The following is a 132,078-nucleotide window of genomic DNA, read 5'->3' on the forward strand; positions in this document are numbered from 1 at the left end:
AGCCAAATTTAAAAGAACAGAAAGATATAGAATGAAATTTTTAGGAAAAGAACTTGAAACCCATCATGAATTTTCACTTTTTTAAATGGGAAAGACTTAAATGTAGTTCTAGAGATGCACACTTAGACATAACGCTAGTTATAAAGAAACGCAAAAAAAATGACTCTGAAATTCAAGACGGTATTACTATGGGGAGAGGCAAGAGGCTGATTTTGGGATTGGGCATGGGGAAAGGCTTTTAGAGTGGCTGGTAAAGTTATATTTCTTGACCTAGTGGTGATTACTAGCATCTTTTCCTCATAACATTTATTTATGCTATATATTTGTATGGTTTTCTGTATATGTGTTTTTTTAATAATAAAAAAGATTTTAAAAAATTGAATGTGCAAGATGAATTGAACGGCATTTGAGGAAAGAAAACCAGACAGGAATCCATTATAATAATTTAGGTGAGAAATGGTGAATGTCCAGTATGAGGAAATGGTTGTGATGAGGCTCTAAATAAGAGACAAAGGCAAGAGAGAGAATCAAGAGTAAATATACAACTGGGTGTTGGATGTGAGACGAGAGAGATCAGAGAGTGAATAAGCATCTTATAGCAAGAAAGCTTGAAATTATATCCTTTTGAAAGAGCAGGATATAGTAATAGTTTCCACAGGGCAGAGAGTGTATGTTGAGCTGTGTTTTATGCATCTTCCTTGAAGTTTCCTTCCAAATTTTCTTCTTATCAGTTGGACGCTTGGGAGCAAAAATCTTTTCTCATTTTCTTCCGTTTTGCCTCCCTCTACTGTCTAACTTCAATCCTTCAAGCTAAATTCAGAGTTTCTGCTGTCTATAGAATAGAAGCCAAGGAGACTGAGGTATCTTCGGTCCAGGAGGATTTTATAAGAAGACATATATGTAATTACATGTGTTCGTACATACATTTATTGAAAAATTTATTGCCTATAAATAAAACCACAAAACTAGGGACAGCTAATCTTCAGCAAAGGAACCAAGAACATACAATGGAAAAGGAAAGTCTCTTCAATAAATGGTGTTGGGAAAACTGGATAGCCATGTGCAAAAGAATGAAAGTAAACTATTACTTACACCATACACAAAAATTAACTCAAAATGGATTAAAGACTTAAATGTAAGACCTGAAACCATAAAACTAGTTTAAAACTAAGACATAGAAGAAAATACAGGCAGTAGACTCTGACGTCAGTCTTAGCAGTATCTTTTTGAATACCATCTTTACTCAGGCAAGGGAAACAAAAGAAAAAATAAATGGGACTAATCAGACAAAAAAGCTTCTGCAAGGCAAAGGAAACTATGAATAAAACAAAGACAACACACCAACTAGGAAAACACATTTTCAGATCATATATCTGACAAGGAGTTAATTTCCAAAATACATAAAGAACTCATACAACAACAACAAGAAAACAAACAACCTGATAAAGAAAAATGGGCAGAGGATATGAACAGACATTTTTCCAAAGAAAATATACATGGCCAACAGGCATATGAAAAGATATTCAACATCACTAATCATTAGGGAAATGAAAATCAAAACTACAATGAGATATCACCTTACACCTGTCAGAATGGCTATCATTAACAAGACAAAAAATAACAAATGTTGGAGAGGATGTGGAGAAAAGGGAACCTTTATACACTGCAGGTGTGAATGCGAACTGGTGCAGCCACTACAGAAAACAGTATGGAGATTTCTCAAAAATTAAAAATAGAAATACCATATGACCCATCTATGCCACTATTGGGTGTTTATCCAAAGAACTTGAAATCAACAATTCAAAGAGATTTATGCACCCCTATGTTCATTGCAGCGCTATTCACCATAGCCAAGATGTGGAAGCAACCCACATGCCTATCAATTGATGAATGGGTAAAGAAAATGTGATATATATATATATACACACACACACACACACACAATGGCATACTGCTCAGCCATAAAAAAAGACAAAATCATTCCACTTGCAACAACATGGATGGACCTTTAGGGTATTATGCTAAGTAAAATAGGCCAGATAGATAAAGACAAACGCCTTATGATTTCACTCATATGTGAAAATAAATACATGGACAAGGAGAACAGATTACTGGTTACCAGAGGGGAAGGGAGAAAGGGGGGCACGTATACATGGTGACGGATAAAAACTGGACTATTGGTGGTGAAGACAATGTAGTCTACACAGAAACTGATATATAATAATGTACACCTGAAATTACACAATGTTATAAGCCAATATGACCTTAATAAAACAATTTTTTAAAAAAGTTTCTTGGCTGTTATTGTTACTTTCTGCTAAAATCACCCTAACTGATATTGATACAGAATTTAAATAAATGACAGTATACATGCCTATACATGTAGACGAAAGTTGTTATCCCATTTTGAAAATATGCTTAAGTTAGTTATGCATAATTAAACTCCAGAGAAAGAAAGAGAGACATACTTTAAGGAACTGGCTCACAAGAAGTGAAGGCTTGGGGCCACCTGGTGGCTTAGTGGTCAAATTTCTGCGGTCTGCTTCAGTGGCCCGGGGTTGGTGGATTCAGGTCCCAGGTGCAGACCTGCACACCACTCGTCAAGCCACACTGTAGCTGCATCCCACATGCAAAATAGAGGAAGATTGGCAAGGATATTAGCTCAGTGACAATCTTCCTCAAGCAAAAAGAGGAAGATTGGCAACAGATGTTAACTCAGAACCAATCTTCCTCACCCTCCCCCCCCCCAAAAAAAAGAGAAAAGAAGAAGTGGGGGCATGGCAATTCCAAAATCTGCAGAGTAGGCAGGCAGGCTGAAGACCCAAAGAAGAGTTACAGTTCTTATCAGTTAAAAATGGCAGAATTTCTTCTCGGGGAAGTCACCTTTTCTATTAAGGCCTTCAACTGATTGGATGAAGCACACTCACATTATGAAAGATAATCTGCTTTCAAAGTCTACTGTTTTAAATGCAAATATCATTTAAAAAATACCTTTAAGAAACATCCATAATGTGTGAGCAAATATCTGGGTTCTGTGGCCTAACCAAGTCGACACATAAAATCAATGATCACAAATCCGCTACTTGTCGACTTGGCACCCATACACATCTCCTTAAACCATACTTAATCCCCAAATAAAGATTCTAGCAAAACCATATTTTCACCTATCTTGATACAACTATCCTGAGAACAACTGAAAACACAGTAACCTTATCCCTAAAATGGATGCAAAGTCCTTGGGTGATGTTTACTCTTCTCCTTGATAACCCATAACTTAAATAGTATGATGCAAAGTTAACAATTCTTAAATACTATGATATAAAATCAGTACATCATTTGTTACAGACAAGGGAAGACAGAAGGAGGAAAACAAAGATATTTGCTTAATATATGTTAAATATATATATACATATGTAAGTATATATGTAAGTACATATATATAAGTATTTTTATATATAAGCATATATATAAGTACATATATAAGTATGTATATGAATTTATTAAATATATATACTTAGTTAAGGATATTATTAACATATTATTAACAAAATAAGGAAGAAATACTCCTGATAATTACAGTCCTTATTTCTGTAGCTGGGTAACTGTTCACAGTTGACAGCTGGTATTTAAGATGACCTTCCTCCACTACCCATTCTGTATTCCCTTTGCCCTCAGCGAACACCTCAGCTGATCGTGGTTCTTTACCTGGTGGGATGACCCAAACTTTCATTCCTGAAGAATCGGGGCCATTAGTAGTCCTGCCTGAATTGGGTTGCTGTAGCGTTCCTTTGACTTTAATCACAGGACATTGGGGTGCCCTATGTGATCTCCTGTATTCCAGTCATACTCCTCCTTATCTTCATTGTGTAGCAGCAGCCCAAGCAGCCCAATTTCTCCTTGGTCGTCAGAATCAATCACCCCGCCAGCGCAATATCTCCCTTCTTTGCCTATTGATTTGGAGGCAAGGGGAGCCCAAAGTGGCCAGGTGACAATCTTAACTTCCAGTTCAATGGAATCATGTCTCCTGATGGAAGTATCCCTCCTTTTGGAACTAATACCTCTAGGCCAGCAGAGCAGAAGTTTGTAGGGACAGGAAGCAAAAATTATGCTACTGGGTTACTAAAGGTTAATAGTGTGTGGTGCCAATCCACTTTCACTCCTTGATTCCTGGACCTCTGAATCCTGGCTATAAGGGAAATAGCACCATATATTGGATGCTGATTCAGAGCATATACAGCTCCCTGGAGACCCTTCCCCCAGTTGTGCAAGGTATTGCCTTCTAGTTGGCACTGTAACTGAACCTTCAAAAATCCAATCCACCAGTTGATCAAGACAGTTGCTTCAGGATGGTAGAGAAAATGGAAAGACTAGTGAATTCCATGAAAATGGGCCCATTACCTCACTTCATTTGTTGCAAAGTGAATTCTTTGATCAGAAGCAATGCTGTGTGGAATATGATGACAGTGGATAAGGCATTCTGTAAGTCTGTGGATGGTAGTTTGGCAGAAGCATTGCATGCAGAAAGTCAAGTCTGTATCCAGAGTAAATATCTATTCCAGGAAGGACAAAATGCTGCCCCTTCCATGATGGAAGTTGTCTAATGTAATCAACCTGCTGCCAGGTAGCTGGCTGATCACCCCAGGAAATGGTGCCATATTGGGTACTTAGTGTTGGTCTCTGATACTGGCAGATTGGGCACTCAGCAGCTGCTATAGCCAGGTTGGCCTTGGTAAGTGGGAGTCTATGTTGCTGAGCCCGTGCATAACTTCCATCCCTGCCACCATGACCACTTAGTTCATGAACCCCTTGGGCAATGACAGGGGTGGCTGGGGAAAGAGTTGGACTTGTATCCAGAGAACAGGTCATCTTATCCACTTGATTATTAAAATCTTTCTTTACTGAGGTTGCCCTTTGTTGAACGTGCACATGGGACACAAAAATCTTCACTTTTTTCCCCATTCATAGAAGTCTATCTGAACACGTTTTCCCTAGTCTTCTTTGTCACCTATTTTCCAGTCATATTCCTGCCGAGTCCCCCACCATCCAGCCAAACCATTGGCCACAGTCCGTGAATTGGTATAATTGCATGTCTTGTCATTTCTCCTTCCAGTCTCTGAGATAATAAAAATATATGTTGATCTTTGCCCCTGGTTCCTAGCACAGAGCTCCTGAAACCTTTGTAATTTCCTAAGTGATAAGGACACTAGTAGCGTCTCTTGTTCTACTATTTGTCTTTGACCTCATCCCTGACACAGGACTCCTAAAACCGTTGTAAATTCCTAAGTGACAAGAGCACTAGGAGCATCTTTTTTTCTATTGAGGCAATTCCTGGATGGCTCTTGGATGGGAACTGGTTACCAGAAAGACCAAGCCATAATTAGGAGCTTGGAATTTTCAACCCCACCCCCCCCTCCTCCAGAGAGGGGAGAAGGGGTGGCCATGGAGTTAATGTTTGATCATGCCTCTGTAAAGAAGTCTCCATAAAATCCCCAAAATGTGGGGTTTGGGGAGCTTTCAGTTGGGTGAACACATCTACACCAGAAGGGTGATGCACCCCAACACCCTGGGGACAGAAACTCCTGTGCTCTGGATGCTCCCAGACCTCGCCCTATGTATCACTTCATCTAGCTGTTTATCTGTATCCTTTAATAAACTTGTAAACATGAGAAAGTGTTTCCTTGAGTTCTGTAAGCCACTCTAGCAAGTTACTTGAACCTGAGGAGGAGGTCGTGGGAACCTCCGGTTTGTGGCCAAATTGGACAGAAGTTGTGGGCAACCTGGGGAGGGGGGAGCAGTCTCGTGGGACTGAGCCCTTAACCTGTGGGATCTAATATTATCTCCTGGTAGAAAGTGTTAGAATTGAGTTAAATTGTAGGACACCCAACTGGTGTTGCAGAGAATTGCTTGGTGTTGGGAAAAACCACTACACATTTGGTGACCAGAAGTGTCCTGTATGAGTGTTGTATGTAAAAGTAAAGGAGACTCACAGGTGGAAAACTGAGTTTTTCCTTTACACAAGCAAAATGAACAACCAGGTGCGCTGCTTGAAATCCATGACTGTTGTTCATAAATGCTCCAGAAAAGGACTGTAGTGACGCAGCTGTTCACTTTTGGGTGATGACTTCATATTGTGCAGAACCATCTGTAAACCAGGCTCCAGTTCTTTCTTCCTTTGTCAAGTGATCATATGGAACTTCCATGAGGACATAGGTGCAAGCTGGGAAGGAGAAGGTAGTGTAGCAGGAATGGGGACCATGGGCCTTTGGTCCACTTCTTCATGAAACTTACCTGTGCCTTCAGGCCTGCTTGAACCCAACCTCGCATATACCACTTCCATTTGATAATTGAGTGCTGCTGTGCATGCCCAAATTTATGGCTTGGTGGGTTTGGAAACACCCAGTTCATGCTGGGCAGCTCAGGTCACATATTAGGGTTCTCCAGAATAATAGAAACAACAGGATATGTGTACCAACAGGAGATATAGGGAATTGGCTATTGTGATTATGGAGGCTAAGTCCCAAGAACTGTATTCAGAAAGCTGAAGACCAGAAGAGCCAATGGTGTAGTTCCAGTTGGATTCTGAAGGCCTGAGAACCAGAGAGTTGATGGAGTAAGTTCCAGTCCAAAAGTCAGCAGGCTCAAGATCTAAAAAGAGCCAATGTTTCAGTTTGAGTCCAAACCCAGGAAAAAACTGATGTCCCAGCTCATTCAGTTAGGCAGGAAGAGTTCCCTCTTTCTGTCAAGAGGGTCAGTCTTTTTGCTTTATTCAGGCCTTAAACTGATTGGATGTGGGCCACCCACACTAGAGATAGCAATCTGCTTTACTCAGTTAACCAATTCAAGTGTTACTCTCATACCAAAACAGTCTCACAGACACACAGAATAATTTGACCAAATATCTGGCTACCCCATGGCTCAGTCAAGTTGATACATAAAATGAACCATCACAGGTTGTATGGTAACTTGGTGGCTCATGGTTAAATTTCAGTCTGCAGTCCAAAAGCTGTTTCTCAAAAGGAGAGTAGTTATCTGCTGATGATGGCAGGGCCTTGCTCCAAAATCCTAAAGGCCTGTGTTGTAATTCACCTATAGGGCCCTGCCAAAGGCTCCAAACAGCATCCCTATCTGCCATTGACACATTAAGCACATGTAGAAGGGATATTTTGACTGGACCCCCAGAAATTTCACTAAGGTGGAATGCCCCTGAATTTCTGTTGGATTATTTCCCACCCTTTGTCATGCAATTGTATTTCAGCCCCCTTTCTCTTTCTCTTGGTCTTCTGGGACTCCCATAATGCATATATTGATTTATTTATGGTGTTCCATAAGTCCCATAGGCTTTCTTCATTCTTTTTTTTCTTTATGTTCCACTGGATAATTTCAAATGAACTGTCTTCGAATTCACTTATTTTTTCTTCTACTTGGTTGAGTCTGTTGTTGAAGCTTTCTATTGTAAATTTTCAGTTCAATCTTCATATTCGTTAGTGCCAGAATTTCTGTTTGGTTCTTTTTTATGGGTTCCATCTATCTATCTGTTGAAATTCTCATTTTGTTCATGTAGTTTTCAAAATTTTGCTTATTCTGTCTATCTATGTTCTCTTTTAGCTAACTGAGCTTCTTTAGGATGATTATTTTGAATTCTTTGTCAGGCAGTTCATAGATCTCCATTTCTTTGAGGTTGGTTACTGGAGCTTTACTTTGTTCCTGTGATGATGTTATGTTTCCCTAGTTCTTTGTGATCCTTATAGCCTGTGTTGGTGTCTGTGTGTTTGAAGATGTAATCACCTCTTCCAGTCTTTACAGACTAGCATAATCAGGGAAAGTCCTTCACCAATCAGTTTCACCAGAGATTCTGAGTGTACCAGTTGGCAGGGTCTGTGGCTGGGCCAGTGCTGAGGTCCAGAGTGAAGGTGGATGCTCACTGTCTCTCTTTCCTCCACAGGAGAACTCATGTGCTGTGGGGATCTCTTGGTGCTACACTCTGTGGGCTTGTGGGAGGGGTGATGTGGGTATAATGAGACTGTTCTTCTTGCTCTTTTCAATACATCTTTTTTTGTTTGTGCTCCATCAGTGTGCTGTAACCTCTCACCCCAATTCTGGAGCTCTCCGCAAGGTATTTTCATTCATAGATGCTTGTTAAATTGGTGTTTCTGTGGAGAGACAAGGGCCGGAACCTCATTTTCACCATCCTGATGTTATCACTCCTGACTTTCCATTTATTTAGATCTTTTAAAATCTTTCAATGAAGTTTTCATTACACAAGTCTTGCATTTTTCATTGTAGAAGTCTTACATTCCCTTTGTTAAATTCATTCCCAAGAATTTTTTTCTTTTTAAAGCTATTGCAAATATTGTCTTTGGAGTGATATTTATATATCAGTTGATATTTATATATTGATCTTGTATCCTGTAACTTTACTGAACTCATTTATTAGTTACAATATTTTTCAGTAGTTTCCTAAAAATTCCCTATATAGAAAGACATGCCATCTTCACGTAGAGATAGTTTTACCTCTTTATTTCCAATCTGGATGCCTATTATTCCATTTTCTTACCTAATTGCCCTGCCCAGGGCCTTCAGTACAATATTAACTAGAAGTGGTGAGAGTGGTGTAAGGGAAAATACAAATCAAAAATAAGAGGACTAATATTCTCTCTTAAAAATAAGGGAAGAGAAAAATATAAATCTTTTAAAAAGCCTCTTGGCAGTTTATAGCCATAGGCTGTCTTTTTCAAGGACCTCAGAGCCATCTCTTTGAAATATAAACTTCAAGAAAGATAGCACTCCTATCTCTTAGTTTCTGTGGGAAGGTAGGAGCCTAATTGCAGTGGGTGCCTTGCTCCGAGTTGCAAAACTTCCTCTTGTCATAAAGGTATGAGAAACTTGTTTTTCCTTTTTATAAGGACAATTAACTAACACAGATGGTCATCCCAATTACCAGGTGAATTTAGGGCAAAATACGTGCAATAAATGGTTCTGTCAGGTCCTCTTACTTGAGGACTAATTATTGTTTATCTTGAGAACATGTATCTAATGAGTTGTATCACCATGGATATATAAAATGGTAAAATTTCTTTCTGTATTTGCAATTTCTTAGTGGATTGTCTGTGATGCACATCACATTCTGGTTCATTGCTTATTCAATAATAAAATTGTTTTCTTCTACCTCTGTGGATAGGTTTTTTGGGTTGGGAGAAGATTTTATTTTTAATTATATTTCCCCAATGATTTTGGTGGTGAGGATGGGATGAATCTGGCAGTTCCTGACTTAAGCAGATCAGCTGAAGGTCTCTGGCCACACAATAGTCAGGTAAAAGCCCCTACATTATCAAAAAAGTCTTCCTTCTACCTCTCTGGTCTTTTGGGATACTAGCCAAACAAACCACCCTGTCCAAATTCAAGATTTTACTATTGAATAAGCATGGATAATAGTGGGCTGTAAAATCCTGTCAGAATCACCATATGGTTGGAAAATATAAGATGCCAGAAATGCTGCCTGAAGGTCTCTCTTTTAAACAGTTAGTGTCTCTCTGTCACATTTAGAATGGGCATCACATGAGATTCCAGTCCTGCAGTGGCCAGAGGACAGTACTTTTGATTTGGATAAATTAACACATTTGCAGTGCTTCTTAGAAGGGCCTTATCCCAGTAAATGAGTTACTGGCAGTTATGGGACAAATCATTCTAAGAGGAAATTTTAAAACTATTTGTATAGCCAGAAGGAAATACTGAAAAAATAAACAGGAAAATGTGAGAATTAAAGGCATTTTCTCTTTCACAGAATCTTACTCCTTCTTACTATGCTGTTCCTACTCCTTCAACTTCCCCTGAGTGTCTTTACTCCTCCCTGCCTCAAACTGACTCACATGAATGGGGAGGGGATGATCTTTTTTATGGGTGGTTCCCATCAGGGCAAACCTCTTTAGCTGGTGGTAAATTACCTGCTCTGTTTGAGGACATGGGGTATGTACCTCATGGCCTAGGCTGAGTCCACTTCATGTCTTAGATTACACCTCCAGGAATACCTTATCATCTGCACACCACATAGCTAGAAAAGCAGAGCTGACAAAGAGACAAAATCATGGAATGATTAAGAGCTTGGATAAAAGAGTATGTCTTCATAACAAGGCAACAGGATGCAGAGTAGTCATACTAGCCACTTGGAAAAAGCCAAACAAACAAGGTGTTAAACTAATTAATGTGAACACAAGAAGAGAATCAAAGTGCCACATGATTTACATTTTTCTTGTCTCGGTGTGAAGAAAACCAGCCCACCCTATTTGGATCACCAGCAAAGCTGATGCTATTGAGAAGCTACCTAGGACTCCTGGGTAACTCACACGCCTTTCTCACCAGTTTGTGTCACTCATTTAAGGCCTTCTTTTTCCCACTCTCCAGAAATTTGCAGAAGTACTCCTTAGTGTGTTTTCAGTTTACAGCCCCATATGTGGAGATGTACACTGATTATTGCATAGAATTCAGTAACCAGCAGTTGCATGGAATTGTGCAACTAGCAGATTTTCTCCTTTGATAGAGCAATCACGTTTGGGTCTGGAAGTTCACCACATCAAGGGGTATGGTGGCCAAGGAAAGCTGACTTTCTGATACTCCCCAATTATGGAAAAACTAAGAACATTAGGGATTCATTGAGAAGGGTTGCTAACAGCTGTGCTTGAAGTCTTCTCACTAAAGATGAGCTGGGAAACATTGCAACAGTGTAACCAGAAGGCAGATGAGTCCCCCACTGATTTCCATCAGCCTTTCTTTGTTGAGGCTTTCTCAAAAATCATTGGTGTGGACCTGGGGGCAGATCAAAAGATCCAAGTTGTGCTCTAGTTTTAGCAACCTTTGTCTTGGCTCTCTTGCTGACTATTCAAACACAAATTAAGCAAAAAATGGTAGGATGGCAAGGACAGAGTATTAGTCAAATCTGAGCAGCAGCTACTCGGTTTTGGTATAATCTGGAAGAGGACAAAGAAGAAAAGAAGAAATTAAAGGTTGCTGTGTTGGCTGCTCAGTTAGAACTCTTTACTAAAGTAAATAACCACTACTCTGGTCAATGTATGAAGGGATCAAAGGAAGAAGGGACTGTAGAAAGAGACTCTGAAAGATGCAGGAATTGCAGGGACAAGAGAATCAAAAGAACCCAGAAGGACAAAACCCTTAGCCAGGAAGTACTTCGCAAATGGCTCAAAATTGACAGATTGAGAAAATCTTGGAGGTGGGAACTGCTGAACTATATGTGTCAGTGACTTTTCCTCAGGCTAACCTATCTTTGCCTTTTGTGATAAACACTGGTGCTACTCATTCTGCAATTTCATCAGAAATTTCTTGCTTTTCATCTGGTGACAGATCATTATAGGTTGTTGGTATTTTGCACCAGTCTCCTATTTGTTACTTTTCTTCCACTATTCCCATACAGATAGGTCCTCTTACTGAGGAATGTATGTTTTTACTTTCTCCTGATTCTTCTATAAACCTATCAGGAAGAGACCTGTTATGCGACGAAAAGTCTGCTGTGTTCTGTACTCTGAATGGAGTATCTCTAGAGCTCCTTGTGGAAAAGGCACCTGATTTGGTCATTATGTGCCTTCTGAAAGAAAAGGGGTATGACAGAGTGTGGCAGTCTCACATCATGCTGGACAAGCATAGCAAGCTGAAATAAATCAATTCATCACTTTAGGCCTAATGGATGATGCTTTCTTTCCCTTCTGGCTTTGTGTAGAGGTTTTCTAAATTGGAAGACTTTGTTTTGAATTATATTTCCCCAAAGTGGACATCCTGGTCTTGTTCATGATCTTAGGGGGAAAGCATTCAATCTTCCACCATTAAGTATGATGTTAGCTGTGAGTTTTTCATAAACGGCCTTTACTAGGTTGAGGTAGTTTCCTTTTATTCCTAGTTTGCTATATGTTGTATCATGAAAGGGTGCTAGATTTTGTCAAATGCCTGTCTGTATCTACTGAGATAATCGTATTATCTCAATATGTGATTATATGAGATAACAATATGAGTTTATTCTATTAGTATGATATATTCCTGTAATACTCATTCTGGATATTCTGTAATTGATGACTTACCATCTTGAAATCATGGGCTGAGCTAATGGCTAAAGTTGTTTACCTGTGTTTCCACAGGTGCATGGAAGTCATATTACAAACCCTCCAACCACAAACCCCAACATCTATGCCCAATAGGGCACTTCCCCACCTAACAACTTCCTACCATTATGGTAATAAAGGATCTCATCCATGATTTTCCTTCATGTCTTCTATCTCTTGACTGACCTGCATGGTATGGTAAGTCCCCTCCTCTTGAAAACTGTAAGTAATAAAGTTTTCTTTAAAAGGCACTTGTCTCCACATCTGTCACCTTATCACACCTGATTAAAACAAATCCTGGGTACATCTTAAAAAAATTGGCTTAGTGAGCAGAGTGGTTTAGTGACAGACAGGGATGACATGTCTCTAGACTGCTTTTGGCTTACTAACTGGACCCAAGAGACAGCAAATACTGCCTGGGAAGGCAGTGCTGGCTGTTGACACCCTTGTGCTTTAGCAGCCACTGCATTGTGTTGTGTCTGTTGGGTTTCTCTGGTTATCCAACTCAATTGTGTCAGAGCTCAAAAAGCTGAGTCCTCCCAAAGCAACTGCCTAGCTTAAGGTACTGTCGTCTGGTCAAAGAGGTCCCTAGTTGGTCCCCATGTGTTTGTGATGCACCTAGTCTGGATGAGATCTCCAGGGGTGCTTTAGAGTAATTGGCTATCATGCTGAGCAAAGGTTCCCTAAAGAGATGGGAACAATTTCCCTCCCACTCTCACCTGATGGGTGAATCTGATCTGTCGACCTTCCAAGTCAGTGTAGATAGGGGCAGCTCCAATATTCCCCCTTGTTTTCCTTGTAGGCAAAACATGCACTAGCCATCTCATCAGGTAGCAGGAGACGGCCTGACTAGGCATCCTTACACTGAAAGGATCTACTGACTATTGGTTTGGGGGCATCTGTCCTACAGAGACCATGGCTCTCCACAAATATTATGTTGTTTCAAACTCTTCTGCTTTTGTCTGCCTTGGTGCTGTCACAGTTCAATTCCAGACCCAGCAGGATATAAGAGGGCTCATCCCCAGAGACCAATAGCTCAATGTTTAATGAGAAAAAGGAAAGGAAAGGAATATCTGGTTCTCACTTCCCCTCAAATCCCAAAGGATGTAGTCGATTATTATGAAATTGTAAAATACCTAATCCTTGTGCATGGGCTCTCTTAAGTGCTGCTGCTTAACAGTACACAAAAGGTCTTATACTCCAACAAAAAATCTGAAAGCTAAAGCTGATGCCACTATTGCTTTCTTGGATGTAAACTCCGGACCCTCTGAGGTCAAATGGGACACTCTAGAGACGGGGGATGCTGCTCACAGCAGATGTCGCTAGGGACCACCAGGAGTTTATCTGGTAACACTAAATGAAAAAACAACAACAACAAAAAAACAAGAAACAAATGATCAGGGACAGAGAGAAGACAAAAGAAAAAGAAAAAGATTACCCACTTGGAGATACAAGCCATTCTAAAAGATGTTTGAGTGAAAAAAAAAAAAAGGAGAAAGGGGCTGATTATACTGTGGATAGGGGCTGTCCCAGATAGAAGGTGCTGCCTAGAGGCACCTGGCTGCTCTCTCCTCCTCCTTTCTTTCTTAGTAGAGATAGAAACTGAAAACCCACGGCTTCAGGTGGCTAAAACCTAAAACAGAAAGGGAAAAAACCCTAGATACAGGGGGAAAAAAATAAAAGATAACTAAATAAATGATATGTATGATACTTTAGTATAAATATATAGTAAATAAATTATATATATGTATATATTATAATATACAATCATATTAAAAGTCCATAATTTGACCCAATTGGAAGTCTAAAATTTCTATACTAAAATAATTTATATGATAAAAAGGCAAAAAGAGTGCCAATTGTCTGTTGTGTCACTACAACATAGATTCTTAATTAACTTAATATTTGCTAAAATGCACTAATTGACAAAGCTTTGTGGACTTCACCGACACTGGGCCTCAAATTATAGTTATAACTGGGGATACCACTCACCTTAAACATTATACCTCTTATAATCTTAGGAGAGTAACTAAATATAAAATAGAGGGAAAACAGGTATGCCTCACTTTAACTGTAACCTTGCCTAAATTTTCCATAGTCATAGTACTCATTGTCCTAAAATATCCTGTATTGGGCATAGATGCTCTAACGATAAATAATACATTAAAATTAAAGTGAATCTTTGGCACTTATGAGTTGGCTTGATAAAATGGGAACCCATGGACCTCTAATTAAAATAGTTAATATGGCCCAATGTAAGTTAAAACAGGGCATTCAAGGATTAAAATTTATTATATAAAACCTAATTAATAAAGGAATGACTATCTCCATTACTTTTCTGTTTGACATCCTAATTTTGCCTGTTTTAAACATGGGGAAAATAATGGATGCCTCATGATGAATTACTACAACCTTAATCCTGTGGTCCCACCTTTAGGGCCCCTGTATTAGTTCAGTTTGGGCTGCCATAACAAAATACCACAGTTCGGGTGGCTAAACAACAGAAATTTATTTTCTCACAGTCTGGAGGCTGGAAAGTTCAAGATCAAGTTCTGGTAGGGTGCAGTTTCTGATGAGGACTCTCCTTTTGTCTTGCAGATGTCTCTACCTTTTCACTGTGTCCTCACATGGCCTTTTTGTGGTGTGTGCACATGAAGAGAGAGAGAGCTCTCTGCTCTCTCTTCTTATAAGGCCACTAATCCCATTAGATCAGGACTCCAAGCTTATGATCTCATTTAACCTTAATTCCTTCTCCAAATACAGCCACACTGGAGGTTAGGTCTTCAATATATGAATTTTGTGGGACATGAACATTCAGTCCATAACAGTCTTTATACTTAATATGCACTATTATTAAAATTACTGACTCTATCCAATCAACAATGGTAAATACTTTGCTCTTATAGACTTGGCTAACAAGTTCTATTCAGTGCTTATTTCAATAGCCTCTTAGCTGCAGTTTGCCTCCACCTCTGAATGGACACAATGCACCTTTTCCAGACTACTCACAGTGTGCTTCAAAGGCTTTGCCATTGCATACAATCTTTGCAGACAAGATATTAACTGCAACCATTTTTATCCAGGTGGATGACATTATAGCTCTGATATGACATTACATTGATGACATCTTCCTATAAGGAGATTCTTTTGACACATTCATTACAGACACACAAATCTAACATCTTTTAGTCTTTTTTAGGTTCTGGTGGCAACATATTCCTCATTTATAAATTTCGTGAAATCTCACTGCTACTGCTTCTTACAAATCAACTTACCTCAAATGGGGCTCCTTCCAATAAAAAACTCAAAAATCTGTCCAAATTAAAATCAACAGGCACTCCTACTAATGCCTTCAGAGACTCTTTCACTAAAGAGACCTCAGCAATCTCTTCTCATGTCTCCTGGAGTCTCTGGACCACTTACGGTGGCCATAAATTACCAAAGAACTTCTGATGCAAGAGACTGCCCCTCTTGGCCTCATGCTATGTACCATTAAAACAACAAATGACTGGCTACATCCTGGGGTCTCCTGGAAATAGAGGCTCTCACAGGCCCTCAGCCTGTGGCCCTCCACACCCAGCTGCCCATTATACTTTGGGTCATGGGAACATACCACACAGCTTGGCACAGCTCCCAAGGCCTTTTTAATACAGGATGGAGCCAAACCTGGGCCCTCTGGCATAATCCAGCTGCAGGAATGGGTGGCATCCCCTATCCTCAGTCCATTGCCAGATGCCATGGTGCTGGAGGGGGCTGCCTCTTTCCCAGAACCCTAAGCTACATGGGTAGCCCCTTGGATTAACTGAGTAAATAGCAATAGGAATTTGTTGGCTATATGAATGGCACTGCAAAACATCATAAAAATGATAATGCTCAGTGGAATGATGCTGCTTTCCATTCCCTAGCCAGGATATCTTTGATAAAGGACAGGATCCAAAGGTCAACAAAATTAACCAAACTTCAGGTAGTCATCTTAGCACTGGATGCCCTCGCCAAAAATGGTCCCATCTTCACATTTATTAGAACTATTGGGACACTGCCTAAGAGTTGACCCCTTCAGGACAAAGAACTCTGGGAATCTCTTGCCTCATAGATACCCAAAATACAAATTTAAATTAAATATATATATCAAAATCACACGTCTCTACATACACTAAGGCCACAATGCAAGGTCTTGCCAGGACATTCCTTTTCCCCTTTCAAGTTATAGACATTACTAATAGTAACCAAGGCACACATTTTACTTCTCAATATACATAATTACGGGCTCTTGGAAAAGGCATTCAATAGAATGTTCATGTCCCTGATAGGTTCCAGATATTTGGCGTAACTGAGAGACAGATACTTGTCCCTTGGTATCCATGGGAGATTGGCTCCAGGACACCTGCGGATACCAAAATCCGAGGATGCTCAAGTCCCTTATATAAAATGGTGTACCGTGTGCACATAACCTCTGCACATCCTCCTGTATACTTTAAATCTCTAGATTACTTATAATATCTAATACAATGTCAATGTTCTGTCAATATTTGTTATGCTGTATTATTTAGGGAATAATGACAAGAAAAAAAGTCTGTACATGTTCAGTACAGTTGTATCATAGGTCTTTTGATCTGTGGTTAGTTGAATCTGTGGATGCAGAACCCACAAATATGGAGGGTTGACTGTAATTGTCTTCTCAAACAACTCCTTTTCAAATTCTGGTCCAGCAAATGGACACCTAACTGGATCTCTAACTTACTCTTTGAGGAGCAATTGAGGTGGAAAACCAGTGGGGCATATAATTGAAGGGAAGCCTGGGGCAATGACGTTGTTAACTGAGATTGAATATATCAGCAGAGTAAACATTTAAGGTGGGGTACAGGTGATTGGAGACCAAATGACAGGTCCAGCAATTTCCAATTCCCAATGTGTGGAGAGCCTTCTCAGCTAGGTCAGTTTAACCAGAACCCTCCATTCTTGATATCTGATCAATCTGGATATCTGATCAGTTCCTCATCCTCCACCATCCTCCAGGTGATGTCTGATCACCCTGGCCTGTCTTTAGCAAGAATCCTATTAAGTTGGTTTAGCCAGAGTTCCCCTTAACTTGTTGTTTCCTCTTAGTAATTTCTATCCACTGACACCGCCTTCCTCCCCCCCCCCCCCGACGCCGACCCCCTGCTCATTGACTATAAATTTCTACTTACCCTGCTGTATTTGGAATTGAACTCAGTTCTCTACTGAGATCTCTTTTCCACTTTTGCAATTGTTCTGAATAAAATCTGTTTTTACAGCTTTAACTACTGTCCAGCTTTGGTTTTTCTTTGACAAACCAATGATTTAGCCTATTTCAGTGAGTTGTTCTGATGTCAGTGGTGTCAGGGGTCCCCAAGATCATCCTTGGGTTCAGTGATTTGCTGGGAGGTTTCACAGGATTCGGCATACAGTCATCCTCATGGCTAACATTTATTCCAGCAAAATCAGCAAGGGGAAAGACTCGTGAGGCATTGTCCAGAAGAAACCAGGCATAAGCTTCCAAGGGTCCTCCCCCAGTGGAGTCACACAGGATGTGCTTAATTCCTCCAGCAAGAAAGTGTGATAGCACATGTGGAATGTTGTCTACCTTGGAAGCTTGAGACTCAGTGCCCAGGGTTTTTATGGGCACCCTCTGCCTGGCACATACTAAAATTCCAGATTCTCAGAAGGAAAACAGGTATTCAGCAGAAACATGTTGTTTGCATAAAGAAGTTTAGGCACAGTGAGCCACTGATTATCAGTTAGAGCGGTAGGAATCCTTCAGAAATCCAAGTTCCCAAATCTTTTCAAAATCCAAGTTCCTGGATACCAACCTTACAAGCAGGCCTTCTAAGAAGAGCAGTCTCAGTCCACTTAAATCACAATAGTATTCAATTTATTTTTAGTTTCTTGTTTCAGTTTGCAAGTTGGCAATGCTTTCAATGGTTCAATCCCTGTTTGTGGCTAGTTATGATTCAGACTTGTGAGTGACAGACACACTAATGCAGTCATGAGATTATCAAATTCAGTCATTTCAATTTTTGCATTGGTTGCCATTATCTATTTTTACTTGTGTATATTTTAACCCCACAATGCCAAAATGCAAGTGCAAACTTTGTGATGAATTTTCTGAAAAGTGGACATTTATTAAACAAAGCAAAATTTCCTTTGAAGCTTCTTGTGCAGTATGCAAAAATGGTAGTAAGTCAGATATAAACCAGCATATACTAACAGCTAAGCATATGAGATGTATTATTTCCTCAACTAGTACTATAGAAAGGGATAAAATAAATTTTTGATTAAGAGGAATTCAGATTGGGATATAGTAATTGCAGCAGAAGTTGTATATACCCTCCACAATGTATATCGCCATCACTTTTGCAGCTCAAATGACTGTTTGAATGTACTGCTACCAGAAGTATTTTCTGATTCCAAAGTTGCAATCAAAATTTCAAGTGCCAGGATGAAATCTACTGCAACGACAACAAAAATAATAGCTCCACTTATGATCACAGAGATTTTCAATGATCTAAATGCTCCACCTTGTTTCAGCATAGCCATGGATGCCAGCAGAAATAAATATTTTCCCTGTGCTTCTACGCTACTTTTGGTGGAGGTAATACAAATACAAATTTTGGTGGATGTTTGCATAAAGTGCAGACATTTTTATTCCAAGTTGAAACAAGGCACGAATGATTCTGTGGAAGATGTTGGCTGTCCTGCCCTTATTCTTCTTAATGCTTGCTGTTCAAATAGCTTCCGATGTTCTTTCTATTGACAATGAAGTAATTGTCATGAAATTGTTCTCTTACTTCAGCATTTATACTGTTTGAATTGAGTGTTTAAAGGATTTTTGTTGACATTCAGTATTGTTCGTTTCTCTTGCATTCAGAAAGCCTTGGCTCTCTTTAATAAACAGTTGAGAGAGTACATCAGGGAAATCTAATGAAAGAAGTATGTAATCTAGTTGCTTATATTTACTTAAGATAAACAACGAATAAAACTGTTGTATAAATATGTCTCATGCTTGTACTTTATTTGCTAAATCTATCAATTCGACCCAATATGCCAAAAACCTCAGACCCTTTTCTAAGCCAGGTCTCGCAAAGGCTTAAGGGAAAGGTACTGTGCGTTTCCTGGCGCAGGACCCGGGAGCCGCTCCGGACCTTCTGCGCATGTGCACTGCCGCCCCTCCCGGTTTGTTCTCGTTCGTCGGCCGCGGCCTCGCGAGGAGACGGCTCCGGAGCCTCCCGCGCACGAGGACCAAGGCTCAGGAGAGGAAGCTGCGGGCCCCAGAGGGTTGGGCGTGCGTGGACCTGGGGGCTCCGCGCTGTAGTGGCGGGTGGAGGAGGAAGCGGCTTTGTCGCCTGACCTGGCGTGAATCCGGCTCTGATTTTATGCGCGTGATGAGAACCGGAACGTCCCAGCGCTTGTTACCCAGTGGAACTTAATTTTCTCATGTCGGTGGTGAAGGGTCGTCCGAGGCCTGGGTAAGACCGCGCGGAAACCGGCCTCCGGGCGCTCGGTAGGCGTGCGCTTCTCTCCTCGGGGGCTCACTTAATCCTCCCAACCACCTGTGGGCAGTGTCGCGTCCCTCTGTTAACAGTGAAACAGGCTAGGAGAGGGGATAGAAGTCCCAGTGGCGAACGGAGCAGGGGCAGGAGCAGGGATAGATCCCATCCCTCGTTCTCCGCCCGGCGTAAGACCTGGGCATACGTCAGGCACAGCCTCTAGCAGCTTCACGTGCAGTGTGCAAAAATGGTAGTAAGTCGGATATAAACCAGCATGTACTAACAGCTAAACGTAAGAGATGTATTATTTCCTCACTAGTACTATAGAAAGTGATAAAATAAATTTTTGATTAAGAGGCCCTAACCCCTCAAGGAATAATTTCGAAGTGAATGTGGCGTTGGATTGGGGGAATTTTTTCCTGTTTCCAAAGAACCTGTGAGTCTGGCACATAAATGGAGGCGTCCAGGTCCCTCTGACACCCTCCAGCCTTGCCGCTACCCTCAGTAGCAACAGTTTGCATTTGCAGAAAGTCCAGATCCAAGAGCTTTAGATCTTGGATGAATATTCTAACTGACTTAGGTCCAGCTTTCTTGGAACGAAGCAGACTCTTGTGAGGTAAGAAGGGGGATTCCAGGAGCAGGAATCCCTCGTAGGACAGTCAGTCAGTTGGCCTGAAAGCTCAGTAGAGATCCAGATCGAGGTGGAAGGAGCAAAGACTCCCGCTCAGTCAGAAGCAATTCAGGTCCTCCTGCCAGAACCGCTGTCATATCCAGATTCTCTTACAGAATGGGTGATGGTGGAAGCTTTGGGCTAACTTTCAGGAGAGATGTAAGCGGAGGCTGGGATAGGAGGGCAGGGCAAAAGGAACAGAAAATCCTGCTGCTTGGGGAGTAATGAAGGCGTCATGTCGAAGGAAGAGCTTACCAGCCACAGGGGAGGAAAGTACCTCCTTCGTTCTTTACTCCACTCTTTCTCGATTTTGAGCTGCTCGCTGGCTACAGCTCAGCTAGAGATATGCTGATGCTCCCTCTGTCCTGAACTTACAGAATCAGAGATGGTACTGCAAGAAAGGTCTTTAACTCTTACCTGTTTCTGCTTTACTTAAAAGTTGGGGGTGGGATGAGGTGGGCAGGAAGTGGGTCTAAAATGTTAATAGCTGGTTACAGTCACACGTTTTGTTGTGGCAGAATCAAGAGCAGACATTGAGTCTTTTGATGGCCTAGGCAGGTCTTGTCTTTGACAACAGTCAAGTCAAAACCAGTTTTTTTAAAAATCAAAAGATGCTTTTGAGAACTTGAAACCAAGTTAGAGCAAACTTTTTTTTTCTCCAAGAAAGAACAGCCCATAAAACACCCATCGTTTTTTTCAGAACCTTGTTGGGATTCTCTGGTTTATAATGAACATTACAACCGGGGTATTTTTGCTCAGCATCAGTTTTAATGAAAGCAATATGTTTCATTCCTTGGCTTTTCCTAATTTGCTTAGTTAGTTTAATGTGTTTACCTTTTTCTGCGTTAGAGCATACATTGTTAATAAATTGGTAGAAAACAAATGTTTTTATGTTTGAAAACTGGCAAGCACTGTAATCCTGCTAGAGCCATGCGTGGCCGTGGGGTGGTCCCTCCTTCCCTGTTATCCTTTCTGCCCCCTCTCAAGGCGTCTCCCCTTCAGAGGTGCTTTGCTGGTGGCTCTGTGGAGCTTTTTGGGCAGGACATCTCTCATGAGCTTTCCTTCTTTCTCAGCTGTACTCTCACAATTCTCTACACTGTTCCAGGACCAGAAGAAAATGATCACATCCCAGGTGAGTTGTTCATTTATTCACAGTTTTGTTTTTTAACAGTGATTTTGTGAGGTTTGTAAAATGTCTATACACTCATGGAACAGTAGAAATAAATATGTTAACATGGAAAATATAGAGCAGAAGTCAGCAAATTACAGTGCATGGTTCAAATGCAGCTTACTGCCTACTTTTTTATTGCCCACAATCTCAAGAATTTTTAGGTGGTTGAGAAACAAATCAAGAGTAATATTGTGTGATGTGAAAATTGTATGAAATTAAAATTTCAGTGTCTATAAAATTTTATTGGGACACAGCTGTGCTTATTCATTTATGGCTATGGCTGCTTCACATTACAAGGGCAGAGTTGAGTGGTTATGACAGAGATTATGGCTCACAAGGCTAAAATATTTACTATGTGACCATTTGCCAAAAATGTTTGCTGACCTCCAATACAGAGTAGCAGATCAATAGTAGGGCAAAGATGCCATGTAGGTAGATGCAGATCTTGTGATCTTACTGAGTTGTGAAACTGAAACATAAAAATGTTTTTTGAGGGGCGGGCCTGGTGGCGCAGCAGTTAAGTTCGCAATTCTGCTTCAGTGTCCCAGGGTTCGCAGGTTTGGATTGCGCATCACTTGGCAAGCCATGCCGTGGTTGGCATCCGACATATAAAGTAGAGGAAAATGGGCACGGATGTTAACTCAGGGCCAGTCTTCCTCAGCAAAAAGAGGAGGCCTGGCGGCAGATGTTAGCTCAGGGCTAATCTTCCTCCAAAAGAAAAGTTTTTTGATAGTTCATTAGGTGACATTGTGAATCTCCCAATGACAATCCTACAATTACAATTACATAAAGAACTGGTAGGAATAAAGTGAATAATTCTTATCTAATCCAGGAGAAAAGTTAAGATGTCAAAAGAAAGTATGTGATTAATTCAAATGAATTGAGCCAGCGTTAGGACTCAAGGTTGTTCAAAGGGACAAGTCTGGGTAAACCACGGGGATGTAGAGTGGTTGGCAGGATGAGGCAGGCTTTCCCAGCCCTGGAGACTGGGCAGAATCTAAATCTTTGCAGAGTCTCTCGAGGGATTCCACTCTTCTTTAATTGTGGTAAAATACACATAACATGAAATTCACATTCTAACCATTTTAAAGTGTAGAATTCAGTGGCATTTAGTACAGTCACAATGTTCTAAGTTCACAATACCACCATCTATTTCCACAATATTTTCATCACACTAAGAGGAAACCCCATACCCTTAATAAGCAGTAGCATAACTTTATAAGCAGTTACTCCCCATTGCCCTCAGCCCCTACCAATGACTAATCTGTTTTCCATTTATGGATTTTCCTCATATAAGTGGAATCATACAATATGTAGCCTTTTGTGTGTGGCTTTTTTCTCTTAGCACGATGTTTTCAAGATCATCCATGTTGTAGCATGTATCACTACTTCATCCCTTTTTATGACTGAATAATATTGCGTTGTAGGTATATACCACCTTTTATTTATCCATCAATTGATGGGAATTAGGAGTGATTCTGTGTTTGGCTATTGAGAATAGTGCTGCTAAAGCATGAATGGGCCATGCTTTCCCTTTTGTATGCCTTGTGGTTTTTTGGTTGAACACTGGACATTTGAATCTAATAATGTAGTAACTCTAGAAATCAGATTCTCCCCCTTCTGTAGGGTTTGCTCTATTTTCTTACTGTTTTTGTTGATTGTTTTTGTTTTTTGGTTGTTGTAGGCTGTCTCTGCCAAGGATTAACCTGATGCATAAACTAAATGTCTTCTTAGGTCTTTTCTGAGCCCTTCCTTGGATGTGCACTGTCACTTTCTAATATTCCCAGCATATGCAATTGTTTTTGCATGTCCTAATGTTCAACGTTTGGTTCCAGAAAGGGGAACAGCAAAAACTGAAGGGGGAAGAGCAAAAAATGAAGGGGCTTGCAACAAAGGGGAGCAGTGCAAAAATGATGGCTAGCTGCCTCTTTGCCCCTCTGTGGTTAGAAGCATCAATCAGCAGTCAGAGCACAGATTCCCAATATTTGGAGGACATAGTCCTTTCTCCCACCAGAGCTCCCACAAGTTGTGTGCAGTAGCTGCTAATATGGTATGAGCTGAAATTGACAAAAGTATACCATCCAAGCCTTCCCCTGGAAGTTGCAAGCCTTCAACAGACTCCAGAGTTCCAAAGTCTTACATCAGACAGATTCTGCCAGTGCAGTTGTTGTCTTTGTGGGGAGACATGTCTGTGGGGAGATGTTTGGGTTGTTTCCACCTTTTGGCTATTTTGAATAGTGCTGCTATGAACGTGTGTGCATGTACTTCTTGTTTTCAGTTCCTTTGGATATATATATAGGAGTGGAATTGCTGGCTCATATGGCAATTCTACATTTAACTTTTTGAGGAGCAGCCAAACTGTTTTCCACAGCAGCTTGAACCATTTTTCATTTCCACCAGAAACGTATGATGGTTCTGGATTCTCTAATTCTGACCAAAACTTGTTTAGTATTTCTTGATTATTGCCGTGCTAGTGTTTGTGAAGTGGTACCTCGTTATGATTTTGATATGCATTTCCCTAATGACTAATAATGTTGAGCATCTTTTTGCATTGGCCATTTTTTTAATCTTTGGAGAAATGTCTATTCAAGTTCTTTGCCCATATTTTAATTGGGCTATTTGTCTTTTTTGTTGAGTTGTAAAAGTTCTATATATATTCTGGATATCACACCTTTGTCAGATTTGTGATTTGCAAATATTTTCACCCATTATGGAGATAGTCTTTTTCTTGATAAGGTCCTTTGATGTACAGAAGTTTTAAATTTTGATGAAGTCCAATTTATCTATTTTTACTTTTATTGCTTATACTTTTGGTATCATATCTAAGAATACATTACCAAATCCAAGATTACGAAGATTTACTTCTATGTTTTCTTCTAAGAGTTTTATGGTTTTAGCTCTTATATTTAGATCAATTTTGAGTTAATTTTTGAATATGGTGTTGAGCTAGTTAGTTGTCCAATATCATTCTTTCTCTGGGATATCCAGTTGTCCCAGGACTGGACTATTCTTTCCCCATTGAATGGTTTTGGCCCTCTTGTTGAAAACCAGTTGACCATAGATGTGTAGGTTTATTTCTGGACTCTGTACTATTCCATTGGTCTTCGTGTTTGTTCTTAAGGCAGTACCACACTGTTTTGATTACTGTAGCTTTGTGGTAAGTTTTGAAATCAGGGAAGTGTGACTCCTCCTAATTTGTACTTTTCGTTTGTTTAAGATTGTTTGGACTATTCAAGACTGCTTGTAATTGTGTAATTTTGGGCATCAGCTTTCCCATTTCTGCAAAAAAGGCTGTTGGAATTTTAATAGGGATTGTAATCTACAGATCACTTTGGATAGTGCTGCTATTTGAATAGTATCAGATCTTTCCATCTGTGGGCACAGAATGTCTTTCTATTTATTAGGTCTTTAATTTCTTTTAGCAATGTTTTGTAGTTTTGTATATCCTTGATTAAATTTATTACTATCTATTTTATTCTACGTGTTATAAATAGAATTGTTTTCTTAATTTCCTTTTCAGTTTGTTCATTGCTGGCATAGAAGAAACCTGATTATTGTGTTGATTTTGTATTCTGCAATTTTGGTGAATTCATTTATTAGCTCTTCTAGCTTTTTTGTGTATTCTTTGGGATTTTCTATATATAGGATAATGTTATATGCAAATAGAGATAGCTTGGCTCCTGTTTTCCAAATTTGGGTTTATTTTATTTCTTTTTCTTGCCTAACTGCTCTGGCTAGAACTTTTAGTACAGTGTTGAATAGCAGTGGTGAAAGTGGGCATCCTTGTCCTCTTCCTGATCTTAGTGAGGGAGCTTTCAGTCTTTCACTGTTGGGTATATTAGCTGTTGGTTTTTCATATATGCCTTTTATCATGTTGAGAAAGTTTGCCTCTGTTCTTTATTTTCATAGTGTTTTTATCATCAAGTGGTGTTGGGTTTTGTTATTTTTTTTCCTGCATCAATTGAGAAGATCATTTAGTGTTTTTTGTTTGTTTTACTAGAGTGGTGCATTACACAGATTGATTTTCTTACGTTGAACCACTGTTGTATTCCTGGGATACATCCTGCTTGGTCATGGTATATAATCCTTTTTTTTTTTCTTTCTGCTTTTTCTCGCCAAATCCCCCCCTGTATATAGTTGTATATTTTAGTTGTGGGTCCTTCTAGCTGTGGCATGTGGGACGCCACCTCAACATGGCTTGATGAGTGGTGCCATGTCCATGCTCAGGATCTGAACCAGAGAAGCCCTGGGCTGCTGTAGTGGAGCGCACGAACTTAACCACTCAGCCACATGGCTGGCCCCCTATAATCCTTTCAATATACAACTTAATTTGGTTTGCTACTATTTTATTGAGGATTTTTGCATCTATATTCCTAAGGGATATTGATTTATAATTTTCTTGTGAAGTCTTTAATCTAATTTTGGTGTCAAGATAATGCTGTCTTCATAGAATGAGTTAGGAAGCATTTCCTCCTCTTCTATTTTTTGGGAGAGTTTGAGAAGAGTTGGTGTTAATTCTTCCTTAATTGTTTGGTAGAATTCACCAGTGAAGGCATCTTTTCCTGGGCTTTTCTTCATTGGGCAGTTCTTCATTACTGATCTCTCTTTACTTGTTATATGTCTGTTGAGATTTTGTATTTTTTCATAAGTCAGTTTTGGTAATTTGCCTTTTTCTAGGAACTTGTCCATTTCATCTAGTTATCTAAGTTATTGGTTTACAGTTGTTTATAGTATTTTATAATTTTCTCCCTCTAATGTTCCCACCTTCATTTCTGGTTTTAGTTCCTTGTGTCCTCTCTCTTTTTCTTAGTCTGTATGGCCAAAATCTTATTAATTTTGTGTTTCTATTCAACGAATCAACTTTGGGATTTACTTTGTCTATGGTTTTCTATTCTCTGTTCATTTATCTTTGCTCTGATATTTATTTCCTTCTTTTTGCTAGTTTTGGGTTTCATTGCTCCTTTTTTCCTAGTTCCTGAGGCTGTAAAGTAATGCTGTTGTTTTGAGATCATCCTGCTTTGTTAATGTAGGCATTTACTGCTATAAATTTTCCCATGAGTATGCCTTTGGCTGTATCTGATAAGTTCTGATATGTTGTATTTTCTTTTGTGTGTAAGTATTTCCTAATTTTCTTTGTTATTTCTTCTTTGACCTATTGGTTGTTTAAGATTGTATTGTTTAACATTCACTTATTTTTTAATTTTCCAGTTTTCACTTTGTTACTGATTTCTAGCTTTATTTTTATTATGGTCAGACAAGGTACTTACGATGATTTCAGTCTTTTTAAGTGTATTGAGACTTGTTTTGTGGTTGAACCTATGGTCTATCCTGTACAGTGTTTCATGTGCACTTGGGAAGAATGTATATTCTGCTTTAGTAGGTGGAATGTCATACATACTTTTCTTATGTCTAGATGCTTTATGGTGTTGTTCAAGTACTCTATTTTATTGTTCATCTTTTATCTAGGTGTTTGATTCATTAATTGAAGTGGGGTAGTGAAATCTCCACCTATTATTGGTAGAACTCTGTATTTCTCCTTTCTAATCTGTCAACATTTGCCCCATATATTTTGATTCTCTCTTCTTTGGTACATATATGATTTTGATTGATCTCTTTTCTTCATGAATTAACCATTTTCTAAATATGTAATGTCCTTTGTCTCTTTTAACAGTTTTTGACTTATAGTATATTTTTTCTGATATTAGTTTAGCTATCCAGCACTCTTTTGGTTGCTACTTGCATGGGTATCTTTTTCCACCCTTTTACTTTCAACTCACTATGCCTTTGGATCGAAAATGATTTCTTTTGTAGACAGCATATTGCTGGATCATGGGTTTTTTTTTAATTTTTAATTTTTAAATTTTTTTTTTAAAGATTGGCACCTGAGCTAACAACTGTTGCCAATCTTCATTTTTTTTCCCCTGCTTTTTCTCCCCAAATCACCCTAGTACGTAGTTGTATATATATATATTTTTAGTTATGGCTCCTTCAAGTTCTAGCATGTGGGACACTGCCTCAGCGTGGCCTGATAAGCGGTGCGATGTCCATGCCCAGGATCTGAACCAGTGAAACCCTGGGCCGCCGAAGCAGAGCTTGTGAACTTAACCACTCAGCCAGGGGGCCGGCCCATGTTTTTTTTAATCCTGTCTGCCAGTCTCTGCCTTTTCATTGGTGAGTTTAATCCATCTACCTTTAGTGTAATTATTCATGAGGGAAGACTTCTGCAGCTGTGTTCTTTCTTTTCTGTGTGTCTTATACCATTTTTGTCCCTAATTTTCTCCGTTACTGCTTTCTTTTCTTTTTAGTTGATTTGATTGTAGTATACTGATTTGATTCCCTTCTCATTTCCTTTTGGGTATATAATTTAGATATTTTCTTAGTGGCTGCCATGGGGATTAATATTAACATTGAAATTTATAACAGTCTAGTTTGAATTGATACCAATGTAGCATCAATAGCCTGTAAAAACTGTTCTCCTATACTGCCGTGTTTCTCTACTCCATGGTGTTACTTTCTCAAATTGCACCTTTATAAATTTTGTGTCCAATAACATAGACTTATAATTATTTCTTATGCATTTATCTTTTAAATTGTGTAGGAAAAACAAAAGTCAAGTTACATACCAAAAATACAATAATACTGGCTTTTTTTTTTTTAAGATTTTATTTTTCCCTTTTCTTCCCCAAAGCCCCCCCAGTACATAGTTGCATATTTTTAGTTGTGAGTCCTTCTGGTTATGGCATGTGGGATGCCGCCTCAGCGTGGCTTGATGAGTGGTGCCATGTCCACACCCAGGATCCGAACTGGCGAAACCCTGGGCTGCCGAAGCAGAGCATGTGAACTTAACCACTTGGCCACGGGGCTGGCCCTAAATACTGGCTTTTATATTTGACTATATAGTTACCTTTATTACCTTTACTGGAGATCTTTATTTCTTTTTTGGCTTTGACTGACTGCCTCATATCAACTCAAGGACATCTCTTTAGCATTTCTTATAGGACAGGTCTGCTGGTAACAAACTTCCTAGGATTTGTTTATCTGGGGATGTCTTAATTTCTCCATTTTTGAAGGATAGTTTGCTGGAAATAGAGTTTTTGGTTGATGGTTTTCTCTTTAACAGTTTAAAGATATCATACCACTGCTTTCTGGCCTCCATGGTTTCTAATGAAAAACAGGCTTTTAATCTTATGGAGAATTCCTTGTATGTGATGAGTCACATTTCGACCTGAAGGACGTCCTTTAGCATTTCTTACAGGGTAATCTAGTGGTGACGAACTCCCTTGATTTATGTTTATCTGAAAATGCCCTCATTTTAGAAAGCCGTTTTTCATGAGTATAGAATTCTCAGTTGACAGGTTTTTTTCCCCAGCACTTTGAATATATCAACCCAGTGCCTTTGGTCTTCAAGGTTTCTGCTGAGAAGCTGCTGCTAATCTTACTGAGGATCTTTGTGTTTGATGAGTTGCTTTTCTCTTGCTACTTTCAAGATTCTCTTTGTCTTTTTCTTTCTACAATTTGATTATGTCTCAGTGGATGTATTTGAGATTATCCTACTTGGTGTTCATTGAGTTTCTTAGATGTGTAGATTCATGTCTTTCATCAAATTTGGGAAGTTTTGGGCCATTATTTCTGTAAAGATTCTTTCTATCCACCTCTCTCTCTCATTCTCTACAACTCCCATAATATTTATGTTGGTCTGTTTGATGGTGTCCTGTAGGTCCCTTTGGTTCTGTTTACTTTTCTTCATTTTTTTGTTTGCTTCTCAGACTTTATGATTTCAATTGCCCTTTTTTTAAAGTTAGCTGATTCTTTTCTGTGTGCTCAAATCTGCTGCTAAACACTTCTAGTGAATTTTTCGTTTCAGTTATGATACTTTTCAGTTCCAGAATTTCTATTTGTTTCTTTTTTATAGTTTTCTCTGTTTATTTATGTTCTTTGGTTCATAAATTATTTTCCTGTTTTCATTTACTTTTTTGCCTTATGGTTTAGCTTTTTAAGCATATTTGATACAGTTGATTTAAAGTCTTTGTTTAGAAAGTTCAATGTTTGGCCTTCCCCAGGGACATTTCTGTCAATTTATAGTTTTCCTTAGATTGGGCCGTACTTTCCTGTTTCTTTGTATGTTTTGTGATTTTTGTTGTTCTTGTTGTTGAAACTAAACCTTTGTATATTATAATGTTGTAACTTTAGAGATCACTTTCTTGCCCTTCTCCAGGCATTGCTGTTCTTGATTTTTTTTTTAAAGCTTCAGTGCATGGTTGTGTATCCTAGTTGTTAGTTTTTAGTGAGCCACCCCCACAGTATGACAACTGACAGACAGGTGGTGTGGTTCCATGACTGGGAAATGAACTTGGGCTGTGGTGGTGAGAGCACCGAATCTTAACCACCAGGGCTGGCTTGAGTTCTTGATTGTTGAAGGCTGTAGTTATCCATTTCTTTTTTTTTATGACTTTTCCAAACTGTTTGTTTGGAAAGCTGTATTTCTTGTCATGTGTGCTCACTGGATTCTCTGTGACCTTATAGCTTGTGTTCAGTTAGGGTTTTGACAGTCTTTTTATTGAAGGTTAGAATAAAACAAACAAGCAAAAAACTCCAAACTCCCACTTTCCCAGTCTTTGTAAATTGGCTTTGTGCTGGAGTGCTTCTTTAGGACTTAGTGTGTGCATGTGCAGCTCGGTCTAAGCTTTCACATCCTGCTTGCACGGAGTGTTAAGATCAGCCAAAGGTGAAAGCTTAGGATCTTGTGAGGTCTTTTCCAGGCATGCTCTTGTCCTGGGTATGTGTCTTGTATGGCTTTCTAAATTCCCCAAGGTACACAGGTACTTTTGATTACTCTAATTTCCCAAAGAAACTCACAAGTTTTTTCCCCAGGCTTTAGGCAGTCTATTGTATGTCTCTACTGTAATCTTTTGCCCCAGGTAGCTATGGGTTTTTCTTGTCTTACAGTGTTTTTTAGCAATGTCCACTCCTTTTCTGCCTTGAGTGAGTTCTGATTTATATGAAGCAGAGATATGTGCTTTGCATTAGTCCTCAACTCCAGACAGATTAGAACAAACACAATAATTTGTGAATAAGATCTGCTCTGCAGCCTTGGAACTAGGGGCTAGGGTCCCACATGGGAATATGGGCTGCCATCTTCAAGACTGCCACCAGGCCAGGGAGGGAGTGGCACAAGGGCAAATAGACCTACCACAAAACTGTCCTACTGTTTTTAAGTTGCGTTTTTGTTGATTTGGTGTTTGCTTGGTTGCTATAAACCTTTGACTGTTTTCCAGAGTGTGACAAAGTTGGTTCTGACTGTTTCTGCTCTTTTTTTGATATTTCTATGGAAGGATGAGCATTTGGTGCTGCCTACTGTACCATTTTGCTGGTGTCACTTCAGTACTTATTTGGTTTCATTGTTGTTGCTTAATTTTTTCTTTTATGACTTTTCCTGGATTGATGACTTTTCTTTTGTTTTTCTGGTAGTTTGAAAGTTTGTTATTCTCTAGTTGATTATCTTGACACAATTTTAAATGTATATATTTCTGTATTAACATCAAATTTTTATTGTCTCTAGTAGCATTTAAACAAGATGTGATTGTTTTTTTATTGAGCTATAATTGACATAAAACATTACATTAGTTTCAGGTGTACAACATAATGATTTCATATTTGTATATATTGCGAAATGATAAACAAGATCTGATTTTTTTGGTAAGTTTTTATTTCTCTCTCCCATATCCTATGTTTTATAGAGATCATCTTAGTAGTTTTTTTACATGTTGAATGTTAATTTTTTTTATTCTTAATAATTGAAGTGCTAATGAGTTAGACTTGATTTTGTTGTCCCAGTATGAAAGGTAGTTTGTGGAAACAGTTGTTCTTGAGCTCTAGAAGAGCTGTAATTTAAGAATGGCTGTGTGTGAGGCCCTTTAAGTGTCATCCCTTTATCAGCTCATGTAATTCCAACAGTTTTCAGAGTTAGCTTACACTTTTATGTAATTTCAGAGCTGATGAATGCCAGTGAATAAAGGTTTATATGTGGAAGGTAGATAGGATAATTTATCCATGAGAAAATTGTAAATAGTTAAGACATTTTATCTGATTTTGAGGCCAGTGCACGCTGCCTGTGCCTCCTTTAAGTCATCTGCTCTTGTTTCAAGAAGATTATGAAATACCAGAACTGTTTGCAGAAAGTGAGTTTGAAGTTCCCTTTGCTGTGTGTTGCAGACTGCTGAAAAAGATGATCTGGATATTCTTTGTCTTTTATTGCAGATTTTATCATCTCATTTTCGGTTGCATACTTGAGAAGTTGACTTTACAGCTACAGATGCTTAATTGATTAGTGGAGCCCTGGCACTTCCCTTATTTCAGGACATCTCAGTTTCTGAGTCCTCAGCATGTGGCAGTATCCATGGTCACAGTGGAGGGAGGCTTAAGATACATGTACTCTCTCAGGAAGTTAACAGTCTTATGCCACCTGTTCACTAAATCACCGAACTACTTCCCTTCCATTTATAACCCTAGTAGCTGTCTTCTCTGGCTTTACCAGAAACTGGTTAATGTTGGTCTCTTACATTCCCAGTTATTTCTTATATGTCACGTACAGTAGTCTTCCCTTATCTGTGGTTTTGCTTTCCACAGTTTCAGTTCTCTGTGGTCAACTGTGGTCCAAAAATATTAAATGGAAAATTCCAGAAATAAACAATTCATAGGTTTTAAATTGTGTACCATTCTAAGTAGCATGAGGAAATCTCACACCATCCTGCTTTGTCCCACCAGGGATGTGAATCATCTCATTGTCCAGCATATCCATGCTGTATATGCTACCTGCCTGTTAGTCATTTAGTAGCTGTCACAGATCAGCTATCAGATCAACTGTCACAGTATTGCAGTGCTTGTATTCAACCAACCTTTATTTTATCTCATAATGGCCCCAAAACACAAGAGTAGGGATGCTGGCAGTTTGGATATGCCAAGGAGAAGCTATAAAATGCTTCTTTTAAGTGAGAGGGTGAAAGTTCTCAACTTAATAAGGAAAGAAAAAAAAATCATATGCTGAGGTTGTTAAGATCTGTGGTAACTTTTTTTGTAGTATATTGTTGTAATTGTTCTATTTTATTATTAGTTATTGTTAATCTCTTACTGTGCCTAGTTTATAAGTTAAACTTTATCATAGGTATGTATATATAGGAAAAAACATAGTATATGTAGGGTTTAGTATTATCTGTGGTTTCAGGCATCCACTGGGGGTCTTGAAACATATTCCCTGTGTCTAAGGGGGGAGCTGCTGTACTCCTTGTCCTTGGCTTCTGCTCTTTTGACAGAGTGCATTCTGGAATATTTTGCAAAATGTGTTCAGGGATTTATAGTTTTTTAATTTTTATATATTTATTTTTCTTTGTTGTATAAATGTATTTACCTGGTTATGTAATTCTGGGGGAAAAAGAGCTACTGCCCTCAGAAAATTGTGGGCATCTCTCTCTCTCCCCATTTTCTTCTGTTATTTATTTTTGCTGAGGATAAATCAAGCGTCAGTTTGATTCTTATTTCTTTGTCGCTGTGATATTGTGATTTATAAGGGAAATATATATTTGGTCATTTAGATAACCAAAATATATTTCTCATATGTATTTGGTCTTTGTCTATGGTTCTTGGCTCACAGTTCCCCAAATCCCTGGAATTTCCTAAGTGTTGAGGGTGATAAATGTGTCTCGTGTTGTAAAGGTGTCTCTGTTTTAAAGTATATAAATTAAATATAAGTTAATAAGGTGACTTTTAGAAAGCACCTAAGGATGGAAAGGGGAGAGGGGCTAGAGATTGAATCAATCACCACTGGCCAGTGATTTAATCAATCATGCCTATGTAATGAAGCTCCATAAAACCCCCAAAGGACAGGGTTCCTAGAGCTTCCAGGTTAGTGAACATGTGGAGCTTCTGGGAGAGCTCTGCGTCTGTAAGAGGCATGGAAGCTCCACACCCTTTCCCCGTATATTGTCCTACACATTTCTTTCCTCTGGATGTTCATCTGTCTCCTTTATCATATCCTTTTATAATAAATTGGTAATCCAGTAAGTAAACTGTTTCTTTCAGTTCTGTGAGCCAGTCTAGCAAATTGATTGAACCCAAGGAAGGAGGGGGTCATGGGAACCTCTGCTTTATAGCCACTTGGTCAGAAGCACAGGTAACAGCCTGGACTTGTGACTGGTGTCTAAAGTGGTGGTGAGGGACAGGCTTGTAGGACTGAACACTTAAACTGTGGATTCTGACGCTGTCTCCAGGGAGACAGCGTCAGAATTGAGTTGAATTCTTGGACACCCTGCTGGTGAATTATTTGTTCGTGTCGGAGAAAACCTCCTCCATACTGGAAACGGAGTCTCAGAATACCCAATTTAGTAGCCAATCATTGCTTGTTTGCTTTCACAGAAGTTTGAGGATTTCTAATTGGATTTCAGAAATTTCATTAGGTTGAGCTACACGTTTTTACTTTTTTTCGAGAAATCCTCCTTGGCATTAATTGTGTCCTTAAGATTTGAAGATTTCATGTATCTCTTCAGGGACATCTTCTGTTATTTCTTTTTTTTCTTCTCTTCTATCCTATGTGATGTATCCTGGAATTTCTTCTAGAATGGCTTTTATCTCCTGATTTATCCATATTTTATAAACTCTTCTTCAGTATTTCTCTGATTTTTATTTTGTTATGAGAGATTTGTACAATTTTGTATTCTATATCCAATTTGTTTTCTAGTAGCATTTTGAGGGCATTTCTTTTGTGTTCTCACAATTAAGCAAATGTGAAAATTTATTTTGAGTACTCTCTCTTTTCTCTCTGATGGATTCTTTTAGCCAACTATTCTCACTTTATATGGAAGCAGTATTCTCTTGAACATCTTTGAGGATTCTATTTAGAATATTTTGAAACTTTCCCCTATTTCTTGTACTCTTTTCCCCTTACTGTTCAATCATTCTGTTCATTCTGATTGCTTACTTTTCATATTTTGGTTTTCCCCACCTGTTTGGTAAAGTCTTCATTTTCCTTTCATGTTTCCCCATGAAGGTCTAGTTTGAGAAGCACAGGTAACTGTGGCAAATTGACTTCGTAGATATGGATATAGATATGAATGTATCTGACATCTCACCAGAGGGTTCTGTAGGTGAATGGGTGGGGCATGGACATGGGAGGACCCTGCTTCAGGCCAGGCAGAAAGGAAACAGGCAAGCAAGCAGAAGATCCCCCTTCAGCTGCTGAAATGGAGAATGCTGTATCCTGAGGTTAGAGTACTAAGGTCCGTTTCATTAAGTGGTTTTTCTTTTAAAGAAAATACGTGCTGTTATGGACAATTGAAGTTTTGGGAATTGCATTTCTTAGTTGGCTTTACTTTGGATAGAACTCTCCATTTATATATAGAACTGGTTTTTAAAAAAGCCCCTGGCTTTATATAGAATGGCTACTCATCAGCTTCAGTCTTCATTGACTGCTGGATGTCTGCAGATAGGGGGCAAGGGTGCCCTGAAAGTCAGTTATTTTGCCAGTAAGCTACTTTGTCACCTATGCTGACCCCTTACCCTGGTTGGAAGGCTCAGAGCTTGGAGGTCTCTGGCTGTAGCTGGAAGCCTCCTCTTCTGCCCACTTCTGTACTTGTATAAGTTGCAGGTACCATGATTCTAGTTTCTCTTGTCTGATATCGTCTACTGATACCTTCTGAAAGTTACATAAAATTGTCTTTTTTGGTGTATTCTACTGTTATTTGCACATTTCTTTTTTGTTTTTTGTTTCTTCTACTCATATTGTTGGAGGCATCAGAAGTAGATGTTTAAGTCCACCATCTTTAATTGGAAGGGACAGTTATTTGTGAAACTATCTCCTTTACTGTTTCCACTATTCTCTTGTCATCTGGTTCTGTTCTCACATTTCAAAAAAGTCTCTTCTCAGGGCTGGCCCCATGGCCTAGTGGTTAAGTTCAGTGCACTCTGCTTTGGTGGCCCAGGTTCAGTTCCTGGGTGTGGACCTATGCCACTTGTCAGTGGCCGTGTTGTGGCAGTGACCCACATACCAAAAAAAAAAAAAAAAAATAGAGGACGATTGGCAACAGATGTTAGCTCAGGGTGAATCTTCCTCGGGGGGGATAAATCCCTTCTCAGCCTTCATAGCCTAGTCTATTTTCTTTTTCTGCCAGCCACTTGAATATTGGTGTTCCCTCAAATTCTGTGCTGGTGTTTTTCTTTCCTCAATCTTTGTCTCCTCTGAGCATCTGATTCACTCTGGTGACCCCAGTGACACAGAGTTGTCATTTTCACCCAAATCCTTATTTTCATACTAGACCTCTCTCCTGAACTCCAGAATCATTTATCCAGCTTTCAAGTGGGTATTTCCATTTCCGTGTTCTGAGGACATTTAGAGTGCTATGTGTCTAGCATCCATTTCATTGCTACTCTGCATCTACCCTGCTCTTCCTTCTTTTCCCTGAACTTGACAGGTTCCCAGAACCTCCAAGTCTGCTCATGCAGACCCTCTGGGAATAACTCTTCCTCTCTTCCTTTGCTTAATGAGTTCCCTGTTTTGTATATCCACCATTGCCCCTTTAATATACATGATGTAGCTCCAACACTGCTCTCCAGCACAGTCTCCACCCTGCTTTGGGAGCATTGCTTCCTTAGTGACAGATTGTGTAACTGGGACTGGAGGGTCTATTTCCATTTTACCATTGGCTTCCTGTTACAGCCACACATTACTTGATGACAGGATACATTCTGAGAAATGCGTCCTTAGGAGGTGTCATCGTTGTGCGAACATTGTAGAATGTGCTTTCACCAACCTAGGTAGTATAGCCTGCTACACAGCTAGGCCATATGGTACTAATCTTATGGGCCCGCTGTCGTGTATGCAGTCCGTTGTTCACCAAAAGATTGTTGTGTGGTGGATGACCGTATTCACAGCAAGGACTTGGGGCAGGTGGAGGCTGGTGGGAGGGAGGCTATGTCCCAAGGGAGTGTGCAAGATAGTTTTGTATATATCAAATTTTGTCAATGTTTTAGGGCATGAGAAGAAAATACTAGCTTGTCTATTTACATTTTTATCTGAAGAATAACAAAATTAAGCTCTCCTCGTATGTGAATTGATGGTATTTTATTTAATTTATAGATAAATATAAATAAAACTGGTGGTGACTCAAGAATTTTACTCATTAGTTGAGTGATTAAATATTTGAAGATCACTAACAGGATTAAAGCCAAGTATATTTCCTAGTTTCCTCCCCTAACCCCTCCCTCCACCTCTGCAGCCTTTATCGCATCACAGGTTCAGATCTGCTCTCTTGCCCTATCGTGCAGTTCCATTGACTTGCCACATGTTTTTTCAGATCTTTCTTAACTTTTCTTGCAGTTTTGCCATATATTTGCAAAGAAACTACTATTCATATTTAAGCACTGAAAGTATTATCTGCTCAGTGAAATCCAAGGTGCTAACACTCTCACATGAACTTGCACAGAATCTGTTTATGATCCCTGTCTGTGTTGCACATGTTTATAGTATGGGTCCTTTAAGTCCTATGGTAGGCATGTCTTTGTGTGTTTCCTTATGAGGGTCAGTTCTTTGAGACCAAGAAGAGTATTTTGTTCAAGCTGAGATTCTCATAAACTTGGACAGTGTCAGGCACATGTAGGCACTCAGATATTTTTGCATTAAGTAATAGATTAATTCACCAATGATATTTCTACTACGATTTCTTTTTTCTTACAAAATGTAACACAACAAGCTATATAGTAGAGGTCCTTTGTAACATTTTCCGGTCAATTTTCAACAATAAAAATGGTGAAGATTCGTCTTTAAACACCTTTTTTTTCACATCACCTGATTCTGACCACTTCAGATTGAGCAGAAATGTGCTTTTCCAGGGATCGTTGTCATTCAGGGATGTGACTGTGGGCTTCACCCAGGAGGAGTGGCAGCACCTGGACCCTGCTCAGAGGACCTTGTACAGGGACGTGATGCTGGAGAACTACAGCCACCTCATCTCGGTGGGTAGGTAGCAGTTGTTTCCTATGCACAGCCCCAGTATGCGTGTCCTTTTTTATTTACAGAAACTTGTGGAAATTTTGTAGAATATAGTAATATTTAAATTTGGGATTTAGAAGTCAAGGACAGTTTATCCCTTTTGGGTACCAGAAAGGATGTGTTTTCCTCTGCCCCATAACAGGATTAAATGAGCTTTTTTTATTGTACACTCTTTGAGGTATACTGTCCTCCTCCTTCAGAGGCCCTGAAACTCACCGTTTGTCCCAAGTCATACAGTTCTCATCCACAGGATATTGCACTCCTAAACCAGAAGTCATCCTCAAATTGGAGCAAGGAGAGGAGCCATGGATATTAGAGGAGGAGTTCCCAAGCCAGAGTGACCCAGGTGAGTTAGTGAGTATGAGCGGGATGGAGGAAATCAGATCACAAAGGGTTAGTTCAGCGATTGAGACCATAGAAGTGGCCTTCAGGAATCACTTTTTAGAGGCTCCAAACCTTTGGAAGTAGTGTGTTGACATGACTCAAATATCCAGTGTCACTGAATCACCCAGTATCTCCCAGTGTCATTCTCATACACAAGTGGTATCCTTTTTTTTTAGGTATAAATTATATAGAGTTAAGCATGCAGATCTTAAGTGTATAACTAAATGAAATTTTCTATGTGTATACACCCATGTACCGATCATCAGGATGAACATATAGAGCATTTTTCAGCAGCCCAGAAGGCTTCCTGGTGTCCTCTTCCCAGTAAATGATATCCCACACTTCTATTACCATAGATCAGGTTTGCCTGTTTTTAACTTCAGATAAATGTGGTGATATGGTATGTACTATATATATATACACACACACACACACTATATGTATGTAAGGGTATACTATATAGATGATATATAGAGATTGTATCTGGCTTCTTTGGTTCAGCATTATGCATGTGAGATACATCTATGTTGTGTATATCAGTAGTTTATTGCTTTATATTGCTGTGTAGCATTCCATTGTGACTATCCCAGAGTTTTCTGTTCATTCTATTATTGAAACATATTTGGGCTACATATTTGAAACATATGTGTTTTGAAATATCTTTGTTTTGAGTTTGGAGTATTTGAAAAACGTTATAAATATTCTTGTGTGTGTCTTTTGGAGGACGTAAACTCCATATTTTGTTAGATGTATAACCAGGAACGGACTTTCTGGGTGTAGAGTAGTCACATATTTAGCTTTAGTAATATTTGGTTTAAACAGTTTTCCTGAGTGATTGTACTAAATTGTATTGCCACCGGCAATGTATGAGTTCCAATTGCAGTACATCCTTGTGAGCACTTGGTATTGTCAGTCTAGTTAATTTTAGCTATTCTAGTCATTGTGTTGTGGTATCTCAGTAGGTTTTAATTTCCATTTCTCTTATGACTGATGATGTTGAGCATCTTTCATATGTTTGTTGGCTATTTGGATATCTCCTTTAGTGTAGTGACTACTCAGGTCTTTTACCTATATTATTATATCGAATTATTGGTCTTTTCTTATTGAGCTATAGAAATTTTAAAATATATTATGGATATAAATCTTTGTCAGATATATGTCTCTTTCCAGTTATATCTTATCATTCTCTTAATGATATCTTCTGATGAACAAAGCTTATTAAAAAGACCATCCTTTCTCCTGCTGAATTGTGGTTTTATCTTTGTCATTTATCAGGTGAGCCTATATGTGTGGTTATGTTTCTGAGCTTTCTGTTCTGTTCCACTGGCTAATCTATCCATCTTTATGACAATATCACTGTCTTTTATTATTATAACTTAATTATAAGTCTTGACGTCTGGCAGTGTTAGCTTTCTAGCTTTGCCGTTTTCTTCAAGACTGCTTGGTTGTTCTATGGCATGGATACAGAATGTTGCCAAGAGCATCTTTAATCTACAAAATATATTAAAATAATATCTGTGTTTCCATACGTTATGGACAATGCTATAGTGCTGTAAGTCTTTTGCATTTTCATATAAATTTTGAAATCAGCTAATCAATTTCCACAAATACACAGACATACCTACTAGGACTTTTATTGGGATTGCACTGATAATTTTGGGGAAAATTGACATCTTAATGATACTGAGTTTTCCAGTCTATGGCCATAGTATAATTCTACTTAGCTCTTCTTTAATTTCTCCCTGGTTCTCTAGTTTTCTGTTTAGCCCATTTTTTCATCAAATATATTCCTAAGTATTTTATGTTTCTTTTATACTATTTTCATTTTTACTTTATACTATTTATAGTATTTTATTCTCCAATTGTTTAATGCTATTATATAGAAAAACAGTTGATTTTTGCACATTGGCCTTGTATCCTGCAACATTGTAAATTCACTTATTCTGGTAGTTGTTTTATAGATTTCCTAAAATTTTTCTATGTAAACAATTGTGTCATCTATGAATAAAGTCAAGTTTACTTCTCCTTCCTGATCTTTATACCTTTTTCTTTTTCTTGCCTATTGTACTTGGCTAAGAATGCCAGTGAAATGTTGTATAGAAGTGGTGAGAGTGGATGTCCTTGTCTTGTTCCTGACCTCAGGGAGAAACTGTTCAGTATGTTGCCATTAATTTTGATGTTAATCAAAGAATTTCTGTAAATGCTGTTTATCATTTTGAGCAAGTTCTTTTCTATTCCTAGTTTGCTAGGAGGTTATTTTTTGTGTGTGTCATGAATGAGTATTGAGGTTTTTCAAATGCTTTTTTTGCATGTATTGAGATAATCATATGATTTTTCTTAGTCTGTTAATATGGTGAGTAATCTTGTTTGATTTTGAAATGTTAACCCAACTTGACATTTCTGAAATACATCCTCCTTGATCATATGTATTTTGCTGTTTTTATAATTACTGAATTTGGTTTTTTACTCTTTGTAGAATTTTTCTGTGTGTGTTCTTGAAAGAAATTCTCCTTTCATTGTCTTTTCTTGTAATCTTTTCAGACTTGGGGTTGAAGGCTGTACTACTTTCGTAAGATGAGTTGGGCAGAGTTTCATGTTTTCTATTCTATGGATGATTTTATGTAAGACTGTTATTTCTTCTTTAATGTTTGGAAGATTTCACCAGTGAAGTGATTTGGGTCTGAAGTTAGCGCTTTGTGGAGATTTTAAATTTCAAACTGTTAAATTTTTAATATTTATCTTTGTTAATATTACCATAAATACCACACATGAGGTTTCTGGAACAGAACAGATGGATTATTATTTATTTTAACTCAAGTAACGACTGTGTGATCCCGAGGTACTCAGTTTCCTACTCTGGGGCATTGAGACAGAAGCCAGGTGTCCCATACAAGCATTCGGAGTTGGTATTGTGGCGGAAGAACACTGATAACGTTAATGTGGGTGTGTTTCTGTAGAAGAGAGAGGTAGCTGTCCCCTCTCCTTTTAAAAGGAGAGAGAAAACCTTTGCTCCCTTGGGAAGGGTCCTGAGTTCTCACTCTAACCCTTTGGACTGTAAATAAATTTCTTCAAGAGAAAAAGAAGCCCATTGTCTCCAGCTTTACACCCAAGGATTTATACCACCAGGGGTCCCAGGTTTCAGTGCCCCCACTCAAGTGTAAACCTCCCTGGCCTCCCTGGCGTTCCGTTGCTATCTAATCGGTCAGAAATTACTTTCCAAGTCTCATTCTTTTACCTTAGCTTCCAAGTTTCATTAAGATTCACTCAAAAAGTCCTAACTGTGCAGAAATATAAAATTTTTTTCTCTACAGTCCTACAATGTCACTCATCTTTTTTCTGCATCGGTGCTTCTGGCCAGTTTTTCTATATATGTGCCGTTCTTCATTCATTTCGTTTTAGTCTTTAACCATAAAGGTCTATCTTAGGGAGGCAGATCGTTTCCTCGTCAAGTTTTTTCATTAACCTTTTACCTGGTCCAAGACATTAATCCAGATCTGACAGGACATAGTAGTATTTTACCCAGACTTTGCCTTGGCCTGCAAGGAAGAAGTCTGTGGCACGTTGTCTCATCCACACAACTCTGGCCAGTCAGTTGAAGCTGACTTGAATGCCTTCCAGCTGAGGCAGGGTCATGGATCACTTCAGCTAAAGGCAAGAACAAGTTCCACACCTCCTTCCAACAGAGTAACTGCACTGTAGGTAGAACTGCTCACAGAGCACATGTCTGAGGTCTGTCACACTGCCAGATGTTTCCTCAGATGCTTGAATATTTCTGATAACTACCATAGGTGCAAATCTTACTTAAATTGTAAGTTAATGCCTGACTTTCACACACACAAGAAGCACAATCCCAGAGGGTACACCTGGAAATAGAGATTTTGCAGTTCTTAGGAGCTCCCCGAGAAGGCCTCTCACTGGCTGATAGACTTTAGACCCCCCATTTCAGGCCAGATACTCAGTTTTGTCCTTGTTTCAGAGGGCCTCCTGAAGGCAGTCAGTTCCAAACAGTCCTGCTTGTCCATGACACCATTTCCTCTGCCTCTCCCTTTCCCTCCCCGCAGTCTGGAAGTGTTCCACAGGAAAATGTGGGTTCTGTGGTTTGCTGGTCAGAGCATCAGGCAGGGCTGGTGGAAGCAGCTGCCAGTTTGAATGGCAGCGATTCGCTGCAGTTTGCACTTGGGATGAGCAGCATGGATGGCAGTTAGGGAGAGAAGCAAAGGCATTTCTCTTCTGGAAGGAGTTCTCCGGGAGCAGTTCTGCAGGACAAAGATGAGCAACGACCTACCCTGTCCCTGGTGCCCTTATAAAGGTTCATGTTCCCAGGTGCCAGAGGTTTTGCTTTCCCTCCATTGTTATAAAATCCCTGTGTCTCATTGGTAACTGAAACTTCACATTTTCTCCAGTGGTCCTCTACTCTCACCTGGATCTTTCATCTGGAAGGTCTGGGTGCAAGAGAGACCAAGCCTTTAACAGAAAAACATGTTCACACAATTTAAACAGAATTAATTCTGAATCCTCTTTTGGCCAGTCTCTGACCTGGAGTTGCTACTGTTAAGAGAAAGAGATATGTCATGCTCAGGGGAATGATCAGGGTGAGATCTTGAATTTTTAAAATTTTCAAACTTTGTCTATATACTATGCTTCCACACGCCTCTTTTGTCCTTATCATACCTGGTAAGCAGCCTAGGGACTGTCCCTTTCTGAGGACAGCTGCATTTAATAATCAGAGTCTCTTGCTGAGGTGTGTGTACTAAGAAAGAGGTCAGAGAAATAGAATCAGACTATTCCTGCTCATTGTTGAAAAGGTAGCAGTGGTGAAGTATCCTCTAGAGGGGGTTAAAATTCAGATTTGATTCATTCTCTAGGAATGGGTGGCCCTCCCCACCATCTTGTGCCTTCCATAGGAATCACAAGCTAAGGATGCAGTTAGCTTCTGTGATCTGGGTTGTGCAGTCTCTTCCATCAGAACAAGCCCTTCCTATGTTAATAAGTGACCCAGACAGTTCTGCCAGGATCCGTGATGTTTCCACAGCTCCCTGTGCCACAGGGGTGTCAGAGTTCTGCCACTGAGCAGGATGGCCATACCTGCTTATAGCTTGGCAGAGCTGAAGGCCACAGCAGAGCAGGCCATTAGGGAAAACCTCTGTGACTCCAGGTGTTGGATGGATAGCTAGCAAGGCCTTTCCTGTAGGGTTTTCTTTTTGAAAGTGTTTTTCACCTTGTCGATTGTAGATTCCAAGTTGTTCCACCCAAAAGTGGGTGCAACAGGCTGTTGACTTATTATCAGCCTCTGATGAGTCAGGCATCGGATTTTAACAAGAGCGCATTAGCAAGCTCAACATTGCTTTTCCAAAAGGCAGCTCCCAAAGTGTATCTCCATCTGGAGGCTGCCTCCCTGGTCATGCTGTCTCCTTTGCCTGCTCTTAGGCAAAAATATTTTGTAAGCCTCTTTTAGGCCACTATAGGCAAAAAGCGTCAATCATGGAGGCTTGTTCTGTCTCCAGTACTATAAAATTCTTGGCATGGGTACTGAATCCTCATCCATCAATACTTATTTTCCAGATTGGGATGGCCATCTCTAGGACTTATGTCAAATTAATTTATGCCACATATTCAGATGCAGTAACCACAAAACAATACAAAGATGTTTTAAAAAATTCCCCCTTTTTTTTCTTAGTGCAAATTTTGCACAAACTCCAGCAGCTAAAATCAGCATTGACGGGGTTACAATCTCAGCTGTCCAGATCCTGGGTGGGGCAGAGCTGGGGCTGCAAGGCTGCCATGGAGGGTTTTTTGAAAAAAGTCCCCCCTTTTACAATTCCTTCTTTGACCCATGGGTTGTTTAGAAGTGAGTTGCTTCTTAAATTGTTCTTTTCTACTTATCCTTTAGTTCTCAAGTTTTAGTTTAATACAGAGAGGATTCTTTGTATGATTTCAGTTGTTTGAACTTTGTTGACATTGTCTATTTTCTTAAACGTTCCATGTGCGCTTGAGGAGAATGTATATTCTGTCATTGTTTTGTATAGTGTTCTATAATAATATTGTTCAGGTCTTCTGTATCCTGAATTTTCGTCTTTTGTCTGCTGTTCTATCCATTACTGAGAAAGGTGTTGTGGAGTCTCCAACTATGATAATTCTTGAGGCTATATTAATTAGGCAAAGAGAAATTTCGGATTGTCACATCTCACTTTTGAATGGCCTCTAGTCATTATGAAATGCCTGTCTTGATATGTGTAGTGGCACTTTTGCCTTTAGATCTACTTCTGATATTAACATAGCGACACCAGTTTTCTTTTATCTAGAGTTTACATGATATATCCTTTTACATCCTTTACTTTACCATGTCCATATATTTAAAGTGTCTCTTATAAGCTGATTATAGTTGTTGTTTTTTAAATCTCTTCTGTGACTTTTTAAATCTTTTATTTAGATTCATTAGTCCATTTGTGTTTGCTGGTATAATTAGGTTTAAGCCTACATCTTGCTGTTTCTTTTCTTTTTGTACCACTTCTTCTTTATTCTCCTATTCCTTCTTTCACGTCTCTTTTTAGATTTTTTTATTATTATATTTTTTTGCCTCTATTAGCTTTTAATGAGTTATGTATTTATAAAAATTACTTTATTTAGAGGTTACACTACTTATGACAATATGCATTCCATTAGGGCAGAACTAAAGAGATAAGTGTGGATGCCAGCAGTGTGAAGATGTTCGAAGTTGTGAGAACTACATGAGAACTTCTTGTACATGAGTATAAATAAATGAGAGATGTGATCTTGTGGCTGAATCCTGCGGCACTACAAGGTTTAAAAGTGATGAGGAGGAGAAGGATTGAACAGTGGGGACTGTAGGAAGAGTCTGAGGATGCAGTAAAACTGAGAGTATGTGATGTTCTGGAGGCCAAATGAAGAGTGTATTTCAAGGAGAAGTAAATGGACCTCATATTTGAAGATGGAAACGTAAAGTTGGTATTTTAACCTTGACTATTTTGAAACAAGAATACAACAAGCGGTAAGAGATACAAACAAATCAAACCCCACTTTTGAAAGAACTATCAGAGAGTTTAGCTCCGAATCTCAAAATAAGTGAAAGGGTTGCCAGTAGCAGTGGAAAGTGAAGTAGAGGTGTTTGCAGCACTGCAGAGTGCGGAGGTGTCGTGTTCAGATAGAACTCGAATTGTTCAACCCAGTCTTTTAGAACATCAGGAAGGACTTTTAGGATAGTGGTAGCTCTCTGTAATGGGTTTCTTCCTGAGAAGCAGAGGGCTGGGGTTACATGAGGACTCAGACACACAAAGTATATTAGAAAGATGCAGTCTATCTCTGAGGTAGTAGAAAATGAAAAAGACTTGATACTTGAAAAAAACAAAGACTTTTCTTATTTTGTTGGAGAGTAGTAAAGACTGTGCCCTTGTCATAAGAAATATTCCTGCCAGGTTGGAATATAGCCCTCAGTTCAACTCATGGGAAAGTCTTGCAAATAGCTGGATCAGGAAAAATTCACCTCCTTCAATACTGAGTAGTTAAAAAAACTAACACAAGATGCATTCAAAGTTATTACAAGAAACAGGAGGAGACAGGAAAAGCAAGTGGCAAGTGAAAAATAATTCACCTGAGAAGTGTTGCCATGGAATACCTGAATATTGTTACTAATTTTTAATATAAATTAACTCAATGAAATAATGGCTTCTAGTGTACAAGAACATAAAATAGGAACATAAGAGATTCTGAAAGAGATAATAAGACCACAAGAAGATGCATTATGAGCTGTGTTATATCACAGGAAATAATTGGAAAAAAAGAATAAAATCACTGCAGTAATCAAAGTACAATCTGAAGACACAGAAGTAGAAAAGACTTTACTGGAAACTCACTAGGGAATTGGAGGTTAGAAATGAGAAACCTAAGCAGAAAGCAAAGAATTTGGAAATGGTGCCTTACAGAGTAATGGCTTCTTGTTTTTATTACGTACATTTTATAATTTTTAGCCCAAATTTTCTTTGTCAAGAAAAACTCATTAAATGCTTCAGCTCATTTCTCCTTCCATATCTGTTCATCAAGAAATTCATTCCTGGTCATATAATTAGAGTACATGATAGTTTACTGAGACTTCTCAAAGAGAAAGATCTTGGTTTCACTCTCTCATAACCTAGTATTACATATTATTTATGATTTTGCTTAACCATGGAGCCAGACGTAGAGAGTTCTTTCATAATAATTCAGAAAGCATTACCACAAATTATTTCTTAGTATACATGCTGGATTATCAAGCAGTAGATTCTGATTTGTCAAGTATGCATTGACATAGACACTGAAAAATCTTGTCTGTGTCTTAACAGAAGTCACACATGCCCGTTTTAAAAGTTAATCATGGGATGTGAAAGCCAATCTCATGTCATCCCCATCAGACACACACATCAAGCCCTAAGATAAACGGGACATTTATGATGGGGTGTACATAGATTTGTTAGTAACATTTAAACATTTATCTCATAATAAACTAATACTATTAATATCACTGTAAGTTTTAAATATGTTATTCTATATATGCTTTTTTTGAATTGTTCATTCATTAGCATTTTACCACATTTGCTGTTTTATACAGAAGTATTTAAAAAAATACATTTAGTGGTTCACTAAATCTTTTAAGTATGAAACCTAAAAATTTGTGTTGCGTAAAGCTCTCCAGGTAATTCAGATAAACATTGTTTGTTAAATACCATTGATTTAATATCCATTCTGAGTGCTGAAAGAAAATCATAGAGTTATAGCTGCCAGGAACATAGTTGATGAGTGAAAATCACAGCTGCTTGAAATATTTTAATATCTGGTGTTTCTCAAAGACTATTAATGTTACAGCAATGCAGCTCACCTCATATTTGTGTTAAAATAAATTATATGAAACAGTCCTTTCAATTTTTTTAGTAAATGAAGCTGAAAGTGGTGAGGAGATTTGGGAAGGCAGCTTTTAAAAAACGTTGTTGGACTCTAAGCCAACAGAATGAAAAACCGTGAGTTTAAGATTGTAGGTGAGAATGAGCAGTTTATGAGGGACAAACAACTGGGCTTACCCAGAGCAAAACACATTAATTTTAGATTTTTTAAATGATGGCTTGATTCTAATCTGAATCCAGATGTAATGATATGTTTGCTTCAATGATAGCTTTCTAAAAAATATTGTCAGTTCTTAGGACATTAGACTCAGGGAAATACAGTATTGTAGATAGCAGAGGAGTAAAAAACAGGCATGTGTAACCAAAAAACCTTAAAGGTAAATGAAAGTTCTAGGACCAGGTTTAGAATTGTATTCCTTAAGGTTTTCATGGTGTACAGAGATGTAGAAACATATATATAAAAGCAGGATTGAAGACTAATATTAGGATGAGATTTGTCTGCAGGAAACCAGAAAGCATTGGAACAGGGTTTGATGGTCAGGAGAGGTCCACAATTGAACAACTCTGATGGCATAAAGGGAAAATACCATAACCAGAATAAAGCTGTAAATCTGATCCTGTGGCAAGGATGGTTTGACTCTTCATTGATTTTGCTCTTTTGTTGCATATTTTTGTTCCTAGTGAATCAAAGCTAGATAGGGAATTAGAGTTTGGGTTATAGTACTGTTCTTTATGAATTAGAGCTCTCAGAAGTTTGATCTGTTGTTGCTCTGTAGAATGGAAAAGAGAGATGAGATTGGAAGTGTGTACATTGTTGTCATAATCTAGGCATGAAGAGATAATGCTCTGAATTGATCCACTCCCATAAATCTAATGCTAACTCTTGTTTCTCCTAAATATTCTTGTCAACTAATCTTTGTTGTCACTATTTATATTTCAGAATTAATTAATAGCAGTAGAAACTATTCAAGAAAGAAGTTCAGTGTGTTTAACAAAGGTAGAAAATGGCCCCATGATGATAAGCATGAAAGAATTCATTCTGAAGAGAAACCTTATGAATATAATAAAAATGGGAATGGCCTCTGTCTCAATGAAGACTTTGTTCAGCATCAGAATATTCAAGTTTTGGAGCAACCTTTTGAATACAGTGAATGTGAGGAAGTTTTCCATGAGAATTCACTCTTTGTTGTACATAAGAAAGCTTACACAGGACAGAACACTTGTGAATACACTGAATATGGGAAAACTTTCTGTGATTTGTCATCTCTCATTGCCCATCAGAGAACATATCCAAGAGAGAATCACTGTGAATTTAATGAATGTGAAGAAAATTTCTTTGAGGAATCCATTCTCTTTGAACATCGGAGTGTTCACCCTTTCAGCGAGAAGTCAAACCTCATTCCAGTTCAGAGAACCCACTCAATTGACAATATAATTGACTATAATGAATGTGGAACCTTTTTTGGTGAAAAGTTAGTCTTTGGTGTACAGCAGAGAACACCCACAGGAGAAAAGCCCTATGAATGTCATGAATGTGGAAAAACCTTCAACCAGAAGTCAGCCCACACAAGACATCAGAAAACACACACAGGGGAAAAGTCCTGTGAATGTCGTGAATGTGGAAAAACTTTCTACAAGAATTCGGACCTCATTAAACATCAGAGAATTCATACAGGGGAGAAACCTTATGAATGTCAGGAATGTGGGAAATCCTTCAGTGAAAAGTCAACCCTCACTCAACATCGGAGAACACACACAGGGGAGAAACCATATGAATGTCATGAATGTGGAAAAGCTTTCTCATTTAAGTCAGTCCTTACTGTACATCAGAAAACACACACAGGGGAGAAGCCCTATGAATGCTATGAATGTGGGAAAGCCTTTCTCAGAAAATCAGACCTTATTAAACATCAAAGAACTCACACAGGGGAAAAACCTTATGAATGTACTGAATGTGGAAAATCCTTCTCTGAGAAGTCAACCCTCACTAAACATCTGAGAACTCATACAGGTGAGAAACCCTATGAATGTATTGAATGTGGAAAATTTTTCTGCTATTACTCGGGTTTCATAGAACATCAGAGAAGGCACACAGGGGAGAAACCTTTTGGATGTAAAGAATGTGGGAAAAACTTCCGTCAGAAGTCAGCCCTAATTGTTCATCAGAGAACTCACATAAGACATAAACCCTATGAATGTAATGAATGTGGAAAATCATTCTGTGTGAAGTCAAAACTCATTGCACATCATAGAACACACACAGGGGAGAAACCCTATGAATGTAATGTTTGTGGAAAATCATTCTATGTGAAGTCAAAACTCACTGTTCATCAGAGAACACATTTGGAGAGAAACTCTGTAAATGTAATAAATGAAGGAAATCATTCTGGGTGAAGTCAAGAGTTTATAGAACGAAAAACACAAAAGGGGAGAAACATCTGTTCATATAATAATTTTGAGAGTACTTTTGGTCTAAAGTCAGTTCTCACAGTATAGCAGATATCTTTCAGAGGGGAGAAAATAATATGGAGATATTGAATATAGGAAAATTTTCTACTGGAATTTAAACCATATAGTATATCGGAAAACTCAGAGTGGAGGAAACTTGTTAGCAATTGAATATAGGGAACTTTTTGCTCAAAGCCACGCATCACTAAACATCAGCGAAATCACACAGGGTAGAAACCTCTGTCAGGAACGTGACAGGGTAGGGTAGAGAAGACTTCATCCAAAGGCCAGAGAAAATGCACAGACTATAGGAAACTATAGGAAAGCATTTAATATTGAGGTGATATTTTACTGGACTTATGCGAAATGCTTGAAGTAGCATCTCAGTAGACATCAGATAGTAGTTATTGGAGAAAATACTTTTAACTTTTTAAAAAGTGTGGAAGCTTTAAGTTAAAATGTCAGATTTTGAATTGAAGGGTATCTAGCAATTTAGGAAATGTGGAGAATGTTTTTCATTTATAAATAGCATTTTACTTTGTTAAAACACAATATGGCTCCCTGCTGGGTCTGCTGTTCCTGTCTGTTTAAGATATTAGGTGTGAAAACACACCACACTGGAACCAGTGGTTGCAAGCAGTTCAAAGATTTATTATCAGGCATATGCAAAAGAAGAGAAGACATTTAGCAAGAGAACCTGCTAACAGGAAAACTTTATGATATCCAGATGGAAAGAGAGATATCCTGGTCTGGTGACATACATAGGACAGGAGCCTGCCAGCAGGACTTTTGAATAATTCTGGAGCAGACTAATTTTGAGGGGCCTGTCATGGAATGGTATATCAAAGGGGCAAGGTGGGTTGCCTTGTGTGCAACTTATTGGGTGTAGTAGAAGTGAGTGAGTGTGTAACATAGGTGGTTTCCACCCTGGCAGATGTTTAACAGTTTGGCCTGGTGTTATCCTGTTCTCAGTGACTTATTGCACCCAACTCTGTTTCTCTGCATACTTAACACAGGTTTCATATGTGGTATAATTTTAGAAAAACAAGACATTCATATACAGACAAATACAGTGTTAAATATGGAGCTCTGAAAGAGCATGAATAGATTCTCCTACTGGGTACGATACAGTAGCTTGCAGTAGATCAGTGCACTCACTGAAAATAGCTAGAAAAGCAAATCACAAAAAGCATCTATTTAAATGCAACCTATTGCCGCAGAAGCAAAGACGAGAGTGGTAAAATTCAGGAGAGGAGTGAAACACAGAGAGTACGTGGGCAATATGCAGCTGTTTTACCTGGGAGCACTTGCCAGTTCTGGCTACAGGGAGGAACCTGAGTATTGAGCTTGGCTCAGGCAGAGAGCTATAGCTTGTTGGGGGGCGTGGTAGGGGGAAGAACAAAAGCCAGAAAAAAAACAGAACTATGGCAGTCAAGCTGGAGTGAAAATTTTTGGAACATTAGAGGCTTCAAACACATAGCCAGTTTCCCAAGAAATTTTCAGGAGACTGACTCAGCATGGGGCAGGAGCCCAGAAAACTAAACTGAAGAACATAAGTAGATTTTTTTCAGTACTGAGAAATAAATAATTAGTATTCAAGAACTGCCAGTAGGATGGGTACTTGGTGAACACACCATGTTATCAATAAAAGCACAAGGTCATACCAGAGGTAGATTGTACCTTATCAAAACTGCAAACAGTACCTGAGTGGTATTTTAAAAACCTGCCCAGAAAGAAAATTCTAAGAACAGATGGCTTTGCTGCAGTTATTCCAATATTTTTGAAAGAAATAATACTAACCTTTTATAAACTTTTCCAGAGGAAGGAAGATGGAACTTTTCCAATTTATTTTTTGAGTAAAGTGTAACCTTGATACAAAAACCTGTAAAAGACATTTCAGGAAAGTAAAGTTACAGACCAATATCCTATGAATTTAGATGCAAAATTCTAAAATTAAAAAACCCAGCTATATCCATGGGCAATATATCATTACCAAGTAATGTTTATTAGAAGAATCAAAGGATGATTTATTATTTAAAATTCAATCAATTTGGCCTCCTATTCCTCTTCCTTTCACATTCCCCTTTCCCTGTTGCTCTGTCTGTGTTTCACTCCTGCCTTCTCTTCCCAGAGTGGATAAGTCAGAACAGGCCTGCCATGGGGGATGAGAGACGTGTGATGATGTGCCCACTTGCATCCAGAGTGCTGAGGGCAGATGGGAGAGCTGGTCAGTATGGCTGAGATATTGGTAACATTGAGCAAATAAGAAAATGTGTTGAGGATGGTGAGAGCCAGGTTTCTCACTTTTGGAGAAGGAATTTATAAATATGGAAAGGGGGAAAGTTAGAAAACCCTGGAGTGTTGCATTGGAATGTAACTCATGTCTTTTAAATACACAGAAATGGTTAGTTATAGTAATGACACTGTGTGTGTGTGTGTGTGTGTGTGTGTGTATTTTATGGATCTGTCTACTGAGAGGGCTTAATACAATGACACCCCAGTAGTGGTCTATACACCAAGTGCCATGTTATTAATTTCTAAATACTATCCTCCACCAAAAAAAGGGACCAGGTCTCTGGAGTGATGGCTGATTCCAGGTCAGAGATGGGGAGAAATAGAAGATGAACCTGAATCATCTTATCTACCAGACAGTAAGAAAATGTTCAAAGAAACATGGAGACATTCAAAAGGACAAAAGAACCATCTTGGTTCCACTAGCCAAATTTGAGACAGTTTGAGCATCAAACTAAATAATGATAACATCAGAATACAAAAGACTTAATAAAATGGGAATCTAATAATTTATACTGAAGTAAATAAATGCACAAATCCATGGAGGAGAAGGGAAAGCTTTTCTTTACAGTAGAATGCCAACTATAAATGTAGGAAGAATAATGGGAAAAGGAAAATGTTCTTTGGCCCCATCAGAGTGGTAGTTGATTTGAGAGGTAGTTGCCAGCATAGGCTAAAGTTTGTGGGTAGAGGTTTGATGAAGAACAGGTTATTGACATAATCTCCAACTATCTCCCCACAAAATACTAATCAAGTACAAAGGCAAAAGTGGTGATTTTATGATAAACCTGGCAAACATCAACATGATCAGGTGATCAAAGTTCACCTCACCAATGGTAGGGAACATACACCTGATGAGATGCACCGAGAAGCGCCAGCATCATTTATGTGGTGGTCTTGCCAAGAAAGTGTGACCAGAGCTTGCTTATGAGGAAACATCAGATGAACCCATTGGAAAGCTTATTTTACAGAATGTAAAGCCTGTATTCTTTAGAACTATCAAGAACATAAAAGGAAGAGACTCAGAGACTGCTCCTGTTTGAAGGAGACTGAAGATATTTAAAAAGGAAAAACAGACATTTTTAGAACAGTTTGCAAAATTCAGAGTGTATCGATTTTATGGTAGTGTTTATCAATGTTTATTTCCTGACTTGGATGATGGTTGGTTCTGTAGGTTAGTGCCCTTGTTTGGGGAAAATATACACTGGAGTATGTGGGCATAAGGGAGTCTCATGTCTGCAGCTTATTTTCAAATGCTTTAGAAAAAGGCTAATAATAAGTGTGTGTGTGTATAGAGATTGCAAGCAAGTGTGCGAGGGACAGATGGAGGAAATGCAGTGCCCCGTTGGGAAAATCTGAGTGAGAGAGCTATGTGAGTTCTTTGGCACTATAGTTGTAACATTTTTAGAAGTTTGAAATCATTTCAGAACAAATATTTAAAAGTTTAAGTAAATTGACATAATGTACCGTGTTAGAAAAAATAAGTGAAGCTATATGATTATCACAATAGATGCAGAAAGCATATTTGATAAAACTCTGGGTCCATTCATGACTGAAAAACAGAACAAAGCTAAATGAGAGTAGAATGAAACATCAAAAATAAAACCAACATACAACAAACATAATACTAAGTAGATAAATATCAAAATATCTTTTCCTGATATTAATAATGAAATGAATGCTTGTTACTACCACTTATACTTAACATTGAACTGAAGGCTCTGGCTAGGTCAGTAAGGCAAAAAAAAAAAAAAGGCATAAAAACTGGGAATATTGAAGTACAACTTCTTATTTGCAGGTGATATCATTGTATACATAGAAAAGTCAAAGAAAACCTATGGAGAAGTTATTAGAAATAAGTGAGTTTAACAAACTGACTGTAGAAAAATTGTATTTTTATGTATAAACAGCAAATATGAAAATTAAGTGATACGAGGACAGTTGTATCCACCTAGGATAGGGTAGCAGAGACCAGATTTACCCTCCTGCCTGAAAAAACCAGGAAAAAAGAAAACTGACAAAATAGAGGAAATAATTGTTTTCAAGTCAGTAGACATCAGGCAATAAAGGGCAGTGATCCCTGCAAGTGATGGCTAGGTTCACCATCTTTATTGCAGTGATGGTTATGCACATTTATCAATTTTACCAAGATGTTCACTTTAAATACTGTGTTAAATTCCTGTTAAATTTACAGTAGCACTAAAACAGTAAGTTCTAGAAGTCCAAAAACTACATCACAAAATTCAGAGACATTAAAAACCAAAATAAAGGAAAAGTATCCTTACTGTTTTGATGACTTTGAAGCCTCATTTCTCCCCAAATTGAATGGTAGATTCAGTGCAACCCTAATTGCTATCCACTGGCAAGTTTTGTTCTTGGAAATTAACAAGTCTGACTTTAAAATGTATATGCAGATGCAATGACCATAGCTAAGGTAATCTGAAAATAGAAAAATAAAGCTGCAAGATTTAGATAGCCAGATATGAGGACTGTGGTATAAGTACAAGGATGCACAATGTCTAGAAACAGGCCCAAACATATTGATATGTGGCAAAGGTGACACTGTAATATTGTGGTGAGAAGATGGTGTTCTTGGTAAATGATGTTGGGTTAATTGGCCCTCAATATTCACAAGAGCAATGTATTTTGACTATAACCATCACCATACACAAAAATCAATTTCATGTGGATTATGCATCTAAATGTGAAAGGTAATACAATAATGATTTTGGAAGAAAATATAGGTGAACATCATGACCTTAGCTAAGTCACCTTAAACAAGAAACAAAAACAGAGAATTTGACCACATTAGAATTAAGAACTGCTATTTGTTCAAAAAACAAAAAAACACAAGAGTTAAAAGTCAGCCATAGACTGGGGGAAGGCAATTGCAATGTATGTATTTAACCAAGGACTCTTATACTGCATTTATAAAGAACTACAATAAAAAGTCAGAGGGGCCAGCCCCGTGGCCGAGTGGTTAAGTTTGCACGCTCCACTTCGGTGGTCCAGGGTTGCGCCAGTTTGGATCCTGGGCACGGATGTCTCACTGCTTATCGAGCCGTGCTGAGGTGGTGTCCCACATGGCACATCCAGTGGCACTCACAACTAGAATATATAACTATGTACTGGGGTGCTTTGGGGAGAAGAGGAAGAAGGAAAAAAAAAAAGCAGAAAATTTGAACATAATTCACAAAGGTATATTTAAATGGTGAGTAAATGTATGAAAAGTTGTTCAGCTTCATTTGTCATCAAGAAAAGGCAAATTAGAACAAAAATTTAATACCACTACACACCAGAATGGTTAAAATGATTAAAATACCAACTGATGATGAAGATATGAACCAACTGGGACTCAATACAAGTTTGGTGGGAGTGTAAATTGTGTGCTTTCGGAAATAAACTCTGCTAAAGCTGAACATACTGTAAATTTTGACTGTGTAATTCTAGGTATCTGTCCAACAAATATAAATATATGTTGACTGAAAGAATATTCATAATAGTACTAATCTCAATAGCCCAGAAGTAGAAACAGCACAAATATCCACCGACACTAGAATGAATACATAAATTATACTCTGTTCATTCAGTGGTATACTTTACAGCATTGGGAATGAATGAACTACAATTGCATGCATGCAAAAGAAACACAAAAGAGTACATGCTATATGCTTTTATTTAAAAAGCAGATAAATATAAGGGATTAGAAGTTGGGATGGTGGTTGCCTGGATGGTGGCAGATTGCAGGGATTGACTTGAGGTGGCTCCTCTGGTGCTAATAGTGTTCTGTTTCTTGATCTGGATATTGATTGTAGGTGTCTTCGCTTTGCAAAAGTTATTACTTGTGAATTTTTATTTATACATATTCATGTTTTAGTATAAAAGTTCCTTAATAAAAATCAGAAAGTCGGAATGTGCTGGCTCTCTGCTTAGATCCCTCCAATAACTTCTCATCTTAAAAACTTAAATAAGATGAGTAATTAGGACAACAGCAGTAAACGTGTGTGAAGAACCCCTTGTGATAAGTGCTTATATATGTGAGTATTCTACATAATGTATTTTGTTCTCTTAGCTATGTGGCAAATAACAAAGATTTTCCATGTTAAATGCTAACCAGTTTTGCTAAATTGTTCAATATGCATTTTAAGTGAAATAATGTTTCACAATTTTACCATACCTCATACATATTCTCTCACAGTTTCCTAGCATATATAAGTGGATATAACCAGCGTTTTGTATGAAATTTTCAATAAAGAATTCAAACGTTGTGTTTATGAAGTTCTCACCTGCCTCAGGATCTACCAGTGAGTATAATGAAACTACTAGTTACACAAAATAAGCAATATCACATTAATTAAAGAAAGCAGATGTGAACAGTAGTACTTGAATTCAACACAGTATTGCTTTCCATCATGTGAAAAAATATCCTGCTGAAATGTTCAGATGAGAAACCTACTCAGGTATGCGTTGCATAACCCAAGCATAACAAATGATCTACATTTGTATTGTGGTGATGTTTATATTTTGTCCTATCCCTTTCTTCTTAGTAATAGGGGAGGCTGTTGAATCAGATATCATATTGCCTGGGTTCATATGCTGTCTGGCTCTGTCACTTAATAGGTTTGTGACAGATTACTGTTTGTACTCAGACCCTCATCTGTAAAATAGGGACATGAATAGTGCCTACTGCATAGGGGAATTCATAATAATTTGTGAACTACATAATATGGGCTATGTGTCTGTTAGCTATTATTTCTTGAACTACCTTTCAAACGATAGGTTCTTACAGACTATACCTAATGCTCATTTTTCCTTCATGGCAGAGCTTTAATTATTTAATTATATTTGTATTTTTTACCTTAGTGTTGGAAAGTTCAAAGGTAAAGCTTGATTAGGTTAAGCCAGTCATGGAAGACATTCACCTCAGGGATTTGTTTGAGATTGGCACATGTCCTAGTTCTGGCCAGAGTTATTTGCAGAAGTGTTCTGAAAACTTCTGGGAAAAGTTTCTTTCTTATGCAGCTGCAATGTTTCATGCCTGGACTTGACACTTAGTTGTATCTTACAACTCTGAGGGATAGGTGGTGCTGAAGATGGTAGAACAGAGAGTGAAACAGATTTGGGTTTATGAGGATGTCATTGAGCTGCGCACTCTTTAACTGGTCTGAAGTGAGGATAGTTGGAGGTTGTATTCTGCAGTGGCAGAGCTATGGAGTAGCTTACGTGCTCAGGCAGGGCCATAGAACAGGACCCAAGGCTGGCAAAACTCTTGTTTGGGGAGCTAATCAGGCAGAACTGTGCCCCAAGTTCCCTTGCCACAAGGGGCCAGTGTCCTGGCTCTGCAGATCTCCACTCAAGTGCTTTTGGGTTAAATAGCTTCTCAGATGCTCAGGTCAGGCTTCCTGGTTGGGTGGGGCCAGCAGCTACACTCACCAGTGGATTGGGCTATGTGTTAGCTCGCTTACCTGGATGGAGCAGGTGAACTAGCTCCAAGCCCTGCAAGGGTCTTTTTTGCGATTTTAACTCAAGGCTGTTCTGTGGTCCCACCTGGGCAGAGAAGCTACTCTGTAGCTCTGCCCACTGCTGAATACAACCGCCAATCCTGCCAACCAGGGAACCTAACTAGAACTCCTGGGAATCTTGGTAACCACCCCTGCAGCCCTGATTACAGCAGCACTTGAGTGGAGAGTCCAGCCAGCAGCTCTGCATCTGCAGAACCAACACCGTGTGTCCAGGGAGTTTAGTGCACAGTTCTGTCTGACTCAGTCCCCAAACAAAGAGCCTTGCCAGCCCCAGGGCCTGTTCTGCAGCCCCAACTGGGCAGGAAAGCTAATTTATAGTCCAGCCAAGACTGAATACAGCCTTCAGTCTGGCCTGACCAGAAAACTGAGTCAAAGCTCCTAGGAATCTGTGTAGCCCATCCTGCAACTCTGATTACAGCAGCACTTTAGTAGAGAGCCTTGCTGGTGGCCCTGCCCATCTGCAGAGCCAGAATAGTTGCCCATCAGACCAGAGAACTCGGTGCATAGTTCTACCTAATTTGATCCCCAAGCAAGAGCTTCCTCAGCCTTGGGACATGCACAGTGACCCTTCTTGGGCAGGGAAGCTAATTTGTAGTCCCTCCCATTGCTGAATTCAGCATTCAGCCTACCTCACTAGGGAATCTAACCAGAGCACAAGAGGAGCTGCATAGCCCATCCAGCAGCCATGCTTACAGTGGCACTTGAACAGAGAGCACAGTGCGTGGCTTTCCACATCTTCAGAGCAAAACTGATGGCCCTGTCTAGCCAGGGAATTCAGTGTACAGTCTTGCCTTATTTGGGTCCCCAGACTATGAGCTGTGCAGGCCTTGGGACCTGTTCTGCCCCACCAGAGAAGAGAAGCTAACTCATCCCCACCTATGCTGAGTATAATATTCAGTCCTGACCATCTAGGAAGCCTGACAAGACAACCCAGGCAACAGCAGAGCCCATCCTACAGCCTCGCTTGGGCAGGGAACTGAGCCAGCAATTCCTATCCAAATATTCTCAGCTAGAGGCACCCCGTCCCTGACCTCAGAGCTTGGGCGGTGGCCTTGCCTCAAAATAGACCCTGGTAGCAAGCCCAAGCTGCCAGAGGATGCTACCAGCTGACATATCCAGAAACCCAAACTGAGCTGACTGGTGAGAACTGTCTCTGTCAAAGCAAATCTGTAAAGTCTGGAAGAGGAGACTGCTTACTCAGATGTGCAGATATCAACGTAAGGAATTAAGGATCATGAAAAATCAAGTAAGCATGACACCACCAAAGGAAATTGATAAAGCTCCAATACCTCACCCTAAAGAAATGGAGATCTGTGAGCTGTCAGGCAAGGAATTCAGAAATCCTCTTAAGTTTAATGAATTACAAGAACACATCTAAATGAAATTAGGGAAAAATGCATGAACAAAATGAGAATTTCAACAAAGAAATAGAAATCATCAAAGAAACCCCCAGAAATCTGAGAGCTGAAAAATATGACTGCACTGAAGAATTCAGTGGAGAGCTTCAAAAGCAGACTCAACCATGTAGAAGAAAGAATCAGTGACCTAGAAGACAGGACTATTGAAATTATACAGGCAGAGGAACAAAAAGAATAAAGAATGAAAAAGAATAAGAAAGCCTATGAGACTTGGACAACAGAAACAATATCCATGTTATGGGAATTCCAAAAGGAGAAGAGACAGGGACAGAAAGTATATTTAAAACAATAATGGCTGAAAACTTCCTAAACCTTGGGAGAGAAATGGACATCCAGCTCTGTGAGGCCTAAAGGACCCCGAGTAGGTTAAACATTATAATTAAATTGTCAACAAAGTCAAAGAGAGGATGTTCAAAGCAGCAAGTGGATGGAGAAAAGTTATATAGAGGGGAACCCCCATAAGACTATGGGTGGATTTCTCAACAGAAACTTTTCAGGCCAGGAGAGAAAGGGATGATACATTCAAAATATTGAAAGAAAAAATACTGTCAACCAAGAGTTCCACACCCAGCAAAGCTGTCTTTTAGAAATGAGGGAGAGATGAAGGCTTTTCCAAACAAACAAAAGGTGAGGGAATTTGTCACCACTAGACCTGCCTTGCAAGACATGCTAAAGGGAGTTCCTTGAGTGGACTAAAAGTGGAAGTAAAAGGATGCTAATTAACATCATAAAAACATCAGGAGGTAGGATAAAACTCACTGATAATGGTAAATATATAGTCAAAATTAGATTCTGTAATATGGTAATGGTGGCGCATAATTCCCTAACAACTCTAGTTTGTTAAAAAACAAACTTAGTAAAAATAACCATAACTACAATAATCTGTTGTTGGATACACAATATAAAAAAATGTGTAAACTGTAACATCAAAACCAAAAATGTGGAGAGAAGTAAAAGTGTAAGCTTAGGAATGCTCTTGAATTTAAATTATCAGTTTAAAATAAAGTGTTATAATTTTAAGATATTTTATGTAAGCCTCATGGTAACCACAGAGAAGAACCTGTAGTATTTATGCAAAAGAACATGATAAAGAAGTCATAGAAAACTCATTACAAAAGACATCAAAACACACACAGGGGCCATCCCCATGGCCTAGTGGTTAAGTTTGGTGTGCTCTGCTTCAGTGGCCTGGGTTCACAGGTTTGGATCCCAGATGCAGACCTACACAACTCATCAGCCATGCTGTAGTGGTGACCCACATACAAAATAGAGGAAGACTGGCACAGATATTAGCTCAGGTCAAATCTTCCTCAAGCAAAAAGAGGAAGATTGGCAACAGATGTCAGCTCAGGGTGAATCTTCCTCAATGACAACAACAACAACAACAACAGCAACAAAACAAACCCACAAACACAGAAGGCTAAGAAGCAAGGAATAATGGATCTACAAAACAGCCAGAAAACAGTTAACAAATTGACTTAATAAGTCCTTATCTATCAATAATTACTTTAAGCATAAATGGATTAAATTCTATAATCAACAGGAATTGCTGAATGGATAAAACAAGATCCAATGAAATGCTGCCTACAGGAGACTCACGTTAGCCTTAACACACAAAGACTGAGAGTGAGAGAGTGAAAAAAGATATTTCATGTGAATGGTAACCAAAAATAGCAGAAGTAGTTATATCAGACAAAATAGACTTTAAAACTGGTACAAAGAGAAAAGTTCATTATATAATGGTAAAGGGGTCAATCCATCAAGAAGACACAACATTTTTATATATTTATATACTCAATATTGAAGTAACTATAAATATAAAGTAAAATTTAACAGAACTCAAAGGAGAAATAAAGAGCAATACAATAGTAGTTGGAGACTTTAATACCCCCTCTCAAAAAGGACAGATCATCCAGAGAGAGAATTAATAAGGAAACAGCAGGTTTGAACAACACTATAGGCCAAATGGACCTAATGGACATATACAGAACATTCTATTCAAGTACAGCAGAATACATGTTCTTTTCAAGTGCACATGGAACATTTTCTAGGATGTGCTCTATGTTAGGGCACAAAACAAGTCTTAACAAACTTAAGAAGATTGAAATCATACCAAATATCCTCTCTGACTACAATAATATGAAACTAAAAATAACAGGAGGATAACCAGAAAACTCATGAATACATAGAAATTAAATAACACTCTCTGTACAACCAATGTAACAAAGAAGAAATTAAAGGGAGAGTAAAATACTATCTGGAGACTCACACAAATGGACATACAAAGTACCAAAACTTAGGGGATACAGCAAAAACAGTTCTAAGAGGAAAGTTCATGGTAATAAATGCCTATATTGAGACAAGAAAGATCTCAAATAAACAACCTGACTATGCCTCAAGGAAGTAGAAAAAGAACAAACTGAGTCCAAAGTTAGCAGAAGGAAGGAAATAAAGATTACAGCAGAATTAAATTGAATAGAGAACAGGAAAACAATAGAAAAGACTAACAAAACTAAGAGTTGGTTCTTTGAAAAGGTAAACAAAATTGATAAAACTTTAGGAAGAGTAACCAAAGAAAAAAGAGAGAGGACCCAAATCGACAACATTATAAATGAAATGGGAGACATTACAGTTGATACCACAGAAATAAAAAGGATTGTAAGAAGCTATATGAAAATGTATATGCCACAAACTGGACAACTAGAAGAAATGGAAAAAGTCTTACAAATGTGCAGTTTACCAAGACTGAATCAGGAAGAAATAGAAATTCTGAACAGACCAATTACTAGTAAGGAGATTGAGTCAGTAATCAAAAGTCTCCCAATGAAGGAAAGTCCAGGGCCAGATGGTTTCACTGGTGAATTTTATCAAACACTTGAAGAAGAATTAATGCCAATCCTTCTCAAACTATTCTGAAGATTGAAGAGGAGGGAACACTCCAAAACTCATTTTATGAGGCCAGCATTATCCTGATGCCAAAGCCAGGAAAGAACACTAAGAAAAGAAAACTATAGACCAATATCCTTGATGACTATAGATGCAAAATTCTCAATAAAACACTAGCAAACTGAATTCAGCAGCACATGAAAAGGATCATTCACTGTGATCAAGTGGGATTTATCCCTGGAATGCAAGGATGGTTCAAGATATGCAAATCAATAAATGTGATACATTAATGAAATAAAAGGAAACAATCATTTATCATCACAATAGATGCAGAAAAAGCATTTGACAGAATTCAACATCCAGTCATGATAAAAACTCATAAATTAGGTACAGAAGGAATGTACCTCAACATAATAAAGGCTGTATATGACAAGCCTGCAGCTGACATCATACTCAATGAAAGGTTGGAAGCTTTCCCACTAAGATCAGAAACAAGATAATGGTGCCCACTCCCATCACTACTATTCAACATAGTACTGGAAGTCCTAGCCAGGGCATTCAGGCGAGAAAAAAGAAAAGTATCAGAATTGGAAAGGAAGAAGTAAAATTGTCTTTATTTAAAGATGATATGATTTTATATATAGAAAATCCTAAAGATTTCACCAAAAAACTGTTAGGTCTAAGCAATGATTTCAGGAAGGTTGCAAAATATAAAATTAACATGGAAAAATCAGTAGCATTTCTATAACAATGAATTTTTGAAAAAGAAAACTGTCCCATTCACAGTAGCATCAAAAACAGTAAAATACCTAGGTTAAATTTAGCCAAGGAGGTGAAAGATCTCTACATTGAAAACTAGAACATATTATGAAAGAAATCTAAGAAAACAGAAATAAATGGGAAGATATTTCATGTTCATAGATTGGAAAAATTAATATTGTTAAAATGTGTCCATAAAAACCAAAGCCATCAATAGATTCAGTGCAATCTCTATCAAGATTCCAATGGCATTTTTTACAGAAGTAGAAGAAAATCATCCTAAAATTTATGTGGAACAACCAAAGACCCTGAATAGCCAAAGCAATCCTGAGGGAGAACAACAAAGTCATACTTCCTGATTTCAAGCTATGTTATAAAGCTAAAGTAATCAAAACAGTATGATGTTGGCATAAAACAGATGCACAGACTAATATAAAAGAATTGAGAGCCTAGAATTAAGCCTGTGTATATGTGGTCAACTAATATTTGACAAGGGAACCAAGAATACTCAATGGAGAAAAGACAGTCTCTCCAATAAATAGTGCTAGCAAAGTTAGCTATTCACATGTGAAGGAATGAAACTAGACCCGTGTATTTCACCACTCACAAATATTAACTTGAAATGGATTAAAGACTTAAATGTAAGACTGGAAACCAGAAAACTCCTAGAAGGAAAAATAGGGAAAAAGCTCCTTGACATGAGTCTTGTAGTGATTTTTTGAATATAACACATAAAGCACAAGCAACAAAACAAAAAATAAACAAGCGGGACCATCTCAAACTAAAAACTCTGCAGAAAAAAAGAGACAGTCAACAAAATGAACAGACAACCTACAGAATGGGAAAAATATTTGTAAACCATGCATTTGATAAAGAGTTAATATCCAAAAGATATAAAGAACTGATACAACTCAGTGGCAAAAAAAAAAAAAAAAGATCCAATTAAAAAATGGGCAAAGGATAGGAATAGACATTTATCCAAAGATGATATTAAAATGGCCATGAGGTATGTGAAAAGGTGTTCAACATCACCAATCATTAGAAAAGTGCAAATCAAAATCACAAGATGTCTCTCACCTGTTAGAATGGCTGTCATGAAAAATATACACGCTAAATGCTGGTAAGGATGTGAAGAAGAGAGACCATTGTGCACTGTTGGTGGGATTGTAACTTGGTACAGCCACTATGGAAAATAGTATGGAGTTTCCTCAAAAATGAAAATAGAACTGCCATCTGATCTGGTAATTCCACTTCTGGGACTATATCGGAAGGAAATGAAAATACTATGTTGAAGAGATATATGCACCCCCATGTTCATAGTAGCATTATCTACAATAGGTAAGACATGGAAATGACTGAAGTGTCCATCCAGATGAATGGAAAAAGAAGTTGTGGTGTTTACACATACAATGGAATATTCAGCCATAATTAGAAGGAAATCTTGCCATTTGCAACAGCATGGATGGAACTTGAGGGCTTTTTGCTAAGTGAAATAATTCAGACAGAAGAAGACAAATACTGCATGATCTTACTTATATGTGGAATCTAAAACAAAACAAACTCAAACAAACAAAAACAAAAATCAAAAAACCCCCAAACTCATAGAAAAAAGAGTTCAGATTTGTGGTCACCAGAGGTGATAGGTGGGGGGGGGGGGGGGGGGGAGCTGGATGAAGGTGGTCAAAATATAAAACTTGCAGTTATAAAAGAAATAAGTACTGAGTATGTAATGTACATCATGGTGACTGTAATTAGCTCTGCTGTGTGATCTATTCAAAAGTTGTTAAGAGAGTAGATCCTAGGAGTTCTCATCACAAGGAAAATGTTTTTCTTTTTTCGTATGTATGAGATGATGTACTGCAATCATTTGTTTTGATCATGTTACTTTGAGAAGACATTTCATGGAGTGGATGTGATAGCCTTTCAGTAATGCATTTAGACAAATAATTAAAAACACATGGAATACCGATGGTTATAAGAGTGAAATCCACTTGCTACATAAAGAACAGTGTTATGTAAGGGAGTGGTTGTGATATCCGTTCTGTAATAGATTTAGAGCAGTGTTTAAAAACACGTGATAAAGGTGGTTATTAGACTGCTACATACCAGCTTTTTTTTTTTTTTTTACAAGAGTGTTATTTCAGAGAATGCATATGCTAGACATCGTATAATGCATGTAAAGAAATGTTTAAAAACACATGTAGTAATGATGCTTATAACAGGGCTATATCAATGCTACCTAGAGAAGAGTGTAATTTTGGGGAATGGATGTAATAGACATTTTGTAATGCATTTAGAGACTTGTTATGTGCAAGCTACTTTGACAACTTTATTATTTCAGGGAATGGATGTGATAGCTCTTCTGTGATGCATTTAGAGAAGTATTTAAAAACACATATAATAAAAATCTTTAAAAGAGTTGCAAGAGAATGGATGTGATATTCATTCTGCAGTGCATTAGAGAAGTTTTTAAAAGCACATGTAATAATGATGGTTATAACAGTAATGCTTGCTTGCTATGTAGCAAAGAGAGTTGTTCAAGGGAATGAATATGATAGACATTCTATAATGAATTTAGAGGAGTATCTCAAAATACAAGTAATAAGATGGTTATGAGTGCTACTGCAAGGTACTTTAACAAGAGTGTTAATTAAGGAAATGGATGTGATAGACATTCTACAGGGCATTTAGAGAAGTGTTTGGAAACATGGAATAAAGATGGTTACAATCATGCAACTTGTTTTGTACATAGGATAGAATGTTATTTAAGGGAATGGTTGTGATAGCCATTCTGTAATACATTTAGAGAAGTGCTTAAACCACATGTAATAAAATGATTATAGAAGTCCTATGGGCAAGTTACTTTGCCAACAGTGTTATTTCAGGGAATGAACGTGGTAGCTATTCTGTAAGACATTTATAGAAGTATTTAAAAACATGTAATAAAAATGGTTATGAGTATGCTACTTAATGTGACTTTGATTACAATGTTATATTAGGAAATTGACATTTTAGTCATTCTGTAAATTATATAGAGACGTGTTTAAAAAGACATGTAGTAAAGATGATTATTAGGGTGGTATGGGAATCCTGCCTTGAGAAGATTGTTATTTCAGTGGTTGGATGTAATATCCATTCTGTAAGGCATTTAGAGGAGTTTAAAACCAAATGTAATAAAGGTGGCTCTAAGAGTGCTACTTGCTTTCTACCTGGAGAAGAGTGATTTTAGAAAATGGATGTGATGTCCATTCTGTAATGAATTTAGAGAAGTGTTTAAAATCATATGTAATAAAGATGGGCATAAGAGTTCTTGTAGTGTAAGCCCTGACAGTTGGGTTTTCTCTTTTTTGTAATGCAAGTGCCTGACTTAAGCTTTGATTGCCAAGTCATCCACTTCAAAGAGGGCTATCTCAGATAAACACATTGCCAGTCACACAACTATACAGAGAGCCACTCCACACCCTGCAAGTTTCCTCTGTTTTAGAATTCTTGGTTCGTTTCCATAACTGACCATTTGGGTCACTTGTTTTTTCTCTTCCTACACTTTAAATTTCCACCCTTATGTCTTAAATTCACTAATAAAAAACAAGCCCATGAAACCTTAGGCTCCCATCCTCAACCCCAATAAAAGTGGAACCCCAGGCCCAAGCTCTCTTTCTACCTATGACCTTGCTTTGTGGCCTTAGGTGTGCCCTATAATTTCCAGGGCCTGTAAGTAATAAACCCTTTTTCCCCCACAGTTTCCTGATAATTATTGCTGTGGGTGTCTTGCAGTGTTATTAAGAACCACAAGAGCTGGTCCAGCCACAACATTGGTTATTGATAGGCTGAGACCGGCACACAAAACAGTGCTACTTGCAAGCTACCTTGATGAGAGTGTTATTACAGGGAATGTCTATCATAAACATTCTGTAAGACATTTAGAAAAGAGTTTTAAAACATGCAATAAAGATGGTTATATGAATATTATGTGGAAGCTACTTTGACAAGAGGGTTATTTCAGGGAATTGATGTGATTGCTCTTCTGTAATGCATTTAAAGAGGTGTTTAAAAACATTAGATGATGATTATATGAGTGCTATGAACAAGCTACCTTGACAATAGTATTATTTAAGAGAATGGCTTGGTAGACATTCTGTAATGCATTTAGACAAGTATTTAAGAACACATGGAAGAAAGATGTTTATAAGAGTGCAACCCACTTTCAACATAGAGGCAAACGTTATTTGCTGAATGATAAGATCAACACCGTGTAATGCATTTAGAGAAGTGTTTAAAAACGTGTGTAAGGATGGTGTTTATAAGTAGGCTACCTGCTTGCTATGGAGAGAACAGTGTTGTCTAAGTTAAAGGATGTGATACCATTATGTAATGTGTTTAGAGAAGCATTTAAAAACATTTATATTTACATTTGTCATATGAGTGTTCTGTACAGGCTACTTTGACATGGGTGTTATTTCAGGGAGTGGATGTGATAGCGTCTGTAATGCTTCAGAGAAGTGTATAAAATGTGTAATAGAGATGATTATAAGTGTGCTACATGCATGCTATCTTGTCGAATTATTTCAGGAATGGATGTGATAGCAATTCTGTAATGCATTTAGAAAGGTTTTTTAAAACTTTGTAATAATGATGATTTATAGTAGTGCTACCTGGCTGCTATGAAGAGAACTTTATTATTAAGTGAATGGACCTTATTGTCCTTCTGAACTGCATTTAGAGAAGTATTTAAAAACATGTAAGAAAATGGTTATATGAGTGCAATGTAGAAGCTTCTTTAACAGTAGTGTCATTTTAGGGAATATATGTGATAGTTCTTTTTTCCCCAGTTTTATTGAGATATAATTGACCTATAACGTTGTATAAGTTTTAGGTGCACAATGTAATGATTTTATATATGTATATATTGAAAAATGACTGCCACATAAGATTAGTTAACCTCCATCAATGCACATTGTTAAAATTATTTTCCTTGTGATGAAATAGAAATCTACTCTCAGCAACTTTCAAATATACCAGTATTGTTAATTACAGTTATAATTTTTTACATGACATCTCTAGAACTCATTTATCTTATAACTGGATGTTTGTAGCTTTTGACCACCTTCAGCTAATTTCCTCACCTTCCTCTTGCCTCTGGTAACCACAAATATGATCTCTTTTTCTATGAGTTAGGTTATTTTAGATTCCACATATACGTGAGATCATACAGTATTTGTCTTCCTCTGCCTGACTTACTTCACTTAGCATAGTGCCCTCCATGTTGTCACAAATGGCAGGATTTCCTTTTTTTAAATGACTGAATGGTATTCCATTGTATCTATGTACCCCAATTTCTTTAATCATTCATCTCTTGATTGACATTATGAAGTTTCCGTATCTTGGCTGTTGTAAATAATGCTATAGTGAACTTGGGGGTGCAGATATTTTTTCAGAACAATGATTTCATTTCTTTCAGACATATATCGAGATTTTAAATTTCAGGATCATATGGTAGTTCTATTTTTGATTTTTGGAGGAATCTCCATTCTTTTTTCCTTAGTGGCTGTATCCCCACCAACAGTGCACATGGGTTCCCTTTTCTCCACATCCTTGCCAGCATGTGTTATCCCTTGTCTTTTTGATGATAGCCATTCTGACAGGTTTGAGGTAATAACTTATTGTGGTTTTGATTTGCATTTCCCTAATAATTAGTGAGGTTGAGCAGCTTTTTTATACCTATTGGCCATTTGAACGTCTTTTTTTTCTTTTTGTAAAAATGTCTGCTCAGGTTCTTTGTCAATTTTTAAATTGGATTATTTAGTTTTTTTGCTATCGAGTTGTATGTGTTCCTTACATATTTTAGATATTAATCCCTCATCAGATATGTGGTTTGCAAATATTTTCTCCCATTCTGTAGGTTTCCGTTCCATTTTGTTGATCATTTCTTTGGCTGTGTAGAAGCTTTTTAGTTTGTTGTGGTTCTGCTTGTTTATTTTTGATTTTGTTGCTTGTGATATAGGTATTGTATAAAAAATATCATTGCCAAGATGCATGGCAAGAAGTTTTTCCTTTATTTCTCCTAGGAGTTCATGGTTTCAAGCTTACATTTAATTTTTCTTTAATTCATTTCAAGTTAGTCTTTGTGAGTAGTTTAAGATAGGGATCTAGTTTTAATCTTTTGCATGTGAATGTCCAATTTTCCCAGCACCATTAAATGAAGAGACTGTCTTTTCTCCATTGAGTATTCTTGGTTCCCTTGTCAAATATTAGTTGACCACCTATATGGGGGTTTATTTCTAGGCGCTCTATTCTGTTCCATTGGTCTATATGTCTGTTTTTATGCCAGTGCCATAGTTTTTTGATTATTATAGCTTTGTAATATAGATTGATATGTTACACAGGAAGCATAATGCTTCCAGCTTTGTTTTTCTTTCTTAAGATTGTTTTGGCTATTGGGGTCTTTTGTGGTTCCATATGAATTCTGGGATTGCTTTTTCTGTATCTGTAAAAAATGCCATTGGACTTTTGATAGGGATTACATTGAATCTGTAGATGGCTTTAGGTAGTATGGACATTTTAAACAGTATTAATTATTCCAATTCATAAACATGGAATATATTTCCATTTATTTATGTCTTCTTAAATTTCTTTTATCAATGTCTTGAGTTTTCTATGTAGAGATCTTTCATCTCCTTGGTTAAATTTATTCCTAAGTATTTTATTGTTTTTGATGCTGTTGTAAATAGTTATCTTTATTTCTCTCTCAGAAAATTCATTGTTAGTGGATAGAAATGCTACTGATTTTTCTATGTTGATTTCGTATCCTGCAACTTGCCTGAGGTTATTTGTTAGATTTAACCATTTCTTGGTGGGATCTTTGGGATTTTACATTCAAAATCATGTCATTTGAGAAGAGTGAGTCTCTTGTAGACAACATATCATTGGATCTTGTTTTTTTTTATTTTTTTAAATTATTTTATTTTATTTTAAAAAGATTAGCCCTGTGCTAACATCTGCTGCCAGTCCTCTTTTTTGCTGAGGAAGACTGGCCTTGAGCTAACATCCATGGCCATCTTCCTCTACTTTATATGTGGGAGGCCTACCACAGCATGGCTTGCCAAGCAGGTAGTGCCATGTCCACACCTGGGATCTGAACTGGCAAACCCTGGACTGCCTAAGTGAAACATGTGTACTTAACCACTGCACCACTGGCTGGCCCCTGGATGTTGTTTTTTTATCCATTCATTCTCTGTATTTTTATTGGGGAACTTAATCCATTTATGTTTAGATTACTTACTGATAGGTAAGGACTTACTTTTGTCATTTTGTTAATTGTTTCTTGACTGTACTGTAGATCCATTGTTTCCTGCTTCTTATTTTGCAGTCTTCTCTTTGATTTGATGATTTTTTTGTAGTGGTATGCTTTGACTTTTCATCATAACCTTTTGTCTAGCTGCTACAGGTTTTTCTTTGTTGTTCCTATGAGGCGTACATAAAATAGCTCATGTATAAAGTGCTCTATTTTTTACTGATAACAATTTAATGTTGATGGCATTCCTAAACTTTCCACGTTTACTCCCCCTGCCTCCATTTTAGGTTTATTGATGTTACAGGTGACATACATTTTATATTGTGTATCAATAACAAATTATTGCAGCTATGTTTATTTTTAATACATTTGTTGTCAACTTTTAAACTAGAGTTATAAGTGAATTATGCATCATGATTACAACATTGGAGAATATGAATTTAATTACATATTTACTCTTTAACAGTGAATTTTTTCATTTTTGTGAGGAGTTTGTCCCTGTGTTAACATCTGTTGCCAATATTCCTCTTTTTGCTTGAGGGGAGTTGTTGCTGAGCTAAAATCTGTGCCAATCTTCCTCTATTTTATATGGGACGCTGCCTCAGCATGGCTTGAGGAGCAGTGCTAGGTCTGCACCCAGGACTGAAACCTGTGAACCCCAGACTGCCAAAGCAGAGCATGTGAACTTAACAACTACACCACCAGGCTGGCCCCTTAACAGTGAATTTTACACCTACATTCATTTGTTTTTACAATGTTAATTTGCATCCTTTTATTTCCACTTGAAGAACTCCTTTCATCTTTGACTGTAAGGCAGGTGTAATGGCAAATGAACTCCTTCAGCTTTTGTTTGTTTGGGAAAGCCTTTATCTCTTTTATTTTTGATGGACAGCTTTGCCAGGTATAGAATTCTTGGTTGACAGTTTTTTTTCTTAAATATTTTGAATGTATCATCCCATTCTCTCCTGTCCTGAAAAAAAATCTTTAGAGATATCCACCAATTATCTTATGAGAGTATCCCTTGTATGTGATGTGTTGCTTTTTCCTTGCTGCTTTCAAAATTCTCTTTGTCTATAACGTTTTGTTTTTGAGGAAGATTAGCCCTGAGCTAACATCTGCTGCTAATCCTCCTCTTTTTGCTGAGGAAGACTGGCTGTGAGCTAAGATTCCTCTACTTTATACTTGGGACTCCTGCCATAGCATGGCTTGCCAAGTGGTGCCATGTCTGTACCTGGGATCCAAACTGGCGCCGAAGCAGAATGTATGAACTTAACCGCTGCACCACTGGGTTGCCCCTGTCTTTAAATTTTGACAAGTTAATTATATGTGTTGGTGTAGCCTTTTTCAGATTCAATCTGTTTGAGATTCTTTGGGCTCATGAATCTGGATGTTCATTTGTCTCCAAAGGCTTGGGAAGTTTTTGCTCATTATTGCTTCAAATATACTTTATTACTTTCTTTTTCTCTTCTTCTGGGATCTTATAGTGTGCGTATTATTTTCTTTTATAGAATCCCTTATGTTCTGTTGGTTTTCTTCATTACTTTTCCTTCCCTTTTTTTTTTTTTGCTCCTCTGATTGGATAACTTCAAATGACCTATCTTCTAGTTCACTGTTTCTTTCTGTTGCTTGATCAAGACTACTGTTGAAGCTCTCTATTGAATTCTTTAGTCCACTCATTGTATTCTTCAGCTCTAGGACTTTTTGATGGCTTCTATTTTTTTGTTGAACTTATTTTGTTCATGCATTGTTTTCTTAATTTCATTTAGTTATCTGTCTGAGTGTTCTTGTACTTCACTAGACTTCCTTTAAAAGATTATTCTGAATTCTTTGTCAGATAGTTCATGAATCTTCATTTCTTTAGGGTCAGTTACTGGAGCTTTATTAGGTTCCCTTGGTGGTATCATGTTTCCCTGATTTTTTTGTGTTCCTTGATTCCTTATGTTGCTGTCTACATGTTTGGGTAAGTAGTCTCCTCCTCCACACTTCACATTTTCTTTGACAGAGATAGTTATTCACCAATCGACTTAGCTGGGGGTTTGCTGCAGGCTAGGAACAGTGGGATAGGAAAGCTGGCTTGGTTCCTTGCCCAAGCACATGTGTATAATGGGCTCAGCAGTTGCCTGGATTCTCTGGTCAGGCTTTCTTTTTCAGGTGAGACTGAGTACTATACTCAACAGTAGGTAGGGCTATGAATTAACTTCACTGCCTGGGCAGGGCAGCCGAATGGGTCCCAAGGCAGGCACAGCTTGTTGTTTGGGGATCTGAATCTGGAAAACTGCTCACTGAGTTCCCTCACCAGTCATGGTCACTGGCTTTGCTCTGCAGACAGGCAGAGATGGTGCCTGCCCTCTGCTCACATACCACTGTAAGCAGCGCTATGCATGGGCTACACAATTTCCTGAGTGCTCTTGTTAGGTTTTCTGATCTGGCATGGCTGAAGGCTGTATTCAGCAGTGGGTAGAGCTATGAGTTAGCTTCCTCTCCTGGAAGAGGTGGCAGAACCAGCTCCAAGGCAACAAGGCTTGTTATTTGGGCTCCTGAGTCAGGCAGAATTGTGCACCATGCCCCCTGGCCAGATAGTGCCACCAGCTTGGCTTGGAAGAATGGCAATGTGGTCAGCCAGGTTCTCTGCTCAAGTCTTGCAGGTTTGTGCAGCTTCCTGGGTGTTCTGGCTAGAGTTCCTGAGTTCCGGTTGGGAAGATCTAGGGGCAATGCTCACCAGTAGGCAGGGCTATGAATTAGCTTCCCTATCTGGCTGAGCTGGCATTACAGTCTCTATGGCTGGCAAAGCTTATTTTTGGACGGTCCCGAATTAGACAGAACTGTGCAACAAGCTCCCTGTCCAGATGGGGCCACTGGCTTGGATCTGCAGAGGAGCAGAGCCAGGGGCCAGGCTCTCTGCTCCAGTACTGCTGGGCCACACAGATTCCCAGGCGCTCTGGTCATATTTGCTTCTTGGGCAGGGCTGAGGGCTGCACTAAAGAGTTGGTGGTGCTATGAGTTAACTTTCTGCCTGGGTGAGGCAGCAGAACTCAGTGTCCAAGCTTAGCAAAGCTTGTTTTTTGGGGTCTTGAATCAGGTAGTACTACACACTGAGTTACCTGCCCATGTGGGGCCACATCCCTTGTTCTTCCTCCGTGCAGAGCTGCTGGCCAGGTTCCTTGCTTAAGTGCAGCTGAACTATGCAGGTCTCCAGGTGTTTCAGCCAGGCTTACTGGTTGGGTGGTGCCGTGGGATACACTCAGTGGTAGGTGGGCTATGATAGCTTCCTTGCCCTGGAGAGGCAGCAGAACACTCTTCAAGGCCACCAGAGTATGTAGTTTGGGATCTCGAATCAGGCACAATTGCACACCACATTCCCTGGTCAGATGGGGCCGCCATCATGGCTCTTCTTATGGGCAGAACCACTGGCTGAGCTATTTGCTCAAGTGCTGTTGGGCTATGTGGTTTTCTACATACTCTGGCCAGGATTCCTGCTTGGTTCAACAAGATATCAAACAGCTTACTGCCTATGTTTTTGTCTAGGAGGTTTATGGTTTCAGGTTTTACATTCAAGTCTTTAATCCCTTTTGAGTTAATTTTTGTGTATGGTGTAAGATAGTGGTCCAGATTCATTCTTTTGCACGTGGTTGTCCAGTTTTCTCAACACTATTTATTGAGGGGACTGTCCCTTCCCCATTGTTTATTATGAGTCTGGCTGCTTTATAGCAGTATTTGAGAAATAGTGTTGAGAAAGTATTTTCCACATCAAACTTCTATAAGACATTTAAATTTCTTGATCCTGCATTGAAAATATAGCATAATAAACTATTTATTATTTATCCATGTTTATTTTTAATTTAATGAAATGGGATCAATTTTTAAAAAAATAAATGACAGGATTTCTTGTCCACATGATAATTTCATGACTATAGATTCTGTCTTTGTAAGTTTTTTTTGTAATAACTGTTTGTACCCACTCAACTTCCCTGACTAAAATAATACGTATCAAAATTTTTCAAAATTACCTTGTCCTTCCATCAGTTTTCAGTCAATAACATTTTACCACAGGCAGTTTTATTTGGTGTGGATTATTTTTATTAGGAATATTCACGGTTGATGGTCGCAGTGTCCTTAAGGTCAAAATGCTGCTGTCCACTCAGCCCACTTCTTTGATTGACAAGAGTCAGTTTTTATCCCTGTCTGCGAACACGCTGCTTGCCCACAAGGCTCCACCACCCTCCACTTCTTCCCACCTCATTAGGGAACAGAAGAGGATTTCTTAGAGCTACTTGCAAGGTTCAGGCAGATGAAGCTACACAGTGGTTCCAGTCACCTCTTTAGGAATTGAAAGAACCTTTCCTGCTCAAACATTCTGGTTAGGAACCCAGGTTCTAACTTCTCTGGGAATGAAGAAACACCAAGGAAAGAGAGTGTGTGGTCGGTAGAGGAACGTCCAGTTCACCTGAAAATTACTCCATCTCCTCCTCTTCATTCTGGTGTCTAGTGCAGGGAAAGAGCACTGGTCCCCACCATGGTTTTCATTCTTTTTTCCTTAAGAAGAGAAACTGAGTTTTATTGAGGACAGCAATGCATCACATAAATGCTCTAATTCCTAACCTCTCCTGTAGCCAAGAGTGGTCGGATAAACTTTGGGCTAATGATTGTGAGCAGAAGGATTGTGTGGAGCTTTGGAGAGGCTGCTTGGAGGAGCAGACACAGTTGTGTGGGCCCTTTGGCCCTTCAGCTTTCCTCCTTCCTGCCTCAGAATGAAGACATGGTGGCTGGTCCAGGCTTGTGCTCCAGCAGCCATCTTGGGTCAAGAGACTACCTTAAGGATGAACACCAGCTACTAAGATGCTGGGGCAGAATGAGAGATGATGGCTGACTACTGTGGGGTGCAGTTGAGGCTCAGCATGGACTGTCCATGTCCATAGTTCTTTTACACGAAAAAGGAAAAAAGCTCTCTCTTGTCTGTGCCTATATTGTTCCAGGTTTTCTGCTTTATTAGGGAAATCTAATCTTAAAGGAAATACTAGCTTTGCATTGAATCACTATGTGAACTGTGACAAGACACTTCCAATGTCAGGGAGACATCCTGTATGTACCATGGCAGACGCAGGGGTGAAGTTCATCCATATATTCCGAAGAGCCCAATCAATGGCTGCTCTGCATCCGTGTCATCTTCTAGGAGATACAGTGCTTCAGTTTTTCTTTGGGGAACTACCACTCCTCCCTCAGTCCACAGGTTAAGTGAGGCTGAAAAGGCCTCCTGGCTGCAGGTCAGAGGGGTCCGCAGAGCCATTGGGGTGCCTCCAACCTGTGAGGGAGTCTACACCCAACCCAGGGAGGTGGGAGGTGGGACCCTGCAACTCTGCCAGGCTGGGTGTAGGCTTATGCACTTCCTTGTTCAACCCATCATTGTCCAGTTGGGAAACTGAGGCTCAGAAGGGGCAGGGACAGGCCCAGGGCACTGGGGGGAACCATCCAGAGGTGAAGGGAGAGTTTGGGCCTCTCATGGGGTTTGATCCCTCCCATGGGGTTTGCTTTGGGAATAAGAGCTCCCAGGACCCTGGCCCACCCCACCCATGTAGAATTGCTTTCTCTGGGTATCCACACAGGTACATACAGACAGAAACCCTGACATCAGAGGAGGGGACCATAGAGCACGGACTCAGAGGAGGAGTGGACCTTGGGGAGGTGACAAAGGGAAAAGGAGAAGGAGATAGGACACTGGATCACTCAACCTTGGACCTGGGCAGAGACCTCCTTGTCAGAGCCTCAGGGTCTTCATTTGGAATTGGGGCCAGAATCCTGGCACTGGCTGTTGTCAGGAGTTCTTGTGAGGGAACTAGACACCCCGGGGCCAATGCAGACAGGAGGTGCACGGGGGAAGCTTCTTTCAAGGACCCAGGATCCTACAGATCCTGTTCCATTGCCCCGCCCGCGGCCGCCCTCCCAGCCCTGGAGCCCAGGAGAGTTAATGCCTTGAAGTCTCTCTAACAAAGGTGTAAGGGTTTTCCTGATTGGGGTGCTGTACTAGAGATTACCACCAGGGGGCGTCATGTGTCCAATGTGTTCTCCTGGAACAATTGGAGCCTGGAAGGTGTCACCTGGACTCATTCTGCACATTCCCTGCCCGCGAACTGACCTGCACCTCCCGTTGTGAGCATCCATCTCTAATATCCGAGCTTGTCAGTGGCGGGAGGAATCCTCCTATCCATTCATTCAGCATCTGTGCCCTAAGCACACAAATTGTTGCAGCACCTAAAATAGCCCACAGGGGTCCTGCCCTCTAGCAGCTCACAGTCTGGAGGGAAAATGGACAAAATCGTGAACACAAAAACAAATGAAAGAAAAGAGCAAGTGCTGTATCAGAAAACAGCAAGATGCCACAAGGGAGTGCTGGGCTCCACTAGGTGAGGGGTCAGAGAAGGCTGTGCCGAGGTGGCATTTATATTTCCAGCAGGATGATGAGAAGGAGCCAGCCCTGCACAGGTCTTGGGATGTTTAGCCAAGAAGAAGACACAACTGTGCAGAGAGAGAGAACAAGGGTGAGGGCAAGCAGGACATCAGGCACTGACTGTTTAAAACCAAATTGGAGGTGACATTGCATCACTTTGCCACCTTCTATGGGATAGAGGGAGTCACCAAGTCCAGTCCACAGTCAAGGGGAGAGGATGACACAAGGACATGTCCCCCAGGAGGTGGGGTTCATGGGGAGCCACTGAGGGGAGATGGGAAGGCCGGAGAAGTTGAGTGCCTGGCTCAGAAGTACAGACACATAATAGGCAGAGGCAGGTATAAACTCAGCTCTGTGTCCTCAGAGTTGGGGTCCTGGCTGCACAAGGCTTTCTCAGGGGCTCTGGAACAGTCTGTGCTGGTGTAACTGGTACAGACTTGGGAGTGGCATGTGGGTGACAGTGAGGACTAGGCAGCCTTGATGGGCGAATGGCAAGATCTTGTCTGAGGAGGAGCCCAAGTCAGGGGAACCCCTTGGGTTCACCCCTGTCCACACCCCACCCAGGGTGGAGGGACCCAGTGCCACATCCATGCTGAACTCACCCTTATGCAGCTCTGGCTCCATCTCTCATTGGACAATTGGGAAACTGAGGCCCATAAACAGGTGGGGACTACCACATAGCACACAGCAGGCAGAGTCCAGAGTGAGGATCTGTTTTGACCTTCCATGCCAAGGCTTGAAGCCCTCTCTTAGGGTTTCTTTGGAAATTAGAAACCCTAAGATCTTAGGAAGTTCTTGCCCCTCCCTGCCTGTTGGAGGGCTGTTTTATTCTGGGCATCCAGAACATGAGCACTGACACACGCGTGCGCCCACTCACATACACGTGTGCGTATGTGCACGCACACAAACACACACTGAAATTAGATAAGGAGTATGGGGTGATGTCAGAAGAGGATCAGACACAGGATAGGGACCAGAGGGAGAAAAGAGTTGGAGGCACTACCCACATGTGACACCACCTGTCCAATTTTATAGGTGTTATCCCACATATGCCTGAGGACATATGTAGAAGTCCATGCTAGAATAATCCCCATTGTCAACGTGGGGAGACAGCCCCTGAGAGACACAGTGACTTATCCAGGATCAAGAACAGGTAAGAATGAGGAGTTGAGTCTGAACTCAGGTCTGTCTCCTTAAAGCTGGGACCCTGGCTGCACCCAGACCTTCCCAGGGCCCCGTGGAGAGGGTGTATTGGTGTAACTGTGCACAGCTAGGGTGTTGCATGGAGATGGGGGGTAAGCAGTAGCAGCCCAGAGGGCTGTTTGGATAGGTGTTGTCTGAGAAGGGGACTCAGGAAGAGAACCCCAAAGTGAAGTCACTTCCTTGGCGATAGACCCCCACAGAACTTGGAACCCCTGTAACCAGGCGCCCACATTCCAGTGACAGCCCCATACTCAGCCCACTTGGCCAGAGACACTTCAGTTAGAAATGTGTTCTCCTGCTGTGTCCCCTCTTAACGGGGCTCTTGTTTCCGGAAAGCCTGGAGTGAGAGCCTTTTCGGAAGCTGCAGACATTTGTTCAACCCTTGCTCGACCCAGACACCTCTGGCCATTTGCCAGAGGTCCCCGAAGGTAACATAAGGCAGCCTAGGGCAGGCCAATCTAGGCCAGGCCACCTCTGTGAGACCTCCCTGGGTGGCCCCACATCCCCTCCTCTTCAGTGTCGGGGGAAGAGGGACATGAGGGGAGGGCACGCCCAGGGCAGTGATACCCTGGTAGTCCTAAGTCGTCACACCGCTGGACTGGACTGGTAGGGTGGTAAGGGGATTGCTGAGGTGCCTCTTATCTGTGCCTGTGTGAATCCAAGGCCCTCAGGCTGTCATCTTTTCTGTCTCCTTGGGGGAGGTCTGTGCAGACAGTGGTGTGCATGTGTCTGGAGTGGAGAAGTCTTTTGGGTCTGAGAACCAGCAAAGAGCCAGCCAGTGTGAGGCTTCTGCCTGGCTGCCGGGCACTGTCTTTCCAGAGCTCCACCCATGAGACGGGACAGGAGCTGATCAGTGGGGTCCTCTACTGCATCTTCCTGCAGGGTGGGCAGGTGCCCCACACCAGCCACAGAGTCCGCCACTGGCTTCACACCCAGGACCCTGAAACAGCTAAAGGCAGCCCGGTGCCCCAGAAGCCACCCTGATACTCCCTTGGGCTCCCTTCTAGAGTCCTGCTCCCAAAGGAATCTGGGTCCCCAAGTCCTCCCCCAACACACCCTCACTGCCTAGCCCTGCTGTGGCCACATGCAAAGTCACTGTCCACCTATTTGTAGGAATATCACAAAGATAATATTATACAACTTCACTTCACATGAAGTCAAGAGTGTTGCTATTTTTCTACAGATTTTCCTGTTTTAACTCCTGTCCGCAGGTGCACTTGTTGTCTTGCCAAGCCTTCCGCACCTTCTCCAGGTCTTACACATCATCGTGATCAGTAGGGATGTCTTTACCCAAAACCACAGGGGGCTCATGGTACTATGTCTGTTTCTCTGCAACTTACTGTCTCAGGGAACTCATCCCCGTGGCCCCTCCAGGTCGGGGGCTGGGCTCACTGGGCTGCACAACATTCCAGAAGGGAGACCAGGTACCACAGCGATTCAGCTCTTCACTGATGTGGGAGCTTGACCTGATTCCCATCTCACCCTTTCAACGTGCCGCATGACCATCCCACATGTCTTAACATCCTGATCCCTCCCACCCCAGGATAAGCCTCTGTGTTCTCATCTCTAGAATGGGATGCTGTGTCAGGAATCACAGGGGTGATGCAGGTGGTACAGGGCGGTGCTGTCAATACTCTGCTAACAAACTGACCTCAGATGCTAATATATTTAATCCTTCCCCACCTCAAATTCTACTTTAATACCAAGAACCATTTTTCTGAAGAAGGTGCTCATGTCCCACCTCCTGCCACAGGTCACCTAGTGCTTGGGGATTTGTTTTAAGCTTCTGCCCCACCCCTCCTTGTGTCCATGGTGCTGCTCTGATTGCATGTCCTTCCTCTGTCCCACCCCAGGGTGAAACTGTGTCCACAGTGAACAGGAAAGAGACCCGCATCAGGGAGACAGGCCGAAAAAGCAGGTGGAGCGCCTGGTTACCGCCTTGCTGGGCACTGACCCCTCCTATGTGCCCACCTTCCTGGGCACCTGCAGAGCTTTGCCACCACCCAACATTGCTGGACCTGCTGTTCAAAGGTGAGCACTATGTCCCTCAACGAGACAGTGGTGTTTTGGTGACTTACTAGCTGTGAGACTTCAGAATGTCACTGCCCCTCTCTGAGCCTCAGTTTGCTCCTCTGAACAGTAGGGTGAATAGAGGATCAATATCATTAGGTTATTGTAGGGAGTAAGTGGGTCCTCCCTGGAAAGTGCTGTCTGGGTGCCTGGCCTCATGGACAGGTCTGCTGCAGGGCCTGTAGTTGTGCTAATTTATCATTTTCGTTGTGCCCATGAGGAAGCCTCTGCCTCATCCCTCGCTGTCCCCATGGCCTTCGGCTGAGCTGTTTTCTCCTTTGAAAAAGTTATTGAGATTCCCTTAGGGGGTCCCTGTCGAATTCTCTAAGAGTCTACATTTTGAGGATGCCTCCTCATGGAAATCATTGTCTTGTCATTTCACTCTGTGAAGACACAGGCCTCTTGCCAAGGGCGGTGTTTCAGGGAGTGTTCATGGAGCACCTGGTCAGGCCCTGGTTCCACAGCAGGAAACAGAGAGGATGTCGCTGCCTCCCAGGACCCGCAGAGGGTTGGTGGGAATAACTGGTCTACCTCACTGCTCTGTGTTATCTGGTCTTAAGAAAATAATACATCACAGCAGAGCATATTTATGTATCCTCCTGATTCTCTAAACAACGAAACATTTTAGAAAATTGGAAAACTATTGCTCAATGTATTTGTATACTTTAAGCTAATTCAGATAGTTTTTCCCAAAATGGGATTACCCTATATTCCCAGTCACTCATTCATTTAATATGAGTAAGTATCTCTGCCCTTTAATATTTTTGAAAATATGGTGTTAATGGTTGCATAGCATTTCTTATGATATCTTGTATGTATCTTGTATAAATGACTGGCTTAAAAATTTTTTTTATTGTGGTCACATTGGTTTATAACATTATATAAATTTCAGGTGTACATCATTATATTTCAACGTCTGTATAGACTGCATTGTATTCACCACCAAAAGTCTATTTACCATCCATCGCTGTACACATGTCCCCTTTTACCCCTTTTGCCCTCCCCCCACCCCCTTCCCCTCTGGTAACCACCAATCTGTTCTCTGTATGGATGTATTTATCTTCCACGTATGAGTGAAATCATACAGTATTTGTCTTTCTCTGTCTATGTTGCTTAGCATAATACCCTCAAGTTCCATCCATGTTGTCAGAAATGACAAGAGTTTCATCTCTTTTTTGGTTGAGTAGTATTCCATTGTTTATATATACCCCATCTTCTTTATCCATTAACCCATTGTTAGGCACACAGGTTGCTTCCAAGTCTTAGCTATTGTGAATAATTTTGCAGTGAACATAGGGGTGCATATAGTTTCGATTTAGTATTTTTGTGTTTTTTGGATAAATACCCAGAAGTGGTATATATGGTAGTTCTGGATCATATGGTAGTTCTATTTTTAAATTTTTGAAGAATCTGCATACTATTTTCTCTAGTGACTGCACCCATTTGTGTTCCCACAAGTAGTGTACAGGGGTTCCTGTTAATCCACATTTTCTCCAACACTTTATATATCTTTTCTTTTTAATAATGGCCATTTTGTTGGGTGTGAGGTTATCATTGTATCTCACTGTAATTGTGATTTGCATTTCCCTAATAGTTAATGATGTTGAATATTTTTTCATATGCCAGTTGGCCTTCTGTATACTTTGTAAGAAAATGTGTTCACATCGTCTGTCCATTTTTTGATGTGGTTGGTTGGTTGTTTTTGGTGTTGTTGTTGAGTTGTATGTGTTTTTCATATATTTTGGATATTAACCACTTATCAGATATATGATTTATAAATATCTTCTCCCAACTGGTATGTTGTCTTTTCGTTTCGTTTTCCTTTGCTGTGCAGAAGCTTTTCAGTTTGGTGTAGTCTCATTTGTTTATTGTTTCTTTTGTTTTCCTTGCCTAAAGTGACATGATATTCAAAAAGATATTGCTAAGATCAATGAAAAAGAGTGTACTGTGGATGTTTTCTTCTAGAAATTATATGCTTTCAGGTCTTATATTCAAGTCTTCAAGCCATTTTGAGTTAATTTTTGTGTATGGTGTAAGGTAATGGTCTACTTTCATTCTTTTGCATGTGGCTGTCCAGTTTTCCCAACACCATTATTGAAGAGACTTTCCTTTCTACATTGTGTGTTCTTGGCCCCTTTGTTGAATATTAGCTGTCTATACATGTCTGGGTTTATTTCTTTGGTCTCAATTCTGTTCCACTGATCTGTATGTCTATTTTTGTGCTAGTACCATGCTGTTTTGATGACTATAGTTTTGCAGTATATTTTGACATCAGGGATTGTGATACCTCCAGCTTTGTTCTTTTTTCTCAGGATTACTGTGGCTATTTGGGGTCTTTTTTGGTTCCATATAAATTTTAGGATTCTTTGTTCTATTTCTGTGAAAAATGTTATTGGGATTCTGATTGGGATTGCATTGAATCTGTTGATTGCTTTAGGTAATATGGACATTTTAAGTATGTTAATTCTTCCAATCCATGAGCACAGAATATCTTTCCATTTCTTTATATTATCTTCTATTTCTTTCAACAATGTCTTATTTTCTTCAGTGTACAGGTTTTTCACCTCCTTGGTTCAATTTATTCCTTGGTATTTTATTCTCTTTGTTGCAATTGAAAATGGAATTGTATTCTTGATTTCTCTGCTAGTTCATTGTTAGTGTGTAGAAACAACTGATTTTTGTACTTTGATTTTTTGCCCTGCCTCTTTACTATATTCATGAATTATTTCTAATAGTTTTTTTGGTGAATTCTTTATGATTTTTGATATATAAAATCATGTCATCTGCAAATAGTGATAGTTTTACCTCTAGCTTTCCAGTTTGGATCCCTTTTATTTCTTTTCCTGCCTAATTGCTCTGGCTAGGACTTTCAATACTGTGTTGAATAAGAGTGGTGAGAGTGGGCATCCTTGTCTTGTTCCTGTTCTTAGAGGGATGACTTTCAGTTTTTCACTGTTGAGTATGATGTTGGCTTTGGGTTTGTCATATATGGCCTTTGTTATGTTGAGGTACTTTCCTTCTGAACCAATTTTATTGAGAGTTTTTATCATAAATGGATGATGAATCTTGTTGAATACTTTCTCTGCATCTATTGACATGATTGTGTTGTTTTTATTCTTCATTTTGTTAGTGTAGTGTATCACATTAATTGATTTGCAGATGTTGAACCATCCTTGCATCTCTGGAATAAGTCTCACTTGATCATGGTGTATCTTCCTTTTAATGTATTGTTGTATTTGATTTGCTAATATAATTTGTTGAAGATTTTTGCATCTATGTTCAAAAATGATATTGGCCTGTAATTTTCCTTTTTTGTGTTGTTCTTGTCTGGTTTTGGTATCAGGGTAATGTTGGCCTTGTAAAATGAGTTAGGAAACATCTTGTCCTCTTCAATTTTTTTGAAGCATTTGAGAAGAATAAGTATTAAATCTTCATTGAATATTTGGCAGACTTAACCAGAGAAGCTGTGTGGTCCTGAACTTTTGTTTTTTTGGGAGGTTTTTGATTACTGTTTCAATATCTTTACTTCTGATTGATCTATTCAGAGTCTCTATTTCTTGATTCAGTTTTAGGAGGTTGTATGATTCTAAGAATTTTTCAATTTCTTCTAGGTTATCTGATTTGTTAATGTATAGTTTTTCACAGTATTCTCTTATCATCCTTCGTATTTCTGTGTAATTCTGTGTAATTTCTCCTCTTTAATTTCTGATATTATTTGAAATTCTTCTCTTTTTTTCTTAGTGAGTCTAGCTAAGGGTTTGTCAATTTGTTTATCTTTTTTACAGAACCAGCTCCTAGTTTCACTGATCTTTTCTATTGTCCTTTTGTCTCTAGTTCATTTATTTCCACTCTGGTTTTTATTATTTCCTTCCTTCTACTGATTGGGCTTCATTTGTTCTTCTTTTGTCTAGTTCTTTTAGGTGTAGTGTTAGATTGTTTATTTGAGGTTTTTCTTGTTTCATGAGGTGAGCCTGTATTGCTATAAACTTCCCTCTTAGTACCACTTTTGCTGCATCCCATGGATTTGATATGTTGTGTTTTCATTTTCATTTGTCTCCAGGTATATATTTTTATTTCTCCTTTGATTTCTTCATTGATCCAGTAGTTGTTCAGCAGCATGTTGGTTAGTCTCCACATATTTGTGACTTTTCCAGATTTCTTCTTGTAGTTGGTTTCCATTTTTATACCATTGTGGTTGGAAAAGATGCTTAACATGATTTCAATCTTCTTAAATTTATTGAGGCTTGTTTTTTTTCTCAACATATGGTCTATCTTTGTTCCATGTGCACTTGAGAAGAATGTGTATTCTGCTGCTTTTAAATGGAGTATTCTATAAATATCTATTAAGTTCATATGGTCTAGTGTTTCATTTACAGTCAATGTTTCCTTGTCAATTTTATGTTTGGATGATCTATCCATTGATGTAAGTGGAGTGCTGAGGTCTCCTACTATTATTGTGTTGCTGTCAATTTCTCCCTTTAGATCTGCTAATAGTTTACACACTTTGGTGCTTCTATGTTAGCTGCATGTATGTTGATCAGTATTATGTCTTCTTGGTAGAATGTCCCTTCTATCATTATATAATGTTCATCTTTGTCTCTTTTTATCTTTTTTGGCTTGAAGTCTTTGTCTGATGTAAGTATGGCTACAGCACTTTCTTTTTCCCTTTTGTTTGGAGTATCTCTTCACTCTGAGTCTGTGTTTGTCTTTAGAGCTGAGTGGGTGTCCTGGAGGCAGCATATTTTGGGGTCTTGTTTTTTAATCCATATAGTCACTCTGTGTCTTTGGATTGGTGAATTAAATTCATTTACATTTAGGGTGATTATTGATATATGAGGGCTTAATACTGCCATTTTATTTTTTATTTTCTCATTGTTCTATATTTCCTTTGTTTCCTTTTCTTTGTGTTTCTGTCTGCCATTTCTGTTTGCTGATTTTCTGTGATGTATTTCTAAGATTCCTCTTTTTTTATGTTTTGTGACTCTGCTCTGAATTTTTGTTTTGTGGTTACCATGAGGTTTGTATAAAAGATCTCATAGATGAGACAGTCCTTTTTCTGCTGATAGTATCTTATCTCCATTTGCCTATGATGATTCTGTCCTTTTCCTCTTACCCTTCTATGTTTTTGTTGTCCCAAATGATCTCTTTTTGTATTGTGAGTTTGATACCAAGTTGAAGTGGTTATAGTTATTTTTAATGCTTTCTTTCCTTTTAGACTTTATGTTATAATTAAGTATTTACTAACCTATTCTGATATAGAGTTGCAATTTTCTGATTCTATTTATCACCTTCCTCAAAGCTTTGTATACCTTTGCCTTTTTGTTTCAGGTAGGAAGGCTCCTTTCAATATTTCTTGTAAGGCAAGTCTAGTGGTGATGAACTCCCTCAGCTTTTGTATGTCTGGGAAAACCTTTATTTTTCCTTCATACTTGAAGAATAACTTTTCTGGATAGAGTGTTCTTGGCTGATAGCTTTTATCTTTCAATATTTTGAATATATCATTCCACTCTCTCCTAGCCTGTAGAGTTTATGTTGAGAAATCCACTGATGGCCTAGTGTGGGTTTCTTTGTAAGGTATTTTCTTCTGTGTGGCCACCCTTAATATTCTTTCTTTGTCATTGATTTTACAGTTTTAATATAATGTGCCTTGGAGAAAAGTCATTTTGCCTTGAGGTAATTAGATGTTCTATTAACTTAATGTACTTGTATATCCAGTTCCTTCCTCTGGTTTGGGAAGTTCTCAGCTATTATTTCTTTAAATAAGCTCTCTACTCCTTTCTCCCTCTCTTCTCCTTCTGGGATATCCATTTGCCTTATGTTGCTTTTCCTAATTGAGTTGGTTATTTCTCATAGAATTTCTCCGTTTAAAAAAAGTCTTAGTTCTCTCTCCTCTTCTACCTGCATCACTTCTAGATTTCTATCTTTGAACTTGCTAATTCTCTCTTCCGTATGGTCTTCACTATTTCCAATGCTTTCTCACTTATTCTTTATCTCATTTACTGTGTTCTTCAGCTCCAGAATTTCTGTTTCCTTTTTTTAGAGTTTCAATCTCTTTGGTGAAGTACTCCTTCTCTTCATTAATTTTACTCCTGAGTTCACTGAACTGTCTTTCTGAGTTTTTTTTGTAACCTGTTGATTCTTCTTGACAGCTGTTTTGAATTTTCTGTAAGTTAGATTGCCATCTTTCAAGCATTCAAGTCTGGTTTCTGGAGAGTTGTCCTTTTCTTTATGTGCTACTGTGTTACTATAGGTCTTCATGGTGCTTGATGAGTTGTTCCTCTGCCAGCACATTTGTGGTAGCAAACACCTTTCTTATTTAGGTAAAGCTTTGCTTACTTTGATTCTGAGCTGCTTCCTTTTGTATTTGAGAGCCTGCACTTTCCATCCTCTGGTGCCTCTGCCAGAGGCATCATCAGTGTCCTCCTTGTGCTACTTGTACCTCCAAGGTTGCTTTTGCCTTGCTACTTATGATATCACTGCAGTTATGGGTGTTGCCACCAGGATCACTGGGCTGCTAGCACCTCTGCTGCTTCCGGGGTCACCTGGGTCACATGTTCCCCCACTGTGGCAGTGGGGAGGGGAATAATGGGATGAGAGCTGGCATCCTGGGCACATCTACCACATTTGGGTTTGTTGGGTCTGCAGGTGCCACTGCTACAAGTTGGGGGGGGGGTTGGAGTTTCTGGGCACCTCTGCACCTTAGAGGCACTGGGATTGTGGGCTCTGCTGTTGCTCTTACCTGTCTATGCACAGGCTCTTCATTGACTTGGTTGCTGCTGCTGTGTGCACTGCTGTTGTGTGCACTGCTGCTGTGTGCACTGCCTGCACTGTTGCTCCTAGGTTATTTGGGTGTGCTGGCAACATCACTGCTGGGGCACTGGGTTCACAGGTGTTGCTGCCACTACCAGGTGGGCCAGGGTTGTGGGCCTCACCACCACCACCACAGAGGGAGGAGTACCTGTGTCTCGAACACCGCCAGGGCTCCTGAAGCCTCTGGTCTCTGACACCTGTGTGGTTCTTGGAATCTCAAGTCAAGGGCACTGCCACTGCTGCTGTGGGACCTGGAGTCTTGTATGCAGACCCTGCTGCTGGCAGGGCACATTGTTGGGGAGTGCCACTGCCAGGGGCTGGCTTCCAGGCACCGTTGCTGCTCCTGAAGCCTCAGGTCATGGGTACCACCCACCACTGATGGGAGAGAGATAGGAGCTGAGCCATAAGTGCCACTGTGGCCCCTGCAGCCTCTGGTCTTTGGTGCTGGTACACTTTTTGGAACCTCAGGTCACAAGCACTGCTGCTGCTGTCAGGGGTATCTGGGTCTTGGATGTAGCCCTTGCTGGAAGGGCCAGTGTTGGTGGTGCTGCTACCGGGGAAGGGAGAGGGTGCTGGGTCATAGTTACCACTGGGGTTCCTGGAGTCTCTGGCTGTGGGCCTGCAGTGATTCCTGGCACCTCCCAGAGTGTGGGCTAACTGGATTCCTGGGGCCTCCATTTGTGGGTGTTGCCTCAGGTCCTGGGGCCTCTGGTCCCAGGCATGGCTGCAGTTCCTGGAACCTCCAGTCTTGGGAGCTGTTGCCGCTCCTGGTCCTCTGGCTCCACTGCCTCCAGGAGGTCCAATCCTCCCCCCTTTGGATGTATAGATGTTTGGATCTCAGAGGCATTCTGGTGTTCTATGCAGAGAGTCCTTTGTTGGTCAGTGGATGTCTGATTGGTTGTGACTTAGAGGAGAGGGGCAAAGGGAGCAATGCATTCTGCCATGATGCTGATGTCACTCGCACTGTGCTATATTTTTTTTAAAAAGAATAAGGAATTAAAATGTCTTATTGAAGTTAGCTCTGGAAAATACATTCTCAAGAAGATTTAAAATATTGGTGTAACTCTGATTTCAATGTTAATCAACACAGAATAAAAATATTTTGAGGGATGAAGTTCTCTGAGGCTAAATGGCTGAGACAGACTATCAAGTTCAAACTGGAGGGGTAAAGCTGGCAGGCCAAATTGACTTTTGTCATTTTAAATGTACCAGACAGATACCCATTTAATTTAATCCTATGTTTAAGTTTCTAAACAGATGCATTACTTAGGTTATGCTGAAATACCAGTTAACCCCTATAATTCAGTGACATATCACTATATATTTGCCCACATATCAGTCCTGGATGGGTGTTCAGGTTGGGGAGGCAACAGTTCTGCCTGTGGTTCTTTAGGATCCCAGAATTCTTTCATCATGTGCCTTCACCATCCATAGGTCCATATCCCCATCTACATCCGTCAGCAAAAGGGGAAAGAGCAGGAAGAAATGCCTGTGGGAAGATTTCATGGCCATGTCTGGAAAGGCACACAGCACTTTCACTTCTTCTATTGGCAAGAACTGGTCACATGGCCATACCTAATGCAAAGGAAGCTGGGAAATGTAGTTCACTGTTGTCCAAAGAAGAGGAGAATGGATTTTGATGAACTGAAGCTCTCTGCAACAGAGAGTAATTCATTTGGATTTATTGTGTTTCTCAAATCCTTATTGAGTATCTGCCGTAGGCCAAGCACAGTACTAAGGGCTTGAAGAGGGACACAGAATTGATTCAGCAGAGTCCTGGCCTGGGGGAAGTTACAAGTCTAAAGAAGGAGAAAGGACATGGTATTAAGTGCCTGCCATTCTAAGAGAGAAAAGGATAAAGTAGAAAGTGCTCTGAAAGTTCAGTGAATTATCTTAGAATGGGAAGATGCTTGGAGATGACACCAACTGATCTTCATTTTCAGAGATAAGATATTGTTGGTGGAAGAAAATGGCAACAAGAACTATATAAGCAGGTAATTTATGTATGAGATATTTTTAGAAATACTGTGCAGCCATTAAAATGATATTTTCAAAAATATTTAATGACATGAGCAAGTAATTATATTAAGAAGAAATAACTGGGAATATATAAAAATTCTATTTTTGGAAAACATAAATTTAAATGACAGTATATAGATATGTTGAGTGATAATTTTCAAATTTTCTAAAATGTTTTATTGTTTAATCAGAAGGATTCCAAAACTGTGCTTTGATTTGATGTGCTATTTTCTTTAAACCTGACATACAGAGCAGTGTTGTAGACTGGTTTTTTCCATCACTTTTCTATCCCACCACCTATGGGTTCTGTGAGGCAGTGATCTTGACTGTTTTCTGCCATTCAACCCAGGGCCTGACTCGGGTACTCAATAAATACTCCCTAAAATATTGCACTGGGGGAGGGGCCTATTTTTTCACAATGTGAAATGACAAGTCAAGGACTTCCACTGGAGGGCACCTCCAAAACATTGAATCTTACAGAATTTGGTTTTTTACTAACAGCAAAGGAGTGTGAAGGAGTCTAAGTTTGAATGTCGGCTTTTATTGCAGCGAAAACCGAGGAGCCCTGGAGCACTCATACAATTTCCCGTGAGTCCACCAGTGAGCAGTGTGTGATTGCTTACGACACCGACGCTGATCCACTGCAAAAATTTACTTTACAGGCTAGCCTTCTTCAGAACATGTCTTTTAACTTAAGAAAAATTCTTTAAGGAGTGTTTATTTGCTTTTATTCTTCCACTTCTTTGGAATATAATGAAAATTCTCTACAAGTGACAAGTATAAGGTAATCCACTAACTGGAAGATGTCCCTCTTTATGTATTCAGATATGTAATATTATGAGTTCCTGACTGAATTTGGATCTTTGCCTAATACCATATAAAAAATTAACCCAAAATGGATTAAAGACCTCAACTTAAGAGCTAAAACTACAAAAATGTTGAGGAAAACTTAGGGGCAAGTCTTCACGACCTTGGATTTGGCATTGGTTTCTTAAAAATGACACCAAAAAGAATAAAAGAAAGACAGATGCATTGGACATCCTCAAGATAAAAACATTTTGTTGTTTGCTATCACAGGGTACTCTCAAGAAAGTGAAAAAACAACCCACAGGATGGTGGAAATTATTTACAGATGATAAATCTGACAGAGGTCTTGTACTCAGAATATCTAACACAAATAAACCAACTAAAATGGGCAAAGAACTTGAAGAGACACTTCTCCAAAGAAGATATACAAATAACCAACAAACACATGAAAATATGATCAATATCCTTGGATATCAGGGAGATGCCGATCAAAACCACAATGAGATACCACTCCACACCCACTGCAATGGCTATAATTAACACACACGCACAGAAATTAGAAACTGTTGGCAAAGATGTATATCTCAAGAACAATCATTACTACCAACTCCAGAGATAAAAGTATCTCTATGAGTAAGTAACTCCAGTGCCAGCTCCATACTTGGCTCGGATCTTAGTGTCTGTAGACAGTGACATGCTACATTTTGAGATCTGCATTCTGGGATTCCGTGCATGCGTTTTCTGCTCCAATGACAGGGCACCCTCTTTGCCGAGGCAGGAAATGTTTCTGCCCTGGGTCATGCATTTTTCATCCCTCCTCTCTGCTCACAAGGTAGGCAGCATGTTGGGCTTCCATGGCTGCCAGGTAGCCCACAGTCATTTTGGTGGTCAGAATTGAAGATGTTTTCTGGAGGAGAATGTGGTTTTGGATGAAACTTTGGCAGGATGATTCCTGGCCCCTTCCTGCAATCCAACACAGAGCCCGTGCCCCTATTCATAAGGGCAGCGACACAGCCCATGGCAACCCTTCCCCTTAGTCCTCGCTGATCTCTGCTCTCCCCTGCCCCCATTCAATCAGGGATTTCACTTTCTCTACCTCTATGGAGAGCTCCAGTTTCTTCCCAATGAAGACCAATGTTCTCTGCATGGGGGATCCATCTCTGGATCCCCAGAGAAGAGAGAGATCGCTGACCATGGCCTCACTCAACAGCCTCTGACCAGAGGACTCAACTTGATCTTATTTTGAGGGAGAATAGGGCTCCCTTTTTCATCCTCACTTGGAGTCTTGGGCAGGAGGCAGAGCTCTCTCCAACACAGAAGCCTAATGTGAGGGATAGCAGGGCCGGGGGCTGGCACAGGGCTGGGCACAGGGGGTCACTGCTGGAGGAGCCTGAGGGGTGATTTGGGGCTGTGCCCAGCTCCAATACCCTGGCCTGAGCCTATGACCTTCACGCAGCTTCCAAGAGCCCTTGACGTGCTTTATAAAGGCCTCTTCTGCTCACACAAGCTCAAGTGGGTCCTGCTGTTGCAACTGAGAACTTCACCTGGATTGAACACATTCAAGGTCATGCCTACAACACGCTGACGTGCCCTTAGAGGAGCTTTCCTGTGGAGAGAAAGGGACTCTGGCATGGGGGAAGATGGCAGACAGGAGTGGCCTGGACTGTACCTTCCTCTGTCCTAGATGGCAGGGTCTGGCTTTGCCCAGAGGCTGAGTTATGGAGCAGGAGGGGCTGGGGTGGCTGCTGGGTGGGGCCTGGGGTGTGTCATAGAAGGGGCTGGGAGACACATGGTCCAGGGCATGGAGCAGTGGGTGTTGTGGAAGAGGTATCTGGTGGGGTCTTCAGGGGCCCTCCCTGCTCCATGGATCACTCCCAGGTATCCTGATGGCCTCCACTGCTGGCTTTTTCAACTTCCTCAAAATGCTTATGTTCAACCAAGTGTCTCTGGAGTCCCTGCTTTCCCAAACAAAGCTTAAACTTCATAAAGAGACCGCAGGTAATGGAAGCCACAGCAATACCTTAAAACGTGGACATATTGTGTTCCAGAAATTCCATTTATAGGGATCAGTCCTAAAAGAATAGAGATTTATGGACACAGTTGTACCTTTCAGCACAATTATGGGAGTGAAAAATTGGAAATGGCCCCATTGTTCAACAGCCGGGGATGCTGAGTAAGTCGTGATGTGTGGCCACTGAGAATGCACAAGGGGACAGGACTGACTGTGCATGTCCACCTGTGGGGACATCAGGTTAAAGAAGAGCACAGCCCTGGAATCCCCACCCCACACCCTCAAACACACACACCTGCCACCTGCACTTAAAGGGAAGGGATGGAAGGATGGACGCCACGTGCTGTGGGCAACTATTTCTTGGTAGGAGGAGTATATCTTCCTTTATTAGTCCATATTTAAATCCTTATTTTAATAAATAAACATTATCTTTATCTTAAACTTTAAAAAACCATATAAAGTACATTATTAATTAAGAGATTTGTGATAAATGGATAACATTTAATATGTGATATCAATTTTTAAAAAATATATGTTAGAAAAAATTCACACATTGCCAATCCAAAAAAGAAAAGATTTTAAGTGTCTCACTGTTCAGATATTTCCCTTATGTTGCTGGCTCTTGTGTCATACATGTGAAAGTGTTCCCTATCCCAAGGTAATGAAAACATTTAATATTTAGGCATCATTTCCTACACATAATCTTTCATGGATCAAGGATTGTCCTTGTTAATAAAAATAATTACTTCTGTTGAAATAAAAATGATCATTAATCAGTCTCCTCATGCATTATTTAGCCAGACACAGAAGGCCACATATTATATGATTCCTCTGATATGGACAGCCCCGTTTTGATAAATCCATAGAGACATAAAGAAGATAGTCGGTGCCAGGGGCTGGGTGACAGGAAGGAGGAGGGACTGACTAGTAGATACGGAGCTTCTCTTTGATGAAAATGTTCTGGAATAGACAGCAGTGGGGATTATGCAAGATTGTGAATGTACTTAATGTCCCATTTAAAGTGATCAAAGAGTTAAATTTTATTTTGTCAATTTTATATGATAGAATATAGTAAAATATTGAGTAAATATAAGGAAAAACAAAAATTTAAAAAGTGGAATTATAGGGGAGGGGAAGGAAGTCTCTGGGGCTGCAGCTGGTGTGAGTTACAGCTCGTGATCGGGCCCTGGAGGCATTGCAGGAGCTGGCGCTGGTTGCTGAGCTGGTACCAGCTCTCGTATACTGGGGGAGGAACTGGCTCTGGCACCAGTGTTGCCTTGAGAACGGGGTCTGTTATTGTCTTTAGTTCTAGAACTGGAGCTGGTGCCAAAGCACTATGGGGCTCAAGAGCTGGCGGTAGTGCTCTTGCTGTGGTTGGCTTGTGCTCTGGAGCTGGAGCTGTTGATGGAACTTGCTGGAGTTTTGGAGCTCATACTAGAATAGGTTTTCGTGATGGTTCTAGCTCTGGACATTAGGTGGGAGGTGTTGCTTGAACCTTTCCTGGCTCTGGAATTGGAGCTTATGTAGGTGCTTGTTCTAGCTCTTGAGCTTGAATGACAGCTGTGGCTTGAGCACTCCCTGGCTCAGGAATTATAGCTGACATATATGCTTGTTTGAGCTCTTGAATTGAATGAGAGCTGTGGCTTGAGCTGGCTCTGGCTCTGGAACTGTAGTGGGCAGTAGAATGGGAGCTGGCACTAACTCTTGAAGTGGTTCTAGAGCTTGCTCTGGAGCTGGTACTGTAGCTCCAAGAGGAGAAAATATCATGAACATGACTGAAAATATCATGAACATGACTGCCTTTCCATGTGCCCTCCAAATACACAGGAAACCTCTCTGTCAATCGATGAAGTCTTCTTCCAGGAACCCACCCCCAGGAAGTGTTCCAGACTGCAGTGGGTGGGAATAGTGATCTGAGGCTACTCATTGCTCCTGACCCAACTCTAGCCTCCGGAGGCTCAGCTCTGTGTGACCCAGCCCCACTGCTCCCCACAGCCCACATCACCCACCCTGAGTCTTCACCCTCAGTCCTCCTCACCCTCAATGGGCTTAAGGTGCTCTAGCTGTGCCAGAAGCGGGTGGGCATGGCGCTCCAGGTCCGAGCCGGCATGTTGAGCCCAGTGTAGGCCAGTAGCATCTTCAGGCAGGGAAATACTGGTGGCTGGTGGAAATCCTGGTCCAGTCAGGTGCCCAGGATTGAGGAGATGATCCTGGGGGTAGTTGAGTCAGAGGCCTGGTTTCCTTCCACACTCCTTTCCCAGGGCATCCCTTTGGGGACTTGGGCCTCTGTGCCTTCTGCTCCTGCCCACCCAGAGGCCAGCCTTATTCCATGTCCACCTCCATTCTGGCAGTTGTGGCGGAGGCAGGCCTGGTCACCAAGGAGGGGCTGGTAAAAAGCCTTCTGAAGTGAGAGCCCTTGATCCATCGATGTGACCACTTCTCCACTTCTTTGGGAAAGCCTGGCACACACCTCTGTCTGTCTCCCTGACTCTTCCCCACTGGGATGTCAACTCCATGAGGACGAGGAGTGTCTGCTCTGTTCATTGCACTCACTGGCACACAGTAGGTGCTCCATGAAAATCTGACCGATGAAGAACATATGAACTCTGTCTCCTGCTCAGGATTCCCAGGGCTCTCCCAGTTCCTCAAACTTACCTCCTTCACCTATATCTGCCTAATTCTCTAGATGCTCCATGTGGGTCTCCTCCTGCCACTGCCACTCATCTCCCACAGTGTGGGTTCAGCCGGCCCCAGAGCCCTCACTGAGTCCCCTGAGCACCAGCCGAGCCCCCGCTGTTGAGGTTCCACCAGATTCATGAGCAGGATGCTCTCCACACCTCCTGTTCTGGGTCCCAGGATGGGGGTGGAGGCAGGGCTGGAATGGGTAAGGGCTATTTCCAGGGCTGACTCTGTCCTCTGACCTCCCCTCTAATCCCCACAGCATCCACAGCCCCATCTGTAGCTCTCTCTGACTCCTTTCCTTTTTGCCAGGAGAAGCGCTCAGACTTCTGCCCTCAAGCAAGAATCATAAGATGTTGGATCCAGGGCTCTGCCATCCCCTCCTCATCCACAGAACCCCACATCTCCACACAGTTCTTTGGAAAAGGGAGTTGCTCCTTCTTGAATCAAAGCCCATTCACATTTTTAATTGATACTAGTGACTGCCATCCTCATCAGAATGAGGGAGGATGCATCCATCTAGAGGAGGCCAGGAGGGCGTTACATCGGCTGTAGTGTGGACACTACCTTCTTGTGATGTCTAGTGTGACATTCTGACTCCCGACTAGAATGGAAGCCCTGAGAGGCAGGACTTGTCTGCTCTGTGCGCTGGATTATGGTCATACAGAGATAAGTGCCTGCAACTAGTGGGGCTTCCTATATGTTTGATAAATGAATGAGCCCCAACCAGCCCCATCATGGATATATGAGTGGGCCTGTGGCCTCCCTGCTCACCCCCAAGGATCCCTCCTCAGACTTTACCCATGAAAAGGAACCACTAATGGAATCTCAAATCTCATTTTCCAATGGGAAAACACTTTAGCCCAAGGCTACAAGAACAGTGATGAATGAGGCAGAGGCTTCGTCATGGCATGAGGGAAATGATAAATTAGCACAAACATGGCCCTGCAGCAGTTCTTGCCCCAGGGCCAGGCACCCGGACAGCACTTTCCATGGTGGACCCACTTAGTTTTGAAAATAACCCTATGAGGTTGGTGCTCTATTCACTCCAAGGTTCACAGGAGCAAACTGAGGCTCAGAGAGGGGCAGTGACATTCTGAAGTCTCACAGCTAGTAAGTCACCAAAACACCACTGTCTCGTGGACGGACTTAGTGCTCGCCTTTGAACAGCAGGTCGAGTGCTGTTGGGTGTTGGCAGAAGCTCTGCAGGTGCCCAGGAGGGTGGGCACGTATGAGGGGTCACTGCCCAGGAAGGCGAACACCAGGTGCTCCACTTGCTTTTCTGGCCTGCCTCCCTGGACGGTCCACACCATGCGGGTCTCTTCCATTTCACTGTGGACACATTTTCACCCTGGGGTGGGACAGAAGAGGAAATGCTGTCAGAGCAGCACCATGGACACCAGGAGGGTGGAGCAGAAGCTCAGGACAAATCCCCAAGCACTAGGTGACCTGTGGCAGGAGGTGGGACATGAACGCCCTCAGCAGAAAAATGGTTCTTGGTATTAAAGTAGAATGTGAGGTGGGGAAGGATTATATATATTAGCATCTGAGGTTGTTTTGTTAGCAGAGTATTCACAGCACCGCCCTGTACCACCTGCATCCCCCCTGTGATTCCTGACACAGCATCCCATTCTAGAGATGAGAACACAGAGGCTTATCCTGGGGTGGGAGGGATCAGGATGTTAAGACATGTGGGATGGTCATGCGGCACGTTGAAAGGGTGAGATGGGAATCAGGTCAAGCTCCCACATCAGTGAAGGGCTGAATCGCTGTGGTACCTGGTCTCCCTTCTGGAATGTTGTACAGCCCAGTGAGCCCAGCCCCCGACCTGGAGGGGCCACGGGGATGAGTTCCCTGAGACAGTAAGTTGCAGAGAAACAGACATAGTACCATGAGCCCCCTGTGGCTTTGGGTAAAGACATCCCTACTGATCACGATGATGTGTAAGACCTGGAGAAGGTGCGGAAGGCTTGGCAAGACAACAAGTGCACCTGCGGACAGGAGTTGAAACAGGAAAATCTGTAGAAAAATAGCAATACTCTTGACTTCATGTGAAGTGAAAATGTATAACATTATCTTTGTGATATTCCTACAAATATGTGGACAATGACTTTGCATGTGGCCACAGCAGAGCTAGGCAGTGAGGGTGTGTTGGGGGAGAACTTGGGGACCCAGATTTCTTTGGGAGCAGGATTCTAGAAAAGAGCCCAGGGGAGTATCAGGGTGGCTTCTGGGGCCCCGGGCTGCCTTTGGCTGAATCAGGGTCCTGGGTGTGGAGTCTCCTCGTTGCCTACACTCACCATGAGCCAGCACCGGACTCTGTGGCTGATGTGGGGCACCTGCCCACCCTGCAGGAAGATGCAGTAGAGGACCCCACTGATCAGCTCCTGTCCCGTCTCATGGGTGGAGCTCTGGAAAGACAGTGTCCGGCAGCCAGGCAGAAGCCTCACACTGGCTGGCTCTTTGCTGGTTTTCAGACCCAAAAGACTTCTCCACTCCAGACACATGCACACCACTGTCTGCACAGACCTCCCCCAAGGAGACAGAAAAGATGACAGCCTGAGGGCCTTGGATTCACACAGGCACAGATAAGAGGCACCTCAGCAATCCCCTTACCACCCTGCCAGTCCAGTCCAGCGGTGTGATGACTTAGGACTACCAGGGTATCACTGCCCTGGGCGTGCCCTCCCCTCATGTCCCTCTTCCCCCGACACTGAAGAGGAGGGGATGTGGGGCCGCCCAGGGAGGTCTCACAGAGGTGGCCTGGCCTAGATTGGCCTGCCCTAGGCTGCCTTGTGTTACCTTCGGGGACCTCCTGGCAAATGGCCAGAGGTGTCTGGATCGAGCGAGGGTTGAACAAATGTCTGCAGCTTCCGAAAAGGCTCTCACTCCAGGCTTTCCGGAAACAAGAGCCCCGTTAAGAGGGGACACAGCAGGAGAACATATTTGTAAGTGAAGTGTCTGGCCAAGTGGGCTGGGTATGGGGCTGTCACTGGAATGTGGGCGCCTGGTTACAGGGGTTCCAAGTTCTGTGGGGGTCTATTGCCAAGGAAGTGACTTCACTTTGGGATCCCCTTACCTGAGTCCCCTTCTCAGACAACATCTATCCAAACAGCCCTCTGGGCTGCTACTGCTCACCCCCCATCTCCATGCAACACCCTAGCTGTGCAGTTACACCAACAACCCATCTCTACGGGGCCCTGGGAAGGTCTGGGTGCAGCCGGGGTCCCAGCTTTAAGGAGACAGACCTAAGTTCAGACTCAACTCTTCATTCTTACCTGTTCTTGATCCTGGATAAGTCATTGTGTCTCTCAGGGGCTGTCTGTCTCCCCACCTGCACAATGGGGATTAATCTGGCATGGACTTCTAGGTATGTCCTCAGGCATATGCGAGATAATACCTATAAAATTGGACAGGTGGTGGCACATGTTTGTAGTGCCTCCAACTTCTTTTTTCTCCCTCTTGTCACCTCCCCTGTGTCTGCTCCTCTTTTGGCTCCACTCATAGTTTTTACCTAATGTCAGTGTATGTGTTTGTGTGTGTGCATACATGTGTGTGTGTGTGCATGCGTGTGTCAGTTCTCATGTTCTGGATGTCCAGAAGAGAATAACCCTCACATAGGGAGGGAAGGGCAAGAGCTTCCTAACATCTTAGGGTTTCTAATTTCCAAAGAAGCCCTAGGAGAGGGCTTTGAACCTTGGCATGGAATGTCAGAAGCCTGATGAGTAGCCATTCTATATAAAGCCAGGGGCTTTTTAAAAAACCAGTTCTATATATAAATGGAGAGCTCTGTCCAAAGTAAAGCCGACTAAGAAATACAATTCCCAAAACTTCAATCGTCCATAACAGCATGTATTTTCTTTAAAAGAAAAACCACTTAATGAAACAGACCTTAGTATTCTAACCTCAGGATACAGCATTCTCCATTGCAGCAGCTGAAGGGGGACCTTCTGCTTGCTTGCCTGTTTCCTTTCTGCCTGGCCTGAAGCAGGGTCCTCCCATGTCCACATCTGAATTGACTTCAATTTAAATGTACTGGATTGATGCATATTTAAGCTGCTCCTTGGATTAAAATTTTTGTGCATGTATTAGTTTATGCTGAATTACAAATAACTCCCCCAATTTTAGTAGCATATATATTCTCCCACATCACAGTGCTGGGTGAGTCTTCATGTCGGGGAGATTGCGCTCCCTCATGTGGTCATTCAGGAGCCCAGAGTTCTTCCATCACATGCCTTCTCCATCCTGATGACCTCATGCCCATCTGCATCCATCAGCAAAGGAGAAAGAACAAGGAGGAAGGCATGTGGGAGGTTATAACAAGCCAGGTCTGGTATGGCACACATCCCTTTCATTCCTCTTCCGTTGGCAAAGACATGGTTATATGGCCTCAAGGGAGGCTGGGAAATATTCCAGCTGTGTGCCCCAAGAAGGGGAGAAGGGATTTTCATAGACAATTAAAGTTTTCAGCAGCAGTGAGTAACTTGTTTAGAATTTATGGTGTTTTTCAAATCTTTATTGAGTATTTGCCATATGCCTGGCTCTGTGCTGAGTGGAGACTGAAACTGACTGAGCACCATCTTGGCCTGGGAGGAGTTCCCAATCTAAAGGAGGGGAGAAGACGTGGTGTGAACTGCCTGCTGTCCTAAGAGAGAAAGGTTAAAATGAAAGTCTCTGGAGGTTCAGGAAATGATGCTAGATTAGGAAGCAGTCTGGAGCTGTTATCAAGTGACTCACTTTCGGGAGTAACAGATATGATTGGTGGAAGAGGATGGCAGCAGGAACTGTAGAAGCAGGTCATTCATACGAGATATGTACCATTTATCGTAAGGGATGCTGTGTAACCATAAAACCATTAAAATTATATTTTCAAAAATATTAAAAGGCAGGGATATTTACTCATATTAAGTGAAAAAGTCACTAACAATATAGGGTCATCCCATTTTTGGAAAAACTCTCTAATTGAAGTATACAGATATGTTGAGCAATAGTTTTCCAATTTTCTAAAATATTTCCTTGTTTAGATAATCAGGAGGATACATAAATATGCCTTGTTGTGATGTATTATTTTCTTTTTTTTTCTGCTTTTTTTCCTCCCCAAATCCCCCCAGTGCATAGTTGTGTATTTCTTTAGTTGTAGGTCATTCTAATTGTGGCACATGGGACGCCGCCTCAACATGGCCTGACAACTGGCGCCATGTCTGTGCCCAGGATCTGAACCACTGAAACCCCGGGTTGCGGGAAGCAGAGCGCATGAATTTGACCACTCGGCCACGGGGCCAGCCCCCTGATGTATTATTTTCTTAAGACCAGATACACAGAGCAGTGAGGTAGGCCAGTTATTCCCACCAACCCCCTGTGGGTCCTGTGAGGCGGTGACCTCCTCTCTGTTTCCTGCTGTGGAACCAGGGCCTGACCAGGTGCTCCATGAACACTCCCTGAAACACTGCCCTTGGGAAGAGGCCTGTGTCTTCACAGTGTGAAATGACAAGACATTGACTTCCATGAGGAGGTATCCCCAAACATTGACTCTTACAGAATTTGCTTTGGTCTAACAGCAAGACTGTGAAGAAGTCTAAATTTGATGGTGGCTTCTATGGCTGAGAGAATGACAGAGCCCTGCAGCATTCATGCCCTTTCCTTTGTGGTCGCCAGAGGGGAATGTATGACTGCTCGTGACAATGACATGGCCCTACTTCAAAAGATTGACTTTACAAGTTAGCCTTATTCAGCACAGTTTTCTATACCTTTACAGAATTTCTTTAGGAAATATTTAAATGCATTTGTTCTTCAATTTATTTTAGAATATGCTGAAAATTCCCTACAGTAATAAATATAAGATTATCCACTAATTGGAAAATGTCCCTCATTACATGTACTGTGTAAAATTACTAATGACTGAGTGAAGTTGGACCCTTAACCTAATATCATGTAAAAAATTAACCCAAAATGGATCGAAGACGTACATTTAAGAGCTATAACTATAAAACTCATAGAAGGAAACGGGAAAATCTTCATGATCTTGTATTTGGCATTGATTTCTTAAAGATGACACTAAAAGCAGTAAAAGATAAAAGAGACCCATTAGATATCTTCAAAATGAAAACTTTGTGCATCAAAGGACACTCTCAAGAGAGTGAAAAGACAACACACAGAATGATAGAAGATATTTACTACCGATAAATCTGAGAAGTCTTGTACACAAAATATCTAAAGAATTCTTACAACCCAACAACAGATACAAAGAACTGAAGTATAAAAGGGCAATGGACTTGAATAAACATTATTCCACAGTAGATACACAAATGGCCAGCAAGCATATGAAAAGATGATCAACATCCCTAGATGTCAGGGAGATGCAAATCAAAACCACTATGATATACCACTTCATGCCCACTAGGATGGCCATAAATAAAACACACACATACAGAAAATAGCAACTATTGGTTGAGAAGTGGAGAAATTTAAGCCTTATTGCTGGGGAAATGTCCACTTGTACATAAACTGTGGAAAACAGTCTGGTAATTACTCATAATGTAAAGCATGGAGATTCCAGTAAACCCAGCATTTCCAATCCTAAGTAAATACCCAAAAGAAAAGAACACAAACATTCAAATACCTGTACACAAATATTCACAGCACCACTATTCACAACAGCCATATGTGAGAACAATGAAAACGTCCACCAACAGATGAAGGGTTAAACGAAATGTATGTTTATACAGTGAAATATTATGCAGCCATAGAAAGGTATGAGGTATTCATACATCTACAACGTGGATGAACCATGAGGACATTACGCTAAGTGATAGAAGACAGACATAAAAGGCCACATATTGTATGACTCCGGGTGTGTGAAAAATCCAGATAGGTGAATGAATAGAAAGAGAACGGATTGGTGGTTGCCAGGAGCAAGGAGGAGTGGGGATAGGGAGTAACTCTTCAGTAGGTATGAGGTTTCTATCTGGGGTGATGAAAATATTCTGGAACTAGATAGTGGAGATGGTGCCAGCCTAGTGAATGTAGTTAGTGCCCTAAATTGTACTAATTAAAATATTTTAGAAGTAAAGGATAGAAGAAATCTGCTGCTGGTGCTGGCTCTTCCTCTGAACCTAGTCTTTAATCTGGAATTGGTTTGGAAATGGTTCTAGTTCTAGAACTGGCAATAGAGCTATCGCTGAATGTGGGATAGGAATTGGTGATAGAGCTGCCTCTGTCTGGAGATGGCCCTAGGGATGGTGAAGGAGGGGATGGCACTGGCTCAGACCCAGATGTGGCACTGGAGCTATTGCTGGGCTTGTATAGGAGTTACCAGCTGACTCTATCTCAGGTGTTGTTGCAAGAGCTGGTGCTGTAGTTGGTTCTAGTTCTACACATAGTACTACCTTTAGTCTGGATTACATGCCAGAGCTGAGTGCATCTCAGGAGATAGTGTCAGAGCTGGTTCTAGAAACAGCTATAGCTTAGACCTGGCTCTCAATCAGTTGTTGCCAGAGCTGGTGTTGGAGGTTGCATTAGCTAAGGAGGTGATGCTAGACCTAACTCTGGTGCTGGCACTACCTCTGGAGATGGCTCCAATTCTGGAGCTGCTTGTCGCTCTGGTGGTGTTGCCAGGGTGGTGCTGGAGCTGTCTGTAGCTTTGGGCATGACATTACCTGTAATCCCAAACTGGTGTGGGACTAATTCTAGTACTAGAGCTGGTGCTGGAGCTGGCACATGAGTTGATGATAGAACTGCCTTTTTCTCTGGAGTTGCTATAGAGCTTCTGCCAGAGCTAGAGGTAGTGGGAAGCTTTTGCTTGATTTGGTGTTGGTACTGGTTGTAGCTCTGGAATTGATGTGAAAACTAGCTCTAGCTCTGAATGTGGCACTGGCTCTAACTCTGCAAGTGGGACTGGAGCCAGATCTGGATCAGCTCTGGACTCTGGCAAGGGCTGATGCTGGAGTGGCTCTAGCTATGTAGCTCACATTAGATCTGCCTGTGATGCTGATGCAAAAATGGCTCTTAACTCTGGAGCTGGTGCAAGAGCTGAATCTAGGCCTGGAGCTGGAGTTCCTACCCTCTTTGGGGCTGGTGTTGGAGCTGGACTAGGAGTGGCAGAGTTGTGGAGCTGGTTTTAGAGCTGGCACTGAAGGTGACGAGGATGCAACAAGAAGATGAATGGTCACCACCATAAGTGCCATTGCATTTGCCTGTCAAAACTGCTTTTAAGAGATTCCCTATTCCATGAACCCACTGTAAGGAACTCTTCCCAGACTGCAATTCTCCTGATGAGTGTGTGCTCAGACACAGCAAGGACCAAAAGGATGGAACAAAAGGATATTTGCTGAAGGAATGAATGAGTGAAGGAATGCAGAGTGAATGAAAACCCAGGAGTCCCTCCAGATGAGCCTTTATATGAGATGGGGTCAGAGGGCATCACAGAACAGGCCCTGGGGTTTAGGCACTGAGAGCTTCCATCTGTACTTGCAGCACTGAGCCTCCTTCTCCTGAACCGTGCTGTCATTGTGGAATGTCTTCATCTCCTCCTCAAAAGTACTCAGTGTTTCTGGGAGCAGGGCAAAGGAAAGGACCACCTGGTCAGTCTGGATAGGGTATCCCTAGGCTGAGCTCCCACATCACTGGGGTCCATGCCATCAGGCCCAGGCTATCCCTTTCACTGGACATGACCTGTGGCTCCAGTCCTTGTACCTGTGGACATTGACTGTCCTAAGTGTTGAGACCTGCACCCTTGGGCTTCTTAATGTGTGTCATCTGCTCCAGGGGACAAATATGGGCACCCAATGATAGTGCTCCCCCCTTGCCAAGGCAGACAAACCGAGCTGCCCTGAGCTCCGTGGGACACTCTATGCCCACCCCTTCTCCCTGCTCACCAGGTAGACAGCATCTCCTGCTTCCCTGGCTCTCAGGGGACCGTGGCCATTTTGGTGGTCTGTATTGAAAGTGCTCTCTGGAGGCGAGTTTGGTTTTTCATAGAGACTTTGATGTGATGATTCCTGGCCATTTCCTACAAACAAACACAGAGGCTGTGCTCCTAATCATCATGGCACTGCTGCAGCCCATGGCAGCCCTTCCCCTCAGTCCTCCCTGATCTCTGCTCTCACCTGCTCCCCATTCATTCAGGGGCTTCTCTTCCTTGCTGTGGGGAGAGGTCTGAGTTTCCTCCATATGAGGACCTATGTTCTCTGCATGGGGGGCTCCATCTTTGGCAGAAAAGGGAGAGGTCACTGACTGTGGCCTCACTCAGGCCTCAGACCATGGGACTCCCCGTGACCTTACCTTTAGGGAGATGATGGCACCTCCCTCCTCCACAGTTGGGGTCTTGGGCAGGAGGCCAAGCTTCTCCCCACACAGAAGCTGAATGCGAGGGATACTAGCACTGTGGGCTGGCATAGATGCGGGCACTGGGTCACTGCTGGAGGACCCTGAGTGCTGGTAAGGGGCTGTCCTCAGCTCCAAAGCCCCTTGCCTGAGGTGCTGAACTTCCCTCAGCTTCTTTGAGCACCTGATACGTCTTGTAAAGATCCCTTCTACTCAAACTAGCTCAAGTGGGTCCTGCTGTTGCAACTCAGAACTTCCTCTCAATTGAACACATCCAACGCCATGCCTTTAACTTAATGACTTGCCTTTATTTTTATTTTTTAAAAAGCTTTTGTTAAAACAAAAAACAAACATTAGTTAGTCTCCTCATGCATGACTTGGCCAGACATAACAAGCCACATATTATATGATTCCACTGACTTGATAAACCCATAGAGAAGAACTGATAAATCCATAGAGACATAAAGAAGATTAGAGGGTGCCAGGGGTTGGGGTGACGGGAATGAGTGACTGACTAGTAGATACAGGGTTTCTCTTTGATGAAAATGTTCTGGAATTGATAGCAGAGGGGGTTGTGAAACACTGTGAATGGACTTAATGTCACTTAACTGTCCGATTTAAAATGATCAAAGAGTTAAATAAGTGAATTTTGTATGATAGAATAGAGTAAATCATGGAGTATATGTATAAAAAAACCAAAAATTTAAAAAATGGAATTATAGGGAAAAGAAGGAAGTCTCTGGGGCTGCAGCTGGCATTAGTTTCAGCTCATAATCAGGCCCTGGAGGCATCGCAGGAGCTGGCACTGGTTGCTGAGCTGGTACCAGCTCTAGTATACTGGGGGAGGAACTGGCTCTGGCACTGGAGTAACTATATGATCTGGGTCTGTTGTTGTCTCTAGATTGATCTAGAACTGGAACCAGATCACTCTTGGGAGCTAGAGCTGGTGCCAAAGCACTATGGAGCTGAAGAGCTGGTGGTAGGGCTCCTGCTGGGGTTGGCTTAAGCTCTGGTATTGAGGCTGTTGATGGAACTGGCTGGCGTTGTGGAGAAAGTGCTAGAACTGGTTTTTGTGATGATTCCAGCTCTGTAGACTTGATGAGAGCCGTTGCTTGAACCTTTTCTGGATCTGGAATTGAAGCCTGTGTAGGTGCTTTTCCTAGCTCTTGAATTTGAACAAGAGCTGTGGCTTGAGATGCTCTGGCTGTTTGGGTGGAGTTGGCGTCTCTGCTTGTTCTAGCTCTTGAGCTTGAATGAGAGCTGTGGCTTGGGCCTGCTGTGGCTTGGGGGGCAGCTCTCTCATCCTGATCTTCCACCTGGCATAGAACCTACTTGTCCCTCCTATTATTACAATCCACGTCCAGGATCTGAGCTCACCAGAGGCATGCAGGGAGGCTCCCCAAACCTTCTATTTGTTAATTCAACAACTGTTTATTATTTCAGCAACTATAATCTGAGCACTCACTCTATGGCTCGTGATGGGATAGGTCCCACTCTACAAGTTGACAAACAGATTCAATGCAATCCCCATCATAACTCCACTTGACTTTTTGCACATTTTGACAAGCCAGTACTAAAATTCACATGGAAACGCAAGAGACCCAGAATAGCCAAGGTAACCTGGAAAGAGAAATACAAAATTGAAGGACTCACACTTCCTGATTTCAAATGTTAGTACAAAGCAGCATTCATGAAGACAGTGTAGTAGTGGCATAAAAAAATCGATGTATAGATCAATGGAACAGAATTGAGAATCCAGAAATAAACCCTCGTATCTACAGATAACTGAAATTTGACAAAGATGAGGAGACAATTCGTGAGGGAAAGAACAGTCTTTCCAAGAGTTTGTGGTGGGACAACTGGATCCTTGCATTCACAGATCGAAGTCCGATGCCTTCCTCACACCACTAACAAAAATTAACTCTAAGTGGATCAAAGACCTAAAAATAAAAGAGAAAACTATAAAATTTTTAGAAAAAAATATGGGAATAAAGTTTTGTAGCTGTGGGTTAGGCAGTGTGGTTTCTTAGGAATGTCACCGAAGACAATGATAAAAGAAAATATAGATAAATTAAGCTCAATAAAAATTAAAAACTTTTGGGGGCGGCCCAGTGGTGCAGTGGCTAAGTGCACGTGTTCTGCTTTGGCGGCCCGGGTCCACCGGTTGGGATCCTGGGTGTGGACGTGGCACTGCTTGGCAAGCCATGCTGTGGTAGGCGTCCCACATATAAAGTAGAGGAAGATGGGCACAGATGTTAGCTCAGGGCCAGTCTTCCTCAGCAAAAAGAGGAGGATTGGCGGCAGATGTTAGCTCAGGGCTAATCTTCCTCAAAAAAAACAAAAACAAGAACAAAATTAAAAACTTTATGCATCAAGGGATACTGTCAAGGAAGTGAAAAGACAGCCCCAGTATGAGATAAAATATTGGCAAATCATGTATCTTAGAAGTGACTTGTATATATAGCATATAATGAACACTCACAACTTAAACATGAGACAGATTACCAATTAATAGATGGGGGAAAGGATCTGAATTGATATTTCTACAGAGAAGATACACAAGTGGCAAATAAGCACATGAAAAATTCTCAATACCATTATTCCTTAAGAAGCACAAATCAAAAGAGGAATGAGTAACCACTTCATATTGACTAGCATGGCAATAATTAAAAAGATGGATATTAATAAGTGGTGTTCAGGGTGTGGAGAAATTGGAACCCTCATACATTCCTGGTGGGGATATGAAATGGCACAGCCCTTTGGAAAACAGTCTGGCAGTTCTTCAAAAAGTTGAACACAGGGTTACCACGCGATAGAGCACTTCCAGACCTGGGTAGCATGGAAGAGAAGTGAAGACATGTGAAAAGCTTGTACGCAAATGTTCATCGCAGCATTGTTCATAATAGCCAAAAGGTAGAAACAATCTAAATTCTATCAACTGGTAAGTGGATAAATAAAATATAGTACATATGTACAGTGCACAAATATTTGACTGTAAAAAGGAATGAAAAACTGATATTTGCTACAGTCATGGATAAGCATTAAAAACTTAGTGCTGCATCAAAGAAGCCACACGTAAAAAACCACATAGTGGATGATTCCGTTTATATAAATAGTCCTGAATAGGCAAATCCATCGAGACTTAAAGTCCATTAGTGTTTGTGTAGAGCTGATGGGGAGGGAAAAAGGGGAGTGACTTCCCTTGGGGTGCAGGGTCTCTTTTGGGGTAATGAAAAGCTCTATCATTGTGGTGCTGGATTGTACATTTTAAATGTCTCAATTGTATGGTATGTGAATTCTATCTCAATAAAGCTGTTTATAAAAATGAAAACAAAGCTCATTTTCTTTCCTTTCAAGTTTCATGTGTCTTTGTCTAAAGATAGCCAGGAATAAGCAATTGCTATGGCTTCAAATCACAAAGAACCCAAAGGATATGGGTCAAAACCCAATAAATCCCAATCCAGGGGAAATATAGGCAGACATCCTTGGAAAGAAAAGCTGAAGATGCTGGCCACAGGAGAGCGGGTGCAGCTTGGCTCCAGTCAGCAGCACAGACACAAGCGCAAACCTTTTCCTTAATGCCTGTATCTCCCCTGGCGAAGGGGAAGCACGTGCAGCTGAGAGCCTCTCTTGGCAAGATGGTAGCTGTTTTACAGCCAGAAGAGGACTGTGACAGAGGGAGTATTTTACGTTTTGCTTTGCAAAGTGGCTGTACCTGTAAGAAATACATCACAGAGGGGAAAAAAACATGAATGGAAATGGTGATATATTCATTGCAATTCACTCAGACCAAGAAAGTGAAGTTTGCTTTAGAAACTTGCCAAGAACATGGATGGAAATGGGATTTTAAAATAAGACTTAGAATTATTGTGTATTACTGAGATTGAATTAGAGTTTACTTAATGGGTGCTATATCCGGAAACTCATCATGGAAACATATATGTACACTAAAAATCAAGAAAGTGCTTCAAGGTCAATGATAAATCCTGGTGACATGAAGGAGCCCTGCATACACCAGTGTTCACATCAAGGGTCACTTTCCATGACACAATAAATGTGACAGGGTTTCACTCTAATAACTCATCTTAGAGTTGGGGGATCTGGTTATGAAATTCTGCTAGCCTGTGTGTATTGAGGAAAAATCTCTTTGCATCACATGTTTCATTTGACAATCATAGCCATTGACTGCTGGAGCTGCAAGAGCTCTGGGAAGTCATTCAGACCCCCTATCTTATTGCCATTGCCCAGATGTGGAAACTAAGGCCCAGAGAGTGATCCTGAATTGTCCAAGGACACACAAGGAGTTTCTCTTGTCATCTGATGCAGAATTCTTTCTCACCTAGGATTAATGAAGATCTCTCTTACCTCCACATGTAGTAGTCTTATCATCAGAATATGTCATTTTCAAAGCAAGTTTCCGTTTTAAAATGAATTGCATTTGGCAAAATTTGAATAATGCAAATAAGCTTTCATATCATCTTAAAGTAAGTAAACCCAGGGTTTGATGTTTTATGTTTTTCAAAGTAGAAAATACAGGATTATTTTAGTTCTTCCCAGCGGCATTGAAACCAATTAACTCTATGAAAAGAGAAAATTCTCAGGGTATGTCGCAATTTTATTTTGGTCCTAAATAGGTTTTAATGAAATAGCCTGAGTCTCGCCCCCTTTGTCATTCTAGTCAACCTAAGGAGGTATAAATGAGCTATAACACGTGTTTTTATCCAGACCAGTGACCTCAGCATGAGAGCATCAACGCTAGTAGCAATAATGACTCCAGATGTGTACCTACCACCAGGTATAGGTCCCTCTCTCAGGTTCCTGCACAGGGGGTGGGAAGAGTGTTGGTTGGGAGATATTAACCTGGGCGACTTTTATCAGTTCTCTCAGGATGATGGTGGTCAGGGACCCTGTCTCATTCATGAAGTGATGTAGCTCTCCAGCTTGCCTTAAAACGTGTCCATCTTGTCCCTCACATTCGCAAACATGCAGAACTAATGACAGTGGCTCAGGAATGCAGAAAAGAGATTTCACTGTCTAACCTGAGTGCAGCCCAGATTTGAACAAACGATGGGCTCTGTTTCAGAGGCTAGTCTCTACCAGGCATTCAGACCTCTTCTGAAATTGACCTTGGGCACCAGCTATACCGAAATGACTGGAACTGTGAGTTTCTGGAAACAGGAGTCAGCCCACATGCTGTTTTCCACCTCACAGCATAGAAACTGAGGCCCCACAAAGGCAAGAGAAACTCCTTAAACACCAGTGTATAAAACCCCGAACAACAGCATGTGGAGCACTCTTGGGTTGATGAACACATTGAACAGCTGTGAGGTGGTGCACCTGGAGAGGGCTTGGAAGCTCTGTGCCCTTTTCCTCATCCGATAACCCATGCATCCCTTGCCTTTGGCTGTTCCTGTGTTGCATCCTTTCTAAGAAATCTGTGCAGGTAAAAAAAATCCAACCAGAGTGAAATGAATGACTAAGTTCGGGTACGGGGCGACTTTGCAGATGATTCCAGCCCTGTGTCACATGGCCAAATTGAAGAAGATACTGCTTTTTGTCCACATCTCATGCTGCCCACCTTCCTATCAATCTGTCATCATGCCATTCCTTTCGTAGTTCCTGATGTCATCTTCTTCCACCAAACAAGTCTTATCTCTGAAATTGGAGCTCAATTGCTCTCATCTGTGGGAAGCTTCCAAACCTGGAATTATTCATGGAACTTCAAGGGCACTTTCACTTTAATCTTCACTGTTAGGATGGCAGCTCCTCCATGCCATGTCTTATCTCCTTCTTTTAGATGTTGAACTTCTCCCAGGACAGAACTCTGATGAATCAGTTCTCTGTCGCCTTCCAGCACTTCTTAGCACATTTCTTGGCATATGGTAGATATTAAATAAAGATTTTTGAAACACTGTAGTCCAGATGAGTTACTCACTATTGCAGTTATCACTCTAGTTGTCCATCAAAATCCAGTCTCCCTTCCTTTGGATACACAGCTGCACTGCGTTGCCCAGCCTCCCTTCATTATTTGTGGTCATTTGACCAGTCCTTGCCAACAGATGGCGAGTGGAACTGGTGTGTGCCACCTCTAGAGCTGGCCTATGGAATCCTCCCATGTGTATTTTTCCCTTTCTGCTGACGGGATGCAGACTGAGATGAGGTCCTCAGGATGGTGAAAGCACATGATGAAACTCTGGGCTCCTGAATGAACACATGGAGGCCCACTGTGTGCCCAGTCTGAACAACTAGACAGCTGCTCTGTGATAAAATTTACAGGGTTAAGCCACTGAAATTTGAGAATGATTGGTATTCAACATAACCTAACTAGTGCATCTCCTTAAAAACTTATTCGAAGGAGGAACTTAAATATGCACCTTTTAAGTGCAGTTAAAAGGATAAAACTCAATTTGGCCTTGCCATTGTTATCCCTCCATTTTGAACCTGCTAGTCTGACCCAGTTGTTTTACCTCCTTACCTCTTGGATCTCTAAAAATGTTATTGTTCTGTGCTTAGTAGAATCTTGAAAACTATATTTAATAATTTTTAAAAATTTTTGTTGAGAAAATATTTTCCAGAGCAAACTTCACTAAGACATTTTAATTCCTTGAGCCACGTTTTAAAATATATCATTTTAAACCAATTCTGGTTTATCCATGTTTATTTCTAACTCACTGAAACTGTTTTTATCAGGATCAATTTTTTCTTTTTCTTTGTTTTTCTTTTTGGAGGAAGATTGGCCCTGAGCTCACATCCACTGCCAATGCTCCTCTTTTTGCTGAGGAAGACTGGCCCTGAGCTAACATCTGTGCCCATCTTCCTCTATTTGATATGTGGGACGCCTGCCACAGCATGGCTTATAAGCAGTGCTAGGTCCACGCCTGGGATCTGAACCTGCAAACCCTGGGCCACTGAAGCAGAGCCTGTGAACTTAACTGCTATGCTGCCGGGCCGGCCTCAGGATCAATTTTTTTAATGTAAATGACTTGATTTTGTGCCTGCAACATAATTTACTAACTGTAGATCTCAGTTTTGTACGTCTTCTTTAGGGATCATGATTTCTACCTAGTCAACTTTCCTGAGTGAAATAACTCATATCAAAATGTTTTCAAAGATATTTTTTCCATCAATTTTTAGTCCATAATAAATTTTACCATGTGCAGTTTTAACCATTATCAGTTTTATTTTGTGTGGATCATTTTTACCAGTAATGTTCACCACGTGGGTGAAAGGGTCATTAGGTCTGAGTGACAAGGTCGGAGCCTTCTGCGATGATTTGCAGAGACACAATTTCAATCCTGCTTTACACACGTGCTGCAGCCTGAGAGCTCCCGCCAACCTCCACTCCAACCCACCTGTTTTATGAATAGAAGAGGAGCTTCTCTGGGCTTCTTACGCGGCACAGGCAGAGGAAAGGCAACATGCTGGTTCCAAAAATTCTGCTCAGGAACCGAAAGCAGGTTTCCCACTCAAATATCCTGTTTTGGAACCAAGACTTTTTCTCTCTCTCTGAGAACAACTAAAACCAAGAAATGAGATGCTGTGGTAGTGAAACTGGCAAACAGCCATTGATGATTAAGTATCGAGGTACTAAAGTGTTTTCCTTTTTGCAATTCCTGATTATAGCTTTTAGCTGTTTAACCCACCCATCGATAACTGTGCTGTTTAGGCAATATGCTATCTGACTCCCACTGGCTCCTATAGATAACATCTCCCTGGAGCCTGGGTCACCATGGTACTGGGTGTGGGAGCTGTTTTTTAGGAATTAGAACCCCTTGTCCACTTCAGGCCAGTTGAGACCACCAACTCATCAAGTGGGCACATGCAGATGTCTGATAGGTGACTTTTTGATGTCAAGAGGCTAAAAACTCTACCCTCAGATCATGCTCACGATGCCCTTTTGTGAACATGGGTCCTATGAAGAGGCATGAAGTCTGACTACACTTGCGCAGATCATCAGTTACGTCATCTCTCTCACCTCCAATCACCTCTCTCCACATTTCAGACCACCTTGCCCCCATCCCATAAATATCCCTGAGTCCCTATTTTCGGGGAAGTGAATTTGAGGCTCATGCTCTCTCTTCCTCACATGGCTGCCTTGTGAGTAAACTCTCTCTCTGCTGCAATCTTGCCGTCTTGGTGTTTGGTTTTCTGGACGGTGGGTAAAAACGAACCTGGTTCGGTAACAGTAGGGATATGAGTGCCCGAGGCATCTGAAAAGAGCTCCATTCCCTCCCTCCATTCTGGTATTTGGTGTAGGGAAAGGGCCCCGGCCTTATCCACAGGGTTTACATTCTTCTTTTCTTAAGTTCAGAGATAGTTTTATTCAGGGCAGCCATTCACCAGGCCAAAAACGCTCTAGTTTCTCACCTCTTGCAGCTAAGAGTGACCACGTGAAGTTCAGGCCAACTAGAGTGAGCAGAAGGATTGTGTGGGACTTTGGGGAGCCTGCTTAGATGGAGCTGACACACGATGCACCCCATTGGTCCTTCCTTTTTCCTCCTTCCTGTGCTCTGAAATGCACTGCCTTAAGAACACCAAAACAAAGTTTTGTGTACTGTCCTCTGGTTTTCCAGTCTGAGTTGACAATGCCAGTGCTGGCCACCAGAGGCATCTTGTGCCCAGTGCACTCTGCTGGAACAACTGGAGCCAGAAAGACTCACCCAGAGGTCATTCTGGCCATTTCTCTGCCCCAACCCAACAGGCACCTTCAATTATGGGCGTTCATCTACACAATCTGAGCTGGGCAGAGGTGGGATGAGGGCTCCAACATCCTCTCATTTGTTCATTTCAGCAACTGTGCCCAGAGCATTCATCTTGGTTCCGGGGCTGATTTAGACCTGATTCAAATGCTGAAAAGGACAGACAAGGTCCTGCCCCCCAGGGACTCACAGTCTGGATGGGAAGATGGACAACACCACAAAAACAAATACATGTGAAAGAAAAACAAGTGCTATATTTAAATAAAGCAAAGTACTGTGAGGGAAGGCTGGGGGCCACTAGGTGAGGAGGTCTGAGCAGGCGGCCTCGCTGAGGTGACATTTATGCTGTGACCAGAATGACAAGATGAAGCCAGCCTGGCACAGGTCTCAGAACAGTGAGCCAGGGGAAGGCTCATTTGTGCAGTGATTTGGAGGAAGAAGTGAGTTTCACTAGAAAAGAGGTTTGAAATGCACCCCTGTGGCTGGAGCCATATTGGGACACGAGGAGGGAGGGAGGCAGGCAGAGGGCAGGGCCAGGTCCTGGGACATCAAACACTGCATCAGTGATCTATTTCTGTGTGACAAAATTACCACAAACATAGTGGCTTATAACAACAAGCATTTATTATCTCACAGTTTCTGTGGACCAGGAATCCACCTCATCTCAGCTGGGAGCATCTCACCTAGGAAATCTCAAGAAGTTGGGGCTCTGGTCTCAACTGAGGCTCAAATGGGGCTGGAGTAACAGCCACGTACACTTGTGGGTACTGGCAAGATGTGGTTTGGACGGAGGGCCTGAGTTCCTCTCTGTCTGTTGGTCTCTCTCAGTTCTAGGCTGAATGAATCTTTCCTTAGCACAGCTAACAAAATTGCTGTTCTGCCCCAAAATGAGGGATATGACAAGAAAAGAGAGACAGAAAGAAGAAAAGAGGAAAGAACAAAAGAAAGAGTGCACAAAACCATACTCAAAGTCATTTCTAATGCTTGGAAGCGGCATTGCATCACCTTGTCACCTTCTATGGGAAAGAGTGAGCCACGAAGTCCAGTCCACAGTCAAGTGGGGGACATGACACAAGGATGTGTCCCCAAGGAGGTGGGAATCGTGAGAAGCTACTGAGGGGAGATGGGAAGGCCCGAGAGGTTCAGTGCCTGCCTCAAGAACACAGACAGGTAATAGGCAGAGGCAGGTGTGAACCCAGCTCTGTGTCCTCAGAGTTGGGGCCCTGGCTGCACAAGGCTTTCTCAGGGGCTCTGGAACAGTCTGTGCTGGTGTAACTGGTACAGACATAGGGTTGGCATGTGGGTGACAGTGAGGACTAGGCAGCCTTGATGGGCGAATGGCAAGATGTTTTCTGAGGAGGAGCCCAAGTCAGGGGAACCCCCTGAGTTCACCCCTGTCCACACCCTACCCAGGGTGGAGGGACCCAGTGCCACATCCATGCTGAACTCACCCTTATGCAGCTCTGGCTCCATCTCCCATTGGACAATTGGGAAATTGAGGCCCATAAACAGGCAGGGACGCCACAGAGGACACGGCAGGCGGAGTCCAGAGTGAGGGTATATTCTGACCTTCTAGGCAGATAGGCACACAGGATTTGTTTGGAAATTAGAAACCCTGAGATTTTAGGAAGCTCTTGTCCAACCCTATGAGTACGGTTTTCTTCTGAGCATCAAGACTGTGAGCACAGACACCCACACACACAGACACACAGACACACACACACACACACACGACATTAGATAAAAACTATGAGTGGAGTCAGAAGAGGAGCAGACACAAGAGAGGTGACCAGAGGGAGAAAAAAGAGATTGGAGACACTACCCACATGGGATACCACCCCTCCAATTTTATAGGTATTATCCTACATACACCTGAGGACATACCTAGAAGTCCATGCTAGAATAATCCCCATTGTGCATGTTGGGAGACAGACAGCCCCTGAAAGGCACAATGACTTATCCAGGATCAAGAACAGGTATGAATGAGGAGTTGAGTCTGAACTCAGGTCTGTCTCCTCAAAGCTGGGACTCTGGCAGCACCCAGACCTTCACATGGCCTCGTGGAGAGGAGTGTGTTGGTGTAACATGGAGATGGGGGGTGAGCAGTAGCAGCCCAGAGGGCTGTTTGGATAGGTGTTGTCTGAGAAGGGGACTCAGGTAAGGGGATCCCAAAGTGAAGTCACTTCCTTGGCAATAGACCCCCACAGAACTTGGAAGCTCTGTAACCAGGCACCCACATTCCAGTGACAGTCCCATTCCTAGCCCACTTGGCCAGAGACACTTCAGTTAGAAATGTGTTCTCTGCTGGGCCCCTACTTAACGGGGCTCTTGCTTCGGGAAAGCCTGGAGTGAGAGTCTTTTCAGAAGCTGCAGACATTGGTTCAACCCTCGACCCAGACACCTCTGGCCATTTGCCAGGAGGTCCCCGAAGGTAACACAAGGCAGCCTAGGGCAGGCCAGTCCAGGCCAGGCCACCTCTGAGCACTCCCTGGCCAGCCCCTCATCCCCTCCTCTTCAGCGTCGGGGGAAGAGGGACATGAAGGGAGGGTACACCCTGGGAAGTGATACCTGGTGGCCCTGAGTGGTCACACTGCTGGACTGGCAGGGTGGCAAGGGGATTGCTGAGGTGTCTCTTATTTGTGCCTGTGTGAATCCAAGGCCCTCAGGCTGTCATCTTTTCTGTCTCCTTGGGGGAGGTCTGAGCAGACAGTGGTGTGCATGTGTCTGGAGTGGAGAAGTCTTTTGGGTCTGAGAACCAGCATAGAGCCAGCCGGTCTGAGGCTTCTGCCTGGCTGCCGGGCACTGTCTTTCCAGAGCTCCACCCAGGAGACGGGACAGGAGCTGATCAGTGGGGTCCTCTACTGCATCTGCCTGCAGGGGGGCAGGTGCCCCACACCTGCCACAAAGTCTGGCGCTGGCTCATGGTGAGTGCAGGAGAGGAGGAGACTCCACACCCAGGACCCTGATACAGCCAAAGGGGGCCCTGGGCCCCAGAAGCCGCCCTGCTACTCCCCTGGGCTCCCTTCTAGGATCCTGCTCCCAAAGGAATCTGGGTCCCCAAGTCCTCCCCCAACACACCCTCACTGCCTAGCCCTGCTTGTGGCCACATGCAAAATCACCGTCCACATATTTGTAGGAATATCAGAAAACAGACTTTTATAGGATTTCACTTCACATGATGTCAAATTTGTTTGCATTTTTCTACAGATTTTCCTGTTTTAACTCCTGTCCGCAGGTGTCCATGTTGGCCTGTCAAGCCTTCCACACCTTCTCCAGGTCTTACACATCATCAAAACCACATGGGCTCATGGTACTATGTCTGTTTCTCTGCAACTTATCATCTCAAGGAGCTCATCCCCGTGGCCCCTCCAGGTCGGGGGCTGGGCTCACTTGGCTGCACAACATTCCAGAAGGGAGACCAGGTACCACAGCGAGTCAGCCCTTCACTGATGGGGGAGCTTGACCTGGTTCCCATCTCTCCCCATTTCAACGTGCCGCATGACCATCCTACATGTCTTAACATCCTGATCCCTCCCACCCCAGGATAAGCTTCTGTGTTCTCATCTCTAGAATGGGATGTTATATCAGGGATCACAGGGGTGGTACAGGTGGTACAGAGAGGTGCTGTCAATACTCTGCTAACAAAACAACCTTAGATACTAATGTATTTAACCCTTCCCCACCTCAAATTCTACTTTAATACCAAGAACCCTTTTTCTGCTGAGGGCACTCATTTCCCACCTCCTGCCACAGGTCACCTGGTTTGGAGATTTGTTCTGAGCTCCTACCTGACTCCTGGTGTCCACAGTGCTGCTCTGGCTGCATATCCTTCCTCTGTCCCACCCCATGGTGAAAATGTGTCCACAGTGAACAGGAATGAGACCTGCATGGTGTGGACCGTCCAGGGAGGCAGGCCGGAAAAGCAGGTGGAGACCTGGTGCCTGTCTTCCTGGGCAGTGATCCCTCATACGTGCCCACCTTCCTGTGTACCTGCAGAGCTTTTGCCACCAACCAATAGCACCGGACCTGCTGTTCAAAGGTGAGCACTTTGCCCCTTCATGGGACACTGGTGATTCAACCACCTACGAGCTGTGAGCCTTCAGAATGCCACTGCACCTCTCTGAGCCTCAGTTTGCTGCTCTGAACAGTAGGGCGAATAGAGGATCAATATCATTGGGTTATTGTAGGGACTAAGTGGGTCCTCCCTGGAAAGTGCTGTCTGAGTGCCTGGCCCTGTGGACCAGGACCTGTTGCAGGGCCTGTGGTTGTGCTAATTTATCATTTTCCTCATTCCCATGAGGAAGCCTCTGCCTCATTCATCACTCTCCCCGTGGCCTTGGGCTGAGCTGTTTTCCCACTTGAAAAGGTGATTGAGATTCCCTCAGTGGGTCCTTGTTTGGACGAAGCCAGACAAAGGGTTCTTGCAGGTGAGCAGTGGGTCCCCAGGCCCACTCAGTTATCTCTGATGAGGTCCGTTGGCGTTCATTCATTTATCAAAAATATAACAAGCCCCACTAGGTTCAGGACATTTCTAGAACTGACTATAAGCCAGTGCACAGAGCAGACCATAATTCTGCCCTCCAGAGTTTCCATTCTAGTTGGGAGTCAGAATGTTACACTAGACGTCAAAAGCAGGTAGTGTCCACAGCACAGTCAATGTGATGCCCTCCTGGCCTCCTCTAGATGTGGATGCATCCTCCCTTACTCTGATGAGGATGGCAGACCCCTAGACCAACTGAAAAAGTAAGTGGGCTTTGGTTCAAGAAGCAGCAACTCCCTTCTCCAACAAACTGTGTGGAGTTGTAGGGTTCTGTGGATGGGGAAGGGCTGGCAGAGCGCTGAATTCCACACATCTTATGATTCCTGCTTGAGGGCCAAGGTCTGAGGACTCCTCCTGGCAAAGAAGATAGAAGTCAAAGAGAGCTGTGGGTGGGGCTGTGGGTACTGTGGGGAGCACCAGAAAGATCAGAGGACAGAGTCAGCCCCTGAAAGAATCCATACCTGACCCCTCCCCATCCCAGCCTTGCATTAACCCCCACCCGAGGACTCAGAACAGGAGGTGTGGAGAGCATCCTGCTCGTGAATCTGGTGGAACCTCAACAGTGGGTGCTCAGCTGTTGCTCAGGGTACTCAGTGAGAGCTCAGGGGCTGGCTGAACCTACACTGTGGAAGATGAGTGGCAGTGGCAGGAGGAGACCCACATGGAGCATCTAGAGAATTAGGCAGCAGGTATATACAGGAGGTAAAGTTTGAGATATTAGGAAAGCCCTGGGAATCCTGGGCAGGAGACAGAGTCTGTTTGTTCCCTTATTGGTCAGATACTCATGGAGAACTGACTGTGTCAGCAAGTGCAGTGAATGAGCAGACATCTCTCCCTGTCCTCATGGAGTTGACGTACCAGTGGGGAGTGTTGGGGAGACAGATAGACCAGTGTGTCAGGCTTCCCTGAAGAAGAAGAGAGGTAATCACACCATTGATCAAGGGCTCTCAATACGAAGACTTTTTGCCAGCCCCTCCTTGGTGACCAGGCCTGCCTCTACCAGGACTGCCAGAAGTGAGTTGGACATGGACTAGGCCTCTGGGTGGACAGGAACAGAAGGACAGAGGCCCAGATCCCCACAGGGATGCCCTGGGAGGGCTGTGTGGAAGGAAAGGCCAGGCTTCTGACTCTGTTGCCCACCCAACTAGCCCCTGGGCCATAATCTCCATCCTGGGCACCTGACTGGACCAGGACTCTGAGGATTTTCACCAGCCCCCAGAATTTCCCTACCTGAAGATGCTATTGTCCTATGTAGGGCTCAACATGCCCTGCTTGGACCTAGAGTGCCATGCCTACCTTCTCCTGGCACACCTAGAGCTTCATGAGTCCATTGATGCCAAGGGTAAGGAGGACTGAGGGTGAGGAGACTTGAGTGATGTGGGCTGTGGGGAGGGGAGAGTGTTGGGTCACACAAAGCTGAGCCTCCAGAGGCTGAGGTTGGGCGAGGAGCAATGAGTAGCCTCAGATCACTATTCACCTGGACTGCAGTCTGGGAAGACCTCCTGGGGGTGTGTTCTTGGACAGAGACTTCAGTAACTGGCAGTGAGAGGTTTCCTGTCTTTGGAGGGCACATGGAAAGGTAATCATGTGGATGGTATTTTCTTTTCTTGGAGCTACAGCACCAGCTCCACAACAAGCTCTAGAACCACTTCAAGAGCTAGCACCAGCTCCAACTCAACTGCCCACTACAGCTCCAGAGCCGGTTCAGACTCAGGCACAGTTTTCGTTCAAGCTCTAGAGCTAGAACAAGCACGTATGCAGGCTCCAATTCCAGAGCCAGAGGAATTCAAGCAACAGCTCTCACCCAATCTCCATAGCTAGAACCATCACAAAAACCTGTTCTAGTATTTGCTCCAGAACTCTAGCCACTTCCATCCATAGCCTCGATTCCAGAGCTTAAGCCTACACCAGCAAGAGCCCTACCATTAGTTCTTGAGCTCCATAGTGCTTTGGCACAGCTCCAGCTCCAGAGCATAATCTAGTTCCAGCTCTAGATCTAGAGACAACAATAGACCCAGTTCTTATAGTTATTCCAGTGCCAGATCCAGTTCCTCCCCCAGTATACTAGAGCTGGTACCAGCTCAACAACTAGCACCAGCTCCTGCGGCATCTCCAGGTCCTGATCCTTAGCTGCAACTAGTGCCAGCTGCAGCCCCAGAGACTTCCTTCCCCTCCCCTATAATTCCACTTTTTTAAATTTTGTTTTTTTCTTATATATACTCAATATTTTACTCTATTCTAGTGTATAAAATTCCCTTAAAATAAAATTTACCTCTTTGATCGTTTTAAGTTGTACACTTATGTGGCATTAAGTACATTCACAGTGTTGCACAAGCCCCTTTGCTATCTGTTCCAGGACATTTTCATCAAAGAGAAGCCCTGTCTACACTAATCGGTCACTCCTCACTCTCCTCATCCCAGCCCCTGGCACCAACTGATCTTCTTTATCGCTGGATAGATTTATCAAATCTGGATTGTCCATATCAGTAGAATCGGATAAGGTGTGGCCTTTTGTGTCTGGCAAAGTAATGCATGAGGAGACTGATTAATGATTGCTTTCTGGTTTTAATAAAATTAACATTTTGGGAGGCCGGCCCCATGGCATAGTGGTTAAGTTCAGTGCGCTCCACTTCAGCAGCCTGGTTCCCAGGTTCGGATCCCGGGCACAGAACAAACCACTTGTCAGTCATGATGTGGTGGCGACCCACATACAAAATAGAGGAAGATTGGCACAGATGTTAGCTCAGGGCTAATCTTCCTCAAGCAAAAAGAGAGGAATAGTGGCAACAGATGTTAGCGCAGGGTGAATCTTCCTCAGAAAAGGAAAAAAGAAATAAAAATAAAGTTAACATTTTTTATAAAGACGAAAATCCCTGATAGGTCAACAATTATGTGTGAAAAATGCAGCCCCAATATTAAATATTTTAATGATCTAGGATAGGGACCACTTTTCGAAGTATGACACAAGAGCTAGAAACCAGAGGGAAATATCCGGGACAGTGAGAAGCTTTTAAAGTCTTTTATTTTCTCAAATAGGCAATGTTTGGATTTTTTTATAATGTGTATATCATAAAAAGGTTAAAATCAGATATTAAATGTTTCCATTTATTACTGGTATATTAAGTAATAATATACACTACGTAGTTTCTTTAAAAAGTTTTAGACAAAGACAATGTTTATTGTTAAAATAAGAAAATTCACTCCTCCCACCAAGAAATAGTTGCCCCTAGCACGTGGCGTCCATCCTTCCATCCTTTCTCTTTAAGTGCAGGTGGTGGGTGTGTGTGAGCGAGGGTGTGGGGTGGGGATTCCAAGGCTGTGCTCTTCTGTAACCTAATGTCCCCACAGGAGGACATGCACAGTCAGTCCTGTCCCCTTTTGCATTATCAGTGACCACACATCACAACTTAGTAGCCACGGCTGTTGAACAATGGGGCCAATTTTTCAGTCCCAAAAATGTGTTGAAGGGTACATCTGTGTCCATAAATCTCTATTTTTTTTTAGGACTGATCCCTATAAATGGAATTTCTAGTACACAATATGTCTTCATTTTTAAGGTGTTGGCTGCAGTTTCCAATACCTGTGTGGCCTCTTGGTCAAGTTTAAGCTTTGTTTGGGAAAGCAGGGACTCCAGAGACACCGGAGTGACATGTGAAGGCTTTCAGGAGGGTGAAAATGTCAGCAGTGGAGGCCACGGTGTAGTGACTCATGCAGCAAGGAAGGCCCCTGCAGACCCCACCAGATACCCCTTCCACAACACCCGCTGCTCCATGCTCTGGACCATATTTCACCCAGCCCCTTCTATGACACACCTGAGGCCCCACTCAGGGGCCACCCCAGCCCCTCCTGCTCCATAACTCAGCTTCTGGGCAAAGCTAGACCCTGCCATCCAGGACAGAGGAAGGTACAGGCCAGGCCACTCCTGTCTGCCATCTTCCCCCATGCCAGAGTCCCTTTCTCTCCACAGGAAAGCTCCTCTAAGGGCACGTCAGCATGTTGTAGGCATGACCTTGAATGTGTTCAATCCAGGTGAAGTTCTCAGTTGCAACAGCAGGACCCACTTGAGCTTGTGTGAGCAGAAGAGGCCTTTATAAAGCACATTAAGGGCTCATGGAAGCTGTGTGAAGGTCAGAGGCTCAGGCCAGGGTTTTGGAGCTGGGCACAGCCCCAAATCACCCCTCAGGCTCCTCCAGCAGTGACCCCCTGTGCCCAGCCCTGTGCCAGCCCCCAGCCCTGCTGTCCCTCACATTAGGCTTCTGTGTTGGAGTGAGCTCTGCCTCCTGCCCAAGACTCCAAGTGGCGAGGAAAGGGGAGACCTAATCTCCTTCCAAAGAAGGTTAAGGGTGGGGTGTAATGTACAGCATGCTGACTATAGTTAACAATACTGTATTGCGTATTTGAAAGTTACTAGGAGAGTAGATCTTAAAAGTTCTCATCACAAGAAAAAATGATTTTTACAATTAGACTTTTTGTGATCATATCACAATATATACAAATATCGAATTGTTATGTTGTACTCCTGAAACTAACATAATGTTATATGTCAATTACACCTCAAACAAAAAGAAAAGGTCAGGGGCAGTCCACTTGATCTGAGGCTGTTGAGTGAGGCCATGGTCAGTGGCCTCTCTCTCCTCTGTCTGGAGATGGATGCCCCCAAGCAGAGAACGTACATCCTCATAGGAAGGAAATTTGGGGCTCTCCTTAGAGAAAGAGAGAGAAGCCCCTGATTGAAGGGGGTGCAGGTGAGAGGAGAAATCAGTGAGGACTAGGGGAAAGGTTGCCATGTGTGGGGGCAGTGCCATAGTGGTTAGGGCCATGGGCTCTGTGTTGATTTGTAGGAAGTGGGTTGGAACCATCCCACCAAAGTTTTCATCCAAAACCAAATTCTCCTCCAGAGAATGCCTTCAATAATGACCACCACCAAGACCATGGCCACCTGGTAGCTGTGGAGGCCCATGAGGCTGTATACTTGCTGAGAGGAGAGAGGATTGCCTATGTCTTATGTCAGGGAGCTCAGGGCACCTGAGCTTGGCTGCCTGGGGGAGGAGGAAGTCCCATCACCTGGGGCCCTGACACTTGTCCTGTGGGGCAGCAGATGCAATTCAGGAAGCCCCAGAGTGCAGGTCTCAACCCTCAGGAGAGTTGATGTCCAGAGACACAAATATGCGGGCTGAGGGTCACGTCCAGTCCCAGTGCTAACCTGGGTCTGATGGTGTGAGCATCAGTGCTGTGGGGGCCCAGCTGAGGGGCACCCCACCCAGTGTGACAGGTGAAGATAGGCTTTCTGGAGAACCAGTTGAGTCAGAACAAGTCTGACCTGCCAGGCAGAGGGAACAGAGTGGGAAGAAGCAGGCAGCCAAGAGCAGCAGTGGGCCCACAGGGGGTGGGTAACAGCAGCAGCTACAGCTAAGGGTTGTGGAGTACTTACCAGGGCCTGTTTTCTGGACATGAATCATCTCACTGAATCCTCATAACAGCTATGAGGGCAGTAGATTTATTGTCCCCATTTGAGTGATGAGGAAACTGAGGCTTGAAGACACTACCTCCTTCTATGCCCCACAGTGAGGCAGAGGCAGGATTTGAACCCAGTGCCTGTTAGATCCCAGCGGGGCCCACCTGACAAGGAGATTGCACTCATATGCCATAAGATGGCCCCCTCACCTCAGAAATTTCATAAACCTTTGTTCCTGGTCCCCAGAGAAAAACCTTGACCTGCCCAAAGATAGGCTGGTCCTGGTACTGGGAGAGAAAACAGTGCCCAGGGCTGGTCCTTCCCTGGCTGCCAGGCCAAGCCCCAGTCCCAGAGGGTGACTCTGCCCCCTGAGTTCAGTGAGATCTTAAGGCCTGGAAGGCCTGACCTATGGAGGAATCCTGGACTCCTGAGCTCCGGGGAGGAACAGTACTGAGGGACAACAGAGAAGAAAGTCAGAGAAATGGAAGTTTTAGTCTCTGCTGAACCTCCTTCTAGCTGGGTGAGCCCAGACAAGTCTCTGAGCCTCAGTGGCCCCATGTCTAAAATGGAGAACTCTGTTTATTAGGTTGTTAGGAGAATTACCTGAGAAATGACGTGTGGAATTCTTGCCTGGTGCCTGGAGCACATTACAAGTCACCTGCCTGCTGGTCACATATTACTATAGGATACAGTGTCCAAAATCCTTTCTCAGATGGCCCCTCTTCCTGCTTCACTCCCAGAAATACTTAGCATTACTTGAGGACGAGTTGAAGAAGATTCAGGTGAGAACACGTTGCTGGTGAAGCAGACTCAGTGCTGCAAGGAGAGCTGAAAACACTCTGCGTCCATCATCCAGGGCCTGTTCTGACACCCGACCGCACCTCAAATAAAGACTCGTCTTGTGTGGGCTCTAGCTCCAAGGCTTTCATTCACTCTGCATTCATTAGCTGATTCATTCATTCAGCAAACATTCATTGGTCCTTGCTGTGTCCCCCACACTATCTGGTGGACTATCTGGGAAGACTTCCTTGGGGTGGGTTCTTGGACTAGGGATTCTCTTAAAGACAGTGGGATGTTCTCTGTCTTTGAAAGAAACATTGAAAGGCAGTCACGTTGATCATTTATCTTCTTGAAGCTCCTTCATCAGCTTTAGTGTCAGCTCTTAAACTAGCTACTTAGCTGCTGCTAGTCCCTAGTACCAGCTGTAATGCCAGCTCCAAAGGCAGCATAGCTCCACCCCAAGCTCTAGCATCAGCTCTTGCACTTGCTGCAGAGGTAGAGCCATTTCTGGCATCAGCACCAGAGGTAGATCTATCCCAGCTCCAGAGCTAGAGCCAACATCAGCACCAGCTCTTGCAACAACAGTTCAGAGCTGGATTCAGTTCTGGCTCCAGCGCCACTTCCAGGTTTAGGGCCAGTGCCATTTCCAGAGCTACAACTAGCAATTGCAAAGGCTCTACCATGAACTCCAGAGGTAGAGGCAGCTCTTTCATCAACTAATCTGCCAAACCTAGCACGAACTCCAGCACCAGGTCTAGCACCAGCTCTTAAGTTAGAATTAGCTCCCACACGAATTCCAGAGTTGGGGGTAATGATAGGTCCAGAGCTAGAGCTGGTTCCAGCACCAATTCTGGCAATACATCTGAGCTCCAGGCAGCTCCAGGGTTAAGGCCATCTCCAGAGCTAGTGCCAGCACCAGAATTAGCTCTAGCACCACCACTTGAGCTAGAGAAAACTACTTTGCCAGTTCCATCGACAACATTAGCAACAGCTCCTGTACCAGATTTCAAGCCAACTCTAGAGCTATAGCCAACTTCAGAAGCAGCTATGGCACTATCTGCTGAGATAGATCCAGCTCTGGCACATCTCCAGAACTAGAGCTAGAACCAGCTAGAGACCTAGAGTCAACTCCAGTGCCAGTTCTTGCATCAGCTCTTGAGATAGAGCCAGCTGGTAACTCCTGTACCAGCCCAGCAATAGCTCCTATATGCCACTTGCAGAGTCTGAGCTAAAACCATTCCTTGAGCTATAGCCAGCTTCATCCTCATTGCTAGAGCCAACTCCAGAGATAGAGGCAGCTGTGTCACCAACTCCTACCCCAACTCTTATCCCTGTATCCTTACTCCTAGACCTAGCTCCAAAACAAATTCCAGACTTAAGGATAGCACCAGGTTTAGAGGCAATGCCAGCTCCAGCAGCAGCTATAGCACCAGCTCCAGAGTTAGATCCCATCTCAGTGCTTTCTCCAGAGCTACAGCGAGAGGCAAATTTAAAGCTAGAGTCAGCCCCAGTACCAACTTTGTCATTGGCTTCAGAGTTTTATCCTCTTCTGGTGCTAGCTACAGTGGTAAAAATAGCAGAAGCTCCAGAACCAGAATCAGCTGCAGCACCATTTATTGTACTATAGCACCAAAACCAGAGCTAGAACCAACTCCAAACTCAGCTCTACCACTAACTCCTGTGCCAGATTCACACCAGCTCTAGAGCAAGAATCTGCTCTGACACCAACTGTAGATGCAGTGCCACATTCAGAATTAGAACTAGCTTCACAATCAGATATTGCACCAGCTACAGAGCTAGTGCTAATGCAAGCTATACAGATAGCATAGGTTCCAGAATCAAATTTAGCACCAATGCCAGAGTAAGAGCCAGGTACAGACCTAGAGCTATCTACTGCACCAGCTCTAACACCATCTCCAGAGCTGGAGCCACGTTGGGGGCCAGTTTCTACACCAGTTACACAGATGGAGACAGAATTAGCTGTAGCATCAACTCTAACACAAGCTCCAGGGTGACAGCCAGTTTCAATGACAAATCAATAGTTATTGCGAGCATTAGCACTTGCTTCAGAGCTGGAGCCAGCTCCAGTGCCAGCTAAAGGACTAGAGCCAACCTCAGCTCCAGAGCCAGAGCCATCTACACCAGCACCATTAGTACCAGCTCTAGCTCCCGAGATAGAGCCAACTCTAAAGCTAAATCCGGTGCCATAATCAGCTATAGCTCTTTCTAGATCTACCTCTGAATCTACAGCCGGCTCTAGCACCTTCTTCCAATTTAGAGCTACTGCCAGATATAGAGCTAGAGTCAACTTCAACACCAGGTCTAGCATTGGCCCCCGAGATAGAGCCACTACCTAGTCTTGCTCCTGTGCCAGTTCTAGTAAGAGAGCCAGCATCAACTCTTGCATAAGAGCCAGCTCCCATGTGAGCTGTAGAAATAGAGCCCACACAATTGCCAGCTTCTGCAGCAGCTCCAGAGACAGAGCCAGCGTCACATGCAGGGCTAGAACCAGCTTCAGCACCAGCTCTAAAAACACCACCAGAGACAGTCTTCTCTCTATCACTAAATCCTGTACCAGCTCCAGTAGTAGGTTTTGACCCACCTCTAGAGCTAGAATTAGCTCCAAAATCCATTCCAGAGATACAGCCATTGTCAAGTCCAGAGTCATGCTGGGTTCAGAGGATATGCCAGCTCCAGCACCAGCTCTAGCACCATCTTTAGAGCTAGAGCTGATGCCAGTGCCCACTTCAGCACCAGCTCCAGAGCCACAATTAGCTTTGGCAGCAGTTCCCATGCTAGAGAGCCCATGCCAGCTTCAGAAGTAGAACCAGCTTCAGAAACAGCACTGCTCCAACACTAGAGCTAGAAATACCTCAAGAACCATTATTACCACCAAATCCAGAGAGAGAGAGACAGTTCTTTCACCAGCTCCAGTGCCAGCTCTAGCACCAGTTTTAGATCTAGAACCTCCTTCAACACCAATTCCTGAGTTAGAGCCAGTGTAAGAGACAGAGCTACAACCAACTCCACCACCAGATCTAGTACCATATACAGAGCTAGAACAACCTCCATTGTCACCTTGAGCACTAGCTCCAGCCCCAGACTTAGGGCCAACCCTAACTGGCTAGAGCTGGTTTCAGAGACAGAGGCGCCGCTAGACCCAGCCCTTTTACCACTTACAGAGCTAAAGCAAGCTCCAGAACCACCTGCAGGGCCAGCTGCTGATGTGGCCAGTACCATCTCCAGCACCAGAGCCTTTGGGTCCCTTGCCTATGAAGGCATCCTTTTCTTTTTTCGTAGCTAATTTTTGTTTTCATCTGCTTTACCATTATCTATATTTTATGTTATAAGATATATACAAACTAAAATTTACGTTTTAAAATGTTTCAAATTGTACAATTCAGTGAAATTAACTACATTCACTATGGTATGCACAATCGTCACTGTCTAGTTTCAGAGCATTTTCATCACCCCAGTAAGAAACTCCATAGCCATTAAGCAATCACTCCCCAATCCCCACTCCCCCTAGCTCCTGGCAACCACTAATTTGTTTTCTGTCTCTACTCATTTACTTACTACGGATTTTTCACACAAGTGGAAATATATAATATGTGTCCTTTTGTGTCTGCCTTCTTTTAGCGTAATGTTTTTGAGAGTCATCTACATCGTATATATCAATACCTCGCTCTGTCTTGTGGCTGAAAAATATTCCATTCTATGAGCATATCACAGTTCGTTTAGCCATTCGTCTGTTGATAGAGATTTGGGTTGTTTTCACCTTTTTGGCTATAGTGAACAGTGTTGCTATGGATATTTCTGTCCAAGTATATGTTTAAATACTTCTATTCAATTCTTTGGGTATATACCTAGGAGTGGAATTGCTGAGTTAAGTGGGAGCTCTATGCTTAACTATTTGAGAAGCTGCCAAACTGCTTTCCACCGTGGTTGCACCATTATACATAACCCCCAGCAATGAGGCTCACAATTTCTCCACTTCTTCATGAACAGTTGCTATTTCCTCTGCGTGTGTGTGTTTGTATTTTAATAAGGGCCATCCTAATGAAAGTGGAGTGATATCTCATTATGGTTTTGATTTGCATCTGCTAACATCTAAGGATGTTGATTATATTTTCGTGTGCTTGTTGGCCATTTGTGTATCTTCTCTGGAGACGTGTCTTTCAAGTGCTTTGCCCATTTTTAGTCAGGTTATTTGTGTTTTTGCTGTTGAGTTGTAAGAGTTCTTTATACATTCTGGGTACAAGACCCTTATCATATGTATCATTTGTAAATATTTTCTTCCATTCTGTGGATTGTCTTTTCACTCTTTTGAGAATGTTCTTTGATGCACAGACGTTCCAATTTTGATGATGTCCAATGTATCTGTTTTTCCTTTTGTTGATTTTGATGTCATCTTTAAGAAACTGATGCCAAATCCAAGAGCATGAAGATTTGCCCTTACGTGTTTTTCTATGAGTTTTATTGTTTTCGCCCTTAAACTTAGGTCTTTGATCCATTTTGGGTTAATTTTTTTATCTAGTATTAAGTAAGGGTCCACCTTCACTCACTCATTCATAATTTTACGTCTGCATGTATAACAAGAGACTTCATCCACTGAATGGATTACCTTATCTGTTACATGTAGAGAAGTGGATTCTAAAGAAGTTGAAGAATTAAAGCAAATAAAGAGTTCTTAAATAAATTCTTTAAGGTTATAAAACATGTTCTGATGAAGGCTAACTTGAAAAGCAATGCTTTTGAAGTGTGGCAGTCTCATTGCCACAAGTGGCCATGGTGCCCTCTGGTGGTCGAGTGAGAAATGGCATGAAATCAGCCGTGCTCCATGGTTTTGTCGACAGTCATTCAAACTTATCTTCACAGAATTGCAGGTAGATCAAAACCAAATTCTACGTCTCAGTGCTTTGCGGGTGTCTTCTAACGGAAACCATTTCACACTGTGAAGACACAGGCCTCTTCCCACGGGCAATGTTTCAGGGAATGTTTATGGAGCACCTGGTCAGGCCCTGGCTCCACAGCAGGAAACAGAAGGGAGGTCGCTGCCTCCCAGGACCCAGTGAGACTGGGGCAGGGAAGTGTTGGGAATAACGGGTCTGCATCACAGCTCTATATGTCTGGTTTAAAGAAAATAGTACATAAAACCAAAGCATTTTAATGGAATCCTTCTGATTGTTTAACAATAAAATATTTTAGAAAATTGGAAAATCATCATTCAACAAAATGTATACTTTCATCTAGATTAGATGATATCATCCTGTATTCCCGACTACTTTTTCGATCAATGTAAGCACTTATCCATGTCATTAAATGGTTTTATAAACATGATTTTAATAGCTGCTTAGTATTCCTTAACGTATTCTATACGTCAATTGCACGAATTTCAGTTTTACCATGGAAATATACTGCCAAGAAAAGTTTTTAATTTTAACCTAAACTTGTTTTTAAAATTTATTTCAATGAGAATGTCTCTGAAGAGCTAAAATTTTTATGAAAAGTGAGTTCTTTAGAGTCTTTTTTCCTTTCACCTATCATGCCCTATTGTCATTTACTTCTAAGGACTTTCTGACTTTATTGATATTTTTCCATTTCATTGTAATTTTTCATTGAGATTACATTTTAATTTGAAGTTTAAGAATGTCAGGAAGAAAACTGGAGAATAAACATGACTTCAATATTTTAAGTTCTAGCTTCCTGTATTTCAAGAACCTTGGTTAATGTATTCTGTTATGTGCAATAGTTCTGGCCTATTAGAATTCCTCGTTATGACTTGGTGGTATTTTTTGAAATGAGTTGTCTATTTAGTAAGCATTTCATATTGATAAATACAAAGTGCTCAGATTCCTAGTTCCGTTAGACTTTAAATTTTTATAGCTTTTTGAAGTATAATTTATGTAACAAAAAACTCCATAGATTTAAAGTGTACAATTTCATGAGATTTGATATTTATACACATACCCCTAAAACTGTTACCATAATTAAGGTAATGTACATATGTCCATCACCTTCTTGCTTTTTGTAATCTGTTGTTAGCTTGCTGGATGACTTCTGCTCATCCCTCCAGATTCACTGTTCACTCAAGGAGAAGGTTGTCTATGCAATGAAAGAATTGCTTGACTTTGCTAATCTGAATTGGTAGGAGCCCATAATAGAGGTACATGTAAAGACAGATTTTAAAATAGCCAGGATAGAAAGTTCCTAGGACTTCCCTGGAGGAGATAGGCTCTATGCTTAAAGTTTACAGGACCCTGTCAACCTGTGTTGGCAAAGGACTGAGCAGTCTGGGTGGGGATCATTTCTGGGGTGGCAGACCAAAGGGGCCAAATAAAGGTCTTGATTGGATTGGATTCATTAACGTGAATGTACACATTAAGGATTTTGGATTTAAAGTATTGGCCTGACCACCTGGTGTAGATGTTTTGGAATCTATATTGGCTCAATGAGGTCAATATGCTGGAATTTACTTGGTATACTGTTGAGGAAGGCAGCAGTCAGGAGGCATAAGGAAACAGGAAAGTTGACATGGATCTATGATATCCAACCTGCTCATCTATTTCTAATTGTGCTTGCTGGGAGAGAAAGGAGTTCACTCCCTTCACTAAAGCTTTCAGAAATGCATTGGCAAGGGAGGCACCAGCATCCTTGAAGAGCAATTTGGGGACTGTCCTTCATTGCAGGAGATGATGGTAGGGCAAGGTAGAGTGGCAGGAGCAGACGGCTTAACCAGCAGAGACAAGGTATGTGCAGTTCACAGAGTAAGTCACAGGGACACGTGATCAGGTGTGCCTAGAAGTGAAGTTGATGGGCAGCCTACCAAGCAAAAACATGTAGCTATAGTAGTTGTTCTAGTGAGGAGTCATGGTCTCTTACCTACTTATGAGACCTCAGCCAGTGCTCGGTTCTGAGCCCCTAGACTGAGGGAGAGAGTGGAGCCCTTTAGGGAATGACCCTGCAGTGGTCTCAGATGTGCGCCAAGCACCTTCTTCCCCAGCTTTGCCAAAATGTCCCCAAAGCTGCAGACATTCACCAGTGTGACCATACTCTGGAAATAGGAAAATAAACACATTTTGGGGGGAATTTTGTAGTGGTTCTGAACATATGCTGATTCCCAAAGGTCACTAATGCTATGTAGCCCATCAGTCAGAGGAGGGGCTTTTGGAGGTCTGGGGATAGAAGAAAGCTTGGCCCACGTTTTAACAGTTTGTTCAGTGGGACCACTGGGATTTCCCCAGTTCCAGAATGTACAATGGGAATAGATATATTTAGCATCTAGTGGGAGTTCCTCTTTGGTTTCCTGAACATTGAGTAAAGTTTTATATGGAAGAGAAGGCCATGTAGACGTTCTTGGAACTACCCCCCCCCCCTTCAGAGTAAACAGCAGGCAATACCACATCCACGGGGAGACTGGAGAGAGGAGCAATTTCATGAAGCTCTGGAGAGATGCAGGGTGGCAGTTCCTACCGTTGCTCATTTTACTTGCCTTTTAGGCTACTGTAAAAGCTGGATGGGTCATGGAGTCTGACAGGAGGTTTTCACAAACTTCATCAGATGAAGAAGCAACTGCAGCTATGATTCTGTTTGTGGTTTCTCTACTGGACAAATCTGTCAGTTACCTGACCCCACAGAAAGTCAAGCCCGGGCAGTCCATTGCTGGGGGAGAGGCAGAAGCATGATGGGAGACCATCTCCCCCCATGATACTGTCCGCTGAAAATGGAGATATGATACAGGAAAACCCCCGTCACCCCAAGCTCCACACTAAGCCCGAGGTAACAGCCTCCAGCCCACCCTGGAGGAATTTGAAACCAACACTACTACTGGCCTGGTGGGAGAGGTGTGCCACTTCTGGACATAAATCCTCATTACTTCAGTCACCATTATTCTCTGCATACATCAGTACATTTTGAAATCTAAATGAAAAGGACAAATTCCTTGAAAGGAAGAAAAATGAATCGACTACATAGATGGTTACTCAATTTTTCGTACTTATAGAAGTGTTCAAAAAAATCTTCTTCTCTTCTCCCTCTTCTGTCTAAGCAAGATAAGTTACTTTATGCAAGTGCCTCATTTTTAAGGTAACATTAACATTCTCCTTCAACCATCCAAGTATTCACCACTCTCCCTTGTTCCTGCATATTTCCAATTTTCACACAGAAGTGAGGATACTTCTTTCTGAGTTAAGACTCAAGCGACATTGCCAGGAAGGAAATGACTCATGTATGCTAATGTTTTCTCCAGGAGAGACACATGTTGTGGCAGACACAGCAATGTTTCAGAAAAATTAATTTTCTCCTCTTTCTGAGCACTTGCACTGGGTGGCCAAATGACTGAGATTTACCCTGTGGAATATGAGTAGAAGTGATGTGCGTCACATCTGGGCTATGACTTTAAGATGTAGCTATGCCTGCTCCACGCTCTCTTCTTCCTTCTGCTGGATGAATTCTGACCAACTGGAAGAAGCCTTCATCTCTGAATTGCGTTGTGGAGGAAAACTATTTGTCAACCAGAAATATCTGTTGTGTGCCAAGCATCAACTTCTACCATGTTAGGCCACTGCAATGTGGGGGCCTATGGGTTTTAGCATCTAGCATTAATGTAACTAATACAGATGCTGGGGTAGATGATATAAAATATCATTAATGTCAAATGATATATAAAATAAATGATTTCTTTAGATAACTCTTCTTAACTAAATATGGCTAAGGTCGCTAGTTTCCCCCACTATCCATTGTCTTCTTCTCTGGTAATAATACAATGTCTGATTTTAGCTGGGAACATAATTGCTGAAAATAAAGATGACAGGACATTTTCCAGCCTTCACTGTGTGTCATGGGTGTGGCCATGTGACTCAATCTGACTATGTGGCTAATTCTAGATAATAGGATGTAAGCTGAAACATCATGTGGTAGCTGGTGGAATCTTGCCTTAAAAAAAAGATGCTTTTTGCAATGTGCCCTTTTCTTCTTGATTGTTTTCTTCATTCTGCTCTCTGGAATGCAGATATGATGGCTGGAGCACTGGCTGCCATCCCGAGTGATAATGATGAGTACCCTAAGGGTGGTAGAGTGGTGGGGTAGAAGGAACCTGAGCTGCAAGGATCCCATGGATTAGCTACATTCAGACTTACATATGAGAGAAAAAACTTATTTTTGTAGAAATCACTCTTATTTGAGGATCTCTTATGTATAGCTACAATAAATTTTAATTCAAATACTTGATCTTGAAGGATAAGTAGAAGTTTACCAGGTTCAAAAACTTTGAAAAGGCACTATATGGGAAGAACAAACTATATTTGCTTAACTGTTGTTGCTGAAGAAAAAAAGAATTGTTATCAATTTACTGATCTTCCTAGTAAGTGTAGCCTAGGGAACAAGTGAATCATTCTTAGAGATTTGAGAATTGTAGTACAGAAGATCTATAGCTGTAAATGTGAAGGTGCAAGAGTCGGTGTTGATTGAGTGCCGTATTAGTATCCTGGGGCTGCTGTAGCAGAATTCCACAAACTGGGGCCTCAAACAACAGAGATGTATTGTCTCACAGCTCTGGAAGCTGGAAAGCCCAAGTCAAGGTGTCAGTAGGGTTGGTTCCTTCTGAAGGCTCAGAAGGAGTGTAATCGAAAGTTCAGTCTCTGAACTTTATTTGCCAATCCAAATAACGAGAACAGAGTCTTGAGTGGAAGAGGAAAGGTTTTTACTATGCCAGGCACAGGGAGCAAAGCAAGGGCTCATGCCTCAAAAATTGCTAGCTCCCCGATGAGGAATGGGTAGGGATTTTTATTTGGGGTTTTGGGTAGAGGAGGGGGGAACATGTAGCTTGTATAGCTCGGTGCTTTCCCACCAGCCTGCATTTGGCCTT

The 132,078-nt window shown here is 41.6% G+C and overlaps 1 protein-coding gene, 1 long non-coding RNA gene and 1 pseudogene across 9 annotated transcripts; 2 read left to right on the top strand and 1 right to left on the bottom strand.

Annotated features, from left to right (window-relative positions):
* Positions 1-3,541: 3,541 nt before the first annotated feature.
* On the bottom strand, positions 3,542-15,840 carry LOC139046389 (uncharacterized; annotated as a pseudogene).
* Positions 15,841-19,294: 3,454 nt separating this feature from the next.
* On the top strand, positions 19,295-53,498 carry LOC106827062 (zinc finger protein 37A). Of its 8 annotated transcripts, none has more exons than XM_014834706.3 (5): positions 19,295-19,623; positions 21,353-21,411; positions 37,327-37,453; positions 37,737-37,832; positions 47,702-53,498. In XM_014834706.3, the coding sequence occupies exons 2-5, from the start codon at positions 21,397-21,399 to the stop codon at positions 49,153-49,155; spliced, it is 1,692 nt and encodes a 563-aa protein (XP_014690192.1). In that variant the 5' UTR covers positions 19,295-19,623; positions 21,353-21,396; the 3' UTR covers positions 49,156-53,498. The 8 variants fall into 8 exon arrangements, with proteins under 8 accessions (XP_014690192.1, XP_070348146.1, XP_014690191.1 ...); XM_070492045.1 differs by having other exon boundaries at positions 19,316-19,623; positions 21,385-21,411; XM_014834705.3 differs by having other exon boundaries at positions 19,317-19,588.
* A 19,833-nt stretch (positions 53,499-73,331) lies between these two features.
* Positions 73,332-94,501, top strand: LOC106827065 (uncharacterized). Its single transcript, XR_011496183.1, has 3 exons — positions 73,332-76,972; positions 78,876-79,053; positions 88,471-94,501. It is a non-coding gene; the product is annotated as an uncharacterized lncRNA (long non-coding RNA).
* Positions 94,502-132,078: the final 37,577 nt, after the last annotated feature.

This window comes from Equus asinus, chromosome 2, assembly GCF_041296235.1.
Source record: "Equus asinus isolate D_3611 breed Donkey chromosome 2, EquAss-T2T_v2, whole genome shotgun sequence".
Classification (NCBI taxonomy): Eukaryota; Metazoa; Chordata; class Mammalia; order Perissodactyla; family Equidae; genus Equus; species Equus asinus.

Bases quoted from the DNA above. Each gene is read 5' to 3' on its own strand.
- LOC106827062 (XM_070492003.1), top strand. From the start codon at position 19,557: ATGTCGGTGGTGAAGGGTCGTCCGAGGCCTGG. The intron at 19,589-21,352 runs GTAAGACCGCGC...CTTCTTTCTCAG, and splicing joins AAGGGTCGTCCGAGGCCTGG to CTGTACTCTCACAATTCTCT. The intron at 21,412-37,326 runs GTGAGTTGTTCA...GTGCTTTTCCAG, and splicing joins AGAAAATGATCACATCCCAG to GGATCGTTGTCATTCAGGGA.